Genomic DNA, 108,426 nt, shown 5'->3' with positions numbered 1-108,426 from the left:
CCAGGGTCCCGGCTGAGGGGCCCCACTCTCCCAAACACTGAAGCGGGAGAGAGGGTGCCAGGATGAGACTGACCCCTTCAGAGCCCCCAACCCCGTCCTCCCCTTGCCCCGCATCAGCCCCTGCCCCAAGACTGTCTCTCAGGCAGAGAAGCAGAGGAGGGGGGGGGAGGGTGAGAGACAGGGAGGGAGGGAGGGAGAGGGGGAGGCCTGGACCCCAGGCAGGCCTCAGCTCTCCCCTCTGTGAGAGGACACCAGGCCCAGGGAGGGGCCCGGCACTGGGCACTGGGGAGGGGGCCGGAGCTGGGTGGGGGCAGGGAACCGTCCCGGCCTGGGGAGGGGAGCTCCTGGGGTTCTGTTTGGAGAGGACCGGGGACACCTGCTCTGCTGAGAGACGTCCAGAGCCCAGACCCTGGGAGCAGAGCCCCAGGCCCCGGAAGGGCAGCCTCCGCCCGGCCAGGGTGCAAGAGCAGGGCGGGGGCAGAGGGGGCCCCGCGGGCACTAACCTCTCCCCCCCAAGTGCTGAGGCCCTGGGGCCTGTAGCCAGGCCACCCCAGGACCCCAGATGGCCCTAGCACAGCCCAGCAGGAGCCCACAGGGTGCACAGGGCCCTGGGCTGGGTCCTGCAACCCGCAACAGCAAAGCCTGGGCTCACACACACGCGTGCACACACACACACACACACCCCGCTCAGCAGCCAGCCGGGACCCCTTCGATAAGCAGTGGCCTTCAGGCGGCTCCTCCACCCCCGCCCTGGCTGGGCAGCTCCCTGCAGCTGTCTTGGAGCCTGACCAGGCTCAGCCCCAGGGCGGCCACAGTTAACCCTTGGTGGTGTCCCCGGGTCTGGTCCCCACAGAGTGTGGCTGGTGCTCCTGTGTTGCACACACGGACACCATGCCTGCCGTGTGAGACTGGGCCCTACTGCGACACAGGGGATCAGCTTCATTCTGCCCTGCACCCCAGCCCTGTACCTCAGCCCTGCACCCCAGCCCTGCACCCCAGCCCTGCACCCCAGCCCTGTACCTCAGCCCTGCACCCCAGCTCTGCACCTCAGCCCTGTACCTCAGCCCTGCACCCCAGCCCTGTACCCCAGCCCTGAACCTCAGCCCTGCACCCCAGCCCTGTACCCCAGCCCAGCACCCCAGCCTGCCCTGCACCCCAGCCCTGTACCCCAGCCCTGTTCCACAGCTCTGCACCTCAGCCCTGTACCCCAGCCCTGCACCCCAGCCTGCCCTGCACCCCAGCCCTGCACCCCAGCCCTGTACCTCAGCCCTGCACCCAGCCCTGTACCCCAGCCCTGCACCTCAGCCATGCACCCCAGCCCTGCACCTCAGCCATGCACCCCAGCCCTGCACCTCAGCCCTGCACCCAGCCCTGTACCCCATCCCTGCATCCCAGCCCTGTACCCCAGCCCTGCACCCCAGCCATGTACCTCAGTCCTGCACATAGCCAGCCCTGCACCCCAGCTTACCCTGCACCCCAGCCCTGTTCCACAGCTCTGCACCCCAGCCCTGCACCCCAGCCCAGTACCTCAGCCCTGCACCCCAGCCCTGTACCCCAGCCCTGCACCCCAGCCCTGTACCCCAGCCTGCACCTCAGTCCTGCACCCCAGCCCTGCACCTCAGCCCTGTACCCCAGCCTGCACCTCAGTCCTGCACCCCAGCCCTGCACCCCAGCCCTGTACCTCAGCCCTGAACCCCAGCTCTGTACCCCAGCCTTGCACCCCAGCCCTGTACCCCAGCCCTGCACCTCAGCCATGTACCTCAGTCCTGCACCCCAGCCTGCCCTGCACCCCAGCCTGCCCTGCACCCCAGCCTGCCCTGTACCCCAGCCATGCACCCCAGCCCTGTACCCCAGCCCTGCACCTCAGCCCTGCACCCCAGCCCTGCACCTCAGCCCTGCACCCCAGCCCTGCACCTCAGCCCTGCAACCCAGCCCTGTACCCCAGCCTGCACCCCAGGTGCCCCTCATCCTCTCCTGGGCCAGGATCCACCCAGCTGTCCCCCAGGGGCAGTGCAGGACCTGCCCATAATGCCCCTCAGGGACACGAGGCTTGGAGCTCAGCTCCCCCGCGGTGCTGTGTGAGGTGTGTGGTGTGGGGGGGGGCCTTTGTGGGCTGTGGGGGGTGTGGGCTCTGTGGGCTGTGTGGGGTCTTTGTGGGCTGTGTGTGGTGTGTAGGGTGTGTTCGGCTGTGTGTGGGGCTGTGCATGAGGCTGTGCCCACACCTGCCGAGTGGGCCTGGCCCGCAGACACAGGCAGTCGGGCATTAGGACTCCACGCTGATTCTGCCAGAGAATGAGGAACAAGACCTCCTTCCCAGAGGTTTCTCAGGGACACGGCATCCGAGAAAGCAGGTGTGGGGGCCGGGCCCACCACAGGCACGAGTGAACTTGGGGGGGCTCGTCAGAGGCTGGGCGTGGCCCGAAGCCGGGGCACTGCACCCGGCGCCGCTCCTGGCTGCCCGCTGGCTGAGAAGCAGGGTGGCAGTGGCAGGAGGGCGCCCAGGGGCACGAGGCCACCCGAGGCAGCGACACCCGACAGCCGGTGGCTCCTGGCCTTGGCGGCTCCGCGCTGACCGCTGGCCCGGCCGACCCTGGAGCTGACGCTGAAGCTGCTTCGGCCCCTGAGTCCGTGGGCGCGGAGGAGGCGTGGGGACAGGGACCCGTGTCTGGGCCCGGGCCTGGGCCCCGAGCTCCTGCCCGCCCCTGCACGATGTGGCTGGGGCTGTGCCCAGAACGGGGCCTGTCTCCTGGTCCCCACCAATCGGTGGACAGCGGCTCAGCCCAAGGCGCCCAGGGCAGGGAGGTGCCCACGGTTTCAGCCTGGACCAGGCCTGCCCCAAGGCCGCCCTGGGCCTCCCGTGGAAGATAGTGCTGGCCGTCGCTGTTCCCACGCTATCGGGCACGGGCCGGGCCAGGGGAAGTCCCAAGGCCACCGGCGCTCGCCCGCCCGGCTCCCGCCCCGTGGGAGAGCTGCGGCCCTTGGCCCAGGCTGCGGACCTGGGGGTCTCACCTGGCCTGCAGGGAGCCTGGGCCTGGGCCGGCCCATCTGGGCTCACGCTCACACAGACCACACACGTGTGCACGGCCCCACATGCACACGCTTACCTCCCATCCACAGAGGGGGCCTCCAGGCCTCCAGGAAGCTGCTCTGGGCGTCTCGTTTCACCTCTTTCCCGAGAGAGAAGGTCGTTTGTCGCTTATTGCATCTGTCTGAGAGGCAGCCTGGGATCCCGCACGCCGAGTCGCTGGCCAGAGCCGGGCCAGGCACAGGGGAGCTGTGGAAGTGCTCACTCGCCCGCAGTCTGCGCGCCAGGGGCCAGCCCTGGGCCCAGGACCTTTCACCTTTGACCTGCCGCTGCTGTCAGAGCCCCCGCCTGATTTCTTGCCACCCCCTCCAGGCAAGCCGGACATCTGGCAGATGGTCTTTCCTGTCTGCACTGGAGGGGTGGGCCCGTGGAAGGGGGACCCTCAAAAATGTGTGGGGGACTAGAGGTGCGGCACAGAGGGTTACACTACCGCCTGCAGCGCCCGCATCCTACATGGGCACCGGTTCAAGTCCCAGCTCTCCTCTGGCCTGGGAAAGCAGTGGAAGATGGCCCAAGTCCCTGGGCCCCTGCACTCGCTTGGGAGACCTGGAGGAAGCTCCTGGCTCCTGGCTTTGGCCTGGCCTAGCTCAGCTGTTGCAGCCGTCTGGGGAGTGACCAGCGGATGGAAGACCTCTCTTTCTTTCTCTGGATCTACCTTGCAAACAAATAAATAAATCTTTTTAAATAAAAAGGTGGAGGAAAGGAAAGGAATTTTAATGTTTTCCTGGGTAGGACACCGACTTGTGCCCATCCAGCACAGGGCACCCAGTGACCCAATGACCGCGTGCAGTGTGTATGCCTCTGTTAAAAATGTTTTTAAATAAAATAAAGATTTTTTAAAAGAATTTATTTTATTTATTTGAAAGAGAGAGAGAGAGGTAGAGACAGAGAGAGACAGAGACAAACAGAGAGAGGTCTTCCTTCTGTTGGTTCACTCCTCAGATGGCCGCAATGGCCAGAGCTGAGCCGATCTTAAGCCGGGAGCCAGGTACTTCTTCTGGGTCTCCCACGTGGGTGCAGGGGCCCAAGGACTTGGGCCATCTTCTACTGCTTTCCCAGGCCATAGCAGAGAGTTGAATTGGAAATGGAGCAGCCGGGACTAGAACCAGCGCCCATACGGGACGCCAGTGCTTCAGGCCAGGGCTTTAACCCACTGTACCACAGCGCCGACCCTAAAATAAAGATTTTATTTAAAAAAAAGTCCCTCCAGGGGGCCCTGCCTGCTGTGGAGGAGGAACCCCCCACCAACATGGGTCCCAGCAGATTCTGGCGGCCTCTGGGTTTCAGGGAGGTTGCAGTCCCCAGACTGGCCACGTGAGGGCGCACCGCAGCAGCCGGGCTGCAGGGTTCGGCCGCCTGGGCTCCGTGGACCTCCACCCATCCACCCCCCACTGCCTCCCAGTCACAGGTTCTGTCTTCCCACCCATTCTGAGACCCAGATTTCCTCTCTTCTTTTTTCTTTTTTCTTTTTTTTACAGATTTTATTTATTTGAAAGGCAGCGTTGCAGAGAGGCAGAGGCAGAGAGTCTTCCATCCACTGGTTCACTCCCCAGATGGCCGCAATGGCTGGAGCTGGGCCAGACCGAAGCCAGGAGCCAGGACTCCATCCAGGTCTCCTACGCGGTCCCAGCTGGTTCTGCCCACCCCCAGCAGGAGGCAGCTGGGACGACTGGAACCAGAGCTCAGAGCCCGGCCCTGCCCTGCCCAGCGCCATGGCATTATCTGGTTCCTGTCCCAGGAGGAGGCTATGATACTGACGTGAGAACCAGGAACCGTGTGGCCCCCTGCCCACCGCTGCATTTCCTGCTCGACCGCAGGGCCAAGCAGTTTCTTCTTTCCAGAGTGCTGGCACTTAACCTGTTCTAGAACTTTCCAAATTACACACATCACAGGGCAGAAACAATTCCATAAAACAGATTTCAACACCTACAAAGGAAAGAAGCGGAGGAACGAGAATACCTGGACACTCAATGTTTGGGGGGTGTCGGCCAGGGCTCCTCCCCCTCTGCATCTGGGGGTACAGCGAGAGGGGTGGGGAGCAACCCCCATGCACTTGTCATCAGCTCACAGTGGCTCCAAGGAGGACCCCAGGCCACACTGTCTCTCCTGTACCTGCAGCCCCGCTGCCTCCTCCAGGGAACACTGAGGGGCCCCACAGGGACCCCCGAGCACAGGGACTCCAGCCCACAGGGACCCCAGCCCACAGGGACCCCCAAGCACAGAGACCCCAGCCCACAGGGACCCCAGCCCACAGGGACCCCAAGCACAGAGACCCCAGCCCACAGGGACCCCAACCCCACAGGGACCCCCAAGCACAGGACCCCAGTCCCATAGGGACCCCCAAGCACAGGGACCCCCGAGCACAGGGACCCCAGCCCACAGAGACCCAGCCCACAGGGACCACAGCCCCAGATGGGCCTGGGCAGGTGGCCATTCTACAGAGGAGGCTGGACAGAGCCCAGAGAGAGATCAGGGCTGCCGAAGCCACGCAAGGGGGCAGTCTCCGTCCTGAGGGGAGCAGCCCCCAGCCCAGCCCCCAGAGCTGAGAAGGGCATCCACGCTCCACGGCCCAGGACTCAGAGCTGTCCAGGGCAGGGCACGGCATATGCCCTGTGGCTGTTGGGGTGGGCACCCATGGCTCCCCAAGCTGTGGACCCTGCATCAGGCCCCAGCAGGACAGTCCCAGCCCCCCACCCCAGGGCCCTCACCCCGGCTGCCCCACGCCCGCTCGTGGCCTTGGTCAATCTTGGGGGTGTTGGGGTTGGGGGGGCCGTGGCCTCTGAGACCCACCCATTCGGCTCCTGCCTGCCCTGGGCTCAGAGCTGGCTGCCGGGGGGAGCGGGTTCCTCCCAGGGCGGCACCATCACCCCAGGCCTCACTCAGCTCCCGAGCTACACCCCTTGGTCCCTGCCCCCCAAGCCCAGCCCTGCCTGAGGGGCCCACAGGCAGCTGCAGGCCCAGCTCAGGGCCCTGTAGCTCCTTCCAGGGCTCCACTCACCCTGCCCTGCCACTGCCTCTGCAGAAGCTCATGCCCACACACAGGCGTGGCACACGCACACGCAGTGTCACGCTCGCAGAAGCCAGCCCTCCCGCTTCAAAAGGGAAGCAGTCCTCACCTGCACCCAACACGTGTCTGTGCACGCATGTTTGTGTGCACATGCATGGGTGGGTGCCACATGTCATGTCGGGCCCTGGGCTGCTCCCCAGCAGGTGAGGAGGGGTGGGGCAGGCTGCACAGGCCCTGGCTGGCTGTGCCCTGGGGGTGGGGGCAGCAGCTGCTTGGGCTGCCTGCTTCCTCAGGTTTTGGTGCCCCTACCCTGCTCTTCCTGCCCCCCGCCTGCTGCAGGGAGAGGCCCAGCCTCCGGGGTCCCCCAGTATCCAGGAAAGTTCCCCACTTCTGTCCCAGGAACAGTGGCGCCCTGCGCTCTCCCAGCAGGGCCAAGGCCTGCACCAAGGCCACGCCTCCAGGGCCAGGCACTGGGCTGCTGGCTCAGACTGGAGCTGAACTCCACGTGCTGGTGTGGATGGGGCAGGGAGGAAATGGCTGCCTGGGGCCCTGGAGGTGACCTGGAACCCGGACCGATGTCAGCTCTGACGCCCAGCTGCTGGGGGGAGGGGTAGCCTCTGCTTCCCCAGTCCAGGCCCTCCCAGGATGCTGAGGCTACCCCTACCCCCAGATAAGCTCAACACCTGCTGGCCCACCCTCGGGCAAGAAGGCCCCATGCCAACTCCGTCTGACCAGCAAACCCGCCGAGCAAGGCGGGGTGACTACCGTCCCCACCCACCACTGCAGGGAGACCCCTGCCCAAGCCTGCCCAGAGGATCTCACGTGCTCACAGGGCCCCTGTGGTCCTGCGGGCAGCCCACGGCCCCAGCAACAGAGCCCGGTGTGGGCAGAGCCTGGGAGGGGCCTCGGGGCTGGCCAGGGAACCAGGTCAGCTCCAAGGGGTGAGGCCTCAGGCAGGGGGCTCCTGCGGCCCCCCCAAGGTGCAAAGCCACACGGCCCGTGGGACCTGGGAGAGGGAGGAACCCCAGCCCATGGGAAATCCGCCCGAGGATCCCGGGCTGTGGGGGCAGGGCCTGGAGGGACTGGCTTACCTTCCCGTTTTGCTCACTTGTGGGTCCAGCCTGCCAGGGCCCAAGAGCCTGGTGGCCTCGCAGCCAGCACTCGCCTACTAGAAGGATGTGCAGGGCGGGGAGCCCCGCTCACTTCTAAAGTTGGGGGCCAGGTGCAGGAGAGCTGCCCGCAGCCCCGCCCCTCAGGGAGGCACCGCCCTGACCCTCACTGCTGGACTCCAGGGAAGGCAGGAGCAGTTTGAGAGCCGACTGGCTGGCAGCGTGGCGCAGCGGGTTAGACCACCGCCTGAACGCCAGCACCTGGGCGGAGGGCGGGGCGGGGGCAGGGTCCAGGGGCTCAGGGAGCTGGGGCTGGGCCAGACTGAAGCTGGAGCCCAAGAACTTGGTCCTGGTCCCCCAGTGGGTAGCAGGGATCCAAGCTGCAGCCTCCCAGGGCACAAGTGGGCAGGAAGCTGCAATCAGGAGGGGAGCAGACGCTCGAACCCAGGCTCTGTGATACGGGATCGGGCGTCCCCAGCAGTGTCTTAACGGCTGTGCCATGCCAGGCCAGGCCCCTACACCGGCTCAACTGCGTCACCGGCTCGCAGGCAAGGGGCTGCTTCCCGGCAGCACCACATGGAAGGAAGCCTTGCTGACCTCAGCCCACGGACCAGAGCCGTGGCGGCCTCGCCGAGCCGACAGCGTTGTTCCTCCTATGGCTTCCCCTCTGCCGTTGTTCAGCAAATCCAAAGCCACACAGCGACCTCACTTCCTGTTTCTCAAGAAAATGGCTGAGCGGGGGCAGCTGTAGTGTAGCCGGTAAAGCCACTGCCTGCAGTGCCGGCATCCCAGATGGGCGCCAGTTCAAGTCCCGGCTGCTCTACTTCCAATCCAGCTCTCTACTGTGGCCTGGGAAAGCAGTAGAAGATGCCCCAAGTCCTTGGGCCCCTGCACCCACATGGGAGACCTGGAAGAAGCTCCTGGCTCCTGGCTCCTGGCTTTGGATTGGCGCAGCTCCAGCCATTCCAGTCATTTGGGGAGTGAACCAGCGGATGGAAGACCTCTCTCTCTCTCTGCCTCTCATTCTCTCTCTGTATAACTCTTTCAAGTAAAAATAAAATAAATCTTAAAAAACAAAACAAAAAAAAAAAAAACACAAAAAAAGTGAGACTTGGGAGCCCACCAAGGAAGTGACATCACTGTGACTTCCGGCAGCCCCGCTGTCCCTGACCCCCAGGCTGCAATTGTGCTGGCACAGTGCAGGGGAGGGGCTTCCGGCACGTGGGGCAGGGTGCCCCCCGGGAAGGAGCGGAGGGGCAGGTGAGCCCCAAGAACCAGGCACACACCTGAAGCCTGGTGCTGCCTTGGGACAGGAAGGGACTTGGCCCTGGCTGGTGTGGGGCAGGAGAGACCCAGCAGGTGTGAGATGGACCAGCGAGCACCCTCTTCACAGCCCCCTCCCCTGTGTGTGCTGAGGGAGAGGCACCCGGTGGTGTCTGGGTCCCCTGGGTGTGTGTGGCGGGGGCCTCCCCCTCGCTGCGCTCGGCTTGCACTCTAGCACAGTGACTATTCTGCCACTGTTTGCTAACGAGATTCACTGCTGGTTCTTCCTGGTCAGGTGTCCAGGGCAGGTTTGAGCCTGTGCTCCAGGATGCGGGGCTCCTGGGCCTGGAGGTTGGGATGGGGTCCCCTGGGGAGGGGGCTGGAAATGCTTCCCTAGGGCCGGGAAGCATTCCCCATCCCGGTGCCCTCTTGTGCTGGGGCCCCATGGCAGGAGGGTGCAGTGTCTGATGGACAGCAAGGTGGGGCTGTTGCTGGAGACCTCAGCATCACCACACCTCTGGTTGTCCAGGGCTCCAGCCAGCCCTTGTCAGCTCTGTGATGGGTGAGCTTAGGATCCGATTCCAGGAACAAGGAAACTGGCCGTGCTGTGTTCATTTCTGTTCACCCAGCACCACACCCTGGGGCTGGAGCCTCAAATTCCACCTTCCACTGACCTAACAAAACCCCTAAGTTTACAGCTGGTTTGATGGTTTACTGATAAAATACACATTCTTAAAGTAGTCAGTTGCGTTAACATGTTCTTCATTTCACTTGAAATGCAGAGTCACAGTGAGAAGGGGAGGGAGAGAGGCACGTCCCTCTGCTGCTTCACTCCCCAGGTGGCCGCTCCTGGCTGGACCGGGAGCATCGTTTGGGTCTCCCACGTGCATGCAGGGGCCCAAGGTCTTGGGCCATCTTCTGTTGCTTTCCCAGGCCATCAGCAGAGACAGGAACCAGCACCTATATGGGATGCCAGCATTGCCGGTGGTGGCTTCATCTGCTATGCCACAATGCTGGTCCTCAAAATACTTATTTTTAAAAAAGATTTATTTATTTATGTAAAAGTCAGAGTTACACAGAGAGAGAAGGAGAGAAGGAGAGAAGAAGAGAAGGAGAGAGAGAGAGAGAGAGGGGTCTTCTATCCGCTGGTTCACTTCCCAACTGACCGCAACAGCCAGAGCTGGGCTGATCCAGAGCCAGGAGCCAGGAGCTTCTTCCAGGTCTCCCACTCGGGTACAGCTCCCACGTGGGTGCAGGGGCCCAAGGACTTGGGCCGTCCTCTACTGCACTCCCTGGCCATAGCAGAGAGCTGGATTGGAAGTGGAACATCCAGGTCTCAAACTGGTGCCCACGTGGGATGTCGGCACTGCAGGTGGCGGCTTTACCTGCTATGCCACAGCGCCAGCCCCTCAAAACACATTTTTTTTTTTTAAGATTTCTTTATTTATTTGAAAGTCAGAGTTACACAGAGAGAGGAGAGGCAGAGAGAGAGAGGTCTTCCATCCAATGGCTCACTCCCCAACTGGCCACAACGGCTGGAACTGCACTGATCCGAAGTCAGGAGCCAGGTGCTTCCTCCTGGTCTCCCACGCAGGTGCAGGGGCCCAAGGACTTGGGCCATCCTCCACTGCTCTCTCAGGCCACAGCAGAGAGCTGGATTGGAAGTGGAGCAGTGGGGTCTCGAACTGGTGCCCATATGGGATGCCAGTGCTTCAGGCCAGCGTGTTAACCTACTGCGCTACAGCACCAGCGCCAAAACACATTTTTAAGGAATGAAGTTTTCCAGTTCTGCTCAGCCCAAACCTGAGGGCTCAGGAGAACCGGGTAGAACTGGACAGAAGTGGACACAGGGCCTTTAACTGAAGTTACTTCCTGAGCCACGGCACGCACAGGCAGAAGCACGGAGGGACCGTCCACTCAGGAGAACTGCCCAGGGCTAAGCCAGTCTTAGGCTGGGTCCTCTGCCCTGGCTGTCCCTGGGGTGGGCCGTGAAAGCATGTGGGAGCCAAGGAGCCACCTGGATGCATGGGGACATGGCCAGTACACGCCCAGTGCTCATGAGAAAATCTGGCCAACTCGGGAGATGGAGACTGGCGGCGGGGGGGGGGGGGGGGGGGGCGCCCTGCCAGACGGCAGGAGCTCTCGGTCCCTCGTGGCCAGGCCCCAGGCCTGCAGTCCCCGGCTGCGCGGCTTCTTGGTCTCTAGGCAGGCTCAGGTGCCCTCACCTCCTCGGGACAGGGGGCTTCAGGACAGCCTTTGGGCCAGCAGCCCCCTTGGGGTTGGAAAGAGAAACTCAGTCAAAAGTCATTGGCGACCAGGAGTGACAGCTCATTTCCTGTTACGCTTTTAAAGCTTAGATTCTCAGCTCGTGCCCAGGACCACCGGCCTGTGCTCACGGCACTCACGGCACAGGGAGCACTCACAGCCTGTGCACACGGCACTCACGGCACAGGGAGCACTCACGGCCTGTGCACACGGCACTCACGGCACAGGGAGCACTCACGGCCTGTGCACACGGCACTCACGGCACAGGGAGCACTCACAGCCTGTGCACACGGCACTCACGGCACAGGGAGCACTCACGGCACAGGGAGCACTCACGGCCTGTGCACACGGCACTCACGGCACAGGGAGCACTCACGGCCTGTGCACACGGCACTCACGGCACAGGGAGAACTCACGGCACAGGGAGCACTCACGGCACAGGGAGCACTCACGGCCTGTGCACACGGCACTCACGGCACAGGGAGTACTCACGGCCTGTGCACACGGCACTCACGGCACAGGGAGCACTCACGGCCTGTGCACACGGCACTCACGGCACAGGGAGCACTCACGGCACAGGGAGCACTCACGGCCTGTGCACACGGCACTCAAGCACAGGGAGCACTCACGGCCTGTGCACACGGCACTCACGGCACAGGGAGCACTCACGGCACAGGGAGCACTCACGGCCTGTGCACACGGCACTCAAGCGCAGGTGTTCGGCATCACACCAGCAAGGGAAAAAGGCAAAACCGGCAGCAGCAGAAGCCACAGTCTGGGAAGTCCTCAGATGTCAAATGAGCCTTAGCTGATGAGGTCTCTGCTTTTATCAGATAACCACCAGAGTTCGTGAGATGGCCACTGAAGGCAGCCCTGCAGGGCAGTGGCACAGCCAGCCCACGTGGGGGAGGGGCAGCACCCTGACAGGGGACAGAGCCCACCCCCCACCCCCGGCCTGGGCTCACCTGGGTCATGGCAGCAGGAACCTCCCCAGCCCTGGCCTTCACTGGTGGCAATGGGGGTGTACAGGTGGGCTTCAGGACCTGGGAGGGGCCGACAGGGACGGTAGACAAAGCCGCAGTGGCAGACCCCATCCTGGCCCCCCCGAGGCAGCCCCCATGCTCCCAGAACCCCTGGAAGACTGGAAGTGGCCAGAATGCGGGTGCCCAGGCTCAAGGGCCACGCGCTCATGGCCAGGACGCCCGTGCTGTCCGTTTCTGCTTCCCTTGGCTAGGCTGAGCTCAGCAGTTGCAGCAACTCCCGGGATCCCCCGAGTGCTCTGAACGCAGGGGACCCATGGGGCACAAGCCACAGCCTCCCTGAGCACCCCCACCCCAGCCTATCAGTCACCACTTCCTGGCCAGAAACTCCCACTCTGATGCTGGGACTGTTTCTTGACACTCTTAAGACTAAAATCAGCTTAAAATAAAGAGCTGAAACAAAGAGACAGAAAATCACTCACAAGTAACACAGTTACGACCACCCGACCACCGCTGGCAAGACTCACCCAGGGGGCCAAGCGCCAGGAGCAGGCAGGAATCCCAGGGGATCCACCCGCCGAGGGGCACTGCCCACACCCGGCCGGGGATGAGTCAAGGCCTCGAGGGACGAGGCCATGGGCCCCGTGCCCCGCCCCAGGAAGTGCACTCATGTGCTTCTGCCCCAGCTGAGACCAGAGACCAGGAGGGGTCACAGCAGGGGAGCGCCGCACAGGCACAGGGCAGTGCGGACGTGGTGCTGGGGGACGGCCAGGGGGCTTCTCCCCCTTTGGTTCACTCAAGATTGCAGTTAAAAACCCAGCCCTGCGAGCCACACTGCAGCGTGACTGAGGAGTGGGCAAAGCCCACCGGTCCGGACTCTCACGGCCGCTGAGAAGGGAAGGGGGCTGACTCGGGACAGAGAGAGGCGGGGCTGCGCCCATCAGAGGCTGCTGTGGCCCACACGGTGACACAGGCCCTTGGGAAGGGAGGTTGCAGAGTTGGCCCCACCCCCAGGCCTCTTACCTGCCTGGGCTTCAGCCCTGGGAGGGGCTTGGTGGGCGGGGCAGGTCTCAGCTGACAGGGCCAGGAGAGAAATCTTGGGATCCTGACAAGAACCAGCTTCCTCCCCACCCAGGGGGCCCCCCGCCCCACCTCCCCAGCCATGGGCTCTCCGCTCCCAGGACGGCCATGACCACTGCTGCTCACCTGGTCTGGCGCCTGCTGGGTGTAGACAGGAACGGGGAGGGGCAGCCTGGACACAGCGGCTGGAGGCTGAGGGACAGGGCTGTGACCCTGGGCCTTGGGGCTCAGCCCCCTCCCAGGCCGTACAAGCCCCCAGCTCCAGACTCCCCATCAGTCCGTGCTCCTCCCATGCAGCAGGGAGAGCTGCAGGCGTGTGCGGGGGCCGGCCCAAGCCCACCTGCATGACACCCCCACACCATGTCCTCTGCCCCGGCTGCATCTCGGGGGGGCCTCGCAGACCCGGAGCCTCCTCCCTTCAGCCCCACAAACCTGGCAGGGGGTGATGCTTACAGCAGGGGGGGGCCTCTGAGGGGTCACAGAGGAAGCTGCGGGCCTGGGAGGCTGGCTGGGGGAGACCAGCTCTGCGGGGCCCTGGCTGGGGTCCGGGGCTCGGCCCCGCTGCTGGAAGAGGGGGTTGGAGAGCCCCACAGTGGCCTTGGGCGCTGTGCTCCTGGGGAGGAACAGGCGTGTCAGGGGGACGTGGCCTGCCCCTGGCCCGAGTCCAGTTGGGGTCCCCTGGTGGGCAGTGAGGCCGAGGCTGCAGGGCAGTCCATCCCACAGAGGGGCTCAGAGAGAGGGGCTCAGCCCTAGCTCCAGTCTGCCACCCTCCCTCTAAGAGGCAGGGCCAGAGCCAGGCTGTGCTCCAGGGTCCCGAGCCCTGCCTGACCAATGGCCGAGGGGATTGGCTCTCGGGAGCCAAGGGCTGTTTTCTGTCCTCAAATGGTGGCATCAGCCCCAGGCATGGCTGCACCTGCCACACCGCACGGTACATCCGGCAGGTCCTCACCTCCCGTGAGCGCGGTACCAAGCCTTGCAGTAGCTGATGCCGCCTGCCAGCGCGGCCACCCCAGCTGCCAGGAGCACCAGGGCCACCAGCACGCTGATCGGAAGTCTCCTGGAGGCTGAGGGACACGAGGCCACGCATTGGCAGGGTCCAGATGCTGCAGCCGGTGTGGCCTTCCCAGCCCGCCTGCCCCACGGCCCACACTCGGCTGAGGGCCTTGGGACCCGTAGCGGAGGAGCCTGTACACTACGCGTGCTCCTGGCTCTGCTGACCAGCTGGGCGGCGTGGCACTGGGCGGTCCCAAGCTCACCAGCCCATGGTGCTGCCGTCGGCCATGTGCTTGGCCACTGCGGGGAAGACACTGGGCTGGCTCTGAGCTGGGCAGGCCCTGGGTCCCCGCGCCTGCGTCCCCCACCCCAGGTCTCTTGGTGGGATGTGGCTGTGTGAACTCAGAGCTGACCCAGGGCGGGGTCCTGAATGCTCAGGCAGTGCGGGCCGTGGCTGCCCCTACCTGTGCGCCTGTCGGTCAGTGGCTCTGCGCAGTGGGGCGGGGCCCAGCCTGCCTGGCAGTGACACTCCCGCTTGTGGTTGCAGACCTGGGGGTGGCCAGACGCAGGGACGGGGCTCGCGAGGGTCCCAGGACCAGCCCCCCCACAGGATCCCACTCGCCTCCCACGTGAGCCAGCCACGAGGCCCCCCATAGGCCTGACGCTCCGTGTGGGCCTCCTCCACCGAGGACCCAGCTCTGTGGGGACCCCGCTGGCCGCACAGCCCGGGCTGGGGGCACGCACCCCGTGGTTGTGGCACTGGGCGGAGCAGTTCCGGGATCTGTAGACATGGAGGCCCTGGCAGCGTCCATCCCAGCAGACCTGCGGGCAGGGCTGTCTGAGCGCAGGGGTGGGCCTGCCCCAGCTGAGGGCCTCTGTGAGCTCCTCCCCTCCCTCCCCTCCCCGGCTGTGGGGCTGTATGGGGCCGTGTGGGGTGCACACCTTGCCCGGGCCACACCGGGTGCCCTGGGGCACGGCCTCGTAGGCACTGGAGTCCTCCGTGAACAGAGCCTGGCAGGTCGCCGAGTGGGAGGTGAGGGTGCAGGACCTGCGTGTCGGGGGCTGCAGCCCCCCCTCACAGAACAGGACGCCACACCAGTCGACCCTGGGGACAGAGGGCAGGCGCAGGGCTGACCTCCCTCCCAGCAGGAGGGCAGACGCCCAGGGAGCCGCCCGCCTCAGCCCGGCCCCAGTGGGGTGGGGACCCCAGGGCCGGCCGCAGACACTCACTGGCCCAAGCCGGAGGGGATCCTGCCCTGGCATCCTGGGGAGATGCTGTAGGTGAAGCAGGTGTCCAGGGCTGCCCGTGCACCTGCAGGGCCGGGAGCAGGTCAGCCCCGGCCGAGGCTACACCAGCAGGCCGGCCAACGTTCGTGCCCACCTCACCTGGCCCCCACAGCTCCTGGCAGCGCTGGGCCAGTGAGGGGCAGTGCCCATTGTAGCAGAAGCCCCCGGGGCAGGGGGTGCCGTTCTCCTGGAACTCATCCTCGGGGCACGCGGGCTGCTGGCCGTCACAGAATTCCTCCAGGTCACACGCATCCTTCGAGGGGCGACACGGCTCGCCCGCCGGCTTCACCTGGCCAGACAGGGAGCCGTGTCCCACAAAGCTTGGGCCCAGCGGGGGGCCTCCTGGGGGGCCCTGCTCTCACCTGGCACTCGTGGCAGCAGGCACCGTGGGCACACATGGCCCCCTCGACCAGCTGGCAGGTGGTGGCATTGCAGCAGCGGTTCCCACAGGCCTGGGGGAGAGGCCGGAGCAGCTGCGTCCAGGGCCTGCGCTGACCCAGGGCAGACCCAGCCTCCCTCAGGCTTGTAACCCTTCTGCCACCTCCAGGGGGCTGGGGCTCGAAAGAGAACAGGAGCCCCTTCCGACACCCACATTGCCACGGCCCCTGGCTGGGCGGCCACCCTAGCCTGGAGGACGCACCTGGGGGGGGCCGCAGTCACACTGCTCCCCCTGCTCCACAAACCGGTTCCCGCAGGTGGGGCCGCCCACCAGCCGGCGGGGGTCGGGGGCATTGGCCAGGCAGCCCGTCTGCGGCCCCTCCAGGAAGGTCTCCAGGTCGGTCTGGCTACAGTGGCTGAACATCCTGGGGAACCTGGAGCTGAGGGAGGGGCGTCCCCTCAGAGGCCTCTCCCCAGCTCCACGCCCCCCGCACCGGCCCTGCCTGCCAGGGGCGCCTCACCTGATGCTGGAGGCCATGATGCAGCCACCAGTCTCCCTGGGGACAGGGCAGTAGCAGCCCTGGATGTTCTCGTCATGATTCATGCCCAGGTTGTGGCCCAGCTCATGGGCCATGGTGGACGCCACACCGACAGGGTTCTGGCTGTGGTCCTGCAGGGGGAGGGCTGTGAACCCTGGAACCGGCCCTGGCCCCCGCGAGTGCTTCCTGTTGACACTTCCAGGTGTGCACAGGCGTGAGGCCTGACCCAGAGGACGGGCGGCCCAGGTATGTTCTGAGGGGCCCCTGTGCCCAGCTCAGTTCCTGTGCCCATGCCCACCCTCCAGCTGCCATCCAGACCCTGTGAGCACGTGTGGCTTGGGGCCCTCACCTGGTTCACAGCCCCCGAGTGGAAGGTGCACATGGAAGACACCTTAGCCAGCCCCACGGTGGTCCCAGAGAAGTCGACCCCCCTGGAAACAAGAGCCGCACACGTGCCCTGACCTCGCCTCCTTGGGCCCTCCCGGCCCCCCGGGCTCTGCCCACTCACGTGATGAGCTGAGCGTTGTCATGCGGCTTCCCCAGCAGGTGCTGTGCCCGCCAGTGGAGGAAGGCCTCCAGTGTGTCGTTGGCCTGGGGGCTGACCCGGAAGCCGTCCCGGGCCACCCACATCTCCAGACCCACCAGCACCACCCGCATGTTCAGGTCCTGGTACAGCTGGAGAGGGTAGAGACCGACGGGGGGTGGGGGGGAGCCACAGGATGGTGGCAGGGCTGGTTAGGCCACCTGTCCACTGCTGGGGGACCCGGGCTTGGGTGCCAGGCGGAGCCCCCAGCTCAGAGTACAGGGAACCCTGTGCTGATCTCCTGCCGGCCGAGCGTCCTGTCTGCCACCCCCGCACTCTAGCAGACCCCAGGCCACCGCAGCTGGGGGTCTGCTGAACTTGGTGCTGCCTGGCTAGAACCTGGAAGCCCTCGAGGGGACCCCAGAAGGCCCCCACGGCCCCCACCTTGTCCACGTGGTTGACCACCTCCAGCACCCGCCTCTGCACGGCCTCTCTGCTCCTCCACTTCTGGAACTGGGGACACGAGACCCTCAGGATAGAAGCCGGTCACCCTGGGGCCCCAGCCACCCTGGCCCTGTGCCCACCCCACCTCTGCAGTGTCCGTGACCACGAACAGCTCCACATAGCGGGTCTCTCGGGACAGCGGCCCATTCTGGCGAACATCGAGGAGAGAAGCCAGTCAGCCCTCAGTCTGGGGCAGCGCTCAGGCAGGGCTGCCCAGGGCGGGGACAGAGCTGCTCACCCGGGGCCTGAAGGCTGGCGAGACCCGAGGCCCCAGCAGGCTGTCCAGGCTGGCGTTGCTGACCCCACAGGTCCCAGCCTTGGGCAGCAGGTGCTCCGCCTGGTACAGCATGTGCCGCCCCTCCTCAACCCCATCCAAGGGCTCGATCAGGTGGATGGCGGAGCCCGCCCGGAAGAAACCCCTGTGTGTGGGGGGGAGTCGGGAGAAGAGAGGCTTAGGCCACCTGTTCCATGCAGGGCAGGGTCCTCAGCCCCTCAGGCGTGGCAGGACCCAGCACTGGCAGGAGCCCTGAGCCAAGGCCTCTACGCCCTGAGACACGCCGCTGTGAGGAAGGGCACTCTCTCCAGGCCCAGCCCTCAGCCCTCCTCTTCCCCTCAGCCCCATCTGTGCAGCAAGGACGGCTGGAGCCCCCATCATCTCCATGTGCCACGGGGCCCGTGACACCCACCTGAGGCCGGCACAGGTGCTGAGGCTGGCGGCCGAGTGCAGGTGGCCCTCCACATAGCCCTGGTAGAGGCAATGGTCCTGCAGGAGAGGGCGAGGGTCTCAGGTCCACCCCGTGGTCCCCTGGCCACAGGGCGGGGTGGGGTGCTGTCCCGCTGTACCTGCCCGTGCAGCAGCTCTGTCACCTCCGAGCCGTTAGCAGCGGTGTAGGTCTCTGTGTAGCCTGGGCTCAGCAGGTCCCTGGAAGAGCACTGCTGAGCATCAGGTTCTACCACAGCCGGGATGCAGGTGCTGGAGCCTGCGCGGCCAGGCAGGGTGGGGAGCAGGGGAGGGCAGCCTGAGGGCCACAGCCCTGCTCACCTGTTCTTGCGAAGGTGCAGGGTGAAGCGGAGGCCCCCAGCCTTGAGGATATAGCTCACGTTCTCTGGGTACAGATCCTGAGCCAGAGAGAGGGCCCAGGGTGAGCTGACCCCAACCATGCCACCCAGAGGCACCACACAGGCCACGGCCCCGTTTGTCCACACATGGGTGATGTTGGTGACATCCCTTCCTTGAGGAAGAGGGTGGCGCAGCCCCAGCCCTTACAGCAAGGGAGGTGAGGGCGGGGCACAGAGGCCCCCTAGCTGGTCACGCTGCCCACCCACCGAGGAGTGTCCATCCCCCCTTCTAGGATGTCTGGCTCCAGCTAAACCTGCACAGGGCAGCCCAGACGCCCAGCTGCTCCTCAGGCCCGAAGGTCAGCCCCTTGCCCCTGGAGACGCAGGAGCGCTGTGACCTGTCCACAGCAGCAGGTTCTGTGGGGCCAGTCTGGGGGGCAGGCAGATGAAACTTACCGAGTGGGTGGGAAGGGCTCGGCGGGCACGGGGTCCAAGCAGGCGCCGTGGCCACACCACCTCGTAGGGCTCCACGTGGGGCCAGGGGGCAGCCAGGGCAATCGCTGAGGAGAGGGGGTCAGAAGGCACGTGGGAACCCGCCTGCCCTGGTCAGTTCTCCGGGCTACGTGCCCCAGCTCTGGGGAGTGAGCTTAGTGGGGGTCCTGTGTCCACCAGAGTATAGGACACGGCACCAGGCAGGGCCAGGAAGGCCAGACAAGCACCCAGCACTCCTCATCTGTCCAACCACAGGACTGCATCCAATCAGGAACAGAGAACGGGGCTCCCCGCCCCCACCAGGGGCCTTTTCACCTCGCCAGGAACTGGAAACTCCCGTATCCAACAACAGATCGGCCGCCTGGCCCTCGGGGGCAGGTCCAGCGGGTCAGAGGTGACCCACTTGGGAAGGGTCATCTCCATACCTCCCAGAACCCAGTTCATGGGCAACGCTGGGCTATGGGCTCCTGGAAACAGGGGCCAGCAGCCCCAGGGAGGCAGGTCCCCATGTGGCCGAGGACCCCACAGCTCCCTTAGCTCCTTCCTCCCTGAGCCCAGGGAGTTGGACGGCCCCTGCAGTGCACAGACAAATCTGGGGTGCCCAGGGCACCTCCAGCGGGGCCGGCTGCATCCTGCAGTCATCATCCTGTGTGGTCGGCCAGGCCCAACCACAAGCCTGGCACTGCCTTCGCCCTTACGTCACTTCTGCAGGTTTCCTCAGCTGAGTGACCACAGGCAAGCTGGAGGCAGGAGGCCAGGCTGACCCACCCGACACCCAGGACAGCCACAGGACCACTCACCCTGCAGCCAGAGCCAGCTGAGTGGCCAGGACCCCAGGCCACACATGGTGACACTCTGGACTAGTCCGGCGTCAGGCTCCTCACACTCTGGCTCCTGGGCCCCAGGGCCCGTTCCTTCCCCTCCTGCGGCCCCGCCCCTGCCAGTCCCCAACCAATGGGCCCCTCTGATGGCAGGAGGGGTGGGGCACACAGGCCCTGCCGGGGGGAGGCAGTACACACCTGATTCACCCCACTGGGCTGAACAAGGCCCCCTCCCCAATGACTTCCTGGGCTTGGTTTTCTACATCTACTTCAGCCCACTGGCAGCTGTGGGCCTGTCCCGTGTCCAGCTCCTGGGAGAGCTTCAGACCTGGATTGACAGGGCCGGGGAGGGGAAAAGGGACCACATGGCCACCTCTGGCACTGCTCCCAGTCCCACCTGAGCTCTTGGGTGTGTGTGTGGGGGGGGTGGGGGTGGAGAGGGGCTGGGCTCTAGAAGGAAGTTACTGGGAGGCCACCTCCCCAGGGAACAGAGCTCCACACAAGGAGAGGCAGCCTGTGGGCACTGTGGGAGAGGACGCCCCACCCACACCCCGCATCCTCACTGGGAGGGGTGAGGCCAGGAACAAGGAGAGTCACAAGTGGGTGTCCACATCCAGGGGATGGCAGGTGAGAAGCCTGCCTGGGCTTCCCTCTGGGGGTCCCCAGCTCTGCTTTGGGTGTCCTGATGGGCCGGGCTCTCCTTGCAACAGCCAGACACAGCCAGCTACTGAATGCCCAGCCCGTGTCTGCCCTTCCTGCCCTGAGGGCGGGGCCGCCCCACAGCCAGAGCCTGCAGTACCCAGTGCTGGCCTGGCTCTGGGTTCTCCTGGAGGGTCCCTCTACAGCCACTCCCCACATGTGCCTGCCCGGACCCACCCTGTGGCCTGAGCTGGAAGCTCAGCCTGGACCCCCACCAGAAGCAGGGGGAGGGAGAGCCTCCTGGGAGGGGCAGGAAACCTTGAGGGATTTCAGGCCAGAGGTCAAAGTAAGAGGGTGGGCTAGGACTTTGTCCCACAGATGGACTACAAGGGCCTTATCTGGGGCCTGGGGACAGCATGTTGTCTCCAGGACAGCAGGGCCACCCCCAACACGAAACACATGAAGATACCTGGGGCATCTTGGTGACGGACCCGCTGCTAGCGCTGGGGACAACACGGCTCCCGTGTGACTTTTCTCCCCTCCCTGCCCTGTTGTGAGTCACACGGGGGGAGATAGGGGGCTGCACAAGGGGCCAGCCATGTCCCTTCCTGAGAGCCGACCTGCACCCACAGAACACAGCTGCGCACCCTCACGGCTGGGGGACAGGGGCAGGTCAGCCCCGCGCTGGGGGCCGCTTCCTTGCTCACACACTTTGCACAACACCGTGTGGCAACATGTTTACTCCAGATCAGCCTATACACGGCACAGGGCAAGCCACCCAGCCCCACCGCCTTGGGTTCAGATCCACTTCCTCCTGACCTCCCAGCCCAGCTCCCTGACTAAGGAACCCCCCCGGGTGGGTGTTCAGGGCTGGGTTTTCAAAGAGGCACACGTGAAATTCAGTAGGCAGGGGCAGCGTGGCCAGGGCTGGCTGTGCCGTCCACGCCAGAATTGGGGAACAGACAGGGCAGAAGTGTGGGGTGGGGGGAGCCAGGGGGTGAGCAATCCACCTACGGGAGGCCAGGAAGCTGCCCTCATCACAGGGACAAGGCTGCCCCCTAGCGGCTGAGCCCAGTGTCGCAGGAATCAAGGACGGCTCAGAACCAGGTGTTTCTGCTCGGCCTGTATGTGAGGCCCAACGCCCGGGAAACCCAGGAGAGCAGCAAACACTGACAGCAACTCGGACGCCTCCACGGCAGCCAGCGGCACGCAGCACCACAGCCTTCCAGCCTGCGGCCAGGGCTCACTGTGCAGTGACCGCCACCCTGGGCACTGCTGCCGGGGGTCCCCGGGGGCCAGGCACATGGGGGGCGGCCCTCTGGCTCCTCTCTGCAGACAGGCGCTCCAGGCGCTCCGCGTAGAAGCCGTTGAAGTCCAGCCTGTGGGGGAAAGGAGTAGAGCTGGGTCCTCTGGGGAGGAAAGGCACAGCCTCTTCAGCCCCGTGGACTCCTGCTGGGCCGCCCATCACAACCATGCACAGCCCACTGCCCAGCTCCAGACGGCCCTCACTGGCTTTTTTTTTTTATTCCAAAGGCAGGGTAACAAGAAGGAGGAGAGAGGGAAATGGGGAAGGGGGGGGAGGAGAGAGGGGGAAAGGGGGAGAAAGGTATCCTCTATCCTCTGGTTCACTCCCCAAATGGCCGTAATGGCTTGGCAGGGCAGGCCGAGGTCCAAGCACTTGGGCCATTTCCACTGTTCTCCCAGGTCATCAGCAGGAAGCTAGATGGGAAGTGGAGCAGCTGGGACTTGAACCTGCGCTCTGGGACGCAGACTCCAAAGCTGGCCCCTTCACAGCTTTTAAACGACACCGAGATGTGAACTTAGACACAAGAAAGCTCAAGACTGGCCTCCAGCAGACAAGGCTGCCGGTGTGAGGGGCAGGGCCTGCTCCGGGCTCCTGGTCACCCCAGTAGCCGCTGGCAACAGTTCCCTGCTTAGGAACTCAGGGTGTCTGTGTGGCACCTTCCTGAGGTCAAAAGCTCCCCTTCTTGCTCATGCCCACCCGAGGGACGGGGAGCTGCCCCTTCCCATGGGGCAGAGCGCAGAGCCTGCCTCTGCTGGCACAGGCCCCAGCACCCACCTGGAGATGACGCTGGCCATGCCGTGCTCACAGTCACTGGTGCTGTAGACACTCAGCCGGGCCAGAAGGTCAAGCAGATGGGCAGAGAAGTTCTTGTCGAAGTTGCTGATGGTGGCCTCGAAGCCAAAAGCCAGCTGAGAGGTATCCATGTGCTCGGTCAGGTGCTGAGGCGAGACAAAGACCAGAGCAGATGAGCAGGTGCCCTGTGGCCACCATACCTCCCTGTGGAGCCACAGGCTCTTTTTTTTTTTTTTAAAGGTTTATTTATTTGAAAGTCAGAGATGGGCCGGTGCTGTGGTATAGTGGGTTAAAGCCCCAGCCTGCAGCGCCGGCATCCCATAAGGGCGCTGGTTCAAGTCCTGGTTGTTCCGCTTCGATCCAGCTCTCTGCTATGGCCTGGAAAGTCAGTGGAAGATGGCCCAAGTCCTTGGGCTCCTGCACCCACGTGGAAGACCCAGAAGAAGCTCCTGGCTCCTGGCTTCGGATCAGCTCAGCTCTGGCCACTGCGGTCATTTGGGGAGTAAACCAGCAGATGGAAGACCTCTTTCTCTCTGGCTCTACCTCTGTAACTCTTTCAAATGAAAAAATAATTTAAAGAGAGAGGGAGAGAGAGGGGAAAGACACACAGGGAAGGAGAGGGAGAGGGAGAGGGAGGGAGGGAGGGAGGGGAAGCAAGAGAACGCTTCTATCCACTGGGTCACTCCTCAAATGGCTCCAATGGCCAGGGATGGGCCAGGCCGAAGCCAGGAGCCAGGAGCTCCATCCAGGTCTCCCACGTGGGTGCAGGAGTGCAAGGACTTGGGCCATCTTCTGCTTTCCCAGGAGCATCAGCAGGGAGCTGGATCAGCAGTGGAGCAGCCAGGTCTCAAGCCAGAGCCCATATGGGATGCTGGCTCTGCAGGCAGAGGCTTAGCTTTCTACACCACAGAGCCAGCCCCCAACCAGTTTTTTAATTACTGCACCGCTCACCCCTCCTTCTTTGAAAGAAAAAAGAAAAAATAGATCCAGGATGATTTCATGTGACAGAGGTGAGCAGCCGAGACCGGGGCACCTGGAGAACACGTCAGGCTCCTGCGGCCGCGGGGTGGGGGCAGCGCTGATGGAGCGCAGACTCCGCAGCACCCACGGCCCCTCCTCCTGCTGTCCCTGCGCTGCAGGCCAGCCTCTTCCTGTCCCTGACTGGGGCCACCGCGCCCCACTGGCTTCCTCTGCAGCCCCAGAGCGCACATGGCCCTTCCAGCCAAGGGCGAGCCACTGGTGCCCTGGGGTCAGCCCACACAACACCGTGCTTGTGTTGGGAACCTCAGGCACCAAGTTGCCGACCGCGGCGTGGCCATCAGAACAGGGGCCCAAGCCCACGCACCTTCCTGGCGGACTCCTTCTTGGTGCGCTCCTCGGCCCGCTCCGCCTCCGTGGGTGGCCCCAGCATGGTGCCGTGCTCCAGCGTCAGCCGGCCCAGCTCGCCGTCCAGTTTCATGCTCTGTGCGAACTTCTAGGGGTTCCCAGGGGAGAGCTGCTGTTAGCCCCGAGCGCAGGCTCTGGGTGCAGAAGGTGCAGTGGAGCACCAGCCGTGCCACGGCCTGCAGCTTCCCTGGGGACCTGGTATGCTCCAAGCACCTGCGCAGTGGGGCTCCCACCGCCACCCTCACCTTCCTCAGACCTCGAGCTGCTCCCGCCACTGGACACTCACTTTCGGCACCACCGTTTCTGGGTAACCATTTGTGACAAGGGCCCCAGATACAGAGCCCAGCGCGGCGGGGACATGTGGGAGGACAGCCGGGGCAGGCCTCGGGCACAGGGCGCACCTGCATGCAGTTGGTGAACATGACGCACACGGACATGAGCTTGGAGAAGACCTTCAGCAGCTCGGGGTTGGTCAGCATGCAGTCCTTCAGGCAGTTGTCCAGGAAGCTCGTGTGGTGGCCCAGGACGTCGTCGATGTTGCAGGCCTGCGGAGACAGGTCGGGCCTGTTCTCGGGGACGGCTGTGCCCAGGCCTCTCCCTGCCTCTCCTTCTCTCGTCCCCGTGCACTAGGCTGCACAAGCAGCAGCGGGAAGGAGCAACGCTGGGACGCTCGCCCAGCCCTCGCCGAGCCTGACCTGCACCTGGCCCTCGCAGCTTGGGAGGGGCCACTCACAGACTTGAGGTTCCGCTCCAGGACGTGCCAGGTGGGCTCCATGACCTCGAACATCATGTAGTACTGGATGTTCTGCACAAAGTTCAGCATGCGCTGCCGCAGGGTGAAGGCGCTGGCAAACCTGGGGACGCAGGGCAGAAGTGCGGCAGCCCCGTGCGGCGTCCACACACGCACACCGCAGTGCCGCTTCAGCGCCGGCTGGATGCTAGCACAGAGCTCTTGGGGCACCGGGGCCCACTCTGGCAGCATCAGATCTCCGGCATCGGCTCCCCGTCCCTGTGTCCTGCAGGACAGCACCCAGCAGCCTGACCTGGAGCCGCGCGCAGAGGCCCCCACCCTGGCGATGATCTCATCATGCGGGCAAATTCCCCCAGCACTGGCGGCCACTGGGCTGCCCGGCACCACACCGCCCCAGGAAAGCTGACGGGCAAGCATCATCACAGCCCTACGGCAGGGCCGGGGCACACGCACCACTTGGCCGAGGTCAGCGTGTGCTGCTTGGCAGTCTTGTTGCTGATCCAGACGTTGCAGAGCTGCCGCTCCACGTGCTTGCAGTAGAACATGTGCCGGAAGAGCATTTGGTAGCGCGTGAGGGCCTTCCTGTGGGGCGAGGCGGCGCTGTGCTCTGCACGCTCGGGCGGCGGGCACGCCTCAGCAAAGCCCCTGCAGCCGCCCGGGCGGCCGGCCCTCACCTGCTGATGATGAGCGACAGGGGCCACTTGACGATGTAGTCGAAGGAGAAGGCCTCCAGGCCGCTGAGCGTGAGCTCTGTGGGGTCCGCCTGGGCCATCGCCTTCTCCTGCCTGGTCTCGATGGCCAGGACCCGCAGCAGCTGGGTGACGAGGTCGTGAGGCATCAGGTCAATCTTGGGGGACAGAGAGAAGCAAGCATGTGCTTTTCAGAGGACAAAGCCCAGAGCACGCCTGCACGGTGGGCTGGAGGAGCAACTCGGGCTGCACACACAGCTCTGTGGACACCCTCGGTGCAGACCAGAGCACAGGACGCACACACAGAGGCGCTGCTCTCCAAGAGCCACGGCACAGTCACACAACCCTGACTCCCTCAGGCCGGGGACCTGTGCACCGGCGGGCACCAGGCTGAAGGTGGCACACGTGAGAGGTACAATTGCATCCCAGCCAACAGTGCTGCCCACCACAGCCGTGGACTCAGCCACGTGCCAGAGGCAGGGTGTGACTCCTTATAAATCAATAAAAAGAACGACACAGTAGAAAATAAAAGAACCCAAAATTTACAAGTGCATTTCTCAGAAAAGAGAAGCAAGGACAGAACAAAGCAAAACACGAGGTAGAGTTAGAAGCAGCGCAGCCAGGCCAGCGCTCGCCACCACCTGCAGAGTCCTGGACACAAGAGACGGGGCCGCCCACCCAGACACAGTGGGCAGCGGGCAGCTCCCGAGACACAGGTCCAGTGACATCAGCCCAGGAGTACAGGGCCCACATGTTCGGATGCAGCAGTCTGATCAGTACAAACTTTGCTTGTTAACAAAACCCTAACACAGGAAGCAAGAACAGGCCGAGTTCCCGGGGGCGCCAGCTCTGCAGTAATGGTGACGGCACCAGCAGCACTTCCAACTGCAGAGGACGGCAGAGGCAAAGCCTGCGGGGAACCAGGGTCTGGCACACCACTGCAGCCCCCGGAACCGCGGCACTGCCCCCAGGGGTACACGGAGGCCACACGAGTGGCAGCTCACACAGCTGAGGGGCTGCTTCCCGCTAACGCACCTGCGAGATGGCGGAGGACCCCCCCCCTTGAGCAGGGCCATTCAGCCTGGCCCAGCCCTGGCTGTTGTGGGCATTTGGGGAGTGAACCAGCAGATGGAAGCTCGCTCTCTCTGTCCCTTGCCTTTCTTTCTTTCTTTTCTTTTCTTTCTTTCTTTTTTTTTTTTTTTTTTAAAGATTTATTGATCTGGCCGGCGCCACGGCTCACTAGGCTAATCCTCCGCCTTGCGGCGCTGGCACACCGGGTTCTAGTCCCGGTCGGGGTGCTGGATTCTGTCCTAGTTGCTCCTCTTCCAGGCCAGCTCTCTGCTGTGGCCAGGGAGTGCAGTGGAGGATGGCTCAAGTACTTGGGCCCTGCACCCCATGGGAGACCAGGATAAGTACCTGGCTCCTGCCTTTGGATCAGCACGGTGCGCCGGCTGCAGCGCGCCAGCCATTGGAGGGTGAACCAACGGCAAAAGGAAGACCTTTCTCTCTGTCTCTTTCTCTCACTGTCCACTCTGCCTGTCAAAAAAAAAAAAAAAAAGATTTATTGATCTGAAAGTCAGAGATACACTGAAAGAGGAGAGGCAGGGAGAGAGAGGTCTTCCACCTGCTGGTTCATTCCCCAGATGGCTGCAACAGCCAAAGCTGTGCTGATCCGAAGCCAGGAGCTTCTTCCAGGTCTCCCACGCGAGTGCAGGGGCCCAAGCACTTGGGCCATCTTCTACTGCTTTCCCTGCCATAGCAGAGAGCTGGATTGCAAGTGGAGCAACCGGGACTAGAATCCGGCATCCCATGTGGTGCTTCAGGCCAGGGCTTTAACCCACTGCGCCGTAGTGCCAGCCCCATGTCCCTTGCCTTTCAAATGAGCAAATAAACCTTAGCAAAATTTTACACAACTGAATCATTGAGTATCCTCTCCAACCGCGACAGGCTAAAGCTGGAGAAGTAGCAGATGGAAAACTGCAAAATCCACAAAGACGTGGAACCTAAACACACTCCAACCACCAATGAACGGGGCAGGAGAAACCACAGGGGACCCGAAAAAGCCTGAGGCACATGGAGCAGGGAACCGAATCAGAGCACAGGCAGTGAGAGCAGGGCCCGGGGCGCCCCAGCTGTGAGTGCCAACCCTGCCGACGAAGACCCCATAAAATGAAAACCAAACCACACCCCAAACCAGGGGAAAGCAAAGCAGATTAGAGACCAAAGGGAGAACAGAGCAGCAGAGGGAGCCTGCAAGAGCCGGCACTGGGAAAGACCAGGAACTGACAGCTGCAAGCTGTGCTGATGGCGACAGACACAAACCTCCAAAAGTGGAAACCTCCAGACAGGAAGGACAACGGGACTGGGAACCAGGACAGGCGACAGAGGCAGGGGACTGCCCAGGCTGACTCGGGAACCAAGGGACGTGGGCAGCCTCCGCCCACGGGCAAAGCAGCTGGGACTCAAAAGGAGACGCAGACACCTCCCAACAAGGAAAAGCCCAGGACCCCACAGACGTCCAGACCTGACAGCACCCCTGAAACAGGACACGGCCGGCCCCCAAGGCCAGCACACAGCCAAGCGCGGGCGTGGAACGGCAGCAGCAACTCCGCGGCAGGGTGACAGACGCAGGGCCGCCCGCGCCCACCTTGAGGTCGTCTTTGAAGGGGTCGGTGTTGGCGGTGCTCATGCGCAGGGCCAGCTCCAGCAGCGCCTCCAGCCGCGTGGGCACGATGTCCTCCACCGGCTTCCTGAGCTCCTCCTCGGTGAGGTCCATGAAGTGCACGAAGAAGTCCCCCTGGTCCATCAGGAAGTAGCGCTTGATGGACCTGCGGCAGGACGGGCGGTCACGAGTGGACACAGGCGCCCGAAAGGGGCTGGGACCCAAGACAGGAGCAGAGGCTGCCAGGAGCAGCTGGGGCGCCCGGGCAGGGGTGGGGTTGGGTGGGGAGCCAGGAAGCTGGGAGCAGGTGACACATGGCAGACACCGTGGAGGGGTGGCAGGTGGGAGACCCTTCAGAGACCACACAGCCCTCAGGACGAGGCTGCTGCGGTGGCCCCTGGGGGCGGATCCCTCCCCCACCTCCCGCTCTGGGGCTGAGGTGGGCAGGCACCCAGCCGACCTCAAGTGCGCCAGCAGCTCCTGCTCGTCCATCAGGAAGTCCAGCAGCACCCTGCTGGCGTAGTTGAAGGCCTTCTCGATCTGCTCCACGTACGCCCGCTCCTTCAGCGTGTAGATGATCTCCTTCGCCACCGGGCAGGTGACGTCGTGGCCACACTCTCGGACCACATTCAGGTACTTTCCTGAGCAGAGAGAAGGGTTGCCAGGCTCTCACAAGCCCCACCCACCCGCCCTCTGGCTGCAGACTTCCGGGGGGAGGGGCTCTGCCGGGAGCAGAGGACAGCACCAGGGGATGTCTGCGTGGGTCCCAGGCTGTGAGACGGGGACTGGGCTGGCCTAGTAGGCACAGGGCCCTGACAGCTTCTGTGGCACCAACATTGTCAAAGGTCAGGCAGAGTCACCCAGCGGCAGGGACCACAGCAGGTGCGCGGCTGGGCTGTGCCCAGGCAGAGTCCCTGGCAGGGGCCTCCAGGGCCCGCACCTGTGCTCAGGATCTTGTCGGCCATCTTCTGCAGGAAGGACGGGATCTGCTGCGGCACGATGGTGTACCGCTGGTCCCAGTACCTGTCGTTGTAGTCCTCCTGGATCTTCTCCTTGCGCAGCTCATGCTCCTCAACCATGAACTCGCTGCAAGCCACGGGGCCCAGGTGTGAGCAAAGCAAGCGGCTTCCAGCACCACCCCGGGGCACTCGCTTCCACCAACCCTGCAAGGGCCGTCACTTCTCAACCGTGAGTTACAATAAACCTACAGGAGCTGCCACCTGGGGCACTGGCACCTTATCCCGAATGGGCTCAAGTCTCTGCTTCCAACCCAGCTCTCTAGGAAGGCAGTGACCAATGGCCCAAACTAGGCCCCTGCCGGCCACGTGGAAGACCCAGATGGGGTCCTGGGCTCCCAGCTTTGCCCCGGACCAGCCTCAGCCACTGTGGCCATCTGGGGAGTAAACCAGCAGATAGGTGATCTCTCTCTCTCTCTCTCTCACCTCTCCGTCTCTGTCTCTTTCAAATAAATGAACCTTTAAAGAATAAAATGAACCTAGAAACCTCACCCCGAAACTGGATATTTAACCTGGAGTCAGGGGAACTCAAGGGTGCACAGAGCTGGATGGCGACTGATCTACCTCTCCTGGAATTTAGCATTTGCCTCCACGATGAACACAGGCTCTGAAACAGCACTGGCGTCAGGGGCCGTGAGCCCGACACCGTCAGGGCATATTCCCGAGGAGTCACCGTGGCAAGCTGGGCGCTGTGGTGTGAGGCCCAGCCAGACGCCTGCACTGCAGGCTCACTTCTCCCATCTTAACACCAAAGAACCAAAGCTCTGGGTGTGGACAGTGCCCCCGTCACTCGAACGCCCACAGCGGAAGCACCTACAGGCAGTGTCACACCTGGAAGCCCAAGGATCCCGAATCAAGGCAGCGCCAACGTCCCCTACACAACACACTAGTCACCGGGTGCAGCCAATCGCACCCCAGCCCTCGGCTGTGCACACAGGCTCTGTCTGGGGGACGGCGGCCGCGCATGGCCACGGGGCCCTGGCTGAGCAGGGGCCTACCTGTAGGGGTCATGGATGATCCCCCGATAGATCCACCTCTCCAGAACCTCAAAGTAGGGTGCGCTGGCCGCCTTGGTCAGGTACAGGCACAGCTCCTGAGCCTGGCTGTCGCCTGTGTAGTTGAAGCTCCTGTCGTGGAGCAGGCTCAACGTTGCTCCCCCGAGGCACTCACCCTTATCCACAGAGGTGGCTGCAGGGAGCAGGGGGGCTCAGAGCTGGGGACCCACAGGCGTCTCCTGGGGCTCCTCCCACTCTCATGCGACAGGTGCTCCTCCTCTGGGAGCACCCCCAACTGTGAAGATGTCACCGGCACCTAAAGCTCGTCAAAAAGCTCCCGGGCTTTCTCCCACAAATCCGTAAAACATAAAGCAACACAGGCTTTGGTACAGGCCTCTGGGTCTGGAAGTGCGAACCACACAGCCCCTCCCGGCCTGGACCGCCCCTCACGCGCTGCCCCCAGGCTGGCTGCATACCGAGGGAGGCCAGGATGTCCACGGTGCGCATGGCCGGCTGCACGTAGAACCAGAGCTTCTGCAGGGACAGGAGACCCTGCCTGTGCAGCTGCTCCAGCTGTGTGACCAGGATCAGGTACTCCTTCACGAGGGTGCGCATGGCGGCCGCCAGGGCGTGGTTCACCTGCCCGTACTCGAAGGACGACTTCTCCTCAATGAACCTGCCAGGAAAACACCCCAGGGCCGCCCTGAGCAGGAGCACAGGGCTCACTCAGCCCCGTCCCTGCTGGAAGCAGGGAGCCAGGACGCCGGGCAGGGACTTGCCCCACAGCGGGACAGGCACGGCCTCTGCGCTCACCAGCAGACGCCTTGTTGCCTACACAGGACGGGCTCCTGGGGCTGAGCACCTACCTGGTCACGGTGGAATAGCTGGCAGCCACGGGGAGAATTCTGTTTACCAGCTCCCGGATGGACAGGTCCAGGTTGGGGTCCACGAGGAAGGTGCGGCTCTGCCTCCCGGCCAGGGGCTGGGCAGTGATATACTTGCCATCCACACCCACCAGCACGTACAGCAAGTCCTCCACCACAGCGGACTCCTGGGAAGCCAAGGGCAGCGCACCTGCAGGGCACAGACGGGGCAGGCTCGCAGGGCCCCACTGGCCAGTCACACCTGCCTTCACTGGCACAGGCAGTCAGTGACTTCAAGTGACCGCAGGTCAGGAGCTCAGACACTGTGGCAGCAAGGCAGGTGCAGACTGCCCCGGCTCCTCCCACTGAGCACAGGCCCTGGACACCTGACACCTGGGGGGCACAGCGGGGGCAGCGTGCTCCCAGCACCAGCCATGCTTGTAGGCTCCTCCTTAAGATGACACCGTTCCAAACTTGAAGAACTCAACTGTTTTCACTCCCCAGATGGCTGCAACAGCCGGGGCTGGGCCCAAGCCAGGAGCCACACCTCCTTCTGGGTCTCCACATGGGTGCAGGAGACTAAGCACCTTAGCCATCTTCTGCTGCCTTCCCAGGTGTATTAGAAGGGAGCTGGATGAGAAGCAGAGCAGCCGGACTTGAACCATCGCTCCAGTGTGGGAGGGATGCTGGCACTGCAGGTGGCGGCCCAACCTGCTGTGCCGACACCCGCCCCAAGAACTGCGTTTCTGTCACATGCACCGAGACGGCTGCAGGATGCATGCAACCTGACAGACCGCCGAGCAGCAGGAGCGAACCTCCAGCTGACAGTGGGGCTGTCCCGGATGTCCCCACACACTCAGTGGGGGCCAATCAACCAGGGTGCAGGGGGCCAGCACTGGTGCAGTGGGTTAAGCCGCAGCTTTCAGCACCAGCATCCCTTACTGCAGTACTGACTCAAGGGCCTGCTGCTCTGTTTTCCATCCAGCTGCCTGCTAACGGCTTGGGATGCAGCACAAGACGGCCCAGGTGCGTGGGCCCTGCACCCATGTCGGGGACAAGGATGGAGTTCCTGGCTCTTCTGGCTTCGGCCTGGCCTAGCTCCGGCCACTGTGGCCATTTGGGGAGTGAACCAGAGGTTGGAAGATCTCAATCTTTAAACATGAAACCAGAAAGCCACAGCCTGGGACCTTGTGGGGGCATTAGAGGGCACACTTGTGTGGTTCACAAAACCACTGAGCGTGGCCTCACACACCTGCTGGGAAGGGAAGTGTCCCACAAGGGCAGCGGAGGCTGGCCCAGGCAGCAGCCACGTGGCAAACACTGGGATCACAGCGCTTGCTCCTGTGCTCGCAGCTCCGTTTCTCCCCAGGCCTGTCCTGTTTCTCCCGGGCCTGAAGGCCCGACTCCAGCGACATCTGACCCCACCTCTGCTGGCCTGTCCTGTTTCTCCCGGGCCTGAAGGCCCGACTCCAGCGACATCTGACCCCACCTCTGCTGGCCTGTCCTGTTTCTCCCCGGGCCTGAAGGCCCGACTCCAGCGACATCTGACCCCACCTCTGCTGGCCTGTCCTGTTTCTCCCCGGGCCTGAAGGCCCGACTCCAGCGACATCTGACCCCACCTCTGTTGGCCTGTCCTGTTTCTCCCGGGCCTGAAGGCCTGACTCCAGTGACATCTGACCCCACCTCTGCTGGCCTGTCCTGTTTCTCCCCGGGCCTGAAGGCCCGACTCCAGCGACATCTGACCCCACCTCTGCTGGCCTGTCCTGTTTCTCCCCGGGCCTGAAGGCCCGACTCCAGCGACATCTGACCCCACCTCTGCTGGCACTCAGGTGCTGCCTCTGGCTCACTCCCACCACTCGGCTCACCTCGGCCTGGAAGCCCTGGGGAGCAGCACAAGTGCTGTGCGAGCGCGCGCTTCACTTCCCCAGGTGCTCACCTGGGTGCCGCATCTGGCCGCGAGTCTGCTCCCTCAACAGTGTGTGCTGACCGCCTGCGATGCCACTCCGCATGCCCGCCACTGCACGAGTGCAGAGACCAGACAGCAAGGAAAGCAGGCGCATGGCATCACCCTGCCACACTAGGCGTGACCACAGTGTGGACAGCCGTGGGGGCACTGCTGGGATTTCTGGCTGAGCTCTGAGGGTGCACAAGGCTTCATGAATACTCCAGGGACAGGGGTACGAGGTGCCAGCGCCCCCAAACAGACTGGCCAGAGACAGGCTGAGGGCCAGACGGTGCCAGCCTGGCTGAGCTGCTCACCGTGGGGGGGGGGGGATCAGCGTCCCTGGAGAGGCCACAAAGAACAGAGGCTGACACCAGACAGCTACACGGAGGCCAGAGAGGGACCCAGAGGACAGCAGGGAGCAGCTGGCGACGGCCCCGCCATCACCACGTGAGTAGACGTGCTCTGTTGTCGCCAGGAGTCAGAAGCAAACCCCTTACCTACCTATAGGCAAAGCCACGTCAGTGCTCAGCCCAGAGGCAATCAGAAAGTCGCCGGCCAGTGCTGGCCTCTCATACACCCACGCTGGAAAGACAGGCAAGGGCTGGCCCAAATTCTTCTTGTTCTGCTTGTCTCGAAGCATCTTTCTTGTGAGTTCTAAAGACTGGTGAGGACATTTTTAAAGAAGCAGAAAGACATACTTCAGTGAGCGTACTGGTGGTGGGGCTGGCGCTGTGGCGTAGCAGGTAAAGTCATCGCCTGCAGTGCTGGCATCCCATGGGGCACTGGTTTGAGTCCCAGCTGCTCCACTTCACATCCAGCTCTCTGCAAATGTGCTTGGGAAAGCAATGGAAGATGGCCCAAGTCCTTGGGCCCCTGCATTCACATGGGAGACCCGGAAGAAGCTCCTGGCTCCTGGCTTCGGATCAGCCTAGCTCCAGCCTTTGCGGCCAATTGGGGAGTGAACAAGTGGTTGAAGACTTCCTCTCTCTCTCTGCCTCTCTGTAACTCTGCCTTTCAAATAAATAACTAAATCTTTAAAAAAATAAAAAGACACTGGTGAAATCAACACACCTGTGGCATCACAGTCGCTCATTTCACACACAGGAGTTTATCAAGCAGAGAGGAAGCCAGCTACAACACCAGGGCTGGAGAACAGGACAGATGGGAGGCCTGGTCCCCTTTCTCAGGGGTCTTGGTCCAGTAAGGGGCCCACAGCAAGTCCCAGGTACCATACAGAATCACACCCAGGAGAGGCAAGAAGTATAAGAGGAAGAAACAACCCAGAGATCTGGGGAAGCACCCAGACTAAGAGGAAGCAGACAGGAAGCAAGACTCCTGGTGGCCCAGGAAGGCTGAGCCTCACTAGCGCTACTTATCTCTTGCATCTGGAATTCCAGAATGTTCACTCACTTATCTGAGGCAGGAGTCAGCACTCCGATCCACTTTCTGCTCTCCAAATGCCTGTACTGGGGGGAACAGGGCCAGGCCAAAGGCAGGAGTCAGGATCTCAATCCAGGTCCCCAGGTGGCCGGCAGGTACCTAACCACTTGAGCCATCCATCACCTGCTTCTGCACTGTCAGGACGCTGCGGCCACGAACTGGAGCTGGGAATTGAAGCCACGTGCTCTACCAGAGAACTGGGCATCGTAACCACTGGGCTACAAGCCAGCTCCCGTCCAGAACTCCCAAGGACAGTCACCCTGGAGAGCGAGGCTCCGCATCAAGCCTCTGCTCCCCTAAATGCAGGTTGATTTACTAATTATCAAAGATTTATTTGAAAAGCAGAATTACAGAAAGAGAGGAACAGAGAACAGAGATATTAATCCATCTGCCATCCACTGGTTCACTTTCCAAATCACTAAAACGGCCGGGGGTGGGTCAGGCTGAGGCTGTGAGCCCAGAGCTCCACCCTGGTCTCCCACCTGGGTAGCAGGGCACTCAGGCCGTCCTCTGCTGCTTTCCCGGCACAGCAGCAGGGAGTTGGATCAGAAGTGGAGCAGCTGGGACCCAAACCAGCGCTCAGACAGGATGCCAGTGTTGCAGGCAGTGGCTTAACCTGCTGCACCACAATGCTGGCCCACAGTTTTTTTTTTTTTTTTTTTTTTAAGTTTTCTTTAAAAGGCAGAGTTACACAAACAGAGAGGGAGAGACAGGGAGCAATCTTCCATCCACTCGTTCACTCCCCAAACAGCCACAATGGCCAGAGCTTCTCCTGGGTCTCCCATGTGGGTGCAGGGGCCCAGGGATCTGGGCCGTCCTCTGCTGCTTTCCCAGGCACACTGGTGGGCAGCTGGATCAGAAGTGGAGCAGCTGGGACTAGAATTTGTGCCTGTATGGAATACCAGTGTCTCAGGCTGGCCACACCACAGTGTCAGCCCACAACAGAGAAGCGCCCACCCGGCTGGCGCTGTGGCCACCATGGCTGTGATACCTGCTGCAGCGTGGAGCCCGTGGTCACGCTGCCCAGCTGCTTTCTGAGCTCTTCCAGCTCCTGCATGGACATCTTGGAGGCCGTGGCGGAGACGCTGAAGCCGGCAGCACTGCTGGCGGCAGCGCTGGCCGCGAGCTCGCCTCTGTCCTTCGCATTCTGATGCAGATACTGCAGGGTCTGAAACATGCAGACTGTGTGTCCACAACGGGCCGGCAGAGTCTGTGCACCTCACTGGACAGTCACGCCCGGTCCTTTCTAACTCAGATGCCCACACGGGACACGAGGAGGGCCCTGCAGCCCCACAGGGAGGACACTCTGCAGTCTGCTCTGAGCTGTCCTTGTGGTCAGCACGTCCAGCGGCCCCTGAGCCTGGACTAGAGGACAGAAACCAGCAGGTCACTGGCTGGGCCCCTCTGCCTCATGTTCTCCTCACACCCGGTGCAGACCCACCCAGCCGAGGTGACGCCCGCTCGACGCACCGGCACCTGGCCTCCGGGCGTTACTGGCAGGGGGCAGGTGGGAGCTGGGCAGCAGGCACACGTCACTCGGCTCTGAGACCCTGGAGAGCGCCCTTCCCAGCGTCCCCATGTTGGGCACAGGGCGCCTACCTCTCTGTCTTCTGTAAGCTTTGACAACAGGTACACCAGGGGGTCAAGGTTCCTCGTGTTTTTGGATTTCAGTTCATCGTATTTCTTTAGAAAGTCTTCTGGAGTGCGGGAAAACTCAGCAATTTTAACCTTAAAAGCACACACATAAGTGATTTAATGGCCACAATTAAAGTCAAAAAAAACTAAACCAGGTCAGCTAAGTTACCCTATTTGTCTCTGAAAGAAAACTAACGACTCCACACAGACCCAGGCCTTGCCACGCAGCTGCTCTCGGGTCAGGCCGTGAGGGCTTTGGCCACTCGCGAGCCCCACATCTCCTGCTGTCCACGGCCCAGAGCTCGCGTGGCCGAGGGTGCTCCTGTGTGCCCCTCAGCCCCCCATCCACACGTGATCTGTCACATCCTGCCATTGCTCCGCCATCTAAATAAAACTTCCCCACTCATTTTTAGAAGACTTCAAATTCAAGATCACTTTCCACTGAAGACTTTATTTTGAACGACGTATTACTTGAACAGAGAAACAGTGCTTTAAAGGGATTTCAACGTGGCCAACGCCAGCAGCTTCTCTTCCTGTTCACAGGAAAGGCTGTGGTCTCTCCCCGGTCTCCACTTACTCATCTCTGGGGTGGGCAAAGGGCAGGAGCTGGTGTGAGACGCGGGCCGGCCTGGTGTGCAGGATGTGGTCACGGGCACCAGGGACGGGACCCGCCAGCGTGGTCCCGCAAGGCCCTGCGGAGCGGGCAGGCGCTCACCTTGGCGCTGTGGGCGGAGACGGTGGTGGAGACGTAGGGCGTCCGGTTCTTCTGCAGCAGGTCGATGTAGACCTCAGCCCCGTCGCCCCCGTGCACACGCAGCAGGCTGAGCAGCTCGTTGACGTCGTGGTGAATCCGAAACTCACTCATGGCTGCGGCTCCCCGTCACCAGCATCGCGGTGCGCCTTCCAGAGGGGAAACCAAGCCTGCAGCACACGGTGACGAGGACCTGACGTGCCACGGCTGGGCCCTGAACAGGGCAACTCGGCCCCAGCCCCCAGCTCCTTCCTGACCACCTGCCGCCTCCGTGTGCCGCCAGCTGCATGGCACTCAGCTATGCCACAGACCAGACAACCAGCCCCAGCGGGAAGAATCATTGTGACCCCAAAGGTCTTAATTCTTTTTTTTTTATGATAGGCCAAGTGACACAGAGAAAGAGAGAGAAAAGGAGATCTTTTATCTGCTGGTTCACTCCCCAAATGGCCGCAGCAGCTGGGGGTGGGCCGGGCCCAAGCCAGGAGCCGGGAAGCCCATCCAGGCTCTCCCACGTGGTGCAGGGGCCCAAGCACTGGGGCTTCCTGGGGCTTTCCCAGGTGCATCAGCAGGCAGCTGGCCTGGAGGCAGAGCAGCCAGGACTTGAACCTGCGCCCCCACATGGATGCCGCCGTCACAGATGGTGAGCCAACCCGTGTGCCAGTGCCGGCTCCCTCTGTCCTCCACCAGGGAGCCCTCAGCTGGTGGACAGAACAGACACGGCAGCTCTGCCCCTTTGGGACTCCAGGATTTGGACAGGCCGGGGGAGGGATGCTGTGCACAGGCCAAATGCATGGAGAGTGGAGCCGGGTCACGCGCGGGAGGCCCCCTCCAGGCTCTCCACCCTCTGTGTGCCGCCGCCTCCCAGGACCCACACGCTGCTTCTTCCTGCCCAGGCCCAGCTCAGGATGGGCAGGCCCCGGAGGGCGTCACGTTCTCACTGCTCCCTACACTGTTCGCCTGGGGTCATTTCAGCTCAGCCTGCCCAGGTCATCAGCTGTCCTAGGGTCCCATGTCAGTCAGACGCTCCCAGTGGACAGCAGCAGACTACACAGGCGTCCCCACCGCACTGGTGCCTGCTGCTGCCGGGGCTGCCCAGGCACTCGTGATGGGCCCGAGGGCACTGTGACTTCCCCAGACCCAAAAGCAGACTTGACAGCCCTAGAAAACCACTTGGCGTCCAACCTGGAACCTACAAGTAACGTGCAAATCCTGGAAGTCAGAGGCAAAATGATTCATGTCTGTGTTTTCTGAGTGACGGTCTCCCACCAAGTTCTCAAAGGCTCTGTGATTCCAAAATGGTTAAGAACCACTCCACAGGGCCAGCGCTGAGGCGTAGCGGGTAAAGCTGTCGCCTGCAGTGCCGGAATCCCACACGGGCGCAGGTTCCAGTCCCAGCTGCTCCACTTCCAATCCAGCTTTCTGCTGTGGCCTGGGAAAGCAGCAGACGGTGGCCCAAGTCCTTGGGCCATGTGGGAGACCTGGAGGGAGCTCCAGCCACTGCGGCCATTTGGGGAGTGAACCAGCAGACGAAGACCTCCTCTCCCTAACATAAAACAAACAAAACCCCCACCGTGCCAGCAAGCTACCGGCCCCACAGCTTCAGCGAGGCCAAGCTCTAAGTCAGACGCCCCAGCAAGCACACCAAAGGCGCCAGGCACTCGGCTTCCCGACCACGGCTGAGCGTCGGGGTGGACTCGGTCTCCTGGTCACCGCACGGGCATCCCACACTGGCCGCACGCTTCCGAGTCGGGAGGTGCTCACAGCAGCCCACGGGGCAGCACGAGGCCAGCAGGGAGCGGACGCCGGCACCCCGGGGAGTCGCCGATGCTGCCGGGCAGGCGCGGGAGGCCCAGGCCGGTTCCCACACCGCCGCCCCGCGCCCAACACCACCAGAGCCTCCTCGGACCCCCGGCCGCCAGGCCTCCTGAAGCCGGGGGCTGAGGTTCACGGTGGCCAGGTGGACACCAGGTCAAGCGCGCTGAGGGTGGGCCAGAGTCACGCATCGGACGCCACCCGCGGCCAAGAGGCTCGAGGGGTGCAACGTCCAGGCACTGACGCCAACCCGGCTGTCGGCCGGGCCGCTCTCCGGGTCTTGGACACTCCCGCGTCCTCGGCTCTGCGTCCGCGGGCACCCGGAGGCCGTCGCCTCCCGGCGTCCAGCCCGAGCTCGCGCGGGGTCACGCGGGGCCTCGGCCGCTCCGACCAGGTGGGCGCGCGCCCCCGACCAGGCTCCAGGGGTGCCGTCTGCCCGTCCCAGCACGGAAGGACCCTCCCCTCGGGCCGCACGGCGCGTCCTGGGCGCTGCCACCGCTTCCAGGGTCCCGACCGCGACGCGGGCGCTACAGGCCCCTCCGGCGGGAGCCAGCTCCGGGCCACAGGAACCGCGGCCCGGCGGGCGGAAGAGGACGGCTCGGGCCAGCGGCCCGCCCGAACCCCTGCCGGCCTTCGGAGCCCACTCAGCCCCACCACCCCGGACTCACCAGACCCCGAGGCGACCACCCAGTCCCGCGCCGCCTGCCGCCGCCGGAAGCGCACCGACGTCACATCCGGGCGGCAAGTAGGGCCCGCCCCCGGAAGCGCGCTGACGTCACGGCGCACCCTACGTTCGAGGTGGGCAGTGGCCGGCAGGCTGGGAGCCGCAGGCCCCTGAGGGGATGCTGCTGCCGCCTGCGCTGCGCGCCCGTCTGGCTGGCGGGCCTGGGGCGGCCGAGCCGCTGCCCGTGGAGCGGGACCCCGCGGCGGGCGCCTCTCCGTTCTGCTTTGCGGCGCGCCAGGAGCGCTTCCCGCGGGAGCACGAGTTCTTCGAGGTGAAGAGAGCAGAACGGTGGTCGGGGGGCGGGGCCTCGAGGGTGGGCAGGGCGGGGGCGGGGCCCTGAGGGGAGGGCCCGGAGAGATGGGCGGGGCGGGGCCTTGAGGGCGGGCACGCGTTGGGGGCGGGGCCTTGGAGTGGGTCTGGTTGGCGGGCAGGGCCCTGAGGGGCTGACTAGAGAGGAAGCGGGGACCTTGAGGGCGGGCCCGGAGAGATGGGCGTGGGGGGGCCTCCTGTGAGCGGGGCCTTGAGGGTGGGCCCGAGCGGTGGGCAGGGCCTTGAGGGGCGGGAGGTGGGCTGGGCCTGTGATGGGCTGGCCTGGGGTGTGGCAGACTGCGCCCGAGCTCCGGGGGCCCGCCCACAGCACGGCTCTCTCGCAGGAAGGGGATGTGCAGCGGCACCTGTACCTCCAGGATGTGCTCACGCAGGTGGCCGAGGTGCCGGACAGGCCCAGGTGAGCAGCTCGGGCCAGGCCCCCACCCGTCCTGTGCCCGGAGCAGCCTGAGCCGAGCGAGCGCCCCCCATCCCGCCCGCGAGCTCCAGAGGGTGGGCTCCAGGCTGCCTGCTGTGCGCATCTTCATCCGCCCCCCCCCCCCCCCCCCCGTCTGGTGCGCAGGCAGCTTTCGGGGCGTCTCGGGCGGGGGCGTGGCGACGGTCAGGGGTCCAGCTCGGCCTCTGTCCTCGCCAGGGTGCCGGAGTTCACCTGCCAGGTGGCCGGCTGCTGCCAGGTGTTCGACACGCTGGAGTGCTACGAGCACCACTACCACACGCTGCACAGGAACGTGTGCGCCTTCTGCCAGCGGGCCTTCCCCTCCGGACACCTGCTGGACGCCCACGTGCTGGAGTGGCACGACTCGCTCTTCCAGGTCCTGTCCGAGAGGCAGGACATGGTGGGTGCCGGGCCGGTGGGCGGCGGGGCGTGGCGGCGGGGCGGGCGGTGACGCGGCTGCCTTTCAGTACCAGTGCCTGGTGGAGGGCTGCCCGGAGAGGTTCAAGACCAGCGAGGCCCGGAAGGACCACCTGGTGAGGGTTCACCTGTACCCTGCAGACTTCCGCTTTGATAAAGCAAAGAAAAGCAGAGGGTAGGTGAGGGGCCTGGCCGGCGGCTGGCCGGCGGTGCCCTGGGTTCAGAGGTCACCTCTGTGCTCTGCGGCTGAGCGCCTGTGGGTGGCCCCAGCAGTGGGCAGGGGTCACTGACGGGGGGAAGGGGGAGGGCAGATCCCTGGCTCCTGGCTCTGTGCTGGGGCAGCAGAGGGGAGTTGGGAGCGAGCGGGCGGCTGCCTTCCCTGCACTCATGACTCCTGGCCTTCTGACCTCCTGACCTCTGAGCAGCCTTGGGAGCTGCCCCAGACCCCGCCCCCCTGGGGCATCAGTTTTCTGTCCTGCGGTGCAACTGCTCAGGGCCCTGGGGGAGATGCCCCCCGGGATTCTGGAATTGCGTGCTATTTCTTTGCCTTTTTTAAGAAAAAAAATTTTGGTTTATTTGAAAGAGTATGGGGGGAGAGAGGGAGGGAGGGGGAGAGAGAGATCTTCTGTCTTCTGGTTCACTCCCCAGATGGCTGCAGTGGCCAGGGCTGGACCAGGCCAATGCCAGGAGCCAGGAAGTTCATCCGGGTCTCTCACGAAGGTGCAAGGGCCTTAGCACCTGGTCCACCCTCCTCTGCTTTCCCAGGCCATCAGCAGGGAGCTGGATCAGAAGTGGAGCAGCTGGGACTCGAACCAGCACTCATGTGGGATGCAGTGCTGTACCCGCTGTGCCACAGCGCCAGCCCCGGAGGGCTCATGTTAAGGGGAAGCCTGTAGTGCTAGATTGAGAGGTTGGTATCAGGGAGGGTGTTCCCTAGTCTTGGGCGAGTCCAGTAAATCTCTCGTGAGAGGCCTTTGGGGGGCTGGGGTTGTGGTTCAGCCGGTGAAGCTGCCCCTGCAGCAGCAGCAGCCCTTACCAGAGCGCCGGGTCCACCAGCGGCTCTGCTCCCACGCCTGCTCATGCTCCTGTGGGGGGCAGTGAGGCCCAGGTGCCTGGGCCCTGCACCCACATGGGAGACCTGGTGGAGCGCCTGGCTCCCGGCTTCAGCCTGGCCCAGCCCTGGCTGTGTGGGCCTCTGGGGAGTGAGCCAGCGGAGGGAGATCTCGCCCACGTGGGTGCAGGGAGCTTGGTCGGAAGTGGAGCAGGGACACAAACTGGTGCCCACGTGGGAGGCCCACGTCCAGGCAGCTTTGTGTGCTACGCCACAGTGCTGGCCCCAGAGATAAATCCAGAAGAGCGAACCCTGGTGGGCATCTACCACGTGGCACTGAAGGAGCTGGGGTCACAGCAGGTGTGAGGTGGTTCACTGAGGGTCAGGGTTCAGCACCAAAGTGGTGCCGGTGCCGATCTGCTCCTGGCACACCACAGACTGTGCCGAAACAGTAAGAGGCTGTGGTCTCCTGGAAAGTTCTCAGGGAAATAGGACCGAAGCCGCTGGTCACTCTCTGTCTTCCACAGCCCAGCCATGCCAGGGGCCAGAGTGAGCACGTCTGCAGGAGCCCCGCGGGATGACGGGGAGCAGTCAGAAGGGGACGCCATGGAGGTCGGCGCTGAGCCTGGGGCAGCCCCGGCAGCACCCTCGGCGGAGCGGAGGGCCTCGGGTCGCAGGTCAGCCTCTGTCTTCCAGAGCCTGTCCTGGGTGTGTGCAGACCGGGCAGTGCTGGCCGCGGCCTGGGCCGAGTTCTTGCCGAGTCAGCCTGGGTTTTTCTTCAACTCTGGTTCTGGGCGGCAGGAACGCATTGGGCCCGCAGCCCTGGGGTCCTCGCAGGTTGACTGTGCTTGTGTTGGGTTAGCGCTACTTCGGACCTAATCTGGGGGAAATGCCCCAAAATGGGGAAAAACCTCCAAAGAATCCAGCCCTGGGCACCAGCAGGTGGTCAGGGTTTCTGTCAGGCGAGGTGATCTCCAGAGCCCGCCGAGGCAGGAGGGGTGGGGGTGGGATGGGCGGTGTGTCGGGCACGGGGTTGGGAGAGGGGGCTGCAGAATGAAAGGCGTGTGCGCACTGGCCTCTGCGTGACAGAGCCTTCTCTTCCAGGGTTCCCCCCACCATCTGCTTTGGCCAGGGCGCATCCCGCGGGTTTAGAAGCACCACGAGAAGAGGCAAGCACCAGTGATGGGGCCGGCAGAGGCCCCCCAGGCCGGGGCAGGCTGGCCCCTGTGGCAGGTGTGGTGGGCGGGGCCTGCTGTCCTGGGCTGGGGCCCTGCCCAGTGAGGGCAGAGCTGTTGCCAGAGCAGTGAGGCACCTGCAGGTTCTAGAAACCACGTGGGTGCCCTCTCCAAACATGTGCAATGACTTCTTCACCGATGGTCTCCTGCGTCTGGGATGGAGTGTTCTGTTCTGGACTTCAGTTTCCCGGGAGACCCGGGAGCTTCAGGCCTCTGAGAGGTTGGGGTGCCGGGAAGAGTTGGAGGAGGCGGCCCCACCGTGGGCTCAGCTGCCGAGGGCAGCTCAGACCGGGGAGACAACAGAGATCTCAGCCTGGGCACCAGGCCTGCCCAGGAGGCCCAGCGGCCACACGCCACACTGTGCTCTATACCAGAGGGCGGTCCCCCCGCTTCCCCTCACCACCCTTCTGGGCTGCGGATTTGGCCAGAGCCTGCTGCTGGCTACCTGACTCCCGACACGGGCCACACGTGGGCTCTCAGGGCCCTGGATCGCGGGGAGCGTGGCGCCAGACTCAGAGAATGCAGCAGTGCTTCCTGCACCGAAATGGACAGGTTCCAGGTGTGTGGGGCTGAAAACCAGGACCCACGTTCAGGCCCTGGCTGTGGGTGGCAGCTGGGCTGCCCCGGCCTGTGGGAACCTGTGTGAAAGCAGAAAAAAATGGAACATGGAAATTCTGTCCACTCCAGAGTCCTCCTCCCTGCCCGGTCAGTGGCACAGCGGTGCCAGCACTCCGTGTATTCTGCCAGAGTTTTCCCATGCACGGTGTTGGCTTTCCCGGGGGGACTGTGCCTTGGCAGCTGAGCCCCACCCTGGCCTCCTGCCGCCCAGCAGCCCATCCACGCCATGTTGGATCGGAAGCATTTTCCTGGAGAAGCTGCTGGCAGAGGGCGCGAGTCCCTCCAGCGTCACCACCCACCTTAGAGCAGCTCTGCTCACGCAGGACCTGCGACCCAGCCTGGGGTCCTGTGGTAAGCAGGGCCAGTGTTCTGTCTGGGAGACCCAGCCTGGGGTCATGGGGTCAGTGTTCTGTCTGGGAGACCCAGCCTGGGGTCCCATGGTCAGCGGGGCCAGTGTTCTGTCTGGGAGACCCAGCCTGGGGTCCCATGGTCAGTGGGGCCAGTGTTCTGTCTGGGAGACACAGCCTGGGGCCCTGGGGTCAGCAGGGCCAGTGTTCTGTCTGGGAGACGGGACCTCAGGTCTCTTCGCTGACGCAGTTGGCACCTGTCCCACCACCTGTCGGCTCCTGCCCTCGTCACCATTCCCAGCTTCCTCCCTGTCCCCTCTGCCTCATCTCAGCCTCAGCGGCATACAGTCAGCATACAATCTTGGATACAGCTCCGTCTCGTCTCATTTTTCCCAAGGGCACTGGGACACAGATGCCGAGCTCTCCCTCACGCCTGCACCCTGTGTCCTGGGTCCTGTGGAGGGCAGCACCATGGGCCCACGTGGTCCTCTGTGGACATTCGCAGCATCCTTGAGTAACGTGCCCAGTGTCCTTTGCCCGAGGACACTTTCATGTCCCGGCTCTGAGGCTCTCACCGACCCCCGACCTGCTGCCTTCAGAACCCAGCAGTCAGCATCACCGGTTTCTGTTTTTTTAAGATTTATTTTTTATTTGGAAGGCAGGTTACAGAGAGGAGGAGAGAGGGGGGAAAGGGGGGGAGAGAGAGAGAGAGCAGGAGAGCAGGCACTTGTATCTGCTGCTGAAGCCCGGAGCCAGGAGCTTCTTCTGGGTCTCCAACACAGGTGCAGGGCCCAAGCACTTGGGCCGTCTTCCACTGCTTTCCCAGCACATTAGTAGGGAGCTGGATCAGAAGAGGAACAGCTGCGGGGCCGGCGCTGTGCCGCAGTGGGTTAACGCCCTAGCCTGAAGTGCCGGCATCCCATATGGGCGCCGGTTCGAGTCCCAGCTGCTCCACTTCCTATCTAGCTCTCTGCTGTGGCCTGGGATAGCAGTGGAAGATGGCCCAAGTCCTTGGGCCCCTGCACCCACGTGGGAGACCCAGAAGAAGCTCCTGGCTCTTGACTTCAGATCTGCGCAGCTCCAGCCATTGCGGCCAATTGGGGTGTGAACCATCGGATGGAAGACCTTTCTCTCTCTCTCTCTCTCTCTCTCTCTCTCTCTCTCTCTCTCTCTCTCTCTCTGCCTCTCCTCTCTCTGTGTAATTCTGACTTTCAAATAAATAAAAATAAATCTTTAAAAAAAAAAAAAAAAAGGAAGAGGAACAGCTGGGACTCCAGCCGGCACTGATACAGGGTGCTGGCGCTGCAGGCAGAGGTTTAGCCTACTATGTCACGCCCGGCCCCTGGTGCAGGTTTGCTAAGAAGGCAAGGGGGCCTGGTTGCCAAGGTGACCAAGGTCCTGCTAGGCACCACTGGTCCTGAACCCCCCCCCCCCAGCCCTTTCTGTTGCCTGGCTCACGTTCCCAGCCGCCTGGAGCAAGACCTGTGCCTTGGCCATCTGTGAGTTGCGGAGACGCGGGCGGCTCTGGGCTGATAGTGTGCCGGGAGGAGCCCCATGCCAGCCCCTTGCTCCGGCCTGACTTGTTACTGTCCGGCTGCCCCTGCTGGCCCTGCGGACGCAGCTCAGGTGAGGCCAGGAAGGGGTGCACTTCAGCCCCGGCCTCTGCCAGGTTGACCTCCAGGGACGAAGCCTCGCACCTCCTGCAAGGACGCGGCTACGATCTTCCATGAGTGCCACAGCCAGCTAAAGGCCCTGGGGTGCTGGCTGAGGCCACGCCCCTCCCCTCTAATCTGTCCCTGCCCGCCGGCTCCCGCAGCGCCCTAGCTGGCCATCATTCTCCACTTCTGGCCCTCCCGCACCCCTAGTCCCGCAGCAAATCCTGCTTGCGCCTCCCGGCCCACAGCCCTGCCACCTCTGGCGGTGTCCCTGCATCTCCCTCCGCAGCCCGCGGGGCTCCATAGGGGTGGTTGGCTCTGAGGGTGCTGCGGACGTGGCAGGGTGTGTGGGGGAGACCCCGCTAAGCACTGCCCTCAGCATAGAGGCAGCACCCCCCCAAGCCCTGTCCCCAGTGGGAGACCCCTCTGAGCACTGCCCTCGGCCTAGAGGCTAGACCCACTATGGGGAGGGGTGGACCCGGGCCTCAATTTGCCCATCTGCACACGTGCAGGCGATCCAGCCTGAGGTCTGGTGCTGCAGAGGTCGAAGGCCCCAAGGGAGACCGGGAGAGGGTGCCGACCCCTGGCTGGCGTGTGGTCTGGGGCTCCTGTACATTTGGGGGCTGGGCTGGTAGAGGGGTTCTGCTGCTCCTAGGGGACCCAGGGCCTGCCAGGGAGGCTTTGGAGCCCTAGGATTTGCTTGAGTGCTCCCTGCACCTGATGTCTCAGGAGAGGGAGCTGAAGGGGCTGGGGACAGCCCGAGGCTTCGACCTCTGTGGCTGGGTTTTAATTCTTTTGTTTACGGGGGTGGCGGTGGGGATCTGCCATGCACTGGTTTACTCTCCAAATGCCCACAACAGCTGGGACTGGGCCACACAGCAGAAGCTGGGGGTTCCCTCTGGGCTCCCAAACGGGCATGGGTGGCAGGGCCAGGCACGCGAGCGGGCACCCCGAGCATGCAAGCCGGAAGCTGGGCTGCAGCCAGTGCTCCAACTGAGCCCTGTCCCTGCAGCCTGCAGCCTGGCTGCACCCAGACCCTGTGTGGGCCCAGTGCCCCCAGCACCCAGCCTGGCCGTGTGGGCCCGGTGCCCCAGTACCCGCCCTGGCTGTGTGGGCAGATCTGCCTCTGCCCCAGCACCCGCCCTGCCTACTCCACCCCAGCTCCCATGCAGCTCAGGGGATCTGATGGGCCACATCCCCCCTGCACCTTCTCTCCCCAGCACACGGGGCACACCTCATCACCCCCCGCCTGGGACATGTCCACAGCAGACTGGACCTGCAGGTCCTGGTGTGGCGTGGGGATGAAGGGCTCCCGGGCACCAGCGGCCCCTGGGACTGTCCCGGGCTGGCTCCTGCGGGAGTGGCCTGGAGTCCTACAGGAGGCCTCAGGGGTTCACAGGACTTGCAGGGACGGCTCAGGGCCCCTCCCACTGGCTGGGCTCTGTGGACCCAACACAGTTGCTCTGGCTACATTCCTCCCCCAAGCCACCAGAGGGCTCTCCTGCATCTGCCAGGGTCCAGGGCGTCTGGTCTGAGGCCACCAACCAGAGGCTCTCTCCTAGAGGTTGCTGGGGAGTGAACCTGTCTGTCTCTCTGCCTTTCAAATCAAAGTAAACATTTTCTAAAGTGACAGTAACTGATTCTCAACCCACTACATGGAGCAGGGATCCGTGGGTTACACAGAAAGGAGCACACAGATGAGAGGGAGAAAGGGTTTTCTCGTCCCTCATCAATAAGAGCATGTAGACCAGCAGATGCAGAGAAGGTAAGGAAGCTGGAGAATCACCACTCGGAAAACACAATGGCTGGCTCAGACAGGACCGGTGGGGGATGCGACAGCTGCTGGGGGTGGTTACCCACAGTGTTCTGATCCGTGCTTACAAGGGGAAGGCCCTGAAGAAGCCACCTTGGGCAAGCGGCCATCAGGACAGGGTCCCGTGCATGGCCGCTGGCCACAGGTTGCACAGCTTAGGGTCAGGAAGGGCAGCAGGAGGAGCCCAAGGCAGCGGATGAATCTGGCATCCTGGACCAGATGTCTTTCTCAGGGGAGGCTACAAAGGACATAGCTGGGACAACTGGACAAAGTGTGGGCAGGGAGCATCAGTTACAGTATTGTGTCAACACTCAATCCCTGGTTACGGTGCTGTGTCAACACTCAATCCCTGGTTTTGCTGCCCTTCAGCACTGAAGCATGTAGGGTGATGAAGTTACTTCTCTTAATTGGCTCAGAAAATTGTTAGAGGAATGATGGCTAGAGAGATGACGGGCAGAAGGTGGAACACAGGTGACAGATGACAGGTGGCTGAACAGCTGGTAACACAGAGGGATGGGTAGCAAGATGACAGAGCAGAACCACTGGGAGCTGCCATGAGGGGCACACAGGACTTCATGTAATTACAGGGTTTCTGCAAATCTGAAATTATTGCAAAACGTTACAAGAATGAAAGGGGAGAGTTGCATTTTAATTCAATCACAACAGTGCAAGCTCTCTCTGCCTTAACTTTCAGCTGCCCCTCCAGGTCCCTGGGGTCACTCCTTGCTGCTCCCCAGCCCAGCAGGAAGCACATGGCGTGGACTGGGTGGCCAGGCCTCCCCTAAGCCTGATGCTTGGCCAGCTTCTGCCCACGATGTCTCTGTCATAGCATCTGCCCACTTCCTGGGCACCATGTGTGTACCTCAGCAGTGAGCCCTGAGCTCCCCAACCGGGACCCCAGAGATGGCCACCGCCCCGGGTGCTCAGAGAGAAGCGCAGGTCAGAGGCTCTGGATGGCTGCGGACATCGAGGGAAACACCCTGGGTTCCATGCTAGGGTGAGGACCCCCAGAGAGCATGTGGGGTGCACCACCCTTGATGTTGAGTCCCCTGCGTCTTCACCGTGCAGTGCAAGAAACACCAGCCCCACCTCTGGCCCGTGGCAACCCGGGGAGACCCTCTCCCACTGAGCCCCTCGACCCAAGGGCCAAGCCTACCTCATCCCAGGTGGGACCAAGCAGAGGAAGCCCACAGCCTCCCCAGCCCCCCAGGCAGGAGACGGAGGTGGGGTCTCACAGAGCCACAGGTTGGCTCCGGTGGCAGAGGGAAGATCTCCATGGAACCCGTCCCCTGTAGAACTCAACTCTGGGGGTGCCTGCCCCCAAGACGCCCCTCCCCCCACCCCGAGGTAGCACACACTCATCTCTCCACGCGGCAGTCACATCTGTGGGGGCGGGAGCTGCAGCAGGCGCCCGCCCCATCCCACGGGGAGGAGGGTGCCAGGCCCAGCACCAGGTGGATGGCGGCCAGGCCTGGGGAGGGGTCAGGGTCAGCACAGTAGACCCCATCCTCCCTGCTCCCAGGGCTGGTCCAGCCCCTTCCAGGCCATTCAGGGTTTGCACCTGTGAGAGCCACACAAGGTGAGGATGGGAAGAGGAAGGAGCAGATGAACACGCTTCTTTACTTACAGAAAAGCAAGGGAGCCAGAGGCCCACAGGGAGCAGGGGGCTTCAGCGGGTGCTCAGGGACAGGGGCACAACACGGGGTGGGGGGGCGATGTGCTGGTCACAGGAGCTGGGGCACTGTGAAGAGAGGGACAGAGCTGTGAGGCCCGAGCCACTGCCCCCACCCCCGGACACCAGTGCCCCGCGCAGTCCCCTCCTCCCACCTCATGCATCTGCACCACGGTTGCACGCAGACGCACCCTGGGTGGGGGTCCTGGGCAGGAGAGGAGGGCGGGGACGAGGGCTCTGGGCTCAGAAGTGGGGCGGGAGCCCGGCGGGCCGCAGGCACCTACCCAGGCGGGCGCGGAGGCCTTACTGTGGGCGCGGGGGTGCCGCACTCCCCGCCGTTGGCCGCGCCGCCGCCGCCTCCCCGCCCTTGGCCTGGGTTTTCCCAGGCGGCTCCGTGGCCGCCGCTTTCGCCGCCACGGTGGGCGCCTTGCGGGGCTCCTTGGGGACGCGCGGGTTCTCGGCCCACGGCAGCGGGACCTCCGTGCCGTGCTTGCGGCTCAGCGGGTAGGCGCCGATGGCCGCCAGGATGCTGCGGTGGCGCTCGGGGTCCATCTCCGTGTAGTACATCTCCAGCGTCAGCGGCGTGCAGATCTTGTGCTGCAGAAGCGGCCGATCAGCGCGGGACCCCTGCGGGTGCAGAGCGCGCCCTCCCGACCTGACCCCTCCAGGGCCGCCTTGTGGGCTGGGTGTCTGCCCCAGGCAGTGTAGACAGGGGTTCCCGCCCTCACCCTTGTCGGCCTGTGCTTCCGACTTCCATTCACAGGAGGCTGAAATCTCAAAATTCCCCCAGAGCAGCGACCTTAACGCCACTGCCTACTCACCCGGAGCAGGAAGCCGTCGGGGCAGGTGAACTGGTCGTACCAGATGGCCTTGTACATGATCAGGACGCAGCCCAGGAGCGCCATGGCGAAGGCGATCATCCGCGCTGTGGGCAGCTGAGGGTGGGGGCGGGGCAGCCCTCAGCTCTGGGAGGCAGCCCCCCCAAGTCTTGGTGCCCCAACAACAGCCCTGAGGTCAGCCGGGGCCCAGCGTCCAGGAACCCTCTCCTCAGGGCCTGGGGTCCTGGCACCTGCGCCCCAGGTGCAGGACATGCAGGTGCTCCGGGGACTCCTCTGTGTGGGCCCCAGTGTGGCAAGGGGGTCGCACCCTGGGGGCGTCCGTGCCCCCCGACCGCAGCCCTGCCTGGTGAGCCCTGCAGAGTCCGCTGCAGGAGGTGCAGGCTTCAGAACCCTCTGAGCGCCACCACCTGGCTCCCGCTTCCTGTGAGGCAGTAGTGGCCCACGCACGTGGGCATGTGGGAGACGGGCTGAGTCCCTGCATCCTGGCTTCAGCCTGGCCGCTGCAGGCACGTGGGGAGTGGGCCAGCAGATGGGGGCTCTGTCTGTCTGTCCGTCTGCTTTTCAGATTTTTTAAAGGTAAACAGATTAAGGCCCTCACTGGAGAGGTGAAGAGAGAGAAGGGGAGTGAGGGCAGGTGTCTGCCATGCATCCTGCAGGACAGGCTCACAGCACCTCACAGGACGCCCCTTGCCCCTGGGACGGACAGTGGACAGTCGACAGTGGACAGACGGCCACCTCCCAGGAAGGAGCACGCACAGCTCCCTCCTTACAGCCCCAGAGCTGCTGGACAGCTCACAGTTGGCCGGTGCTGCAAGGCCAACCTCTGGACAGTGACCGGCTGCCTGGCTGGAGCCTGGGCGCCCACAGTCTGCGTGGTGCTGACCCCACTGTGGGCAGCTGTGTGCGGTTACCTTACGCCCATCGTCCGGGTGGCTGCAGGCCAGCTTCTGGCCCTCCAGGTCTGGGAACTTCTTGGCCTGGTCCGAGGAGGACAGCTGGTACTCTGTCTGCGTCTTGATGACCACCTTTGGAAAGAGATGGCCACAGCCTTGCTGGGCAGCTGGCCAGGACCCAGGAGTCCTGAACTGGGGGGGGGGGTAACCAGGGTCTGCTCTGTGACAGTGACTGTGAGGATGGCCGCGTGGCCGGGAGGACCCCGGCAGCTAAGACCGAGGCCAGGGAAGGTGGACGCTGCCCACCTGCAGGCGCCCAGCCAGAGTGCTGGGCCCCTGCCTGCCGGCCACCCCCACAGAAACTTCCCTTCAGTGGCTCCACAGCTGGGCCCTTCCTGGATCAGGCCAGGCTGGGCTTGAGCTGACAGTACTCTGCTTCCCCCCAGTTTCTGCTGAGGGGCCCCAGGAGCCCCTCTCAGGCCCAACCCAGACAGGGCCACGCTGGGCCACAGCCCCTTGGTCGACCATGGCCAGTTTACTCCTCTCCAGATGGGGACGGGTGGCCTGGAGGCCACATCTAAATAACACTCACCCAGACCCCCTTGTTCCTAGGGAAACCTGAGGACCCCTCCCCCACGCCAGCCCAGGCCCCTCACCTGGTCAGAGAATGGTGGCTGGAGCTGGCTGACATCCAGGGGGCTTATCAGAGGGACACTGTCTGTGGCAGCCCCATCCTGGTCCCCGGGGTCTTTGCCTGGCTTCCCGGAGAAGCTGCAGCCGAGCTTCACCATAGCGGATGGTGGTCCTCGTCCTGGTCCAGAGACAGGTCACTGACCACAGGTTCCTGGGAGCACCAGGCCAGCTGGCCACAGAGCCAGACGAGCCCAGGCTGGTCCCAGCGCCTCATGCCAGCACAGGGGTGGGCCGTGGGCTCACAGGTCAACCTTCTGAGCATGCTGGGGGAGGCCAGCCCAAGGCCTCCTATTCCTCCCTGAGTGCCCACCCCCTGGGCCTCAGCAGTGCAGGCCAGTGACTGACAGAGGAAACCACAGTAACCCCAACCACAAACACCCAAGCAGAGACGCCAAGGGCAAGTCCAGGAAGATGCAAAGAGCCCCACCCCGACAGGCTGCGGGTGTTTTGGAAGTGGAGGTATTTTTACCTTATCGACAGGACGAAGACACATCGTGATCAATCTTAATAGGAGTTGGAAAAGTGTTAGATAAGATTCAGTGTGCACTGGCTGTTTTTAAAGAGGATTCATTTATTTATTTCAGAGGCAGAAGCACAGAGGGGAGAGGGAGAGATCTTCCATCTGCTGATTCACTCCCCAGATGGCTGCAACAGCCAGGGCTGGGCCAGAGTGAAGCCCGGAGCCCGGAGCTTCATCCAGGTCTCCCACGTGGGTGCAGGGCCCTGAGCACCTGGGCCATCCTCCATTGCTTTCCCAGGTGCATTAGCAGAGAGCTGGGTCAGAAGTGGAGCAGCTGGGACTGGAACTGATGCTCATATGGGATGCCGGTGTTGCAGGTGGCTTAACCGGCTGGTCACAGCACTGGCCTCTCACTTGCTATTTTTTTTAAAAATATTTTATTTATTTATTTGAGAGGTAGAGTTACATATAGTGAGAGAGAGAGAGAGAGAAAGAGAGGTCTTCCATCTGCTGGTTCACTCCCCAAATGGGAGCAACGGTTGGAGCTGAGCTGATCCGAAACCAGGAGCCAGGAGCTTCTTCCGGGTCTCCCCATGCTTCAGCCATCTTCTGCTTTCCCAGGCCACAGCAGAGAGCTGGATCGGAAGAGGAGCAGCTGGGACTAGAACCGGCGCCCATATGGGATGCCAGTGTCCCAGGCGGAGGATTAACCTACTGCACCACAGCGCCGGCCCCTCACTTGCTGTTTTAAAAATCTTGGCACACCAAGGGCAGACGCTCCTGAACCTGAAGAAAGAGCGTCAACAGCAAAGCTGTTGCACGCGTCTCTCCCGCCTTCAGCACGGGGGAGGGACAGGAGTGCCGTCCTATGCCGAGGTCTCAGTCCATGCTGTGCGGAGGCAGACAGGCCAGCCTGGGCCCCGGCAGGACGGACGCTCTCACTGCCCACAGGCGAACAGCCCTGTGTGTGGACAGTCCGGAAGACGGTGATAAGAACTGGAAAGCGAGCCGAGCAGGGTGCTGGGCCAGGCACTGAGCAATGAATTCTGTGTCCTTACGGCAGTGACAAAAGCCCAGAAAGAAATCTAGAGATTCCACTTAAACAGCACCAAACCCCCAATGCTCGGGAACTGGCGTAGCAGAAGAGCTGGACCTGCACGGCGACGGCCCTGAGGCGTTGGCGGCACGAGCTGCAGTCTGCAGGCTACACAGACCCCCCCAGCTGTGCCTGTGCACCAGGAAGTCCCTTCAAGGTCTCAGTTTTCCAATGAACTTGCAAGGATCGTAATTCTGTATGCAGGACAGGGGGACAGAAACACGGACATCTCGGAAAAGAGCAGGTGTCTGGAGGCTCCGAGCCTCACAGGGACCCTGGCTCAAGCACGCACTTCCTGATGCAACCACTGTTCCCATGGAACAGGACGAGGCTGACCCCACTCACACCATACCCAGACCTGCCACCCTGACCCCACTCACACCACACCCAGACCTGCAACACTGAACCCTCACAGCACCCAGACCAGTGACACTGAACCCTCACAGCACCCAGACCTGCGGCACTGACCACACTCACATCACCCAGACCTGCGACACTGACCACACTCACAGCACCCAGACCTGCGACACTGACCACACTCACACCACACCCAGACCTGCAACACTGAACCCTCACAGCACCCAGACCTGCGACACTGAACCCTCACAGCACCCAGACCTGCGACACTGAACACACTCACACCACACCCAGACCTGTGACACTGAACACACTCACACCACACCCAGACCTGCGACACTGAACCCTCACAGCACCCAGACCAGTGACACTGACCCACTCACACCACACCCAGACCTGCGACACTGACCACACTCACACCACACACAGACCTGTGACACTGACCACACTCACACCACACCCAGACCTGCGGCACTGACCACACTCACATCACCCAGACCTGCGACACTGACCACACTCATGGCACCCACACCTGCGACACTGACCACACTCACACCACACCCAGAACTGTGACACTGACCACACTCACACCACACCCAGACCTGCGGCACTGAACACACTCACACCACACCCAGACCTGCGACACTGACCACACTCACAGCACCCACACCTGAGACACTGACCCCACTCACACCACACCCAGACCTGCGACACTGACCACACTCACACCACACCCAGACCTGCGACACTGGCCACACTCACGGCACACCCAGACCTGCGACACTGACCCCTCACACCACACCCAGACCTGCGACACTGACCACACTCACACCACACCCAGACCTGCGACACTGACCATCACGGCACCCAGACCTGCGACACTGACCACACTCACAGCACCCGGACCTGCGACACTGACCATCACGGCACCCAGACTTGTGACGCTGACCACACTCATGGCACCCAGACCTGTGACACTGACCATCACGGCACCCAGACCTGCGACACTGACACCTCACGTCACCCAGACCTGCGACACTGACCCCACTCACAGCACCCAGACCTGCAACACTGACCCCTCACGGCACCCAGACCTGTGACACTGACAACACTCACAGCACCCAGACCTGCGACACTGACCATCACGGCACCCAGACCTGCGACACTGACCACACTCACACCACACCCAGACCTGCGACACTGACCACACTCACACTACACCCAGACCTGAGATGCTGACCACACTCACAGCACCCACACCTGCGACACTGACCACACTCACAGCACCCAGACCTGTGACCCAGGGATCGCCAAGTCACAGCTCACACAGGTGAGAACACAGGTGAGGACGTCTTCGAGGGGACAGAGACCAAGGCAGTGTCTGTGCAGGGACCTCGCTGCTGGCTGCTCACGGAGACTCAGCCTTCAGAGGCCAGCGCTGGTCTGGGTCCCAGCTGCTCGCATCTGATCCAGCTTCCTGCTACTGCTGCTGGGCAGTCCACGGGCTTGGCCCCTAACTTTGGCCCGGCTCAGCCCTGTCTGTTGAGGCCATTTGGGGCATGAACCAGTGAAGGCAGGATCTGTGGTCTGCCTTTCCTATAAATAAGTGAATCTTAAAAGCACAACCTTCCAAAAAGGAAGAAGTGAAATCGTCTCTGCCATTGAAAGAAAGAAGCCCTTCTGGAGAATGTGACCCTGGGAGGACTTCCTGGAAGGGGTGGCCTCAGCCCAAGGCTGGTGTCCTAAGTGACCGTGCGGGCACAGTGCTGTGTGCGCGTCCAGGGCGACACAGCGACGTGGCCCCAAGCCAGAGGGCACCTGGGGCCGCCAGAAGCGGGAGGCAGGAAGGGGTCGGTGACACCTGGGGTTTCCTTCCGGCCGTTTGAGCGCCTCCCTTTAAGAGTGAGCCCCAGGAAAGACAGGTGGGGTCCTTGCAGGTGCGGACAGGCCCATGGGAGCAGGGGCTGGACCGGCTGAGGCTGGGGGGAGGTGTTGGGGAGGGGATGTGGGACCGCAGCACAGGGGGCCCCTCCCCCGCATGCCTGCCCTCCCGCCCTCCCCACGTCTGCGGCTCTGCCTGGCTGGGCAGGGGTCTGCGGGGCACTTGGTGGCCACTGGTCGAAGCTTCAAGCCCAGCCACTCCGGGCACTGGGTCGCAGACCACGGCGGAGCCGCCCCGGGAATAAAAGGCCCAGCGACCATCGCGGAAAAGAGATGGGGTTGGTCGGTCCGCGGGGTGCGGGCCGTCGAGCGGGAGCGGGGCGCGGCCTTCCCCGGCGCCTGCGCACTATGGCTGAGTCCTGCGGGCCAGGGCTCCGCTCTGCAGACGGCTACTTTATGTCATCGCGGTTTCTAGGACGACGCAGGATCCGGAGACCCTTCAGAGGGGAGGGGCCGGGGGCTAAACAAGGCGCCTTCCGAGCCGCAGGGGCGTGAGGAGGCCGGCGCGGAGCTCCGGGAACGCGGCACCCCCACGCCTCCCGGGGCCCTTTTATCGGCCCCGCGTGCGCTGTGCGGTGGCTGCGGGCACCCCCCTCCCGGGCTCGGCGGGAGCACGGATGTGGATGGAGCACGGTCGCGCAATGTAGACCAGACGCCAGGACCCGCGTACCGGACTCGCTCTCGCGCGTACCCCGCCCACGCTGCGGCGTTACCCGGGCGGCGCGGGCAGGACGCGGGAGCGCGCGTCCCTGCGCTCTGAGGGCCCCGCCGCAGCCCCAACAGGGGTACGCCCACCGTCACACTGAGATATCAAGGGGGTCGCGGAGCAGCTCACGCACAGCCGCGGTGACGCTGTGCCCGCGCCCCCCACCCCCGGCTATAGGCAAACGCCCCTGCGGGCCTCCTGCCACCTGCCCCCGGTCACGCGGTCGCCCGCAGCCCAGCCGCCCGCGCCCCCACAGCCTCCTCCGGCGCCCCGGCACACAGCGACTCCGATCCGGGTCGGGCGTCACCCGCGCGCCTCGGACGCGCTCCCACTGGCTCGCTCAGACCCGCAGAGGCGGAGCCCGCGCTAGAGGAGGGGGCTTCGGTCTCCATGGAAGGGCTGGCCCAGGTCCACTTCCCTCTGCCTGCGACTGGGGATCAGGCAGACGGCCGGCTCTGAACACGGCTGGACCCGCACGGCTGCTGCGGCCCCTGACGCCCCGGGACGCGGGGGCACTGCTCCCACCTCTGGGCAGCGGGGCTGTCCCGGCCTCCAGCAGGCAGGAAGCCCGGAGGAGGAGGTGGCTGGCCGGACCCGAGGGCGGCTGCCGGCCGGCGGCAGTGTCCCCCTCCCCATACGTCGCGCTCACACACAGGCACTGAGCGCGGGCACCCCCACATGCAGCCCCTACACACGCACGCGGCAATGCTCCCCTCGCCCACCCGCAGCGCACCCCACCCGCACTCGCACGGCCCCGCACGCCCTCGGACCCTGCTGTCCCCGCTCCGCAAGGGGAAAGGTGGAGATGGCTCACAGGCGGCCCAGCGGCAGCTGCTGCACGACGCGGTGGCGGCGGGACGAGGATGCGGTTCCAGACGGTTCGAAGCCGGAGGGGAGGGGGAGGGGCTGAGGCCGCGAGACCGAGGCTGCGGTTGCCATGGAGACGCGGCTGGAGGAGGGACCTGGGCGCCTGCAGCGGGCCGCGCGCCCCTCCTACGCGGCCCCGCCAAGCCTGACCCTCAGCTGCTGCACGCCTGCGGTCCACACTCTTACCCTGAGCGGCTGAGCCCAGGCCCAGGGTCTGGGGCGCCCGCAACCGCTTCTGTCCTTGCCCTGTCCACCCCTGAGGCTGGCGAAGTCAGCGTGGGGGATGACCCCTGCCCTGGCTGGGAGCTCTCAGAGCCACTCGTCCTCCCTGGTCCTGGAGCACCGGGCGCCTGCTAGGTTGCTGAGTGAGTGCCCAGCTTCCTGCAGGCACCTGTGGCCCCCAGGATTCCGCCTGGTGGGGAGGGCTCCGCGTGCTGGGTGTTCATTCCTTCTTGCTGTTGGCTAGAATCCCACTGCCCATTCACCCGTCCACAGGTGTGTGGAGTGCCTCCAGGTTTGCTGGTTGTTTGTGCTATTGCTGTCCACTTTCAGAGTCTTCCATCACTGGTTCACTCCCCAGATGACTGCAACGGCCAGGGCCAAACCAGGCGGAAGCCAGGAGCCGGGAGCTTCATCTGGCTCTCCCATGTCGGTGGCAGGTGCCCAAGGACTTGGACTATCTTCCGATAGCAGGGAGCAGCAACAGAAGTGGAACAGCTGGGGTACAAACCGGTGGCCATATGGGATGTCAGCGCTGCAGGTGGCGGCTTTACCCGATACGCCACACTGCCAGCCCCAAGCTGTCCAAGTCTTGAGTGGACATGTGTTCTCATTGATTTTAAGGATTTATTTATGTGACAAGCAGAGTTATGGAGGGCAAGATAGAGGGGGATAGAAGTCTTCCATCTGCTGATTCACTCCGCAAGTGGCCGCAACGGCCAGAGCTGAGCTTATCTGGAGCCAGGAGCCAGGAGCTTCTTCCAGGTCCCCCACGAGGGTGCGGAGGCCCAAGCACTTGTGTCATCTTCCACTGCTTTCCCAGGCCACAGCAGAGAGCTGGATCAGAAGTGGAGCAGCTGGGACTTGAACTGGCAACCATATGGGATGCAGGTGCTGCAGGCAGAGGCTTAACTAGCTATGCCACAGCGCCGGCCCCTGTTAGGAAACTGGCGCAGTTTTAGCCAGGTGGCCGCATGGCCCAGCTACCTGAGCCAGGCTCCACCCCCATCCTAATAGGATTCGCTGCGCCTGCTTCCCTGCCCGCCCTCAGGCAAAGTTTTAAAAGGGCCTGTTCCTGAACATGCGCTCTCTTAGCTCTGCTCTCTTAGCTCTTCCTTCCTGTGCTCTGGGTTCCTCTCTCTAGCCTCCTCCTCTGGTCTCTTGGCTCTCTCTTGGCTCCTCTCTGCTCTCTTCTCTCCTTGCTAGCTCCTCTCCTCTCTGTTTCTTCTACTCTCTCTCTCCCCTCGCCGCCCCTTCACTCCGGTCTGTTGGGTGTTCCCCAATAAACCCTTTCCCTTACTCCGCTGTAAGGTGTGTTTTGCGATGGCTGACATTAATATCTAACAGCCCCCACATTTAACTGTCTAAGGTAAGAAGCGCTGTGCTCGGGTGGGTGTTCTGCTCAGTGCTGAGGCCACTGCTTGGGGCTCCTGAGTTGCAGCCACAGCGTCCTGCCCACCCACACCCCGGGGCAGCAGGGATGGCTCCAGTGCTCGGTCGCTGCCACCGCACTGCACCACCCCGACCTGGGAGACGTGGGCTGAGTGCCCAGTCCCTGGCTTAGGCCTGGCCCAGCCCCTGCTGTGTGGTTCTCTGGGACGGGAACCAGCAGATGGGGAGCTCTTTGTCTCCATCTCTGCCTTTCAACAAAATGAAAATAAGAAATAAACTTGAAAAGCTTTGCCAAGATGTGCACTGTTTTGCGTTCCCTGCAGCTTCTCCACATTCAGCAGTGGAGTCAGGATGTGTGACCAAGCCCGAGACCCAGGGGCCTGGCGTGGGGACCGGGTCAGCCTTGGTGTCCCCCGAGGCCTCTTCGTGGCCTCACAGGCGGTGCGCTGTGTGTCTGTGTCCTCTGCTTGTAATGACCTCTTATGCCGTCCAGTGGGCTGGGGTCTGCAGCCCCTCAGGTGCAGGTAGAATTGTTAGGTAGGAAGTCAGTTACGAGCTTATGTGTGTGTGACATAAAGGCCTAAAGAGAAGACATCTGTGTCCAGCATCTGCATCTCAAAGTCATCCTGACAATGTTTCAGGGGCAGCCCAGAGTTCGAATCCTGCCCTGCCCCTTCTACCTGATAACCTGCCAGGTGGAAGTCCCCGCCCCTTCTGCCTGACAAACCTTCCACAATCTCCCAGGTGCAGCCCAGTATCTGCATTTCAAACACCCTGCTCCGGATCCCATTCTCTAGGGGGCCCTGCTCACCCTTCCTCCGAACCCAGGATGGCGCCAGCTAGGTTTCCTCCTGTCTGACACCTTCAAGGGAAAACTCAGATAGGAGCTTCTTAATATTTACAGCCATAAAATCCTTTGTTTCAGGAGGAGATGTGTGAAGACAAAGACCCATCTCCTTAAAAGTCCCCGGCCTCAGCCGGACTGGGCGCTCAGCCCTCTACCTCTCTGCTGAGCCGCCCGCCTGGTCTGGCCAGGTGTAATCTCTCCACTCAACCATGTAACCTCCACCCCCCCACCCCCAGTCTCTCAGGCTCTGTCTGGAGAGGTGCCCATCCATCCTTACGGATGTCCCTTCCCTAATAAACCTTGCTATTTTTTTTTTTATTTTTTGACAGGCAGAGTGGACAGTGAGAGAGAGAGAGAGAGAGAGAAAGGTCTTCCTTTGCCGTTGGTTCACCCTCCAATGGCCGCCGCGGACGGCGCGCTGCGGCTGGCGCACTGCGGCCGGCGCACCACGCTGATCCGATGGCAGGAGCCAGGAGCCAGGTGCTTTTCCTGGTCTCCCATGGGGTGCAGGGCCCAAGCACCTGGGCCATCCTCCACTGCACTCCCTGGCCACAGCAGAGAGCTGGCCTGGAAGAGGGGCAACTAGGACAGAATCCGGCGCCCCGACCGGGACTAGAACCCGGTGTGCCGGCGCCGCTAGGCGGAGGATTAGCCTAGTGAGCCACGGCGCCGGCCCTAAACCTTGCTATTTTACCTCCCACTACTATCTGTCTCACGCCTGAGTTCTTTCTGTGCGAAGACAAGAACCCTGCAATTTCTCCGGTAACATCCCCACGTAGAGACCCCCAGGTGGCTCAGCGGCAGTGAGCAACACCTCAGGAGCCCGGGCCCGGCTCTCTGACTTAAACCCCGGGGAGCTGTACTGCGTGGGCTCTGTGGGGACATCGGGTGACCTGTGCTATGGGGGCTCTGTGGGGATGTTACTGGAGAAGCAAAGGGTCCTTGTCTTCATGTAAGAAAGAATTCAGGTGTGAGACAGCAGTGGAAAGCAAAGTAGCAAGGTTTATTAGGGTAGGGACATCCGTACTAATGGATAGGTACTTCTCCAGACAGGACCTGAGAGAGTGCACAGCTCACATTTAGGCTGGGGTTTTAAGGGGCTGGGTCTTGCCTTCCTGCCTTTTCTCTCCCCCTCTCCTTCTTCTCCTCCAGAACAAAGGACTTGTTGGGTGTAAATACAAAACATTTCTTTCTGAGTTTTCCCCCTGAAGCTATCAGACAGGGGAAGCCTGTCTGGCATTGGCCAAGGGGGCTTCTCTCTAGGGTTCCCGCCTTAGAGGAAGGATGTTTATCAGGCCAGGTAGAAGGGGGGACCCCCTGGAACGTCATAAGGGTCCCGGCAGGACTTTGAAGTGCAGATACTGGGCTGTACCTGGAAAGTTATCGGGGTGACTTTGAGATGCAGATGCCTTGTCACACACACATAAGCTAATTTCTGACTTCCTACCTAACATTCCCCCCTCAAGAGAGAAATTCCCATAATTCTTTTTGGGATAAATGGGCGAAGTTCCATCTTCTGTAGCTACTTTGGAAGCTGACAAATGGGCGTAGAGATGGATATGGATATTTCCTCTTTTTTTTTTTTTTTTTTTTTTTTTGACAGGCAGAGTGGACAGTGAGAGAGAGAGACAGAGAGAAAGGTCTTCCTTTGCCGTTGGTTCACCCTCCAATGGCTGCTGCGGCCGGCGCACCGCGCTGATCCGATGGCAGGAGCCAGGTACTTATCCTGGTCTCCCATGGGGTGCAGGGCCCAAGCACTTGGACCATCCTCCACTGCACTCCTGGGCCACAGCAGAGAGCTGGACTGGAAGAGGGGCAACCGGGACAGAATCCGGTGCCCCGACCGGGACTAGAACCCAGTGTGCCGGCGCCGCAAGGCAGAGGATTAGCCTAGTGAGCCACAGCACTGGCCTGGATATTTCCTCTTGCTACCTGTCCTATAGTGTGCGACAGTGGCCCTGGAAAGACTGTCCTGCTTAGTCCAGAGTGCTGCTCAGGTTGTCCAATGGAATGGGCTGGAAGCCTTGCCTGACGACCATTTGGAGTTCGACAGCTTTTATAATGTTAGAAACAAAATGAACAAACATACAGTCCAAAGAGAAGCATCAAGATTACAGAAGTTATAGGGCCAAAGAAAGGAAATAGTCAGGATTTCCATGACCAGCTGTCAGGCCAGAAATCCCAGCCCTGCTTGGCCTGATCCTGCAGCTGTTTGGCTTTGTCCAGGAAAGGACAAATTTGGGTTTGTACCTGTGCAGTCTGATTGACCCAGGAACAACGTTCTTCCTGGAGCATGGCAGACACCTCCCTGAGCGGCAATCAGCATATCCAATGCTCATCTGTTTTGGAGAACAACTGAACCAAAGAATTGATCACAGACACACCTGCACACGAGTGTGCACACAGCTGAGACACAGACCACGCTGTACATGTGTGTACACAGAGGAGATGCGGACACAGCTGTACACGTATGTGCACACAGCTGAGGTGCACATGCCTGCATACGTGCGCATGCGCAGTGGCTGCCGGGCAGGGCGCCCCGCTGGGTGACGGCGCGCTGAGCGCACTGCGCAGGCGTCAGCGTCGTCCAATCAGCGGTCAAGGCGCCGAGGCACAGGCGCCGCCGAGCTGAGAGGAAATGGCCGCGCGGTCCGGGCCTTCGCGTGTGGAGCCCATGGGCGCCGCGGACCGCGCCGAGAAGGCTGCAGGTGGCGGGAGCGCGGCGGGGCCTCCCTGGGCAGGGGGCGTCGCGGCTTCCAAGAGCGGAAGGCGTGGGGTGGCGTCGGCCGGGCGTGCCGGGCCTGGCCCCGCCTTCCTGGCCCCGACGCACCTGCGGACTCGCGGTCCCCGTGGTCCTCACCTGAGCGCAAGCAGGCTTCCCAGGGGGTTCCCCAGACCGCGCCTCGCCGCCAGGACGGGAGGGGGCGGCAGGGCCCCCAGCCCCGCCAGGTCCGAGCCCCCGCCCGCGCCGCGCCCCCTGTCGGATGTCGCCCGCCCGCAGGGTCCGTCCTGCCCACCCAGGGCTGCACACAGGGACGGGGCCGCAGCTCTGGGAGTGCCCCTGGGCCCGGGCCGGCGGGCCCTCCTGGGCCCCGTCTTCACGCTGACGGGCGTGGTTTCGCACCACAGGGCAGGACAAGTCACAGAAGATTGACGACCTGATGGACGTGGTGGCGAGGCTGCAGAAAGGTCCTGTGTCCCGTGGTCAGGGGCTCGGCCTGGGTAGGGTCAGCCTGTGGGCTCGGTGCAGGCCCACGGCTCACCACGCCGAGGACTCAGCCCCGAGCGCTTTCTTTCACGTATTCTTTCCTTCCACGGTGTTTGCTTACTTTTTATAAAGAGTTCACTTATTTATTTGAAAGGCCCAGTACGGGGCCGGGGGAGACAGGCGAGGTCTTCCAGCCGCCGGTTCACTCTCCAAAAGGCTGCAGTGGCCACGGCTGGGCCAGTGCAAAGCCAGGGGCCAGGAGCTTCCTCTAGGCCTCCCACGTGGGTACAGGGACCCAAGGACACGGACCATCTTCCACTGCTTTCCCGGGTGAATTCGGGAGCTGGGCCCAGCGGAAGCAGCCGACACTGGACGTGGAGCCCACGTGGGATGCCGGTTGTCTCCACTGGCAGCTTTGCCCGCTGCACCAGTGCCATCCCCCATCACACACACTCAGTGCACACTGACACACACTCACACTTTCACACACACTCTGACACACACACACACACACTCACTCCTCACTTTATAACCCGTTATCACACTTCACTTCTCTTTCCCTGTGTCCGGATCTCCAGCTGTCTGTTTCTTGTCTCCCACCGAGAATGTGAGCTGTAAGGGGACCACACAGCCCTGCTGGGAGTCTGTGAACCGGAAGCAGCACGGGCAGGGCGGGAACCATGGCCTCCCGCTGTGTCAGCTCCATCTCTGTTTACTCCCTGCAGTGGGGAGCCTGGAGCCCCGAGTCGAGGTCCTGATTAACCGCATTAATGAGGTTCAGCAAGGTGAGCTCAGGGACCTTGGCCTGCAGCGGGGGCTGTGTGATGTGTAGGGCTCCTCGTCTGAAAATTACAGATAGTCACAGCACAACGGCAGAGCACTAATTAATACCAGAGCGTTCCCCACGCACCTGCCACAGTGCTATCAGGAGCCTTGTCACCTCCTCTGTAAGATTCAGGCCCCTCCATGTTTGCTGGAAAACAGGCGTGCAGTGTTCATGTTTGCAAGAGGGTGGTGCTGCCCCGGCCGTACTCACACAGTGTCTCCCTTCTGCTCTTTGTTGAAGCCAAAAAGAAAGCCAGCGAGGAGCTGGGGGAAGCCCGGACTGTGTGGGAAGCCCTGCAGAAGGAACTGGATGTGTGTATGTGACGTGGGCGTCGCCGGAGGCCTCTGCAGTGTCCAGCTTACCCCACCCGAGTACTGCGGCATCTATGCTGTGGCCAAGAGCCCTGCCCCTTTGCAGCCTCAGGCCCTGCCCGTATCTCCCTCTCCCCTCTGCTGGTGCGGGTGTCCTGGGAACACCTCCCCAGCATACTCTTGCTTCTGGGCCTTTGCCCGGCTGCCCTGCAACTCCCAGATACTACAGATTCCTCTGCTGCCTGGGTTGTCACTCAGCTGTCCCCTTCTCGGAGGCTTTTCCCAATCCCCCTACCTAAAGATTCCACACTGTCCCCACTGGTCAGATGCCCTTCCTGCTCCATGTCCTCACCCCATTTCACGTGGGAGGAGAGACACTGGCATCCCGTGGAGTCCCCCCAGCCACCCTTAATAAATGTCAGGGTTGTTTGGTGCCTACAGAGAGGGTGGGCACCAGAGGGGCGGGGTCTGGGGGGTGAGGCAGACCCATGTGACGCGGGCCACCCAATCCCTGAGGGTCTGTGGGGTCCCTCCTGATGCCTGAGCATTTGTTGTGTCTTCTAGTGCATGGAGAGAAAGCACGTGTGCAGGAGATCCTGAACAAAAAGCAAGGTATTTACAGGCCCTCCGTCTCCAGCTCTGCCTCTCACGCCTGGGAGAAACCCCTCTCCCTTTGGCAGCTGAGGTCTCAGACACCTGCCTCAGCCTCCTGTGGCGTGTACCAGTCCAATCAGGTGTCCATGGGCCTGACGTGACCTGGTCCTGTTCTCTGCGCAGACCTGGGGCCGTGACGAGCTCACAGGCCCTGTTCTCCCCACAGAGACCCTGAGGATCCTCCGGCTGCACTGCCAGGAGAAGGAGAGTGAGGCACAGAGGTGAGAGCCTCGTTGTGAGGGGGCAGAGGTACAAAGGAGGTGAGGTTGAGACCCTCTGTACAGTGTGGGTCAAAGGGGGCCTCCCCTCAGCTTCCTCCAGGTCACCCACACGGGTGCAGGGGCCCAAGCACTTGGGCCATCTTCCACTGCTTTCCCAGGCCACAGCAGAGAGCTGTATCGGAAGCAGAGCAGCTGGGACTCGAACTGGCACCCATACAGCATGCCGGCACTGCAGGCAGCGGCTTTACCCGTTAGGCCGCAGTGCCTGACCCCATCTGTTCTCTTTCCACTCATGCATTACCTGTCCATCCCACAAACCATTGCCCCATTGCCCACTCTTTGAACAGACTTCTGAATGCTTGCTCATATCATGTGACCAGACCCCCCCCCCCAGACCTGGGCACACTGAAACTGGGAGTTTGCAGAAAGATGATGTGAGTGTGCGCGTGCACGAGCCCTTGACCATGCTCCTGGGTCTCCCTGACCTCGCAGCAGCACTTCATGGAGCAGGTGCACCTGTGACACTGAGCCCTCGGCAGACAGGGCTGGAGCGGCCTCAGCACAGGGAGTCAGGACGAGCTGAGGGTGCCTTGTCTCTCCAGGAAGCACACCCTGTTGCAGGAGTACAAGGAGAGAATTTTCGTCCTGACCTCCCAGATTGAGGACGAGAAGAACAAACAGAGGCAGCTGAGGTAAACCCCAGCACCCGAGGCCTGGGGCGCTGAGATCGGCTGTGCGTGGGGGTAACCTCAGGGCTGGGGCTTAGAGGAAGAGTTGATGAGCCTTGGGGTGTCAGAGGGCATGAGCAAAGCCCCCTGAGGTGTGTGCGTGAATGCCCCTGGCCTTGGCCAAGCTGCGGGGTCTCAGCCCACGGACCCTTCTGCCTGTGTGGTTGGCCCCCAGGTTGAATTTCGAGGAACAGTTGGAGGAGCTGATGGGCCAGCACAAGAACCTGTGGGAGTCCCACGTGAGTCCCTCAGGGCGTCCACCCCGCCTCCCACATCTTCTCAGCAGCACCAGGGCCTCTTCCTCTTACCAGCCACGCCCAGCTCCTGAGCACGCCCCGAGGGTCCGAATGTCAGCACTACCCTGAGTTCACTTCCTTGCCCCCTCACGGCCACCCACCGACCTCACCGCCCGTCCTGCCCACCCGTCCCCGCTGCACGCCTGCGTCTGCTTCTCGCTGACGAAACACAGTTTGATGAAGAGGACGTCCACGGACACACCTGGGACCGTGACGGGCGCAGGCAGATGGGGGGGACCGACGCAGCCGGTGGTCTCAGGCACCAAACAGGAAGCCAGAGAATGAAAGCAGGGAAGGGTTGAGTGAGTAGGCCACTAGAGGGAGCAGGAAAGGGAGGCGCAGCAATGTGGTGCTGGGCTGATGAGACAGCAGCCCCATGGTGCCATCTGCAGGTTTCTCTTGGGAGAATTTACCCCAGGGCCATGTCAGTCATGTGAGCCCCTCCTCCACCACACTGTGGTAGCTGAGGTGGAGGACACTGGGAGAGGGGGTGGCCAGTGTACAGGCGCTGAGGCTGGACCGCAGCTGGTGTGCATGGCGGGACAGAGTTGTAGGAGGGGAGGCCCAGGGGGAGGTGACTGAACCTAGGCCGCAGGTGTGCACAGGCCTGCTGTCTGATCCTCAGAGGCCGGAGCGACTGGCGAGGGAGCTCTGCACCCTGGACAGCAGCAAGGAGCAGCTCCTCAAGGAAGGTGAGACGGGCAGGAGGGTGGCCTTCGCCCGCCCCCACCTGCTCACGCACGTTTCCTGCCACAGAGGAGCTGGTCGGGGTGAAGCTGCAGGACGTGAAGCGGCAGCTGTGCTCCCTGTGTGGCGCCGAGGGGCCCGCCACTGTCCCCGAGGGACTCTTTCTCCGCAGCCAGGAGGCTGCAACAGCCGTGTAAGATGTGGAGGGGCCGGGGCTGGAGGTGGCACTGGCTGGTGCTGACCTCCCTGCCGGCCCACAGGCAGCTGTTCCAGGAAGAGAACAGCAAGGCCGAGGAGCTCCTGGAGGCCAGTGCCCGGCGTCACCAGCAGCTGCAGCTGAAGTGCCAGCAGCTGCGGCAGAGGCGGCAGAGGTGGGCATGGGGCACCGTGCACGGCCTCAGCCCCCGGGACGCTGGACGGGACGGTCCCCCCTGCTCTCTGCCTTGTCTGGGTCTCCTTACATCCCCCGTCTCCTCCGTGCCTCCTTCGCTCTCCCCTCATCCCACCCCTTCCTGTCCAGGCTGAAGGAGGAGCTGGAAAAGCATGGCGGTCAAGTCCCTGCAGAGACCCAGAGCGGGCAGGAGCAGGGGGCTGCTCCAGGAGAGGGGGTGAGCCCCAGAGCCGGGGAGGACGGGGCGGGGGGGCTGGGTGGGTCCTGGGAATGCCTGGGGGCTGTCTGGCGTGGTGTGGAGATTCCCCAGCCCCAGACCCTGGTCTCTGTAGGCCATTCCCAAACCTGGAGAAGTCCGTGAGGAGACCGCCCTGGCGCCGTCCGTGGAGCAGGGCCTGGTGCCCGCCTAGACCAGGAAGACACAGCACACCCCACCTCTGAACCTGTCCCAGGGGGCGACGGAAATAAAGGAGAGAATTTGATACAACCTGCCTCAGCTGAGTCTGTGCTGGGGGAGGGTGGGAGTCAGGCCCCAGACCCCAGGTCTCTGACTCTGATGAAGCCTTAGCCTGACTCCGTCTCCTGGTCGGGGCCAGGATCACACTGTGGGGCCCTTGACCAACTTCTGATCCCTGGGTTCATCAGGCAGAGGGACACAGGCCTGAGACCTTCACGGGCCCAGGGGCCTGGAGCCCAGCGTGGGTCAATTACATGGCTCCCTTTGTGGAGGCCTGGATTTCACAGGCACCAGGGAGCTAGGGCCCAGAGCCGTTCAGTTCCCGCTGGAAGCCCCCGGGACAAAGAAGTACTTGAGGACGGGTGTAGGTTGTACTCTCACGGACACAGCATACAACCAGGGTGTTGTTAGCAGGAGTAGAGTCTATGTCAGAAAGCTCCCTGCACAGAAAGTTAAGCAGCTGGGACTTCCATTGTGTGCCCCTGAAGGTGCCTCAGATAAACTCCAATGCACCAGCCCAGCTAGAAGCAGCGATGGGTCAAAGTGTGCACTGCCACTTTCATAAGAAAAAAGAGAGGCCCCAGCAGGAACGTGGGCAAGAAACCTTGTCCGCCATTTCATCAGGATATTTCCAGGTGTGCAACAAGCATGAAACGCAGTATCTCCAGTAATTTGGGAAATGCAGATTAAGACCAAATCCGATAGACAAAATTGACATCAATAAAGGGGAACAGTTGAGCTCGGTGAGCTGAAGTTGGAGCATACGTCTCCATGTCCGTTTTGGGAACTGGCTCTGGAAGATCTATGCTGAACCCTCGCCTCAGACACAGATTTACACAATCACCCACACGTTACCGTGTAACCCAGGAGGGACTCACAGCTGCCTTAGTCCAAGCACCTGAAACCCAGGGCCTTCAAGAGTGGGATCTAGGGGCCGCCGCCGTGGCGGAGTGGGTAAAGCCACTGCCTGCAGCACCGGCATCCCGTATAGGCGCTGGCTCGAGACCTGGCCGCTCCACTTCCAATCCAGCTCCCCGCTGATGCACCTGGGAAAGCAGTGCAGGATGACCCAAGTCCTTGGGCCCCTGCACCCACGTGGGAGACCTGGAAGAAGCTCCTGGCTCCCGGCTTCAGCCTGGCCCAGCCCAGGCTATTGCGGCCATTTGAGGGGTGAACCAGCAGATGGAAGAGCACTCTGTTTCTCCTGTCTCTCCCTCTCTCTGTAATTCTGCCTTTCAAATACATAAATCTTAAAAATTATAAATGTGAACAGATTAAACAATGCAATTGAAAGAGTACTGTAAGACTAGATTTCTTAAAATGAACCTATGCTGTATATGGGAGAAACACTTAAAAGTTAAAGGTATAAACAGGTTGACAAAGTGTAGGACAGAAATGCAGAGCACGGCCCTGCAGGTGGGCAGGGCGTGAGGGCCAGGGCCCGCAGCCTCCTCGCAGCCTCAGAGCCCACTGCTCCCTGCCCTCCTCTGGCCTGGTGACCGCAGGCAGGCGCTGGCCAGACGCTGCGCACTGGACCCACTGTGCTTTCTGTGCATAACTGCACAGAGAGGCATGAATGGATGACAACAGAAGGTGGTAGTGGAACAGTGCCAATCAACAGTTTTGCAGGGGAAGCTTTGGGAGATGCTCTTTATTGTTGTTTACTGCCCTAAGTGGGGACACGATTGGGAAAACAAGATGAGTTTGTGCTTTGGAAAGTGTGAAAGCTGCTGGTGACTCCATTCTCTTGGATCAGAAGGAACTGAAACGAATGAAGCCCTTGAGGAAAACCCAGGGCTCGTCCACACGTCCTGTCTGAAGATGGCCGACCAAGAGGACACTGGGCAGCCCTTCAGAACTAGAGGAGCTGGTGAGTGAGGAAGCCTGTGAGACCTACAGAAAAGCTATTGGGAAATGGACGTGGAACCCTCAAGTGAACTGGTGTGGAATAACTGAATCCAGCACAGTTCTCTTAAATTAGTGGTGGACAGGACTCAAACCAGCAACTTTTAGCAACAGTGATGGGAAGAGACACGACTTTCAACTCTGCCGCTGGAGACCACGCCCCTGACTGTGTACCGAGTGCAGAGGACACAACGTGCAGGTTTTCACAGGACCTTGTGCTTTCTATACTGGGCTCCAGCACAAAGTGGTATTCAGAGTAGTGCAGTTACCTGTGGTGAAAACTGGTTATACAAAGAATGTAATTCAAGGATAGCATTGTTACCCTAAGCGTTATGTAATATTGTAACTAGACAGCACCTGTCACCTGTCAGCCGAGCAGCTGGCCCTCCAGGCCATGGATTTCCTGCCTGCTAACTTTGTGTTCAGCAGTGCCCTAAGTGGGTGAGCTGGGAGGTGGGGTCAGCAGAACAATGCCCCAAAGATACCCTAAATCCAAGAACCATGGATATGTGAACTGACAAGCTGTAAGGAATCTGAGTGTGTGATTGAATTCAGGGTCTTGAGACAGAGAGAGCTTCCTGGTTTGTCCCCGTGGGCCCAATGAAACCCTGTAGGAGGGAGGCAGGAGGGTCCGAGTCAGAGAGAGGTTGAAAGATGCACACTGCTGGGCTTGAAAGGTTACTGTTTATTTTACCAGGCAACATGGACACAGAGTGCACCCTGTGCTGTGAAGTGTTCCCAGGGCCTTGCAGGCCGGGCAAACTCGGCCCTCATGCAGACACGGTGGACAGGCTGCATCGTCTCCACGGTGCAAGGGGAGGCTGAGGCACAGAGACAGTGCTCACTGAGCCCACTGAGGGCTGGCCGCACTGGGACAGGAGTCTTGCAACAAACTCCTGTTTTGCAACATTAATGCTAAGTTCACTGGAAGGATTTTACCCTTGCTCCATATAAGCTGGGGCTCTCCGTGTCCTGACGCTAAGAGAAGAGCAGACGGGTGTGCTGCCTTCTCAGACCTATCTTCATCTCAACAATGATGCCCAGAGTGGGCCAGGGGTGGCACCCAAAGGTGGAGGGCATCAGGGCTGCAGGCAGAGCCTCCCCAGGGGCACTCGAGGAGAAGAGTGGCCTCTGGGTGCTGCCCTTGGGTTTACGAGCGGGGAATGACACAGAGTTTGTAGCGTGGTGGGACACGGCCAAAGCCCACCGTAATATTGCGAAGGTCAATGTCCTCTGGGTCAACGAGAGGCTTGAGGTTAAAATGCTGCAGAATGGCAGACAGGAGCAGAAACAACTCCATGCGAGCCAGGCCTTCTCCAACACACACGCGTTTTCCTAGAAGCAACAACAGCATCGGTGAGACGCGGCCGGAGTTGCTAACTTGAGGCAGTGGGTCGGGGCTGGGGGAGGGCGGCCATAGAGAAGGCGCTCCCTAAAGCACTCTGCCCGCAGAAAGAAGCGCGAACTTACTCAAGAGCGAGCTTTCACACAACAGCAGTCGTCAGAACTCCGCAGCAAAGCTGTGTCTGCTTGCGAAAAGGGCCTCTGCCCAGGACACAGGCAGGGAGGCGGTGGGCAGTGCCAGAGGCCAAGGCCCCAACCCTGGGGCTGAGTCCTGGAGCTGCCTGTGGTCTTCCCTCAGCAGAACGCACAGAGAGGCCCTGGGACGGGGAGCAGGGACTGAGAAGGCCCAGAAGCCCCATGGAGGGAGACGGGGGCACCCTGTGACGAGCCCGGGAAGGTCAGAGTTGCAGTGACCCTTGTTTAAAATTATGGAGCCTTAGGTACATGGTTTTGGGAGATTTTCACTAAGTCCTGTTAAAGTAGAAACAGACTGGCGGTGACAGAGGGATGGGTATTCTGGCACTGCAGGTCAAGCCGCCACTTGCCGCGCCGCATCCCAGGACAGAGCATCAGCTCCAGTCCCGGCTGCTCCACTTCCAAGCCAGCTCCCTACTCATGCGCCTGGGAAAGCAGCAGATGATGGCCCAAGTGCTTGGGTCCCTGCACTCCTGTGGGAGACCTGGATGGAGCTCCAGGCTCCTGGCTTCAGCCTGGCCCAGCCCTGGCCATTGTGGCCATTTGAAGAGTGAACCAGTGGATGGAAGATCTCTCTCTCTCTCTCAAATAAAAAACAAATAGGGGGCCGCGCCTTGGCGCAGTAGGTTAATTCTCCGCCTGCAGTGCTGGCATCCCATATGGGCACCGGTTCTAGTCCCAGCTGCTCCTCTTCCAATCCAGCTCTCTGCCTTGACATTGGAGCAGTAGAAGATGGCCCAAGTCCTTGGGCCCCTGCACCACGTGGGAGACCCAGAAGAAGCACCTGGCTCCTGGCTTTGGATCAGCGCAGCTCTGGTCATTGTGGCCATATGGGGAGTAAACCAATGGAAGGAAGACCTTTCTCTCTGTCTCTCCCTCTCACTGTCTGTAACTGCCTCTCAAATAAATGAATAAAATCTTAAAAAAAATAAATCTTTAAAAAACGAGTGTGGCAACATGTCCACCTATGAAACAGGATTCACTCACAACGCCTCCTCCCTGGACTTTTGGTGAAAGGTGTCACTTGACTTCTCTGAACAGGGAAGAGCTCCCTAGGTCGTGTGAGGCCCCACGTGCTGCTCTGATCCCACATGATGGCAGAGTGTGGGTGTAGAGAGGGCGGCGTGGGAGATGACTCTACAGGGCAGGTGCGACCTCTGGGCTCGTCTCACCTGCAGAAAACGGCTTGAAGTAGTCGCTATACTTGAACTTCCCCTCCTCATTCAGAAAGTGCTCTGGTTTGAACTTCTCGGGATCAGGGAATTCTTGCTTGTCATACAAAAGGGAGTCCAGAGTCGGGATTACAACAGTGCCCTAGAAAACCAGAGGTCGTCTCACTCATGTCAACCCAACACGGGCTTTCCCCCAGGAGCCCCCGGGCAAGAAGGCGGTTTTGGATTTTACGTTATACAAGATGGCAAAATATTTCCATTTGGGGAAGTTGCTTGCTTAAGGACTTGATGGAAAACAGGATGGGGCTAAGGAAGACGAAAGCCCTCGTCTCTTCACAGAGTGACTCCAGGGCTGGTGCTGCTGCTGCCCCTCCCTGGGGCTGGAAAGTCCTACAAACCCAGGCCCCTTCCCAGATCTCCTCTCTGCTCCGCAGGGCAGGTCTAACCTGCCCACCATTAGCTGTGTCTGCCCAAGGGAGGTGTCCTCGGCCCCCATCCCAACCCCTGCCCTAATCGTGCTCCCTGGAAGGCCAGGTGGTGAGCAGAAAGGCAACACTGGCCATGTGCACCAACCTTGGGGATGACGTATCCTTGGAAGGTGGTGTCCCGTGTGGCTTCGTGCGGCAGATTGGAGGGCACGAGATCGATGAATCGCTGAATCTCATGTACCACAGCGTCCATGTAGGGCATCTGCACCCTGTCCCTGACAGAAGGCATTCGGCTCGGCCCAATCACCCTGTCGATTTCTTCATGAAGTTTCTCTGCCAAGATACGAATGAGCTAAGTTTAAAGGACTGGCTTTAGGTAGGCACCCCCCCATCTATCGAACACCCTCGCATTCTCCTACCACCCACCTACCTATGCACCCATCCACCTGCCCACCCATCTTGCCGTCCACCCGACAGCCTTCCGTCCCCCACGTGCACCCAGCAGATGTCTGTGAAGCAGCTCGAGCAGTGCTGGTGTTCTGCAGGCACCCAGACCCACGGGATAAATTCTCCACGAGGCTCGGTGACCGCTGAGCCTAGGGCTTGTTCAGCACCTGCCGGTGTTTGGGCATCCGTTATCTTAGCTGACAGTGCTCAGCTAGTTCATCTCTTCATGTTAGGAGTAGAGAATAACAAACGGTCTTGGAAATTTCTTTTGGGAGAGAAATTTTGGCTCTACTATTAGCCTCAGCATGTTTGTGCTGTGCTCTACAAAGTGTGGAGAAGACAGAGTGGAGTCAGACACGCAGTCTGCTTGAGAGAGGCCACAGCACGTTCAGGAGAAAGAGCCGTGTTTGGCGCGGTGCACAGATGAGCTATGGAGACACACACAGCACTGCCTTCAGAGAGACCAGGGCGCAAACCTGAACCCGTCACAAAGCCACATTCTTGGAGGCGATGACTCCATAGCCTGCAATTCTGCCCGGCTGGCGCTCAGCTGAAGCCGCATTTTCACTGGCAGCAGCTGTGGCTTGGGCAGGGAGGGAGCAGCACAGGCCACCCAGGCTGAGCACTCGGGGCCAACCCAGAGAGAGGCAGGGCCGCAGGCCCGAGGGCACCCTCGTGTGAGGCTGCTGCCACTTTACTCCCTCTTGCCTGGAGGTCAGCTCATCATCCTGGTGACTGTGGGTGCCCCCACGAGGCCTCTATTCAGCCACGGTGGGTGCTTCCCCTACGTATGTGGGCCCAGACCCCACGCCTCCAATAGACACTGGGTCCCCTTGGACGCAGGTGCTGCTGGGAGCAGCCCCGTGAAAGCAGTGAGGAGGCTCCAGGCTGGCAGCCATCTGGGTGCTGGACGCCCAGGAAGAGCCCCTTGGCCCTGCACACTCTCCACCCCCGCCTGTAAGGCCAAGTCTTCTGGGCAATAGCAGCATTGTTTTCTCTGTCATGCAAGGCTCACAGAGCAGAGTACAGACCCTCAGGCTGCTCTGTCATGTAGCCAGAGGCCCCTCACAGGCTGTGGGCCAGCCAGTGTCCAAGGGCACCAGGTCCTGGGCATGCCCAAGAACACCGCCCCCAGAGAGGTTCCCCAGGGGCCCACGCCATCGCTGAGGGTGGCCAGCAGCTGCAGACCCACAGCGGAAGCTGAAATGCAGGCTGCCTCTGCCGGAGGCTGCAAACCTTCGATCTCAGGGTGCTTCAGCAGGATCAGGAGCCCATATCGCAGCGTGGTGCTGGTGGTCTCCGTGCCCGCAAAGAACATGTCCGCCACAGTCACAGCGATGTTTTCCAGCGTGTACAGGGGCTCCGTGCTGTGTTTGTCCTGAGAAATTAGAGACGGACGGGGAACCGGTGAGAGGGTGGCTTCAGGGGGGTCAGAACCACCTCCAGCTCCGCGGGGAGAGCAGAGGCAGGAGTGCCAGAAGCTGTCCCTGTGGGACCCACTCCCTCTCTCTGCTGGGACACTGAGCTTCCTGGGAAGCCTCGGAGGGCAGGATGGGCCCCTCACCCAGGCCCTGGGACTCCTCCCTCAACAGCACGTGGGCGTCCTGGGGGATGGGAAATGCGCCTGGCCTCGGGGGGACCCTGCTAACACCACCTGGGCCACAGTGGCCAGGGTCCCTTCTTTCCAGCCCAAGTCTGGTGTCTTTATCAGCAGGCCATACAAGGGGACAGGAAGGAGCCCACGTGGAGGAGGGGAGCTTCGGAGAGCCCTGGCCATCGCCTGAGAGTAATCAGCATGGACTGCATTCCACAGCCACAGCAGCAGGAAAGGGAAAGACAGGGACACAGAGGGCTCACCAGTCGGAGCCACAGGCAGGGGTCCTGAGGGGCTGCAGACGCACAACTGGGGAACAAGCGCCTACAAGGGGAGCCAAGGGCTTCTCCTCGTCGAGACATGGCTCTCAAGGTTGGTGCACTGAAGGGCACTGAGCGGGACGCCCCAGGCTCCTGCCACCCCTGCAGCTGCTCCATGGGGAGCAGAGGTCCTGCTGAAGCCAAGGGTGTTTGTGCAGAACTAACAGCGCCAACTGCGGCCCCTGGGGCAGCTGGACACCACGAGTGGGTCACAACAGGAAGCTGGAACCTGTGAGTCCCGCACACCCCCACCTGGAGCCGCTGCAGGGCGGGAGTGTGGGGGTGGGGTGCACCTTCTCCATTTCTATGAGCAGGCTGTCAATGAAGTCCCGGGGGCAGCTGGGGTCCAGCGACTTGTGGTGCTCCTTCACTCTTGCGAGTGTGTACTCTTTTATTTCAGACACATTTTTTATTACTTTCCTGTGACTTCCAGGCATGTACTGTAGATAGTTTGAAAAATTATTGTAAACCTAAGGAGAGAGAAAAATTTTGTTACCATATTTCTTTCTGGATGCAGCATAACTTTGCGTGCTAGGTTAACAACTTTACTCCAGACTTGATTTATGGCTGTGGTCATCAGAGTACTTGGTGTCTTGTTGGAGAGCCACTCTCCAAAGCAGGGTGCACTCGTGGAAACATGCCCTGAGGTCGGGAAAGGAGGCCCACGGGCGTCTCTGGGGGGAGCACGGGGTGATCCAGTCAAGGAAGCCCACACGACCTAGATTCCCACCCATCCGGTTCCCAACATGAGCTTGGCGAGAGAAGACGAATGAGACAGGAGGGAAGGGCTCCACCTGCAGCCAAGGAGTACTGAGCAGGTAGAAGTTCTCGTTGAACAAACTCATCAGCCTCAGAGCCTGCTTGTCCTTATAGTCAAAGCGGTCATTGAAGAGGATTTTGGCGATGACGTTGAAGGGTGTGCAGCCGATGACAAAGGTGGGGTCGAAGGGCTGGCCTGGAAGACAGGTAGGTGAGTGATACGTGGGCGTGAGGAGGAGGGTGTGGGAGACAGGTGAGCTGACAGCCCCCTGGCTGGAAGGAAGAGGTGGATTCTCGCTGGGGCCTTCTCCCTCCCCCAGCTCGGTCTGTGCAGTGTTTGGCAGCGCCTCGAGAGGACGCACTGACACCGCGATCCCTACAACACATCACACGTGCCTGCCCCGTTTGGGTTTTCTTCGTGCTGCTCCCTTGATGTGTGGACGCTGAGCGTGGAATGCAGCCCGAGGTCCCCCAGGCCCCTCTCCTTGTCGGTGGGTCTCACGAGGCTACGCACCCTGGGTCTTCCTGAGCTCCTCCAGCAGGAAGTGGGCCTCCTGCTGGATCCGGTCCTCGTTGCCCTGTTTCCCCATCCCATAGTCCCGGAGGGTGGTCAGGGAGAACCGCCGAGTGTCCTTCCAGGTGGGTCCATTGTTGAAAATGATCCCTAAGGAAAGGGGGCCGGCAGAAGTCACTCGCAATGCCCGGCTCTCAGGGAGATGGGGCTGGGGTGGGAGGTGGACCCCACAGGGCCTTGGGGCACAGGGCGGGTGTGCAGGTGCACGCAGAAGCACAAGAGGACCAGGGTGGATCCACTGACCAGGGGCCTCTTCACATTCAGCCTCGCAGGGCCTGTGTTTGTTCTCTTCTCCCTTTCATACTAAACAAGCCCACACGTGGCCACTCACCTGCCTCCCACATGCTCTGCTCACATCCACGTCCACAGGTGAAAATGCCCACTTCTTTCCTGTCTACTGACCACGTTCTTGACAACCACTCTGTCCTCACTAATGTCGAAACCTCACACTGTAAATGCCTCAGCACAAAGCTTTCTGGCTGTGCCCCAGGGTCTCCTAGCATCAGAGGTCACCCAGCCCCTGGGCTCACAGAGCACTGGCGGGAGGACCACACTTTCCCTTCAAGCTCGTTGGTCGTGGGAGCTGCTCCTCCTCATCTCCTCCTGGAGTGTCCCCTGGAGGACCCCTGGGCCATGATGTCTGAAATCCACAGACCTAAGATTGAACTTTTCCTTTAAAAATGTTCACGAGGGGCCGGCACTGTGGCATATCAGGTGAAGCCCCTGGCTGCGGTGCCAACATCCCACATGGGCATCGGTTCAAGTGAGGAACCTGAGCCTGGATCAAGGCGCAGCTATTTTAGACTAGGCCTCCATCTTGTAACTCGGGCCTGACTGGGCCCTGAACCCTAAGCCAAAAGCTCCTGAAAGAAGAAAAATAAACCCCCCCTGCGATAAACTCCCCTAGCAACAGCCAATCAGCAGAGAGCATGGAGATGCCTGAAGTTCCAGCTTCTGTTCAGGTGGCCAAGGTGATCCCGAAACCCGGCAGTTTGGAACATACACCCTAGCGGCCTGGACCCTACACTGTATTAATTAATTAGTTTATTTTAAAGATTCATTTTATTTATTTGAAAGAGTTATATAGAGAGGTGGAGACAGAGAGAGAGGTCTTCCATCTGATGGTTCACTCCCCAGATGGCCGCAATGGCCGGAGCTGCGCCGATCTGAAGACAGGAGCCAGGAGCTTCTTCCGGGACTCCCATGTGGGTACAGGGGCCCAAGGACTTGGGCCATCTTCCACTGCTATCCCAGGCCTTAGCAGAGAGCTGGATCGGAAGAGGAGCAGCCGGGACTAGAACTGGCACCCATATGGGATCCCGGCGCTTCAGGCCAGGGCTTTAACCCGCTGTGCCACAACACCAGCCCCTGGACCCTATACTTTCTCCAAACGTTTTAAAAACCATCAACCCCAAAGCCATCCAGCCACCTTCACTAGCTCCATTCCTGCCGCTAGATGCACTAGTCATATTTAAGAGATGTTCTTTGAACCTCCCACGGAATGAGATGATTTGCTGAATGGTGCTATAATATATAGAATGTCTCTGAAAACCCTATAAAAACCCCACTAACTGAAGAGTTGGGTCTCTCAATTCAGACCCGCTGCGTCGGTGACGGTTGGTAGTCTAGGCCCCAGCTTGCAACGTAACTCTCGTGTGTCTTCAAGTGGTGTCAGCTCCTTGGTGATCTTTGGGGATAATCAAACTGGGAATAACACAAGTCCTGGCTTCTCTTCTTCCAATACAGCTCTCTGCTATGGCCTGGCAGAGCAGTGGAACATGGCCTAAGTGCTTTGGCCCCTGCACCCACATGTGAGAGCCAGAAGAAGCTCCTGGCTCCTGGCTTTGGATCAGCACAGCTCCAGCCCTTGCAGCCATTTGGGGAGTGCACCAGTGGATGGAAGTTATTGTCTGTAACTCTGCCTCTTAAATAAATAAATAAAATCTTTAAAAAAAAAGTTCACGTATTTCCATCCTTATTCCAATAACTCTACAGTTTTCACTTTTCCCCGGGTACAAACCTGTGTCATCTCTGATGTCGGCTCAGTCAGCTCAGCTCTGTGAAGACCCTGGGTCCCCATGGGACAGCCCGCCCAGCCTGGCCCTGCACAGCCCTTTCTCGGCCATACCTGCCGTAGGCATCGGGGGCCCCTCCCTCACCTCCCCTCTCCTCTTACTTTTACCCACCACCATTTCTTCAACAAGAACATTTTGGTGCCAACTGTGACAAGACGTCCCGCCAGGCTCTGGGGCTCAGGCTCTGGGGCTCTGTCGTAAACTGGGAACAATGGTCCCCCCCCACCCCCCGAGAAAGTGCCCAGGGCATGTGTGCTCATTGTGCTGTGAGGAACACTCTAGAAAGAAGGCTGGCTGGTCCCAGAGTGCAGGGACAGAGCAGTTTGAGTTGGGAAGTGCAGGCCAGAGGAGGGTTTGGATTTTACCCTGCGGGGTCAAGAGGAGGGGGCAGAGCTGCTGGGCTGTGAGTGGAGGGCAGCACCTAGCACAACCTCCTTAGAGGCTGCTCACCAGGCCGGAGCCCGGGAGAGGGCAGGCTTCTCAGAGCTCTGTGACAATTTCCTGAACAATGTGTGCAGTCCTTGGCACCTGCTGCCTGTGCTCAGACAGTCATGTCATTATCCCTGGAGGACCAGGTGCACATCATGTCCAGGGCAGTCTGGGCCATGTGCAACATATAAAATAGGGCTTTGGAGACCCCAACAGAGGCACTGAAGCCTCCTGCAGCCCAGCTAGCACTGCCCCCAAGGCTCCTGCCTTGAGCCCATCCACGGGTGCAGACAGGGGTTGTCCTCCAGCCATGCTCCTCTTGTGTTCAGGTCAGGATTGCTGCTGCCACTGTTAGTCTGGGACTTGGCCAGGGCTGGGTGAAACCCTCACGCCCCTGTAGGGATTGGTCTCCATGCCTGGGATGTGAACTCACCCTTGTCCTTAAACTCCCGGAAAGCAGGGATCTCGCCACGCCCAGAGAACTCGTTCTTGTGGTTCAACAGCATCTCCCTCACCGCCTTGTAGCCGTGCAGAACCACAACACGCCTGGAGCCCAGGTACACAGTGAACACCGGCCCAAAGCGCTCTGCCAGCTGTGGAGACCAGCAGGTGCAGGGTGAGGCTGGTGTGAGCAAAGGAATGCTGTGTCCACCCCACCGTGGGAAGACTGCAGGCACGTCCGTATGCCCAGCTGCCCGCCTGGACACATCAGCCCCGTGGGCTCTGGCTCTTGTCTCCCTTACCAGAGGCCACTTTGCGGGCACCATCACCCCACTGTCCAGGTCCACACTCAACGCCTCAGCTCCCAGTGCTTCTGGCTGACCTGGAGCTAGGAACCCGCCACTGCCCACCCTTTGCTGTGCACCATGTCGATGTGTGGTCACTGGTGGACAGCTAAAGCCAATCCCAAGCGCCTTGGTGGCCTGGCTTTCCTTTATCAACCCACCGAAGTCTTGGACGTTCTAGTTCATTCACTGTCCACAGTAGTTGCAGGGCGGTGGTGGGATTGGTCTGGTTCCGATGGGCTGAGCTGACACTTCACTTTTCAGGCTGCTCTTGGGATCGCACAGGTTGACGCCCAGCAGACGCACACCTGGTCATGAGCGCATTGCCCCACATGGAGTGGCCCAGAGCAATGCTCAGGCCTCACCAGCCTGCGCATACTTGCTCCAGTGACACGGCATGACCAGGGTCTCCAGGGCCTCCAAGGTCAATGCCCACCCTGAACACTTGGCACCCAAGCTGCACCATCAGTGCAGCATTTGTCTTACTCCTGGAGGATGTATGGATTCAGTTAATTCAAAACAGACTGGCACTGAGTAACAGTAACTTGTTTGACAATAAACTCGATACATACATTTAGATCAGATTCTTGGTTTATTCTCCCCAAAGTAAACACTGTTGCTTACCCTGCCAAAGGACTTGGGAATATCCTTCAAATCCAACTGGAGAAGATTCCCGATAATGGGCAGTGGAAAAGGTCCTGGGGGCAGGTTCCAGCTGCTGTGGATCTGCTTCCAGACGGATATGAACAGGAGGATGACCATCCACCCCAGCAGGGCGACGGTGATGCCCAGAACAGCCATGGTGCTTTGCGTCCTGCTGCCAGTGAATAGGGACGAGCCTACAAAAACCAGATCTTTTATAATGCCTGGTTGAGAAGGGAGGGTTCCCCACCAGCCAATGCCACCTTCCTTCCCCGTTGGCCCAAGTTCCTGGTTTATTATTAGCTGTGGCTGGCTACTGTTTCAAAGCCTGAGGCCTGCCATGCCTGCTTCTTGAAAGGCGTGCCCAGTGACCCGACGAGCCAGCCATGGTTGCTTCTTGAAAGGCGTGCCCAGTGACCCGACCAGGACCAAACTGGGCTCTGGCAACACCCCAGCGCCTGGAGACGCTTCACCAGCCGATAGGCCTGAGCGTGGGGTGGTGACCTACTGTGTCCTTTGACAGTGGTTGGACATGTGGCAGGTAGTCAGATCCATGCCAAGTGTTTATGCGTGGTGGGACTTTTATGTAAGGTAGCACAGGCAGGGTGCCAGGACTGGCCTCTCAATGTCTGACCACCCCAACCAGACAAACGCACGAGGGCAGAGCAGGATCCACACACTGCCTCCATTCATGGAGGGAAAGAAGCAGAGGAGAGAGTCAGCAATTTTGAGAAACATAATCTCTTATATAAAAACGTTTATTTTTATTGTATAAAGTGAAGAAATGTTATCCTTTATGATTATTTTGTCAAATTCTGAAAAGAATTACATTAGAGCTTTTATTGTATTTGTTTTAAATCAATGAGTTAAATTTGGAGGACTTTGCATTTCTGAAAAGATTTATATTATTTATTAGAAAGGCAGAGTGACAGAGGCAAAGACAGAGGGAGAGGCAGAGAGAGAAAGATCTGCCGTTTGCTGGCTCCCTCTCCAAATGGCTGCAACCGCTGGGCTGGGCCAGGCCAGAGCCAGGATCCAGGAAAGTGCCCCAAGCACTGGGCCGTCTCCCACTGCTTACCCAGGTGCGTCAGCAGGGAGCTGGATCGGAGGCAGAGCAGCCAGGGCTTGCACCTGCACTCTGGTATGGGACGCCAGTGTCTCAAGCAGCATGGTAACCTGGGGCAGCGAGACAGTGCCCCGGACGCTCTCGTCCTTGATGCCCGAGAGAGCAGGGGGTGCTCCTGCCGGGGTCTCCTCTGCCTTGGGTGCTTCCTGCGTACAGAGGCCCTCCCACCTTCACTTTGCTGTCAGGCTCCCATTTAGTGTTTCGTGGAGCTATTCTTGTACTTAGAACGAAGAGATTGTTTTTCATTGCACTCTAACAGGTAATAGAGGGAAGAGCTTACTTTATATACTGTAGATTTAAACTTGTGTATAAGTAATTGTGTGCAATGGAAAATATGATGAAACATGAAGACAGTAAAAAGCACTTACAATCAACCAAACCCCTTGTGCATTTTGCGTCGCGCCCTTTCATTTATATTAAATGTCTTTCATTTATATTAAATGAGGCCACACAGCACACACTGCATTCTCACCTGTGCTCTCTGAGCAGTGCACTCCTGACACAGTCGGGTCACTGATGCCCACTTGTTCCTCGCCCTGAGACTCAGGGGCCTCTGCTCCCCTGGAGGTGGGACGACCACGTGAGCCTGACCTGTGGACCGGTCAGCAGGGCCCGGTTCTGAGGGCACAGGTGCAGCTGCCTTGGCCCCTGCACCCTGTTCTCCCTTCCTGGGCCAGGCAGGCACCCATCAGAGGCCCACGTTTCCCTGCTGGCTGGTCTCTCCTCCTGGCGCTGATGTGGCCAGAGTTGGCCCCTCGGGCTGGAATTCAAGCCCTGGCTTTAGTGTGGAGAAAGCAGGAAGATCAGGGTATGGAAAGGAGAGCAGGCCTCTGGCTTCCATTGGCTGAGAACAGCTGCACCTGAGCTGCTCACCAGAGTGTGCACGTCCTGGGGGGCGTGTACCCCACAGGGCTGAGACGTGGTCCAGGGCGAGGTTCCGTTCTCCCATCAACTGGGCCTTTTAGGACAAGGTTTGATACCCAGGTTGACAGAGTGGGTGTGCCGTGTGCCTCCAAGAGGCTGTCACAGTGACAGGTGTCTTCCTTCTCTAGTAACAAACAGTATTTGGCAGGGATGGAATGTTGTTTTGATTCAGACAATCCTATGAGTTCTCTCCTAGATCTGCTAGGAAGATGCCAGATAAGAACGTCTCACATAAAAGCACTCAGCCCCACATCATAGCCTGTTTCTCCTGGGCGTGCTCTTAGCCTGCCGAGAAATCCACGCACTAACAGAATTCTTAGTAATTTCACATCCACACCCACAACTAAAATTGGACTGCAGTTTCTTCGTGTTTCTAGGCTCTTGTGTAAGAATCGAGCTGACCCTCGAAACCACAGAAATGCCCCCAAATTCCTCTGTGCTGCAGGGGAGCCATTGGGACTTTGAAATTTTGCTAGAGCTCACCCGTAGCAAATACAGGGAGGCTTTGCTGGAGTTTAAGGATTGTTTATAAGGACCGGCATTGCGGTGTAATGGGTTAAGCTGCTGCCTGCCACACCAGTATCCATATGGGCACCACTTCCAGTCCCGGCTGCTCCACTTCTGATCCAGCTCCCTGCTAATGCACCTGGGAAAGCAGCAGAAGATGGCCCACGTGCTTGGGCCCCTGCACGCACGTGGGAGACCTGGAAGAAGCTCCTGGCTCCTGGCTTTGGCCTAGCTCAGCCCCTGCCATTGTGGCCATTCGGGGAATAAACTGGCAGATGGAGGATCTCTGTCTTCCTCTCTCTGTGACTGCCTTTCAAATAAATGAAATAAATTTAACAAAAAATTGTTTCTACAGATTAGAACAATAACATGAATTGGGAAAGCTAAGCATGTCCATGGAACAGATCCAAATGTACAAGGGTGGATAAAGCAAACAGTGAAGGCGCCAGTTCACCCCCAAGGCAGCTTCCACATTTTCAGCCTCATTCACGAAGAACAAAGGCTGCTGGTTTTCATTCTTCCTTTAGTGTTACACCTACTGAAACGCGTCCCTGTACTCAGCTGGTTCTGTGCACTGCTGTCCCGCGTCCTTTTACTTTAGGCTGAGGGACTCCCTTCCAAAGCTGCTGCAGAGCAAGCCTGCCGCTGAGCCCCTGCTCGGGACCCCCGTCCGCCCTCCCACTGGGAAGGGGGCTCCTCCCATGCTGGCAGGGTTTGTCTTGGGCACACTGACTGTGGCTTGGCTGTCCTCTGACTGAAGTGCAGGCGAGAGCTGGGCTCCTCTCCCGAGGGGGCTCTGGGTGGGGGAGGGGTCTCCTTTAGTTTCTTCTGGGTGGAGCAGGAGCTTTCCTGCCAGGTCCAAGTCCCGACTCCCCTGACTGCACACTGCGGAAAAGCCCCCAGGTGTCTGAGGAGCTCGCTTCTCTCTCAGGTCAAAGGCAGATTACTGTCCTACAAGGCAGGGGTGTAGGGGTGGTGTTGAGGGTGTGCGCACTCGCGCTCTGGGTGGTGATTTGAGGACTCTCCCCGGGAGGTTTCTGTTTGGCAAAAGGTTAGAACTCCAAAATACAAAGCATTTCAGCAATATCTAGAGTTCCACGCCACTCTGTTACTCATGGCCTTGGCAAAAGCCAACAATCTTTTCCAAGCTAAACAGAAGCAGAGGTCTCGCAACCTGGGTGTCCAAAGGACAAGCCCGCCTGGCGCGGGAACAAAGCTTCCCCATTAAACCGGAGCCGCCTCGGGACAGGGCGGGGGGCTGGGCGGTGCCTGCGGGGCCGCAGTGCCTGGCCGAGGGCGAGGGAGCGCACCTGGAGGGCAGGCGGCACCCGGAGCGCAGCGCGGGGAGGATGTGCCCCTGTGTCCGCCCCACACCCAGCGGCACTGCCTCCTGAGCGCACCCGGGCGACTGCTCTCCTGAACTTTGCTCACCGGTTTTCTGTATACTTTTTATGTTGTTTACCTTTCTTATTTGGGGATTTTTAAAGTGGTTTCATGACGCCGACGCGCCCTGCTGCCAGTACAAGATGTGCCCGGCTCGCGTGACACGGCTGGGAACACGCGCCCGTTGCACCCTCCTGGTCCCCGCCGTCCTGACTTCATCCTGGGTACTCCGGCCAGGCTCAGTTCGTGCGGACAGCGTCCAGGCTGCGTGTGGCCCTGGGCTACCCGAGGCTGATGGCGCCGCCCTGCACAGTGTCTGGACGCATTTGCTGCCTCTGGGCACTAATGCGTTTCTGGATTTTCGCCCATCTGATGGGTGTAACAACATGTCTTAGTGTAGTCTCATTTTACATTTTCCAGTTTATTAATAGAGTGGAGAAGCCCTCCCTCTCTCCCTCTTATCGCTCAGAAAAATTGTGTTCTCTTCCTGTGTGAGACCTGAGCCTGGATCAAGGTGTAAATATTTTAATCAGGCCTCCATCTTGGCACTTGGGCCTGACCAGGCCCTGAACCCTGAGCCAGAAGCTCCTAAAAGTAAACACATGAACTCCCCTTGCAGTAAACTCTCCTAGCAACAGCGATTAACAGATAACAGAGGAATACCTGGAGTTCCTGGTGTCTTCTCAGGGCAGATAAGGTGATTGATAGCTACCCCAGACCCTGCAGTTCGGCACGTACGCCCCAGCAGCTCGGACCCTATGCTTCGGCCAATCAATTCAAAAGGCATCAACCCCAAAGCCATCCAACTGTTAGGCAGGAAGTTAGGTATGAGCTTGTGTGTGTGTGACAAAGGCCTCTGGAGAAGACTTCTACGTCCAGTATATGCATCTACATCTCAAAGTTATCCCAATGATGCTCCAGGTGCAGCCCAGTATCTGCATTTCAAACACCCTGCTCAGCATCCCCATTCTCTAGGGGGTCCTGCTCATCCTTCCTCCGAACCCAGGATGGCGCCAGCTAGGTTTCCTCCTGTCTGATACCTTCAAGGAAAAACTCAGATAGGAGCTTCTTAATATTTACAGCCATAAAATCCTTTGTTTCAGGAGGAAATGTGTGAAGACAAAGACCCATCTCCTTAAAACCGCACCCCCCCCCCCCCCCCCCGCCTCAACCGGACTGGGTGCTCAGCCCTCTACCTCTCAGCTGAGCGGCCCGCCTGGTCTGGTCAGGTGTAATCTCTCAATCATGTAACCTCGCCCCCCCCCCCCAGTCTCTCAGGCTCCGTCTGGAGGGGTGCCCATCCATCCTTGCGGATGTCCCTACCCTAATAAACTTTGCTACTTCTACTTTCCACTACTCTGTCTCACACCTGAATTCTTTCTTGCGCGAAGACAAGAACCCTCCAATTTCTCCGGTAACACAACCACCTTTAGTAGGTCCGTTCCCGCCATGGGATGCACTGATCAATTCTAGATGTCCTTTAAATTTCCCGCGGGATGAGATGATTTGCTAAATGGTACCATGATGTATAGAATGTCTCTGAAAACCCTATAAAAACCCTGTTAGCTGAAGGGTCAGGCTCTCAATTCAGACCCGCTGTGTCGGTGTTGATTGAGAGACCAGGCCCGGACCTGCAATAAAACTTCCCTGTGCTTTACAGCGGTATCGGCTCCTTGGTGGTCTTTGGGGATGACTGAACCGGGCATAACACTGAAAATGCCTACTCGGGGATTCGCTTCATCTTCTCTTGGGGGCTGCGGCTCTGGCTGTGTGCAGGAATGTCTCCGTGTTCGAGGAACACATTGGATCCTCGTCAGTCTCCTGTGTTACAGGGACACACACACACACACACACACACCCGTATTAGGGTCAAGTGTCCCTGCGGTGCAGAGCTGAAGGACGACCAGGTACTCGCAAATGATCAGTTTTCTGTGTTGGGCTCAGCGCCTTCCGAGGGTTAAGGAGTCCTGTGGGGGAGGCTGAATCTGGAGAGGCCTAGAGGAAACTTGCAGAGCCGGCCTTGAATTTGAAAACCTGTCTTTGAGTTTCAAATCCCTGTGGCAAACACCCAAGCCCCGGGGCACTTTTGCCTAAGGATCATCAAGGTGGTACAGTAGGAGTGTGTTTTGCATCACAACACCCCACCCCTTGCCCGCATCCGCTCATCTGCTCTGTACCACCCGCTCTGTACCTCCGCTATATATACACCTCCCTTTTACAATACAGTGAGACCCTGCTTCCACTGGGCTCCACACCGCACCTGATTGTCCCCCGGCTTTGGGGAAGGCTGAGTGGCGGGTGGCGCACTTCCCCTCCTCGGTCAAGGCAAGCTGCGGGCAGCCTGCCTAATTCTCCGGCGGTGGCGAGGAACAGTCACCTCAGAGTCCTGGCTTCCATCTGGAAAGATCAGAGTTCCCATGGCTGCCTGTTTGTCAAGTTTTACCTTTTGTGATTGTGTCTGAGCTCTGTGCAGAAGTGCGTCCTGTGTGTAGGGAGAGTAAGGAGGGGTTTTCCATATGCATTTGGGATTTCCCAGGGCCAGCGCCTCTTCACAGGCTGAGGTCTGACACAGCTGCTGCCCTCAGAGGCCAGCCGTGCACCGTCATTTACTGCAGCTTTATCCTGAGACTTGAAATAACCGTTTCTACCAGATGTCCCTTGGCCTTTTGTTCTTGCATATGACTTTTAAGACTCAGTTATGGGGCCGCTGCCCTGGCTCACTTGGTTAATCCTCTGCCTGCAGCGCGGTATCCCATATGGGTGCTGGGTTCTAGTCCTAGTTGCTCCTCTTCCAGTCCAGCTCTCTGCTATGACCTGGAAAGCAGTGGAAGATGGCTGAAGTGCTTGGGCCCTGCACCCGCATGGGAGACCAGGAAGAGGCACCTGGCTCCTGGCTTCGGACCGGCTATGCGGAAGAAAGACCTCTCTGTCTCTTTCACTGTCTATAACCCTACCTATCAAATAAAAAAAAAAGACAGTTAAATTTCCTCAAAAATTCTTTTGGGATTTTGATTGGAATTACATAGTTTCTGAAAACTAAATATCTTTCAATATTGTGTCTTCCTGTCCATGGCATGGATACTCTTTTCATTCATTTAGGACATTTAAATATTTTCAATGAAGTTTACAATTTTCAGCATAAGAAGTGTACACAGGGCCAATGCTGTAGCATAGCAGGTAAAGTCGCCGCCTGCAATGCCGGCATCCCATATGGGCGTCAGTTCAAGGACCAGCTGCTCCTCTTCCAATTCAGCTCTGCTGTGGCCTGGGAAAGCAGTAGAGGATGGCCCAAGTGCTTGGGCTCCTGCATCCATGTGGGAAGACCTGGAAGAAGCTCCTGGCTCCTGGCTTTGGTTCAGCACAGCTCCAGCCATTGCGGCCAGCTGGGGAGTGAACCGGCAGATGGAAGACCTCTCTCTCTCTCTCTCTGTCTCTCCCCTCTCTCTCTAACTTTCTCAAATAAATAAATAAATCTTAAAAAAAGAATTGTACACATTTTTGGCAAATTCATTCTTGGGTATTTTAAAGTTTTTTTTTTTTTTTTAAGATAGATGTATTGTTTATTTGAAAGTCAAAGATACAAAGAGAGAGAGAGAGAGAGGGAATTTTCTATTTTCTGCTTCGCTTCCCAGATGGCTGCAACAGCCAGAGCTGGGCCAGGCCAAAGCCAGGAGCCAGGAGCTCTATCCAGATCTCCCAAGTGGGTACAGGGGTCCAAGCACTTGGACCTTTTCTGCTACTTTTCCCAGGCCATTAGCAGGAAGGTTGATTTGAAGTGGAGCGGCTGAGACACAAACAAGTGTCCGTATAGGATGCCAGCGTTGCAGGCAGGGGTGTTACCAACTGGGCCACAACACAGGCCCTGTTGAGTTTTTTTTTTTTTTTTTTTAATCAAAATCCTTCATAAGTTACATTTTCATGGTCGGTGCTGTGGCATAGCAGGTAAAGCAGCCACCTGCAGTGCCGGCATCCCATATGGGTACTGGTTCGAGTCCAGCTGCTCCACTTCTGATCTAGCTCTCTGCTATGGCCTGAGAAAGCAGTAGAAGATGGCCCAAGTCCTTGAGCCCCTGTACCCACATGGGAGACCTGAAGGAAGCTCCTGGCTCCTGGCTTTGGATCGGCACAGCTCCAGCCATTGTGGCCAATTGGGGAATGAACCAACAGATGAAAGACCTCTCTCTCAGCCTCTCCTTCTCTCTGTGTGTAACTCTGACTTCCAAATAAATAAATAAAAATCTTTAAAAAGATGTTACATTTTCCAACTGTTTATTGTTGCTGTATAGTAATACTGATGGTCTTTGTTGATCCAAAGACAACCTCATCCCAAACTCTCTTATTTCTAATGATTTCTGTAGATTCTTTGGAGGTTTCTCAGTACACAAACTTATCTGTGACTAACAAGAGTTTTGCCTTATTTTTTCCACTACTTAAACCTGTAATTTTCTTCTTCTTCTTTTTTAAAGACTTATGTACGTATTGATTTGAAAGGCAGAGAGAGAGAGAGAGAGAGAGAGAGAGAGATCTTCCATCTGCTGATTCACTTCCCAAAGTGCTGCAATGGCAGGGGCTGGGCCAGGCTGAAGCCAGGACCCTGGAACTCCACCTGGGTCTCCCACATGGGTGGCAGGACCCCCCAAGCACCTGAGCCATCTTCTACTGCCCTCCAAGGCTATTAGCAGGAAGCTGGATCAGAAGCAGAGTAGCTGGGACTCGAACCTGCACTCTGGTGTGAGATGCCGAGCTTGCAAGCAGTGGGTTAATCCAGTGTGCCGCTACACCGGCCCCTCAAGTAGTTTTGTCTGTTTGTATGAATGGAGCCAGCACACTCTGCTGCTTGTATTTTGTCTTGCACTTGGGGCTGAGGCGGTGCAGTGAAGGAAGTTCTCTGTCTGCAGTCAACTGTAAACCAGTTTAGCTTGATGTTGAGGTGCGGTGGATCTCTTGCTGCATCTATAGAAGTGGCCGTGTGGGTCCCCTGGATCTGTTCATGGGGTGCCTGGCAGTCAATGTCCCCTAATGGTCCACTGCTCTGTGGCCAGGACGGATGGGTTTGTACCAGAGCCGGGAGTCCTGGTTCTTGACGTCCACGTCCGGGATAAGCTGGCTCCCGTTCCCTCGGACTGTCCTCTACCCACATCAGCATTGTGCAGGCCCCATGGCTTTAGATCTCTTCTCAGGGCCTGTGGGTTCAGTCCCTGCTGCTCCACTTCAGCCCAGCTCCTTGCTAACACCCCTGGGAAGTGTTGGCGCATCTCTCCCTTCTCCTGCTGGGTACACAATGTTGAGCTCGCATCTAAGCAGTAGAAGTGAACTTGTGAGGATTTCTCACGCATGTGGCTATGGTGAGGTCTGGCTCCTTGCTGTCAGGGAGCACGGTGCTGACCTCACCACCTCTGCAGTGCCCGGAGCCTGCTCCACGGCCTCGCTCACTCCACTGCTCTAAGTGTGGTCTGTGACAGCGGACTGGACAAGCACGTGACCTTTTTCTAGAAATTCATTTTTACTGATTGTTAAAAATGCATTGGCTCATAAGATTGGTAAACAACAAGAAACAGAGAGCAACAGCCTCCATGCAGATGATTAGAGAAGCACTGGTTAGATGTCTATTCACGCGATTGCTCAGCTAACACTTAAAAGTTGCATGTTCTGTAATAGCGTTGTTCAAATATTTTCCTGGTTTTTAAAAAATTTGTTTGTTTCAGTAACGCACCTGGCAATACCTTCTGTTTTGCTCAATGCTCCGGCAGCTACTCTGGCTTCCTGTATTCAAAGTCCACCGTGGCTGACGGTAACTCAGGACACTGAAGAGCCACCGGGCAGGGTGTTGTTGGCTAAGGTGCACCTGCAGCCTCCTCAGACACGGCTGAGCCAGGAACAAGACTCTTCTGTCTCTCAGGAAACTTCTGCCCACTCAGGCGACACGTAGCTTCCTTCAGTGCTGCCCTGCTCTGACCCGGGACCACAGCTAAGCACCCGCTTTCCAGGGTCGGGTGAGGGCCTGAGGGCAGTATCCTCTGTCACTCAGAGATATGCTCCTCCCCATTGTGCCTCCAATCTGCCCTTTCTCTCCCATCTCGGGCCCAGTAAACGACATTCATTTTCTCATCAATTAGCTAAGAAACAAGAGGAACAAGAAGGAAGCATCAGGGGAAATACTGACCACAAGGGAAAATCCACTTTGGCAGAAGTGATAATGAGTTAAAAATAATGGCTATGAACAAAAACTTTTCTTGAAGAATAAATCTTTAGTGGGTAATTCAAATGGAGAGATTAATCTGAATGAAATTAACCATAGAGCCGGCACTGTAGTGTAGCAGGTAAAGCAGCCGCCTGCAGTGCCGGCATCCCATATGAGCGCTGGTTCAGGTCCCAGCTGCTCCACTTCCAATCCAGCTCTCTGCCATGGCCTGGGAAAGCAGTGGAGGATGGCCCAAGTCCTTGGGCCCCTGCACCCACATGGGAGACCTAGAGGAAGCTCCTGGCTCCTGGCTTCGGATTGGGCCAGCTCTGGCTGTTGCAGCCATTTAGGGAGTGAACCAGTGGATAGGAGACCTCTCTCTACCTCTGCCTCTGCCTCTGTCTCCCCCTTTCAAATAAATAAATAAATCTTAAAAAAAATTAACCATTTAAGTAAAATTAAAGGGTAAAAAAGTCAGATGTGGTTCATCCAAGGAGTGACCCAGCGATTAGGCCAGCGTGCGTGAATGTAATGAAACGTTGTCAGGTCAGTGTGCTTCTGCTTCCAAGTTGCAGATTTCTGAGCAAGGTCCCTGAGTGGAAACATCCTCACCCTCAGCTGGCAGACCCAAAGCTCTCCTGCCTCCCTGCTCTTGGAGTGTTGATTTGCTTGTGAGACAAAGAGAACAGGGCTGTGTTGGCTGCCGGTTAAGATGCCCGTGGGGGCGCTTGAACCTGAGTCTCTCACGGTGCCTGGATGCAGACGCCGGATGTTGAGGGCCCTCACGTTCAGCCCCCACCTTAGCTTTGTGTCCTTGCCCTGCCTTCGTGGCTGTGAATCAGCCTTTTACTATAATGAACTCACAGAATCCAGGATGTGGAGCTGCTGCCCTATGAGGTCCCTGAACACGGGACTCACCAGGCCCTTATATCCCCACGGAAAACACCCTGATGCTCAGCTGTGTCTTCAGGGGTTTCTCTTCCAGGAACCCCAAGCCCTGAGCAAAATGTCACTTCCACCTGCGTGAGTCCCTGGACAGACTGGCGCCCATTCTGACTTCATCAAAATTCCCTAAAAGACACAGCGTTGCCAACCAATAAGAGAGCAGCAGACACTGCAGACCAACCGAGAGTTTGGACATGAGCTTAACACGTACCTCTCAGCCACAGCCCCAGTCTATAAGAACCCAGAACTTTTACCCTAACCCCTAGGGAGCCCAGGAATTCAGTGGCAGCTGCCCGGCCCCTTGCTCTGCTCTTTGCAGTGAGCACCTGCTTACTGCACCACTGTGACGTCAGCCGTTGGCTTTCTGCACATCAGGTGAGCAGACCCAGCAGACCCAGGTTTTCCTCCAACCAGTCTTGGAACTGCTCTGTAACACGTCCACAACTGGAATGCACCTGCCTGGGTCCAGTTCTCCACTCCAGGTCCAGATTCCAGCTCCTGCTACTGGGAGGCAGTGGTGACGGCTCAAGTGATTGAGTCCCTGCCACTCACGTAGGGGACCTGGATTGAGCTCCTGGACCCTGGCTGTCGCCTGACCCAGCCCTGACTATTGGTCATCTGGGGAGTGAGCCAGCAGACGGGAGCACTCTCTCCCAGCCTGTGTCTCTCTGCTTCTCAAACACACAAATTAAAAACCCAGCCTTACTGAAATCATATAATTCACATGTTACACTAACCCTAACCCTAACCCTAACCCTAACCTTAACCCTAACCTATCCACTGCCCAGCACCCCACAAGACACTTCTAACAGTTTAAAACTCTTCCATGCAAACTCTGCCTGGGCCCTCTTTCCCCATTCTCTGGCAAGCACTGATTGATTTCTGTTACTATAGTTTGGTCTTTTCCAGACTGAGGTGTAAGTGAAACCGTAAAATGTATAGTCTTTCGCTTGGTAAAAAGCACTTTAAGATTCATGCATACTGGTACATGAATGCATCCCTCATTCCTTTTCATTGTTGAGTAGCATCCCATTTTAGTAACTGTCAGGATCTCCCCCTTCAGGTTCTGGCCGGGTTACCCGGAAGGAAGAGTCGAGGAGACTGAGGAAGGTCAAGCTAAACACACTTTATTGATACTCTAGGCGGCTAGGAGGAGAGATCGCTCAAGCCTACTCCTGCGGGCACTAGGCACTACGGACCAGGAGCTTCTCCCTGCGGGCACTAGGCACTACGTCAGGGGAGAGAGGCTGAGCAACCCCTGGTTTACAGCAGCTGAGGGCCCCCTTATATACAGTTTCTAGAGGCTAGCCCCGCCCACATTCTGACCTTCCAGGGTCCCATAGTCATGGCAACGACAGTTTGTGGTTAGGCCCTCTAGTTAGGCGGTCTATTTTCAAAATCTTACCAGCTAGGTGGTTACCTTTCTACTTTTCTTTCAAGCTGCACTACTTCGCAGTTACTTTCTTTCAAAGGGCGCTGCAGTTACTTTGTTTCAAATGTCGCTACAATTACTTTCTCCATGAATGGTTCCCTAACAATAACACCCTATGATTAGTTTATCTGCTTGCCTACTAAAAGACAACTTGGTTGTGCCCATTTCTTGGTGATTATGGGAAAAGCTGCTTTAAACATTAGTGTACAAGTGTCAGGGCTTGCAGTGCTGGCATCCCATAGTCGAGTCCCAGTTGCTCCGCTTCCCAACCTGCTCTCTGCTAATGCTCTGGGAAAAAAGCAGAAGACGGCCCAAGAGCTTGAGCCCCTGCACCCGTGTGGCAGCCCCAGATGAAGCTCCTGGCTCCTGGCTTCAGCCTGGCCCAGCCCCAGTCGATGATGCCTTTGGGGGGTGAACTTGAGCATGGAAGATGCCTCTCTCTCTCTCTCTCTCTCTCTCTCAACACTGAGTTTCAAATAAATGCATGATTTTTTTAAATAAATCACTTCTATCAAAAAATTGAAAAGTATCTGTGTAAACATTAGTCTTAACTTGCTGGTCTAGATTAGGCATCAGCTTCTGAGCTACATGGCAGTGGTGGGAACCTAGACAGCTGGGGGAGGAGCTAAGGTCGACTTCTCCTTGCCCACCTGCACAACCACGTGACTCGATGACTGACAGCCACAGCCAAGCTGAGGATTTGTTTCTCTGTTTGTTCCTTTGTTTGCTTATTTTTAAAGATTGATTGATTGATTTTGAAAGTCAGAGTTACAGATGGCCTCAAAGGTATGGGCTAGGCCAGGCTGAAGCCAGGAGTCAGGAGCTTCTTCCAGGTCTCCCACCTGGGTGGCAGGGGCCCAAGCACTTGGGCCATCTTCTGCTACTTTACCAGGTGCATTAGCAGGGAGCTGGATCAGAAGTGGAGCAGCCAGGTCTCCAACCCGCACCCATTTGGGATGCGGGCACTGCAGGTAGTGGCTTAACCTAGAGCCACAGTGCCGGCCCCCAAGCTGAGGTTTGAAAGCTCCAGCTAAGCTGCGGCCAAACTGCTCTTGAATGGCTCCTTGCTGACCTGCTGGACAGTGCAGGTTGGAAACCACTGTTGACAGCTCCTCACTGAGGATGTCCTTTATGACAGCTCTAGGCAATTTGCTTTTTTTAAAAAAAGATTTCTTTAATTTATTTGAAAGATAGAGTTACAGAGCAAGGTAGAATCACAGATAGAGATCTTCCATCTGCTGGTCTATTCCCCCAGTGACTGCAATGGCCAGAGCGGAGCTGATCCAAAGCCAGGAGCCAGGCTCCCCCCAGGTCTCCCACGTGAGTGCAGTGGCCCAAGGACTTGGGCCATCCTCTGCTTTCCCAGGCCACAGCAGAGAGCCGGATCGGTTGTGGAGCAGCTGGGACTTGAACTGGCGCCCATATGGGATGCCGGCGCCTCAGGCCAGGGCTTTAACCTGCTGCTCCACACTGCCCACCCTGACAATTTGCATTTTGACAGTTATGACAGACTTGCCACATGACCACTGTGGCCAGCCCATGTAACAGCCTGGCCCAGCCTGCACGGCAAGTCCCCTTCCATGCACCATCCGAACTCCCTTCTCTTTCTGTGTACAAGCCAAGCCTCCCTCTCTGTGCCCTGTGCAAGTCCCACTCCCAGGTCCCAGTAAGCTCCGCCCCTTTCTGAGTGGTGGAAACCACAAGTTCCTCAAGTGTCCAGTCAACGTGGTTCAGGTTTCCCAAGACCTTCAGGTCCTTGTAACAAAACTACCAGGGGGCATGCCACTGCCATCCTGTCCCTGACACTTCTGATATTTCCTAAAATGGGTGCCAGAAAGGGTGGCGCTCAAGCTCCTCCCCTAAGTCTGCCCCCTTTCGAATGTTCAACTGGGTTCCACCTGGGCCGGCACCCCCATGCCTCTGGAGGTGCAAAGGCTGGGCCTGACCTTGGTGGGCTTCGTCCTCCGTAGACGGCTCTTCCGCTGTTGGGGTTTTTCCTTGGAGGGGGGCTGTTCGTGAGGTGGAGCCTTTTTGCATTCTGGGCTGTGTGTTCATGACTTGGTTCCTGACCTTGCACTTTTGTGTTGCTCCAAATGCACCCTGCTCTCCTGTGCATCTTTATGTCTCCACTCTGAATTATTCCACGCATGGAGGGGAGGACCTGCAGGAAGTCTAGCTGGGAACCCTCTGAGGCCGTCTAGTGGGCTGGGGTCTGCAGCCCCTCAGGCGCAGGTAGAATGTCCTTCAGAGCAGGCTGCCCGCTGTGGCTGGAAAGCTGTCTCCAGACCGGTAGCTTCTTGTGCCGCATGAGTGGCCTTGCGGCTTTAAGTCACACCCCCAGGGTGGGTGCAGTCTCACCCAGAGCCGGCAGGGGAGGGGGCTGCACCCCTGGGGAGAGGCAGACTGGCTTCAGGAGACCCCTGCTATGTACAAGAGCCCCAAGCCAGTCGACATGCATATGTGAACCCCTGTTCAGTGGGCACCCCCACAGGATGACCTTGCGAGCAGACAGTGAGGTGTTAAAATCCTGGCGGCTCCACAAAGCCAGCGTCCACTCAGGCACGCCGCCTGGGCTCCTCTCCGCCTGTCCTCTCCAACCAGGTGCTTTTCTGTCAATTAAAAGTGTCTGCCTCTTTGCAAATTGTTTCCCGGCTTTTTATCTATACTAGGCTGAGGAAAAGAACCCGCCCTCCCCTCTGATGGGTAACAGGAATGTTGACCTCTGACCTTAGGGGTCACATTCCATGGCACCTCCTGCACCCTTGCGCCTGTGTCCCTCAGCCACTTGCGTGTTGTTGGCGGCTGTCCATCGAACGTGGGACCTGTTTAATTCTCCCAGTGTAAGTCTTCTGTTTCTTTCTTTCTTTCTTTTTAAACAGGCAGAGTTAGACAGTGAGAGAGAGAGAGAGAGAGAGAAAGGTCTGCCTTCCGTTGGTTCACCCCTCAAATGGCCGCTACAGCTGGAGCGCTGCGCCAATCCGAAACCGGGAGCCAGGTGCTTTCTCCTGGTCTCCCATGCAGGTGCACGGCCCAAGCACCTGGGCCATCCTCCACTGCCTTCCTGGGCCACAGCAGAGAGCTGGACTGGAAGAGGGGCAACCGGGACAGAATCTGGCGCCCCAACCGGGAACAGAACCAGAGGTGCCGGCAACGCGCAGCGGAGGATTAGCTTAGTGAGCCGCGGCGCCAGCCAAGTCTTCTGTTTCTTTAGCTGAGTTCTCTCTTAAGTTTTTTGTTATTTTTCCATGGTATTATGAAATGAATTGTTTTCCTAATTTCATTTTAAAGTGTTCATTGCTAATACACAGAAACACTGGGTTTTGTATATTAATCTTTGTCCTTCTAAACCCACTTATTAGTCTTGGTAATTTCCATTTGGAGTCCTTGGAATTCTCCCAATATAAGATATGTCATCTCCACATAAAGACAGCTTTGCCTTTTTTAAAAAAATTATGTGTTTATTTATTTGAGAGGGAGAGACAGAGAGCGAGTGAGTGTCCATCCTCTGGTCCACTCCCCCAGTGCCTGTGACAGCCAGAGCTGGGCCAGGCTGAAGCCAGGAGCCAGGAGCTCCATCTGGGTATCCTCATGGGTGGCAGGGGACTGACACCGTAGCCGGTGCATCACCAGGGAGCTGGATTGGAAGTGGTCAGCCGGGACTGAGGTTTGATGAGGCCCTTCCCAGTTTCCCTGTTTCCCAATCCATCTTCTTGTCCAGTGCAGGCCCCTGCATGTGGTGGAATGAGGAGGTGAAAAGGCCATGCCAAGATGGCCGCTGACAACAGAAACTGCCTGGCAACAGGTCGTGATTGGATGGCTTCCGAAACCACATGACAACAGAGCCTGACTGAAAGCAGGCTGTGACTGGATGGTTTCAGAAACTGCCTGGCAACAAGAGCCTGACTGGCAACAGGCTGTGATTGGATGGCTTTGGAAACTGCCTGGCAACAGGCTGTGATTGGTTAGGGCATAGACTGTCCCTTGACTGGATTGACTGCCTTGGCTATATAAGCAGCTGTAGCAACTGAAATAAATGAGTCTGCAGGCTGCTCGCCTCAGGCCTGCTTTCCCCTGACTCCCTGGGGTCTGGGGTCTGGGGCCTGGGGTCTGGGGTCTGTGTGGTGACTCGGAGCCTCCTGCCCCCACCACACTCCTCCTCTCAGAACGAACCCTCTCAGAACAAATCAACAGCAACCCCTGCAGCCCGGTGCTGGGGGGTCAGTGGGCGTGGGCAGCCTCGTCCAGCTGCCAGTACTTGCTGTACGTTTTGTAGAAGCCTTGTTACCAGGTTTAATGGATTCCCTTTCATTCCTAGGTCATTAAAAGTTTTATCCCGAGTGGGTACTTTTTGTGTCTACAAAGGGTTTTCAAAAAGTTGATAGAAAATTAGTGTTACCAAAAAAATCGGCTTGAATTTCAAACGCCAGCACCGTAGGAGCCTGGCTGTCAGTCCGGCTGTGCGTGAGCTTCTGGAAGCAGCTTCCAGTGGAAGGGGCTCCACCCCGCCCGGCTCAGCAGCACAGCGCTGGCCCTGAACTTTGTGTCCTGGCCACACCCAGTGCCCGGTGCTCATGGGGCTGAACTTAGTAACATTTCATGGTGTCTGGGAAGGACTTTGTTCCTGGGATGGGGAACAGAGGTCGCGGCTCAGACACAGGCAGCTCCGGCGCCCCTCCCTCCTGTGCCCCTCCCTCCTCTGCTTCCAGGATGCTCCCTTTGTCTTTGGGTGCGTTCCTCCTACAGGGGTTCACTGAGCTCACTGGCTCTGCAGATTAATGCTTTTCACCAAATTTGAAAAATTTCAGGGGCCGGTGGTAGCTTTGGGATCCACAAGGAGGGAAGGCCTACACTTCGGGGAATGGAGAGGCCTACTTCCGGGGAAGAAAGTCCTTGTCAAGGTCCCTGCGGGTGCCTAAAGGTCAACCAATGAGGATCAGACCCGCCTCAACCTTTAACCCCCATGCCCTGAATCTATAAAAGGAGCCCCCCCAATCTCTGATGCGCAACTTCCCCGCCCCGCTCTGTTGCTCTGTTGCTCTGTTGCTCTGTTGGGACCAGGGAACCTCGCCCGGGAGTGGAACCCCAATAAAAGCCTGTGAATTAATTGATTCGTCTGCCTGGGAAGATCTGTTACGCGCCACACACCTTACAGCCGGCACTGTGGCATAGCGGGTGAAGCCACCGCCTGCAACACCAACAACCCACATGGGCACTGGTTCCAGCCCCGGCTGCTCCACATCCAATCCAGCTCACTGCTAATACTCTTGGGAAAGCAGTGGAAGATGGCCCACGTCCTTGGGCCCCTGCACCCGCATGGGAGACCTGGAGGAAGCTCCTGGCTCCTGGCTTCAGATGGGCGCAGCTCCAGCTGTTGCAGCCATTGGGGAGTGAACCAGAGGATGAAAGACCTCTCTATCTCTCACTCTCTCTCTCTGTGTAACTCTGCCTTTCAAATAACTAAATATACCTTTAAAAAATAAAGAAAAATGTCAGGGGGCCGGTTCTGTGGAGTAGAGGGTAAAGCCGCCGCCTGCAGTGCCGGCATCCCATGTGGGCGCCGGTTCAAGTCCGGGCTGCTCCACCTCCAATCCAGCTCTCTGCTGTGGCCTGGGAAAGCAGCAGAAGATGGCCCAAGTCCTTGGGCCCCTGCACCCACGTGGGAGACCTGGAGGAAGCTCCTGGCTCCTGGCTTTGGATTGGCGCAGTTGTGGCCATTGCGACCATCTGGGGAATGAATCAGTGGATGGAAGACCTCCCCCTCCGCCTCTCTCTCTGCCTCTCCTTCTCTGTCTGTAACTTTCAAATAAATACATTAAAAATCTTTTAAAAAATAAAGAAAAATGTCAGCCATTATGTCTTCACATTTTTTTTCTGTCCCTTTCTCATTTATTTCCTTCTGGGACTGCATGTACTGCGGTGCTCTTGTTAGGTAGGAAGTCAGATATGAGCTTATGTGTGTGTGACATAAAGGCCAGCATCTGCACCTGCATCTCAAAGTCATCCTGATAACCTCTCAGGGGCAGCCCAGTGTTCGCATCCTGCCCTGCCCCCTCCTGCCCGATAACCTGCCAGGTGGGGGGTCCCGTTCTGCCTGACAATCTTCCACACTCTCCCAGATGCAGCCCAGTATCTGCATTTCAAACACCCTGTTCTGGACCTGCTCTGGATCCTGGGTTAGGACGGTGCCAGCGAGGCTTCCTCCTGTCTGATACCTTCAGGGGGAAAACTCAAGAGCTTCTTAATATTTACATCCATAAAATCCTTTGTTTCAGGAGGAGACGTGTGAAGACAAAGACCCATCTCCTTAGAAACCACCCCCCCCCCCCTGCCTCAACGGACGGACGGTGCGCTCAGCCCTCTGCCTTGCTGCTGAGCCGCCCGCCTGGCCTGGTCAGGTGTATTCTCTCCACTCAACTATATAACCTCGTTCCCCGCCCCCCCAGTCTGAGCGACTGCACTCTCTCTCGTCCTGTCTGGAGAGGTGCCCATCCGTTCTTACTGATGCCCCTTCCCTAATAAACTTTGCTACTTTTACTTTCCACTACTCTGTCTCAAGCCTGAATTCTTTCTTGTGCGAAGACAAGAACCCTGCCATTCACCGGTAACACTCTGAAAGCTGTGGAGGCTGGCTCTGTGGTACAGCGGGTAAAGCCACCACCTGCAGTACTGGCATCCCATATGGGCACCAGTTCAAGTCCTGGCTGCTCCACTTCCCATCCAGCTCTCTGCTGTGGCCTGGGAAAGCAGCAGAAGATGGCCCAAGTCCTTGGGCCCCTTCACCCACTTGGGAAACCAGGAAGAAGCTCCTGGCTTTGATTTGGTCCAGCCCTGGCTGTTGTGGCTAATTGGAGAGTGAACCAGAGGATAGAAGATCTCTCTCTCTCTCTCTCTCTCTCTGTAACTCTTTCAAATTAATCTTTAAAAAAAAAAAAAGCTGTGAAAAATGGAATTAAAAGCTAAATTTATTTTAGTGGTGCACAACATTTAGAAACCTGTGCATAGCTTTCCCAAAGCTGTGTTCTCACCACGTGAGGGCCCCGGGGACCGTGTGAGCCATGCGCGAGTGCTCCGAGCTGCTGGGCACTTCTCATCTCTTCTCTTCAGGCTGCACAGTTTCTATCGCTGTCTTCAAATCTATAACTTAATGGCATTATAATAATGGTATTATATGCTTAAACATCTCTTTTATTAAGCTCTTGGTGAATTTTAAATTTCAGTTATATCTGTCAGTTCCAGAATTCTCAGTTGATTTGTTTATTGAAATTGTCATTCTCACACTTTCTCTTAATTATTTTATTATTATAAAAGCCACTGCTCCTATCCAGGGGCTCACTCCCAAATTCCCACAACAGCCAGGGCTGGGCCAGCTGAAGCTGGGGCTGGGAGCTGCTTCTGGGTCTCCCAGTGGACAGCAGGGGCCCAGGCCTGCCTCAGAGGAGCAGGAAGCTGGAGCCTGGATTCCACCGCAGGTGCGCTGATGTGGGAGGCAGATGTCCGAGCTGTCACCTTAGCCACCAGGCCCCTGCAATGCCTTTTTTTTTTTTTTTTAACATTTATTTTATTTATTTGAAAGGCAGAGTTACAGAGAAAGAGAGAGAGAGGTCTTCCATCCATTGGTTCATTCCCCAAATGGCCACAATGGCTAGAGCTGGGCCAATCTGAAGCCAGGAGCCAGGAGCTTCTTCTGTCTCCCATGTGGGTGCAGAGGCCCAAGGACTTGGGTCACCTTCCACTGCTTTCCCAGGCCACAGCGTGGAGTTGGATCGGGAGTGGAGCAGCTGGGACTCACATGGGGTGCGATGCTGGTGCTGTAGCTGAGGCTTTAACCTGCTGCACCACAGCACCTGCCTTCCCTGCAATTCTGTAAACATGACTTCTGTGAATGATGTCAGCCCAACATCCGAGTTCCCCCCAAGTATCGGTCAGTTTTCTTGCTTCTTCACCTGTCTTGTAACTTGTGGTGAGACAGGTGTTTCAGCCGGTTCATCAGGTGTGACAAGTGCACCACGCTAGTGAAAGATGAGGCCAACGGAGCAGATGGGGTGATAGCCAGGGGTCCCTGAGCTTCCTGCCCACTTCCCTCGAACCCTGAACCTGAACCTGCTCGGTAGTGGTAGTCCAGTCACTTAAAGCCAGGATAGAATAGAATAGAATAGCATAGCATAGAATAGAATAGAACAGCTGCAGGTGCTGGGTCCTGGCACCTCCTTCCTGCTGCTTTTGTTGAGTGTTGAGTGCTCCCATCTGTGTCCCCTGTGGGGGTGGCACTGACATCCCTGGTTCTGGGGGTGGCCCTGGCCTGTGCTGGTTGCAGGCTGTGCTTGCGTCCCCTAAGATGGAGGGGACCCCTGCTGCTGGCCATGTGTGTGGATCAGGGCACAGTCAGAGCCGAGGTCCCCGAATTTATTTCCCACAGGGCGTCCGGTCTCCTCTGTGAGTGCAGGGGCCCAGGCTGGGGGTGGTTGGGGCCTTGCTTGCAGGCAGCCCAGGCTGCCAGTCATTGCGGCCCCCAGGTTCCCTCAGGGGCCGTGGCCCTCCCCCTGGCTCCTCTGAGAGGCCATGGTGCCTGCCCATCAGGGGCTGGACTTGGGGAGCTGCAGGCAAGGCCACAGGCCCTCCGCTGTCACCGGGAGCCCGAGAGGGCTGTGTCTGAAAACCCTGCCTCCCACACTCAGTCCCAGGCAGGGTCCTGTGCTCAGAAACCCACGACCCAGCCCTGGGCCTCCGGCCTGGCCAGCAGCACCGGTGTGGTGGGGAGCAGGGGTGGAGTGGGTGGAGGTGAGGAGCCCAGGGTCTGGGCAGGTGTGAAGCAGCCAGGTGGGTGACCGGATCCCTCAGAGGGAGCAGCTGGGGTGACCGGGTCCCTCGGCAGGGGGAACAGCTGGGGTGACCAGGTCCCTCAGGGGGGACAGCTGGGTGACCGGGTCCCTCAGGGGGCAGCTGGGGTGACCAGGTCCCTCAGGGGGGACAGCTGGGTGACCAGGTCCCTCAGGGGGCAGCTGGGGTGATCAGGTCCCTCAGGGGACAGCTGGGGTGACTGGGTCCCTCAGGGGGGACAGTTGGGGTGACCGGGTCCCTCAGGGGGGAGCAGCTGGGGTGACTGGGTCCCTCAGGGGGGACAGCTGGGGTAACCAGGTCCCTCAGGGGGGAACAGCTGGGGTGACCGGGTCCCTCAGGGGGCAGCTGGGGTGACCGGGTCCCTCGGGGGGGGCAGTTGGGGTGACCGGGTCCCTCAGGTGGGGGACAGCTGGGGTGACCAGGTCCCTCAGGGGGCAGCTGGGGTAACCAGGTCCCTCAGGGGACAGCTGGGGTGACCGGGTCCCTCAGGGGACAGCTGGGGTGACCGGGTCCCTCAGGGGAGCAGCCAGGGTGACTGGGTCCCTTGGTGGGGGACAGTTAGAGTGACCAGGTCCCTTAGGAGAGCAGCTGGGGGACCGGGTTCCTCAGGGGGGAGACAGCTGGGGTGACTGGGTTCCTCAGGTGGGGGACAACTGGGGTGACTGGGTCCCTCAGGGGAGCAGCCAGGGTGACTGGGTCCCTTGGTGGGGGACAGTTAAAGTGACCAGGTCCCTTGGGAGAGCAGCTGGGGTGACCGGGTCCCTCAGGGAGGAGACAGCTGGGGTGACCGGGTCCCTCGGGGGGGACAGCTGGGGTGACTGGGTCCCTCAGGGGGGACAGCTGGGGTGTCAGGCCCAGCACCAGTAGGGCTGGGCAGCTGACTCAATCACCAGGGCAGTGCAGTCCAGGACCCTTTGCCCCAGACACACCCACATGGGCACATAAAACCCTGAGCAGCCCATGCAGGAGCAGCGCCAGGCATCCGGAGTCCTGGACTGACGGCTGCGGTTCCCCCAGAACACCCCCGACCTGAGAAGGGACCCCCGCCATGAAGAGGTGACACCCCCACCCCACCCCCACCAAACCCTGGTGGCTCAGACACCAGCCGTGTCTGGGGACTCTGGCTCAGACTGTCCTTTCTGGGGCCTGGCTCTGGGGGGTGTCCGGCAGGGAGGGGGTCCCCAAGAGCATGCCCCTTCCATGATGAGTGACAGGACACACTCTCGCCCTGGCCTCTGGCTGCCGTCTGGGGTCTGCATCCAGGCTCCCCCAAGGCAGCTGCTGGGGACTGGGTGTGATGGTGCCAGCCTGGGTAGGGACACCCTCAGGAGCCTGGCCTGGGGCTCGGGGAGCTCCTGAGGGTCCTGCCAGACCCAGGTCCATGGTGCTGCACAAGGACCTCGCGTCCACCCCTGCCCTTCATCAGGATCGGCTCCCTCTGGGGCCCCAAGGAGGGGCAGGCGCCTGAACCCCATAGTCAGGGCCCCACCCTCCAGCGCTGAGTCAGCCAGGGGAAGAACAAAGGTCCCTGTGGGGCTGCAGGCCATACTCTCACAGGCAGAAAACATGCTACATGCTACATACCCCACAGCACACACATATACCACACATGCACACCACACATACTACACACTACACACCACCCACACATTATGTAGCACACATGTGTTACACACACCCTCACATGCAGAAAACATGACATACCATCACACGTCACATGCTACACACTCCACATACCACACAGCACACACACACACATACCACACATGCACACTACACACTACATGCCACCCACACACTACACGATACACACATTACATAGCACACACATGCGTTATACACACACTATACACTATGCACCCCACATACTACACAGCACACAAACATATACCACAAACCACATATACATACCACATATACATAGTATACACATACATACACAACCACATACACTACACACTACACACCACGCACAAGTTGCATGCTACACACTCCACGTACCCCACAGTACACACACACACACTACATACCACATACACATACCACACCCCACACATACATAGCACACACATTCCCAACCACACACACTACACACTATACAGTATGCACACATTACATGCTACACACATTACATAGCACACACATGTGTTACACACACCCTTTGTCCTGCTGCAGGGGGTCAGCCCAGAGCATAGGGAGCAGTGGCCACAGGCGAGGCTGTGGGCCTTGGCCCAAAGGGTGGGAGCAGGTGTGGGCCTGGGCCATCTCGCCTGTGTCCTGGCCTGGGACAGGGATCTGAGAGCCCACCTGTGGGTCACCAGCTCTCACCAGAAGGTCAGTGGAGCCCGTGTCCGTTTCTTCACACCTCTGCTTGCCCCCAGGCTCCTCGTAGCCACCTGCCTGGTGTCCGTGCTGCTGTGCGAGGCAGCTGTGGCTCCAGCACCCCAGGTATGTGTGCCCCTTCTGGCCCACCCTGCCATCTGTCACCCGGGCAGCGGATGTTATTCCCCAAGGACCCCTGAGCTGGTCCAGGAGGGAGGTGGGGGGACACAGTGTGGGTGCAGGTGCCCGAGGGCTGGTGCCTCCGGACACTGAGGCAGGACCTCAGGATGGGGAGGGGCAGTCCTGGGTTGGGGTCTGATGGACAAATCTTGCACTCAGGGGACTCCAGGTCCACGACACTCACCCGGGTCCCTTAGACACTCCCCTGGGCCTTAGAGCCGAGGAACCCTGTGGACTGGGGCCAGCCCACACCTGACTCACTCTTCCAGGTTCTCGTCAAGACCAAAAGCAAGCAGGGGGTCTCCGAGCAGGACACAGAGAAGTGAGTGTCCCACACACCCTGCTGCCCTCAGCTGTCAGAGGAGGGGGTGCTTGGGCCACCCGGAGCCCATGCCAGGAGGGAGCAGACAGCAGAGCCACTGGGTCTGGGGGCTCGGCCACCCCCTGCTCAGCCCCCAGCCCAGTCTCCAGGGTGGTCTCTGCTTTCTCATGGCTGCCAGGCCCCCACCTGTCCCCAGTGGCTCGGGGGGTGGTGCAGACACCGGCCAGGGCTTGTCCTGGGCCCAGGGGTAGCCGGCAGGCAGTGGGCTGGAGAGGCTTCTGGTCACCTCATGTCCCAGAGGCACTGTCCACCTCTGCCCTCACATGGCGCTGAGCCGGCTGTGTCACAGGGCCTGGGGCGCCCGAGCTCTGGACCCTCCAGAGAAGGGTGGCCAGCTGCTGTGGCCACTCCCCGGGCCGAGGCCGAAGCTTGCGGCTGCTGCTGAGAAAGAGCTGCCAGGTAACGTGGGCACCCTGTCCCCCAGGCGGGAGCCAGGCCACGGCAGAGGAGCCCACCCCGTGGATGTGCCCCTAGGAGGAAGATCTCAGGAGGGAGACTGAGGCCGCGCCCCGCTCTGCCTGCCCCTAGGTGCCAACGCCTGGGCAGGCACCCAGGACATCCTGCGCCGTTTCCGGGTGCCGAAGCTGGGTCCTGAGCCCGACCTGGACGACCAGCACCACCCCCACCCCAAGGAGGCCTCGGGCAAGGAAGGGTCCCAGCCCTGCGTGCTGCCACCTCGCCAGGTGCTCCAGGGCCCGGAGGAGGACCGGGACCACATCCACCACCCGGCATAGGCTCCCCGGGGCCCTGACCACCCTCCCCTCCATGGCCCAAGGCCGCGCTGCGGGGGCTGCTGGCCCCTGCTCCTACGCCAAGTAGAAAAATAAACATCAGCAAAGAAAGGCTCAGGCTGTGTAGGTATGAATCCCTGGGCCCTGGGCCTGGCTGGCTCTGTCAGGAGAGCCCAGAACACCCCACCCCCCACCCCCCTTCCCGGGTGTGCGGTGGTCAGCTGGGCAGGTGCACAGGGGACTTTGTGTCCCACTTTTCTGGCTGTGTCTGGGAGGCCAGACAACCCTGCGCTGTGGCCGCCGCGGGCTGAGGCAGCCGTCTCAGACGCTGAGCAGGCTCGGGGGCACCAGCCACTGAGGTGAGCCTGGGAGCAGCTGCTGCACCACTTGGTGCCGAACCCTGTGGGCGGAGCCAGCTCTGGCCTGCTGGAAAGGCACCCTGGAGAGGGCACTGCTCTCATGAGCCTGGACCTTGCCGGGTCCCCAGCATCCCCGAAGGACACACGCAGCCACCCCACGCACCCCAGCCCTGCAGCACAGGCAGCGGGCAGGAGTGACCTCAGCTGGGTCCACGCTTCTGTGCTGTTGAGGACAGCTGGGCCCGGGGCCTGTGGGATGGTGTGACTGAGGGGACCACAGCCAGCGCTGGGGTTTGGGGGGCTTGTGCTGGCGGAGACTGGACATCGAGTTGGACCCCAGAGCCCGCGGCTGGTGCAGAAGCTTCCGGCGTGAGCATTCACAGCTGCGGTGCCGGCGAAAACCGGCACAAGCTGAGCGCTTGTGGAGGAGGCAGGGGCGCGGCCCTTGTGCTCCCGGCTGGTCCACCTGAGAAGGCAGCGGAGGACAGCCCCAGGGCCTGGGCGCCTGCGCCCACGTGAGCGCTCCTGGCTCCCAGCCTTCGCCTGGCCCAGACTCAGCCACGTGGGGAGTGAGTGAGCAGATGGGCGAGCTGTGTGTGCGTGTGTGTGTGAGTATGTATGTGTGTGAGTATGCATGTGCATGTGTATATATGTGTGTGTATTTGTGTATGTATGTGCATGTGTGAGTGTATTTGTGTATGTGTGTGAGTGTATGTGTGTATTTGTGTATGTGTGTGAGTATATGTGTGTGTGCATGTATGTATGTGTGTGTATTTGTGTATGTGTATGAGTGCATTTGTGTGTGTGTATGTATGTATATGTATGTATGTGAGTGTATGTTTGTATATATGTGTGTATGTGTATGTCTCCCTGTCTCTCTGCCTTTAAATAGATAGATAAATAACAGATAAATACATAGATGATAGATAGATAGATAGATAGATAGATAAGCCTTTAAAAAAGAAAAAGGAAGCAGGAGGCAGGCATGTGGTCCCATGGACAGCTGCTCGGCCCTGTCAATCATCAGCGACAAAGTCACTCCCGCGGCTATCGCTGACACCCACAGCCAGGCTGACCTTAGGAGACCAGCACCCAGTTGCTGCTTGTTTGAAAGCCTGGTGTGTGACAGTCAGGGACAGCAGGGGTCCCCGCTGGCTCCCCAAGCCCAGGAGGGCAGGGCTTTGGGGGAGGGGCCTGCGGCCAGCCTGGAGCTCCGACGGCCCAGGAGGTGCATGAGGTCAGGGGCTTCTGGCCTGGCAGTCATCTTGGTGACGGCTCCTCCTGGGCAGCGTGAGTTGACCTCAGGGTCACCCAAGGGGGAAGACGGCAGTGATGACCCAGGTGGGCCCCAAGCTGCTGCTGGTGGGAGTGACCTGGTGCGGCCACGTGGAGAACAGCTTGGGAGCTAAAATTTACACCTGCCCAGCCACTCCTCTCAGCATCTACCCGAGACGACAGCCCAGCCATGCTGGGACGGGAGGGCTCACAGCAGCTTTGCCTGCAGGAGCCCACAACCACGAGCCACAGCGCCATGGCAGGCAGGCAAGAGAAGGCAGCTCGCACGCTGGAACTCAGCTCAGCACAATTCAACCACGTGGGTGTCCATGTGGTCACACTGAGGGCGGTGTCCACGCGGTCACACCAAGGGTGGCATCCATGCAGTCACATTGAGGGCAGTGTCCAGGAAGTCACACTGAGGGTGGCATCTACACAGTCACACTGAGGGCAGCGTCCATGAAGTCACACTGAGGGTGGCATTTACACAGTCACACTGAGGGTGGCATCTACACAGTCACACTGAGGGCGGCGTCCATGCAGTCACACTGCCCCAGTGCGATTCCAAGGGTGAGACCCTGGGCGAGGGTGCACAGCAGCCCAGGTGACAGAGGGGCAGGAGATGCCCAGCATGAGTGCGGTGGCTCATGCGTGTGCTCGGGAGCCCGAGTGCTCACCTGCCAGTGTGTGGTCACGTCAGAAAGCCCACAATGGCATGAAATAAATGACACTAATTCTGGTTCAAAAAATGTGAAATCCACGCACACGCTGATCTCCAAAAAGTTCACAGGAGAAACTAGACACAGGCTTCACGTCTTCTGCACCAAATGCAACATCTTACTTATTTATTGTCATTTTATTTGAGAGAGAGAGAGAGAGAGAGAGAGAGAGAGAGAGAGGAGAGAGAGAGAGAGAGGGAGAGAGAGGGAGAGAGAGGGAGAGAGAGGGAGAGAGAGGTCTTCCCTTGCTGGTCCACTTCCCAAATGCCCACAACAGCCGGGAGACGGGAATGCCATCCACGTCTCCCACTTGAGTGGCAGGAATCCAACACCCAAGCCATGGCTGCTACCACCCCGGCCCTGCCCAGTGTGGCCCCAACCCCCTCACCAGCACCGACACAGCCCCTTCAAGACGTCCGGGCCAGACCCTGCTGCCCACCCCTGGCTCTGGGGAGCCTGAGGGAGAAAGAGCTGCTGCCCAGGGCCACGTGTCGCCATCACCCTCACAGGCCCCCGCGTCCCACTGCCCCTGGGAGCCTTGGCTGGGGCCCAGGTGCTGCTGGGGTGTCCTGGATCCTCTTCGGGTCCGGGGGGGTCTCCAGGCCTAGGACAGCGAGTCCAGGGCCAGCACGCCCTTCTTGAGAATGAGGTTTCCGTAGAGGGCGGTCTCCCTGCAAGATGAGGGGTGCTGAGCACCAGCTGGCTGGGTACTGGGGACCCCGCCTCACCCTCCTGGGGACAGCCCAGAGCCCGTCTACTTTCAGCCCCTCCAAGGACACAGGTCCAGGGACCAGCCGCCTCAGGCTGACAGGGACCCTGTCCACCCAAACCCCTCATTCCCCCCACTCGGTGAGCTGTCCGGGCTCCTGGTGGGGGGTGAACCCTGGGGGGGGGGCTCCTTGAGGACCTGGGCTGGACCAGTCAGAACTCACCCGGTTGCCACGACAGCAAAAGCCTTCCTAGCTCGCTCATAGAACTCAAATCTCTCTATCTTCGCCAGGGCTTTCTGGAAGGCAAAATGGCACAGAAACCCTCACAGCCGGCCCCAGGCCCCGGTAGAGAGAGCAGGAGGCGTGGCCCTGTGGGCTTCACCTCTGTGACAACTGTGACACCCCAATGACCCAGCCTCCGACTCTAAGCACTGGGCGGGGAGTGGATGTGGAGTGCACCTCATGTCCCCCTCATGGGGGCTGTGGTGGACAGGGCTCCTGCTGCCACTGGCATCTCTTGGCCTGGGGTCGCTCAGCAAGCCCTCTGCTCACTTCTGGAGAATGGGCGTGTCCCCCAGCCAGGCAGAGGTGTGGCTGTGACCACAGCCCCCCCCCCCAAGCCTCCATCTTGGCCAGCAGTGGGATGGGGGACCTGGGGCTGGATGGACCCAGGCACATGGGCCAGGCTCCTGGGAGGGGGGTGCGAATCCCAGGGCAGAGTGGTGGCGGCCATAGGGCCCAAGCCCACATCTCCTGAGGGTACACACGCGCAGGGGGCAGTTTGGGGATTCCCCCTCATCTCCTGCTCCCCTGGAGCTGCCAGGAGCCGCAGGGGGTCCCCAGCCCTCCCGGCTGTGGGGTTGCAGGCTCACTGTGCAGCCGGCCCTGGACAGGATGGACTCATAGTCCTGCCACACGGGGGTCTGCAGGCCTCTCTCCATATCGCTGGGCTCCAGCTCCATGACGGCAGCCTGTGTGGGGACAGGGGGCAGGGTCAGGGCTGGGTCTCCCCTGGGGACTCAGGGCCTCCCCACACTCCTGGCAAATGGTCCCAAGGGGTCGCAGAGGGGACACTGAGGGCACTCAGGCCTCACCGGGCTGGGGACATAGGTGTCCAGGGGCAGCAGCTGCAGCACGGCCTCCAGGAGCTGTGGGACACGCAGGCCTAGGGGCAGAGCTGCCTCAGTCCTCAGCCCCTCCCAGCGCATGCCGGACCCAGCCCGTCTGTCCTCCCCACCTCATTCCTCAGCCCCTCCCAGCGCATGGCCGGACCCAGCCCGTCCTCCCCACCT

General features: G+C 60.0%; 8 protein-coding genes across 23 annotated transcripts in view; 3 read left to right on the top strand and 5 right to left on the bottom strand.

Annotated features, from left to right (window-relative positions):
• Positions 1-9,883: 9,883 nt before the first annotated feature.
• On the bottom strand, positions 9,884-19,717 carry ADAM8 (ADAM metallopeptidase domain 8). 5 transcript variants are annotated; one of them, XM_070057030.1, is made up of 24 exons: positions 19,584-19,717; positions 18,529-18,632; positions 18,056-18,132; positions 17,857-17,935; positions 17,700-17,776; positions 17,252-17,432; positions 17,099-17,161; positions 16,954-17,022; positions 16,495-16,661; positions 16,336-16,417; positions 15,969-16,117; positions 15,710-15,887; positions 15,432-15,521; positions 15,169-15,358; positions 15,013-15,094; positions 14,725-14,887; positions 14,527-14,604; positions 14,247-14,331; positions 13,739-13,853; positions 13,243-13,402; positions 12,916-12,981; positions 12,733-12,783; positions 11,695-11,772; positions 9,884-10,736 (listed from the first exon to the last, which is right to left on the bottom strand). In XM_070057030.1, exons 6-24 carry the CDS (start codon positions 17,360-17,362, stop codon positions 10,686-10,688), a joined length of 2,028 nt encoding a protein of 675 aa, XP_069913131.1. In that variant the 5' UTR covers positions 17,363-17,432; positions 17,700-17,776; positions 17,857-17,935; positions 18,056-18,132; positions 18,529-18,632; positions 19,584-19,717; the 3' UTR covers positions 9,884-10,685. The 5 variants fall into 5 exon arrangements, with proteins under 5 accessions (XP_069913131.1, XP_069913129.1, XP_008268874.3 ...); XM_070057028.1 differs by lacking the exon at positions 19,584-19,717 and adding an exon at positions 19,365-19,577 and having other exon boundaries at positions 11,417-11,772; XM_008270652.4 differs by lacking the exon at positions 19,584-19,717 and adding an exon at positions 19,365-19,526.
• A 1,032-nt stretch (positions 19,718-20,749) lies between these two features.
• On the bottom strand, positions 20,750-38,874 carry TUBGCP2 (tubulin gamma complex component 2). The gene is made up of 18 exons (XM_051824350.2): positions 38,736-38,874; positions 36,220-36,425; positions 35,469-35,597; positions 34,861-35,037; positions 32,931-33,090; positions 30,488-30,695; positions 30,098-30,297; positions 29,625-29,814; positions 28,551-28,696; positions 28,071-28,251; positions 27,596-27,776; positions 24,934-25,106; positions 24,713-24,841; positions 24,242-24,362; positions 23,910-24,053; positions 23,468-23,596; positions 22,105-22,268; positions 20,750-21,403 (listed from the first exon to the last, which is right to left on the bottom strand). The coding sequence occupies exons 2-18, from the start codon at positions 36,367-36,369 to the stop codon at positions 21,268-21,270; spliced, it is 2,718 nt and encodes a 905-aa protein (XP_051680310.1). The 5' UTR covers positions 36,370-36,425; positions 38,736-38,874; the 3' UTR covers positions 20,750-21,267.
• On the top strand, positions 38,783-43,592 carry ZNF511 (zinc finger protein 511). Of its 3 annotated transcripts, none has more exons than XM_051824360.2 (6): positions 38,783-39,062; positions 39,445-39,518; positions 39,753-39,954; positions 40,022-40,146; positions 40,620-40,881; positions 41,550-41,687. In XM_051824360.2, exons 1-5 carry the CDS (start codon positions 38,910-38,912, stop codon positions 40,876-40,878), a joined length of 813 nt encoding a protein of 270 aa, XP_051680320.1. In that variant the 5' UTR covers positions 38,783-38,909; the 3' UTR covers positions 40,879-40,881; positions 41,550-41,687. The 3 variants fall into 3 exon arrangements, with proteins under 3 accessions (XP_051680320.1, XP_051680322.1, XP_051680321.1); XM_051824362.2 differs by having other exon boundaries at positions 38,791-39,062; positions 40,737-40,881; XM_051824361.2 differs by lacking the exon at positions 40,620-40,881 and adding an exon at positions 42,127-43,592 and having other exon boundaries at positions 38,812-39,062; positions 41,550-41,699.
• Positions 43,593-48,291: 4,699 nt separating this feature from the next.
• CALY (calcyon neuron specific vesicular protein) lies at positions 48,292-56,296 on the bottom strand. 3 transcript variants are annotated; one of them, XM_008270646.3, is made up of 6 exons: positions 56,162-56,296; positions 50,751-50,905; positions 50,113-50,226; positions 49,184-49,297; positions 48,647-48,989; positions 48,292-48,431 (listed from the first exon to the last, which is right to left on the bottom strand). In XM_008270646.3, the coding sequence occupies exons 2-5, from the start codon at positions 50,883-50,885 to the stop codon at positions 48,666-48,668; spliced, it is 687 nt and encodes a 228-aa protein (XP_008268868.1). In that variant the 5' UTR covers positions 50,886-50,905; positions 56,162-56,296; the 3' UTR covers positions 48,292-48,431; positions 48,647-48,665. The 3 variants fall into 3 exon arrangements, with proteins under 3 accessions (XP_008268868.1, XP_002718815.1, XP_008268869.1); XM_002718769.5 differs by having other exon boundaries at positions 48,647-48,959; XM_008270647.4 differs by having other exon boundaries at positions 56,118-56,244.
• Positions 56,297-61,229: 4,933 nt separating this feature from the next.
• LOC103351453 (synaptonemal complex central element protein 1) lies at positions 61,230-66,481 on the top strand. Of its 7 annotated transcripts, none has more exons than XM_051824356.2 (13): positions 61,230-61,380; positions 61,802-61,861; positions 62,606-62,665; positions 62,947-63,021; positions 63,582-63,629; positions 63,838-63,892; positions 64,495-64,584; positions 64,796-64,859; positions 65,542-65,608; positions 65,673-65,796; positions 65,864-65,974; positions 66,124-66,211; positions 66,327-66,481. In XM_051824356.2, exons 1-13 carry the CDS (start codon positions 61,311-61,313, stop codon positions 66,402-66,404), a joined length of 990 nt encoding a protein of 329 aa, XP_051680316.2. In that variant the 5' UTR covers positions 61,230-61,310; the 3' UTR covers positions 66,405-66,481. The 7 variants fall into 7 exon arrangements, with proteins under 7 accessions (XP_051680316.2, XP_051680313.2, XP_069913134.1 ...); XM_051824353.2 differs by having other exon boundaries at positions 61,802-61,894; XM_070057033.1 differs by having other exon boundaries at positions 65,542-65,796.
• A 2,540-nt stretch (positions 66,482-69,021) lies between these two features.
• On the bottom strand, positions 69,022-79,634 carry LOC100342572 (cytochrome P450 2E1). 2 transcript variants are annotated; one of them, XM_070057031.1, is made up of 10 exons: positions 79,103-79,526; positions 78,640-78,786; positions 78,127-78,286; positions 75,130-75,279; positions 74,651-74,811; positions 74,150-74,326; positions 73,179-73,320; positions 71,641-71,828; positions 71,068-71,209; positions 69,022-69,691 (listed from the first exon to the last, which is right to left on the bottom strand). In XM_070057031.1, the coding sequence occupies exons 3-10, from the start codon at positions 78,197-78,199 to the stop codon at positions 69,507-69,509; spliced, it is 1,218 nt and encodes a 405-aa protein (XP_069913132.1). In that variant the 5' UTR covers positions 78,200-78,286; positions 78,640-78,786; positions 79,103-79,526; the 3' UTR covers positions 69,022-69,506. The 2 variants fall into 2 exon arrangements, with proteins under 2 accessions (XP_069913132.1, XP_002718818.2); XM_002718772.5 differs by lacking the exon at positions 78,640-78,786 and having other exon boundaries at positions 79,103-79,634.
• A 21,758-nt stretch (positions 79,635-101,392) lies between these two features.
• PRAP1 (proline rich acidic protein 1) lies at positions 101,393-104,185 on the top strand. Its single transcript, XM_017348667.3, has 5 exons — positions 101,393-101,512; positions 102,838-102,904; positions 103,228-103,280; positions 103,630-103,739; positions 103,869-104,185. The coding sequence occupies exons 1-5, from the start codon at positions 101,505-101,507 to the stop codon at positions 104,072-104,074; spliced, it is 444 nt and encodes a 147-aa protein (XP_017204156.3). The 5' UTR covers positions 101,393-101,504; the 3' UTR covers positions 104,075-104,185.
• Positions 104,186-106,521: 2,336 nt separating this feature from the next.
• The window catches only part of FUOM (fucose mutarotase), a 2,553-nt gene continuing 648 nt past the window's right edge, over positions 106,522-108,426 (bottom strand). The window contains exons 3-6 of the mRNA XM_008270645.4: positions 108,229-108,299; positions 108,007-108,105; positions 107,357-107,430; positions 106,522-107,095 (exon numbers count right to left, since the gene is read on the bottom strand). Of these exons, the coding sequence (XP_008268867.3) occupies positions 107,029-107,095; positions 107,357-107,430; positions 108,007-108,105; positions 108,229-108,299 (311 nt within the window). The 3' untranslated portion in view covers positions 106,522-107,028. The remainder of the gene's footprint in view (positions 107,096-107,356; positions 107,431-108,006; positions 108,106-108,228; positions 108,300-108,426) is intronic.

The sequence above is a fragment of the Oryctolagus cuniculus genome, chromosome 15 (genome assembly GCF_964237555.1).
Source record: "Oryctolagus cuniculus chromosome 15, mOryCun1.1, whole genome shotgun sequence".
Taxonomy (NCBI): Eukaryota; Metazoa; Chordata; class Mammalia; order Lagomorpha; family Leporidae; genus Oryctolagus; species Oryctolagus cuniculus.
The sequence above is the reverse complement of the archived record's forward strand: the minus strand, read 5'-3'. Positions and strand labels throughout refer to the sequence as shown.

Excerpts from the sequence above, each read along its gene's own strand:
- ADAM8 (XM_070057028.1), bottom strand. The coding sequence starts at position 19,410 with ATGTGTGGCCTGGGGTCCTGGCCACTCAGCTGGCTCTGGCTGCAGG. Across the intron at positions 17,433-17,699 it reads AGCACCTGTGCCGGCCTCAG|GGGTTTCTTCCGGGCGGGCT; the intron begins GTGGGTGTCACG and ends CCCCACACACAG. Across the intron at positions 13,854-14,246 it reads ACTGACCGACAGGCGCACAG|CCTCCAGGAGACTTCCGATC; the intron begins GTAGGGGCAGCC and ends CGTGTCCCTCAG.
- PRAP1 (XM_017348667.3), top strand. Across the intron at positions 102,905-103,227 it reads CTGTGGCTCCAGCACCCCAG|GTTCTCGTCAAGACCAAAAG; the intron begins GTATGTGTGCCC and ends TCACTCTTCCAG. Across the intron at positions 103,281-103,629 it reads TCCGAGCAGGACACAGAGAA|GGCCTGGGGCGCCCGAGCTC; the intron begins GTGAGTGTCCCA and ends GCTGTGTCACAG.
- ZNF511 (XM_051824360.2), top strand. The coding sequence starts at position 38,910 with ATGCTGCTGCCGCCTGCGCTGCGCGCCCGTCTGGCTGGCGGGCCTGGG. Across the intron at positions 39,955-40,021 it reads TGTCCGAGAGGCAGGACATG|TACCAGTGCCTGGTGGAGGG; the intron begins GTGGGTGCCGGG and ends GCTGCCTTTCAG. Across the intron at positions 40,147-40,619 it reads AAAGCAAAGAAAAGCAGAGG|ATGGCTGCAGTGGCCAGGGC; the intron begins GTAGGTGAGGGG and ends TTCACTCCCCAG.
- CALY (XM_008270646.3), bottom strand. The coding sequence starts at position 50,885 with ATGGTGAAGCTCGGCTGCAGCTTCTCCGGGAAGCCAGGCAAAGACCCC. Across the intron at positions 50,227-50,750 it reads AGCCACCATTCTCTGACCAG|GTGGTCATCAAGACGCAGAC; the intron begins GTGAGGGGCCTG and ends CTCTTTCCAAAG. Across the intron at positions 48,990-49,183 it reads CCGACGGCTTCCTGCTCCGG|GGGTCCCGCGCTGATCGGCC; the intron begins GTGAGTAGGCAG and ends CTGCACCCGCAG.
- TUBGCP2 (XM_051824350.2), bottom strand. The coding sequence starts at position 36,369 with ATGAGTGAGTTTCGGATTCACCACGACGTCAACGAGCTGCTCAGCCTG. Across the intron at positions 24,842-24,933 it reads CTGTCGCTCATCATCAGCAG|GAAGGCCCTCACGCGCTACC; the intron begins GTGAGGGCCGGC and ends CTCGCCCCACAG. Across the intron at positions 23,597-23,909 it reads TGTTCACCAACTGCATGCAG|AAGTTCGCACAGAGCATGAA; the intron begins GTGCGCCCTGTG and ends GGGAACCCCTAG.
- LOC103351453 (XM_070057032.1), top strand. The coding sequence starts at position 61,311 with ATGGCCGCGCGGTCCGGGCCTTCGCGTGTGGAGCCCATGGGCGCCGCG. Across the intron at positions 63,022-63,581 it reads GCAGAAGGAACTGGATGTGT|TGCATGGAGAGAAAGCACGT; the intron begins GTATGTGACGTG and ends TGTGTCTTCTAG. Across the intron at positions 66,212-66,326 it reads GGGCTGCTCCAGGAGAGGGG|GCCATTCCCAAACCTGGAGA; the intron begins GTGAGCCCCAGA and ends TGGTCTCTGTAG.
- LOC100342572 (XM_002718772.5), bottom strand. The coding sequence starts at position 79,279 with ATGGCTGTTCTGGGCATCACCGTCGCCCTGCTGGGGTGGATGGTCATC. Across the intron at positions 75,280-78,126 it reads CCGGGAGTTTAAGGACAAGG|GGATCATTTTCAACAATGGA; the intron begins GTGAGTTCACAT and ends CCCTTTCCTTAG. Across the intron at positions 69,692-71,067 it reads CTTCAAGCCGTTTTCTGCAG|GAAAACGCGTGTGTGTTGGA; the intron begins GTGAGACGAGCC and ends TGTTGCTTCTAG.